This window comes from Musca autumnalis, unplaced genomic scaffold (assembly GCF_047663935.1).
Source record: "Musca autumnalis isolate F117 unplaced genomic scaffold, ASM4766393v1 scaffold_3, whole genome shotgun sequence".
NCBI lineage: Eukaryota > Metazoa > Arthropoda > Insecta > Diptera > Muscidae > Musca > Musca autumnalis.
In genome coordinates, this window is record NW_027411866.1 from 53,503,513 (window position 1) to 53,647,691 (window position 144,179).

Below are 144,179 nucleotides of genomic sequence, written 5' to 3' on the forward strand. Positions count from 1 at the left end.
GGTTGTGTTTAACTAAATTTGAGAGAAAACTAAAGTACGATGTGTGCCGATTTACGTTTTCTTTCAGTGTAAATCGCCATTATTCTTGGCCAGAATAAAGTATAAACCGAGAAAGAGCAGAGACAGGTGATAAACTTCAATTATGGTTGTTGCTGGTGTTTTCAATTTACTGCTTGCACAGCACAAGTGGTTGTTGTGCTGCCATCAAGAATAGGGGACACCATTAAACTTGTTGTTTGTTATTCACACGGAAGAATTTTGTGTTTTTTTTTTGTCAATTCTCCATCTCTTTCGCTCCAAACACATGAAATGAAGTACCCACAACATTTGTGGTTGTTCACTACACCGCAGAGAGCAAAAGAACAGACTGTGTTCAAAACCAACAACCACACATTGTATTTCATTTCATTGAGTTTGTATTTTTTTGGAGGAGGGGATGTTTGCTTGCCGGTTTGCAAATTAAAAAGTTTCTCGCAACGTTTGTGACCTGCCATTGTACGGTTATCATCCCAGCATTCGCCAGAATTTGCAGAGCAGGATTCCGGTTGCAACAATTTTGTAATTTGTGGCCAAAATAAAGTGAGTTTTGTTTTTGAGTGCCAAAAATATATAGAGAATAGAAGAGAGATTCGGCGCTTTATATCAAACCAATTTGTGGGGTGATTGTTTAATGTGTGTGAGAAAAATGCTAAACAACTTAACGGTTTTATGAGGGATGACTCGGTTGCCATCACTAAAGTTAGTAGCCGAGTTGGAAATGATGTTTTAGTCACTTCTTCAGCAACAGAGGTGAAATTAAGAGTCCGTCATAGTTGAATAACGATTGTTTTGCGTCAATGTTGATAGCATTGGTACGTGACACACGCTGAATTTAACTGTTGTCATCGAATAGACAAAAAGTATGTGCCTTTCGTATGCTACGTTCCGTACCGTTCACCCCGTCTGTTGTATGATTATTGTTTTTGGAAAGTAATTGTAATTTGAATCAATTTGTACGCTTTCGACCAAAATATTTGCATCAGAACATGCCACAGTTTCTTAAAGAGGTGACTGTGTGAATTACAGAGGTGCTTAGGTCACAAGTAACTCCCAACCTATGCTACTTCTCATCAACCCGGTCAAATTAACACATTCACTATCCGGAAGCTAATCCTACCGCTACTCATTCACTGAAACAGATTTCCGAACACAGTTGTTTATTTTAACATACCTATGGTGTAATCGTTAAACGTACGACGAAAAGTTTTTTTACTTCAAGAGGAGAAATTGATAAAAACCTAGCACATAATTCGTAACAAACTTGTTTGATTTTTATACCCTCAGCCTTTAGGCTAAAGAGGGTATTTACACTTTGATACGGCCAAAAATGGGCCTCATCGAAATAATGGTTTTAGACCCCAAGTATGTTTGTACGATATCCGTTTCAGACAATTTTGAGTAGATCTAGCAATGTCCGTCCGTCTGTCTGTCCATCTGTCTGTCTGGCTGGCTGGTGCGCAGGATAACTCTCGAACGGATCAATAGATTCGGTTCAAGTTTTGGGTATCGAAATATTTTGTCCAGATTTGATTTAAGTTCGAAGATGGGCCATATCGGTCCACTCCTTCAGGTACCTCCCCCACAAAAGTTCAAAAATGTTCGGAAAATTGTCCGCACGATAACTCTTGAATGGAGTAACCAATTTGGTCCATACTTTGTATATCGTAAACATTCTACAAGAGAAAGATGAGGTTGCAATATGGCCTCAATCGGTCCACTCCTTCGAGTACCTCCGACACAAAGTTTCGGAAAAGTTCAGTTTAGGACCATCTCTCGAATCACTATGATTTTTGTTTTAGCAACTTGTATTCACTGCCCTCCATACGACGGTACACGTTTCATTAGGGGCAAGTCCATACTTCCTGAGAAAGTAGCCTGAAAGTTGTAAAAAAAACCCTATGACACCGTGTGCAGTGGTTTGAGCGCAAAATAACTCTAGAACGGATCTGCCGATTCGGTCCAAAACTTGGCCTTAGTAATATTTTGTCCAAACATAGTCTAAGTTTGAAGATAAGCCATATCGGTCCACTTCTTCATGTGGCCGAATTGATCTATACTTTACACATCCTAATATATCTACTAGATATATTACAGGTTCAAATAAGGACTATATTTGTCCAATCCATCCGGTACCTCCCACACAAAATTTCGGATAAGTTCACTTTAAGACCTGCTATCGAATCACTTTGATTTTTGTTGAAGCAACTTGCAGTCTCTGCCTCAATTACGATGGTAAACGTTTTTTCAGGGGCAAGTCCATACTTCTTGAGTAAACATCCCGAAGTGTGTAAAAACCACATATGGCACCATATGTAGTGGCTGAAGATCCAATTCCATAATGGTCAATGTAGATCCATTCCTTTTAGTATCTCATCCGCAAAACTTTTGATCCCTAATCCTAATGAACATTTTTGTCGGTTCAAATTCCCAAAATTTATAAAAACCCCTAAATACATACAAACGTTTTTTTGGGAAAAAATTGTATCAATATATAGAGGCTGCGGGTATATCTCTGTCGGCAAAGCCGACTGATACTTTTTTACTTGTTGAGTTGCTAATTGAAAACAAATTGAAAAATACCTATGTATGTATTTAGCATTTAGTGTTTTAATAAAAAATGGTTATGGAGCAAATGGGCGGGCATCAACTGCTCAAACAATTAACTAATGATTTTATTAAAATGCCAACTGTTTCGAGGCAAAAATCGCTACAGCCACATACGCACCTGTAGCGATTTTTACCTTAAAACAATTGATATTCCAGCTTAAACAGTGTTTTTTGTACGTCAAAAATCACCACAAGTAGCGGAAAAACCACCAACTTGGCACCCCTGGATTTTAATATAAATATTTCAGCGGCGGATCAAGCATCAAATCATTAACCCACATCCACTCATTACGAAAAAAGAAAGTTTTATAGGCCATTTAGATATGACATCATTAGCGGGATTTTGCACATTATCAGGTTTTATTTGCTAAATCCAGTCAAAATCGACCAGATTTCCCGCGCAAAAATAAATCCACGTAATTAGTGGATTTGTTTTAAATCCGGCATAAATCCTGGTATACAACTCTGTTTTTTCTGCAACATGTTGCAAGAAAATACAAAAGTTGCAAGCTGGCACAAGAAACAAGGTAGATGCATCGGTAAATTGTTACAACAAAAATAATTTAAAATGTCAAAATTTGTAGACAAGATGAACAAATTAAATTTGCTTTGATATTCAAAGTTGATTTTAATCATCAAAGACTAATATTTGCGATGTCTAAACGATAAAATAATTCTTTATTTCCTCATTAGTTAGCATTAGTATCATAATTTGCTAACATTTTTAAGATTAAACAATAAATTTGTAATTTGCCGTATGTTTTTTGACGTTTCAAGTTCGATCAGATTGACTGATGCATCTACCTTGGTAATTGTGCTATGGACAAAAAGTAATGGAATGAAAAAAAATACAGAAAAACTCTATCACAAATATTAAAATCAACGTATCAGCCAATCAGATGCCAAAATGCTACTAGTTTCTACTCGGGCAAATTTGTATAGCAGATAATAGCGAAAAAGAAGGCTATTCAGCACATTTTTTTGAAGAGAAGTGCAAGTTTTGCTAGTTTTCTGAGTACTGAAATGCACTTTTAGCACAAAAATATTGCATGTAGTACCATTTCGCAGTTTCTGGAACACAACTTTTATCAATCAAAATTTATTATTATGATGGCTCAACCGGCTCCGACTCCGAGAGTGAATCCCTATACCACTAAAAATTAATAAAATATGCACAATTTTTTAAACTGTTTCCTCTATTTTGGCCCATACAGGCTAATGTGTTAGTTTTTCCTTACATATTCATTAGAAAGGGCATTCGTTCGAATACATTCGAACATATCAATATTGTTTCTGCCGAAGCTTACTTTGAACAAGTAAAAAAGTCTCAGTCGGCTTTGCCGACAGAGATATACCCTCAGCCTGTATATATTGAAATTTTTTTTTCCACAGAAAACATATGTATTTAGGAGTTTTTAAAAATTGTGGGAATTTGAACCGGCAAAAATGTTCATTAGGATTGGAGATCAAAAGTTTTGCGGAGGAGATACTAAAAGGAATGAATCTACATTGACCATTATGACGTGGATCTCCAGCCACTACATATGGTGCTATAGGGGGTTTTTACACCCTTCGCGATGTTTGCTCAAGAAGTATGGACTTGTCCCTGAAGAAACGTTTACTATTGTAATTAAGGCAGCGAATGCCCGTATGAAATTTTATGTACCCTCGTTAGCATAAATGCTGAGGGTATAAAAATAGCAAAGTTAGAAAGTTTTTGTCGGTTTTCCTTTTTTTGCACGAGTATATTGTGGACGGAATTCTTCCGCGTGAGAAAATCTTAAATGAAGGGGCAACACAATAATACAATAAGCAATTCATGACCAAGTTTCAAACTGGATGTAAGCCAACATTTCAGTGTGCTTAGTCTTAAAAGGAGACCCCCACTTGTACGGCTCAATAAAAGTATTTTTTATGATTTTTTCCGGGAAAACTACGTAACTTTTTGGCAGATTTTTTGAGGCCGTCTACGAAACCCTGTTTTTACTAAAGGTGCCAACTCTAGCTCGAAAACTAATAAACAAATTGACATACGAGGGCGGTTCGGAAACTTCTTAGCCTATCAATGAAAGAGAATAGTTAGTTTTTCAAAAATATTTTTATTTTTCAATATAATCTCCTGAAACTTCAATAAACTTAGTCCAACGCATTTCTAGCAATTCTATCCCTTCTATTCTATCGCATATTTTTGTGGCTGATTTCGAGAAAAACACAGTTTATATGCTGCATACAAAAAAAAAAAAAATAAATTGTTCCCATCCAAAGCTCATACTAAGGCAATATTGTTTCGAAAAAATTTGACCACATATTCTATGCTATTTATACTTTCTACTTTTTCTGAAATTTATAAGTAGGGATTACCCCTTAAACTAAAATTCAGCGCTCACATTTAGAACTTTGGTGTGGAGTGGATAATTTTATTGAAATATTTGAGATATATTGTGTACACCACCCAGCACGTAGGAAGATGGATGTATTCTGGAACCGAAAAATTAGCACACGATGAGATTTCGTGCATGAAAATATTCTACAAAAATGTTGCTAGGAAAATTGTATGTAGGGTCGGTCCACTAGGACAAGAAATCGATATTGTCATGTTTTCAGTGTCCTTTATCACTTTTACCCGATCCTTCCTCATGAAAACTCTATGATTATGTATTTCATTGAATTTCGTATATGCGATTGTGTCGAAAAATCGGATGCACATGAACTATATCTGTTCCTGGCGGACAGATCCGGTTATTTGAATGTCTATATCTAATGCCCTCATTGAGTATATAATGAATCCCATAAGAAAGATTGGCCGTTTGTAAGACTTCTGAGTTATGGCGGGATAAATCTGTCGTTGACCAACAACGAATTTATGATGCCCTAATTCAGAAGCGTAACCATACGAATTTCATATATAGTTAATAAATTATGCGAAATTTTCCGAAATACATAAACATACGGTTTTTTGAGAAAGTATCGAGTAAAACCGATAAAGGACAATGAAAACGTGACAATATCGATTTCTTGGATATGGGAAACCTACATATCGTCACCATAAATGCCCAAAGACGTAACCCACAAAACCAAAACTTTACAGGAGAAGCAAAAAACGGTATAAAATTAAAAACTGTTTTATGGAATATTAATCTTATGAAGGCGAGTATATGCGATATTATCGATCATATACGAAGGGGAATTAGTAGTGAAACCAAAACCGCTGAAGTGCTTAATTTTGAGGTCCTCCATTACAACAAAATCTGCAATATTATCCCATTTTCCGAAATGCCATTTCTTGAATAGCATCGTTGTTTTTGAACGTAGAAGCTTGAAATTTTGCCAGAGCATGTGTTTTAGATTTATGTATCAGATTACGTCAAAAAACGAATTTCGATTTTCATGTCGGTTACGTCTTCGGGCATTTATGGTGACGATATAATTTACGGTGGAACATTTTTGTAGAAAATTTCATTTTGTTTTACTTTTTGGGTTCAAGAACAAAAAGGAAATGGGAGGAACTGAGCTAAAAGGACAGCATATTCGACAGAAAGGTTCCTCATTCTATTTAACTGAAAACATGTCTTTTCAAAATGGTGAAACAATATATCCAAACAAAGATATAAAGCTATTTTCTCAATGATTGATGGGGGTCAATCAAAAAATTCATCATGTCATTCCGAGAAGGAATTTTTCCTCCCCCAGATCTTAGCTTCCATTTTGTATCACAGGGTATTCAGTAAGAGGTTAAAGGTCTAATCTTAATCGATTGTCATAGAACTTTACTTTTGTTTGCAAACATGTAAAGAATCAATTGGATAGGGATGAATAGACTACACTTCAGAGGTTAGTAAATATCCTGTGAATTGTCCTTTAACTTAGTATAATATACCGTTTTCATATATGATTTCTTATACCTTTCTTTTAAAATAAATAATGATTTAAAAAAATGTTCTTGTTACAAATTTAATGTTATATTTCTATAAAGAGGAAAAAATTTCGCCCGGAGTCGGAGTCGAGTTATTTTTTTCGACTCAGACTCCGACTCCAGCAAAATTGCTCGACTCCGACTCCGAAACCCTGGACTCAACGATAAAATCATTTTTTATTTGTTAGTATTGTACAAAATTATGAATTATGGTTCAAATGGCTTTTAATAGTGCTGTTAGATACGTATAAGCAGTAAATCGGTTTTCCCATATTTCTCCTTTTGTTCAACGCTTTATTGGATGTTCATTTCTTAGATTTGTGAACCTCAGATGTCTTTTAGTTTTCTACAAGGTATGCAAGGCTCAATGCCCGTTGTTTTTGGCTAGTAATTTTAACTTTTTAAGATCAACTAGAACGACAAATCTGATTATTCCTCGATTAGATGCCCACGTGGATACGTCGTTTCTGGTGAGAGTTGCTCGTTTATTTAATTCATTACCAAATAATTTAAAAATATTCAATTTAACCATTTCTTCATTTCGAAATAAATTACTTGTTTTATTTGTGAACATTTGTGACTACCACAATTATCTTTGTTGGGAGTGATTTTCTTCTTTTCTATTATTTTACCTTTATATAACCCCGATATGGGGTATAATTGGGAGTATTTTTCATGTTTTTGTAAAAATAAGTGAACTAATAATTGAAATGCATTGAAAACAAAAGAACATGAACAAAAACAATATATATGTGAACGGAAAACAAACAGAAATAGATGATTTTCATTCACAATTTTGCAACTGTTTTTGCAGTTGTCGGGACGCCTACGTCACACGGGCAAGTTTGGGGACTTTGACAATCAATACATGAAGTCAACTGTTCTGTCATGTGTTAACGAAGGGTAAATCAATTTAGAACAACTTGTTTTGAAAATTCATGTTCGGTCAGCTGCGCATATTCATCTACCTTGATTATTGTGATATGTTTGAAATCAACAAAAAATAAATGTAAACATCGGGGTGTATCTCAGGATTTCGTAAAATCCAGTGGATTTTGGATTTTATTTATTTACTATTTGAACTTTTTTATGTAATTCCTAGTTGTAAGTCTAATTACATTAAGCAAACCAACATTAGGGTTCATTCACTCAGAAAAAACCATATGACCCAAACATATTTTGCAGCAATCATATATTTGTTTGCAATCAGTCCCAAACATAACATATGCTTGGGTACTGCAAACAAATATATGTTTGGGTGCAAACAAATTATATGTTTGGGTGCAAACAAATACAAAAGCCAAAAAAGAAAACAAACACATGCACCAGTGGCGTCTTTCTGAGAGCAAGGGAGTGTAATTTTCAATGTAAAACAAATATATGCTCACTTGCTCTCTGTAAACGCTTACCGGCTATCTCTATCATATACACACATTTATAAATAATAGTGGTTGTTTATTGAAACGCAACAGCAGGCACATACATAGGTACATAAAAAAATTCCAAAGATATATGTACGTAACAGACTTTAATAAGAAAACGGAATAAAATAATTTATAAAAAGTTACAAAAGAAATAAATATATAGAAACATCGATGAACGCTTCTCCTTAGTTGTGAAATAAAACACATTTTCCTCAAAGTTGAAATCATCAGTGGGAAATCGGCATCTGGAATTGTAATGTAATAAATAGGTACATCCATATTGAAAAATGTATTGATGTAATTACCAATATTAAATGCGATTTCTTCCTTGTTCAATAAAATATTTCCATTCACCTTTTTGATTCAATTATAAAATTTCCAATTATAAAATGTATTGCGCATTTAATTTACTAAAAAGCTCCATTTCTTTAAGAAAACTCAAAACACTGATATATTTACTCACATTACCGTCTTTAGACAACTGAAAAAAGAACAACATAATTAATTTTTTTCTTTTTCTCTTCGCTTGCTACGTTGGTTAACAGCAACTAAGCACAAAACACATGTGTTTGGTCAAAGTTTCTGCGTCTCCTATTACACCATACGCACAGTTCTTTGTTATAAAACAGCATTCCACATCCGCGAGAGCCCTGTTGTTACTCTCTTTGACGAAAATCCTCTCTCCACCCATTAAAAATATGTTCTAACATAAGAAATATGTTAGTATCCAAACAAATAAAATTGAGATATGTTACAAAATGTTGCAAACATATATTTGTTTGGACACAAACAAATTATGTTTGGACACAAACAAATTATGTTTGGATCCAAACATATACCTGTTTGCCACCAGTCCCAAACAAATATTTTGGGTCGAAACATATTTCTAACATATATTTTTCTGCGTGTGGAAGACGAAAATATTTTTGGTTTTTGTAGGTCACTTCATAAAGTGATTTTATAATGGTAATGTTTCTTATATTTTCAACATTAAATGGACATAACTTCTCTTTCCACAATTTCTTTGGTGAATATATTAAGAACCGAAAAGGATGTTTTGTCATCAAGTTTCAGAGTTATGAAGTAATTGAACCTTAGTTTTGAGATCACATGTCTGTCAAATTGAATGACGAATGCTTTTGTAGAGCATTATGTCCTTTTAACTAAGTTCCTTCCATTTAATTTTCTTTTTTCCTAAGCCGTAGTTTTATATGAGATTTTGAACTTAAAAAAATAAATAGATAAATAAAATTGGGCTGCTCTCATTGTAATGACAAAAGTTTCTATGTGATTTCGTTTCCCTGCTCCATTATACTTACATATCACCCAGTTATTGGTATCATCTACACACATCGCATAGTGGTAAACGTGGACAAAAATAGAAGGAGTTGATCTAGGTTGATGAATTTTTGTACAAGTACTTATGAGGCCATAGGATTGAAAAATAATTCCAACTTTGGTCCATATCGGTTCAGATATGAATAGAGCCCCATATATAAATATATCTTTCCCCGATTTTGCCAATTTTAATTGAAAAGCTGTAAAATTAAATATGTATGTGATATTTTCTTAGGTTCTCGATTTTGAAAAAATAGGTTCAAATTTGAATGTAGTCCCTACATATACATATAACAGTATTTCTATTTTTAATATTCCCTCTTTAAGAACCTGTCTGGATTTGGCATATAGTTGGTTTGAATTGGAAATAAATTAAATTGAAACTATAGTTATGTTTATACTAACCGTTTATTTTTACGGATATATTTTTGAAGGAAAACGATTTTGATAATAATTGGTAACCTAAATATTCGAATAGGACTTTTGCAAACGGAAATTGATGAAGTATATAGATCGATGTTTTCTGCTGGGCAGAATGAGAGAATGTCTAAAGAAATGGAAATTAATCCTAGGGGAAGACGTTTCGTTGATTTTTGCCATGATCATGGTTTAGTAATAAGTTAAAGTATGCAGATAGTAATCAACGTTATAAAGAAATATGTCAGAAAGCCAAACAGGAGTATTGCGCACTATTGGATACAAAATTAGAGAGCGTCCGAGATAGTAAAGATTGGTGGAAAATTGCCACAGAAATTCGAAATGATTCCAATGTGGTAGGCATATCTGTAGCAACTGAAGGCGTGAAAGCTCACTTTGAAAAACTTCTCAACCAGCCTAAACTATTTCCAGATATACAATACGCTCAAAAGAATTTGATTGATGAAGATTTGGATAAGCCAATTACCTTAAACGAAGTAATACACAGTCTGAGAAAAGCGTAAATCAATAAGGCTCCTGGTGAAGATCGCAAACCATATAAATTCTATAAAAACGTCCCAGAACAATTTCTTTAAGAAATAGCTACGTCTTTTAATGACTTTTATACTATGGGGGAGATAGACCCATCGTTTATTACGCTGTGAACCGAAATTTTGGGGCAGGGATAATTCCTTTTGGGGATGAAAGCCCTTGGTGAGTATATTAAGAATCCCGTAGGACAGATCCGCTGTGAGTCGAACTTCTGAGTTATGACGTGATGAAATTTCTGCTGAAGACCCTCTAAGCCATCCGAAATTAGTGTTATATCTTTGTTAACTGTTGTTTTAGCTTATTTATGAGATGAGATGTCTTCAGTCAAATCGAATGAGGATTAGTTTCGTAGAACATTTCGACCTTCTAACTCGCTTCCTTCAATGTCTATTTCGTTCTTTATTTTAATATGAATATGAATATGACGTTTTTTAGGTTTGAAATGTTCTGCAAAAATGTCGCTCAGAAAATTGTAGATACGGTTCGCATTGACAACTTATCGCTATTGTCACGTTTTCATTGCCATTTTTGATATTTACTCTGTTTTAGCTCAGAAAAAACTATGTTTTGTATTTTTGCATATCTTCTTCTCTATTATATAAAACTCAAATGACGTTCGTACGTGAATCAAAAACTCGACCAGTTTACAACCGAATTGTTTCGCATTTGTCTTAAAGTTTTCGTATTTATCCAAGGAAGGATCTGACGTATTTTATTTTTGAGATATCGCGAAGAATCCGCGAAAATTTGCAAAAACATATTTTGAAGAAAGTTAATTGTTTCCTCATATTTCGTTGGAGGCTTTTGTTGTCGACTTGCTTATTTCCACCTTTTTCAATTTTTTTGCGCGAAAAATCCGCTAAAATTTGCAAAAATATATTTTGAAGAAAGTTAATTGTTTCCTCACATTTTGTTGGAGGATTTTGTTGTCGACTTGCTTAATTCCACCTTTTCAAGTTTTTAGCGAAAAGTGTATATTACGAAAAGTCAACAAATTTAACATTGATGAAGCCAAGGTTTGCACTGTTATAATTCGCGAAATATTGCCGTGTACCAAGAAATAAGACCATAGCTGCATCAAACGAAGTGTTTTTAATTTGCGCTCAAAAATGTGGCTAAAAAGTTAATTTTCGCGGAAGCTATGACCGCGTAAATGAATAAAAACACGTAAATGGTAAAAACACGTTGAAGCAAACGAGTTTTTTTACGTTGTTATTCGATTGACGGTTAAACCGTTTAAATAACGAACATCTGTCCAAAGTAAAAGTAGAAGAATAAAAATGAAGATTACACTTTTAATGTATCACATTTCAAAATTTCCATTGCATCCCCCTTACGCATAATTTTATATGTATATTGACCATGTAGCCCAGACAGCATCAGAGTAATCCACTGCCAAAGGCCAAAATTTAGTGAGATATTTTTTTGAAAAACCCTATTTTTGGTTACAGTATTTATAATATCCGTTTGATTGTGCTGGGACCCCAAGATATTTTAGTTTTTTGACGGTCCGGATCATATAAATCATAAATCGTGTAAATCCATCCACTAGAACGGCGAAAACAGCAAATGCAAATACCGAAAAATGTGCATAAAATGTTTTTAGAAATATCGCGGATTTAGTCGCGTTTTGTGTGGATCGTTTCCTTTTTAATGAAGAAACTGACACATCACACGCGCTTTTGCGAAAACATCGTTTTAAAAAAATTTAGTGGCATGGGAGCTGTGTCCGATTTATCAAAAAATAGTGTGTGATGCTACATCCACGGTTCTTGATGGATTTTTATCGAAATAGGTTAAGATCGATGTATTTTTTCTTGGATGATAGTGACAACGAATGCGCATAAAAGTGTATGCACTTTGTGCAAATTATAAGCGTTGTACCGTTTTTTTGCACACTACGCTGCAGGCGATGCTACATCTTAGCGGCTAAAGTAAATCCTGGCAAATGTGTACAAATTAAAAGAGAAGAATTCGGTGTATTGGTAAATTAAATGCGCATCAAGCTATTGTGAGGATTTCGCGATTCACACGCATTTCAATATGAACATTACCCGATAGAGTTTTATTTCAATATTATACCCCATTTAAAATAACCCAAAATCGATTTGAACTTGATCTTCCGTTAGATGTTAGCGTGTATTCGAGAAGTGAATATAATAAAAAAATGTGAATTTTTTCGTGAAATTTTACCAAAATAGAAGAATAACTCCGACCTATTTTTCCTAAATTTTCTTCCACTAACTCACAAAATAAATTTTAATAAATATTTTCTCTTACAAAAATTTTATAAATTTCCTCAATATATTTTTTTGTTTCTGGTATAATATGCAAACCACTAAACGGATGTGTATAGTTTTCATTTTCATTTGAATCTTCGCGATGTTTAGATTACGTACATATTTTATATATTTTTCGGATGCATAAACAGCTTAAAACAAGTTGCAAACTACCAATTGTTTTGAATTATTTCCTAATTTCCGCGAAAATTTAAAACTTTTTCACTAAAGTTATGGAATCTTTATCTTTATGGAATCTAAATTAACAATGTTTCTCGATATAATGAATAGCGTTTTTAAAAGATTGTTTCTAATAATCAGAATTGTAACCACCATAACTTTTGCGCGAAATATCCAAAATTAGTATCTCGAACAGATTTGAGAATGGGAATTTTTCCTCAATCCACGCACCAAAAATCGTTCATGTAGCGTCAAACAATTTTTTTAATTTTTTTCAAAACGAATATTAAAAAATGCTGACTTTTCTTAATATGCACAAATTGTGACATTTTATGTTTTAGTTTTATCAATATTTGAAAATTCTAAAATGTTTTATTTACGACAATCAATTTAATTTGCATTGAAATTATTTAAAGGAAATTAAAAAGATACAAATTGTCAACGATTATTAGTGGTTTCGAGAGAGGTTATGATATTGGTTTAGTAAGAAAATACATTTCCGAAAGTAAATATATTTCGGTGTTAATTTTGTGACCGTAAGTACATGTTCTATCATATTTCAATGCAGCGACTTCTATTATATAAAACTCAAATGTCGTTCGTACGTGGATCAAAAATTCGACCAATTTACAACTGCTTTATTTCGCGATTGTCTTAAAATATTTATGTTCAAGTTTAATTTTTTTGTTTTATTATTATTTGGGAAAGCAAATACATTCCGATGTTAATTTTGTAACCGTAAGTAACGACAAAACATCTTTTGTTTTAAAACAACGACCGATAAAATAATCTTCAATAACAAAATCACCTCTTCTTCTTCATCTGCCAATTTGTATTCGGATGTTCCTGATTATACAATTACCATTTCGTGTTAACTTAAATAATTGATAAATTTAAATTAATAATTAAATACATTTTTATTCAATTATCGAAAGCCTTCGGTTTCTGGCGGCTTTCAAAAGACTTCGTTCCTCTTGCAACCAAATGTCACCCACTTAAGTGCAGTTATAGTAGGAAAAGATTTAGCAGGAGTCTTACTACCTGCACCATACAAAAATACCATAACATAAGCTCCATACACGGCACTGAATGTGTAGAGAAAGCCTTCATATCTGCTATATTTATGCATTAAAATATTTTAAAGAATAATTTCAGTATAATTATATATTATATTTTATCTTGGTCGGGGTAGCGAAGCGCACCGGGTTCAGTTAGTAATAAAATAAAACCAAAAAATTTACAAGACATTTTTCGATTTTTGTTCACTGAGGCACAATTGTACATCGCGATTATAGCAACTTTTCTCATAGTATTTAAACACTTGTATTCCCAGGATCCGACTTATATATAGTAACCCTCCTACCATCCAGTAGGCTAATAAATAGCTCGGATTTTAAATTACAAAAAAAATACATTTCGAGATGTTTAATTTATTAATAACTGATTGTAATACATCAGTATAACCATCCAAAATCCAGACAGAAGAACAAACGAATACTATTGGACAATTAATTTCCAAGTCATTAACCGACAAACACACAAAGAAAGGTAGCATTAACTTTGTTTGTTTTTTGTTCATTTAATAAATGACTCCACGAGACAATTACCGGAGAAATTAATAACAAGAAATCATAGATTTAATTACACAACACCATACCAAACCATTAATTCACCCATCCACCCATCATCCCTCTAACCGGGCAACTATACAAATGTCCACCATTCCGTCTGCTTTAAGAAATACCTCAAAATAAAACGCAATGAAGTTGTTCTGTTGTTACAAATTCATGACCATAAATATGGACGAGTAAAATACTGGAAGTTGGAATTGGTTCAAAAACTAAATTATACAACAACCAAATAAAGCTCATGTGGGTAAATACACTTTGTTTCTTGTCGTTGGCAGAGTAAAAGAGCCTATTTTGTTGTGTTTTTTGGCTGCTTGCCTACAGTTTTTTCTATTTAGTGGAATATTTACTTTGTTGGTAACTATTAAGTAGATGGCCCAAAGCCAGAAGCAAAAAACTAATTTCTTTTTCTTGATGATAGAAAAATTATACCAATTAAAACTACTACCGATTTAATCACACAAAACAGGGCTATTTCATTATTGCTCATTCCCCGTACTCTCCTAACCAATTAACCAACATTTGTAATTTGTCTGGTAGTTGCGCAGTCGTACATACAACATTTACCGTTGTCGATGGAAATAAAGCCATCAAAAAATGATGAATGTTGTGGTCGTTGTTGTGGAAGGGAAGTCATCATCATTGTTGGCTGGTGCTGGCTTTGATTGAAAAACATTAGAAAACGGGAACAAGCCTTAAGTGGCAAAAGTGGTGAGCAAACAAGATCGTATGAACTCTTGAACCTGCTCATTATTGGGTGCTGTGCTGCTGCCAACAAAACAATTCTTGCTAACTGGACTTAACCAGATACACTCGCGGCAGTGTTAATTATGTTTGAGATATTTCCCATTTTTATCCCTGGTGCATGCAGCAGCCATGTACCACAAAACTCATTTAAATCACCGACAAAACATTGCCGATGAAATCTTTAAGGGTCATCATTAGACATGTGATGAATAGCCATCGTCAGATAGCTGAGTACATCGACTGCTAAGAAAATTCGATTTAAAGTACAACCATAAGGAAAGTTGTTAATTAAATTTTATCTGCACAGTGCTTCGATGCAGTGATTTAAAAAAAAAAACAAGTAAGAAAAGTCTATAGTCGGACGGAGCCGACCATGGGATACCCTATACCACTATCCCTGGACAATCGCTCTCCACGGAACTTCTTTTCAATGATTGTGAAAATTTAAATATCAAATATCAGAGATGTAATGTATAATACTTATGACCAAAACCAAAAAGTTATTTAGCATGACAAAGACATTTTTGTAGCAGGAATGGAAAATTTAGTTCACACAAACTAAAATGTAATGAAACACATTTATGTAGTACTACTACTTCCGTTGTTTAACCGCTACGTTATTCAAATTTTTACCAATTTCACACAAAAGTTTCAGTCCATTTATCCCGCTAAGTATTATCTAATCTTCACGTTGGTTTGTACGCTTCTTCTTCATCATAAACTCAAACTTTGTTTAACATTTTGCGGGTTATTATTTTGACCTACAGATCCGCTACAAAATTGGTTAAAATTTTGTTTTTGGTCCATTTCATCCCCTGAACATTTCACGATCATCACCAAAAACTAATAATTTCTATTCTATTCCCGAACCCAACCTCCTTAAAAAATTCGTTACAATCGGTCCATAATTGCGGCCTTAAGCTTGTTTACAATTTTTAATGGACGGACACACATCGCTAAATCTCTTTTGGAGAGACAATATGTAGCATGGGATATGTAGGATACTTTGCGAAATATATATGTCCTCAAGGAATTAAAATATCGATCAGAAATAAAATTTATATATTTTGCATACAAAAGTAATGGTCCATTTCACCCGCTAAAGAATATCAGATCATCATTCAAAATTGTAGGCATCTTTTTCGACCTATACTCTTACCCGGTGCAAAATTTCGTGACTATTGATGAATAATTGCGAATTCTAGCGAGTTTGTTATTACAATACAAACAAATAACGGACTATATTAGGCTGTAACTCTGTTATCTGATCATGCACACCAACATAATTGGCATCAATTGAAAGGTCAAGCGTTCCACTTTCAAGTATATCTCACTTGTCCGAAATGTCACTTCCAGGAATTAAGATATAAGCTGTATATTAAAAATTTTCACAATTTTCACACAAAAGTCTTGGTCCATTAAACCCTCTAAATGTTATCCGATCGCCATCTCAAATTGCAAGCTTCTCCTTTGTGATATACTCTTACCTTATTTAAAATTACGCGTTGATCGGACTATTATTGAGACCTACAGAGCCGCTAGAAAATTGGATAAATATCATGTCTTTGTTCCATTGCAATTGAATTGCAATGGACTCCGAGGTAAGATCGAGGAGATAGTAGATTTTATGAGTCGGAAGAACATCAAGGTCGCGGCGGTGCAGGAAACCAAGCTGAACAACAACCACAGCTTAGAGCATTGTGATGGTTACAATGTTCTGAGGAAAGATCGCACCAGAAGTGGAGGTGGGGGATTGGCTTTCCTATTGCACCAGTCTGTCCAATACAGACCTATCTCGCTTGAGCCTGTCTCTAATGACCCATACATGGAATGTATGGGGGTATCAGTCAGGTGTGGAGCTGCCGAGATAGAGTTGCTGAATGTATACATCCCGCCGAGAAATAGCTGTATCCCTGATTATAGGCCTGATATTAGCCCGCTCTTGCAAGGTCATAATCGTCTGGTCCTGGGGGATTTTAATGCACATCATGAGATGTGGCATTCGGCCCTCGGAAACGACCAGAGAGGTACAGCGCTGGCTGAGCAGATTGATAGCTCTACGTTTTGCACGGTCAATGAGGACGCCCCTACCAGAATTAGAGGAGAGTGTCACAGTTGGCCTGACATAACCATCGTGTCACCTGGTCTGACAAATGACGTTACCTGGCAACCCGTCATTTCCCTTGGATCAGACCATCTCCCCATAATTGTCTCCATTAGCAGACCACCCGATTTCATCACCTCTGAACGCCGCACGTTCGTCAATCATAAAAAAGCTGATTGGCCGAGTTTCAGAGAGTTCACCAATCACCGCTTCAGAGAATTGCCCAATCCTTCTGATGTTCGGGTAGCGGAAAGGACGTTCGGGGACATCATCACTGCTGCAGCCGCTCGCCATATCCCTGCTGGTCGAATACCCGAAGTAAGACCAAATTTCCAAGCAGAGGCGACGGGATTAGCAAACGAGCGTGATGAGCTTCGTCGTATCAACCCCAATGACCCCAGAGTCAGGGAGCTGACACTGGAAGTTAACAGGCTGGTCGGCGTGCACAAGCGGAACAAATGGTTAAATCATCTGAAGAGCTGCAACATTGGAGCCGGTATAGGTGAATTGTGGGCAACGGTTAAGTCACTCTCGGACCCTGGAAGAAGGGAAGATAGGACCTCAGTCACGTTTGGCGACGTTACGTTGACTGACCCGAAGAGGTGCGCAAGTAATTTCAATCGACAGTTTGTCGAGCATCCCGAGAGTGACAGGGCGAAGAGAAGAGTATTACGTCGTATCAGATCTCTTCCTGCCGAGGAAGAACCACCACAATTTACAATGGATGATGTTGCCAATGCCATCAGGAACGCTAAATCATCCGAAGCGTTGGGCCCTGATGGAATCTCCATGGTAATGTTGAAGCAGCTGGATGAGCCGGGAGTCGAGTATCTCACCAAAGTCTTCAACTTGTCGCTAGCCACCCTCGTTGTTCCCGAAGTCTGGGAAATGGGCAGGGTGGTCCCACTACGGAAGCCAGGCAAGGATGCCAGCAAAAGTGAATCGTACCGACCGATTTCGCTTTTGTCGCCCGTAGCAAAGACACTTGAAGCCTTGATCCTCCCCAGTATCAGAAACAGCTATCAAGTTGCCGATCATCAACATGGATTCCGTAAGCAGCACAGCACGACAACAGCGCTGCACGCCATTACCACATATATCTGTAAAGGACTCAACCAGAGACGGCCGTGCGATAGAACAGTGATGGTGGCTCTTGACTTATCAAAAGCCTTTGATACAGTCAGGCACTCCACGCTGTTTGAGGACATTGAGCAGACAACCCTCCGGCCAAGCTTGAAACGTTGGATAGTCAACTATATGTGTGGACGCCAGTCGTACGTGGAATTCAGGAATAAGAAGTCCAAACCCCGTAGAGTGAAACAGGGAGTTCCCCAAGGAGGGGTGATATCTCCTGAACTGTTTAACCTCTACCTCTCCTGTATTCCGCCCCCTCCAGACGGCATTGAGATCGTGACGTATGCGGATGATTGCACGATCTTGGCGTCGGGTACCTATCCTGATGACATCTGTGAGAGACTGAACAACTATTTAACTGATCTTACCACCTTTTTCCATTCGAGGAATATGCAGATTTCCCCCACAAAATCTACAGCCACTCTGTTCACCACATGGACAGCGCAGTTTGGACGTGAGTTGAATGTCGTGGTCGACGGTAGCAGAATTCCGACCACAAACTGCCCTAAAATTTTAGGGGTCACATTCGACACTACATTCACGTCGTGCGCACACGCCACAGCTATCTGCGACAAGTTGAAAAGTAGGAACAAGGTCCTCAAGTCCCTGGCCGGCAGCACTTGGGGTGCAGATAAAGAAACCTTGTTGACCACATATAACGCGATAGGTCGGTCTGTGGTAAGCTATGCGGCTCCAGTCTGGTCCCCGAGATTGTGTGATTCGAACTGGAAAAAGATTCAAACTTGCCAGAATGCCGCCCTGAGAACAGCGACAGGGTGCCTCCTCAAATCTTCAGTGGACCATCTACATGAGGAGGCAAAAATTCTTCCTGTAAAGCAACACAATGAGATGCTTTCGTTGCAGTACCTGCTTGGATGCTATCGTGTGAGCCATCCCAATCACCATCTTGTGGGTAGGCCCGCCCCATTCAGGGAGATCAGGAAGGATATCCATGCTCTATAGGGAGAGGTCCAACGATACAGGAGAGAACCCCTAGATCAACAAGCATATCAAGCAGGATTGAATAGTATTCACACGGACGCAGTGTGATAAATTATGGTTCCCCCACCAGTATGTTAATAAATCTAGCACGCCGAACAAAACGTTTGCTGGGATGCCACATGTAATTCCCCAGTATTTTTCCCCTCTTTGATACTCGGTTGTCTTTTTAATTTCCTTTTTCTTATTACCCAGTTACAAGGGGAAACATCAAAACTGCCTACTAAACTCATCAAATTCAGCTGACGTATATATTCAGCCAAGCCACCCACACGTTCGGGAATAGCACGATGGTAGAGCGCCCGCTTCCCAGTCGAAAGGTAGTCGGTTCGAATCCCGATCCGAGCAAAATATTTTTTTTAGTTTTTTCTATTTGTTGGCGCTCAAATGAATTTACCGTTTGTATTTTTTTTGGAGACTTGGGCGGGTCCACCAAGTGCCAAAGTATTAGTGAGAGCTACTATATGTACTTTGACTGTATTATTTTCTAGTAGTTTACTCTAATTTACTTTATTTATTTATTACTAGAGGTGAAAAAATGCATTTATTGAGATTTAGCTCTCCTTGTACTGACCGATGTGAGAAAAATTCTTTTTGTTTTTCGATTTGGAACCGTCAACACATAATTCTTGAAGAAACTAAAGTGTCTTTTTCTCCTTATACCGAAACTGTGCATGTGACGGTGTTTTCTAATATATTTTAATATTTTAGTGCTTAAAAATAAGCCGAACTGTTTTTAAATATAACCTCTCAAGGTAATTCTCTCCAACAAAATATTTCGTGGTTATTTTCTATTGAATTGTTTTACCCTTATCCTCTTAGAACGGTGTAAAATTCGGGAAAATTTAATTTTTCTAACCTAAATTTTAACCAAAGAGTTCGCCATTTTATGCGAAATAACCCTTATAATAAGGTAAGAAATGAAATAAGAACTGTGGAAAAATTTGGTTAGAACATTTCCTTTTGTTTCCTCTTAGATAATTACCCCTATTACCTCCTTTACGGCACCACTATTAATTGCCGTAAGTGGGGAATCAGAGCTTTTGGGTCGGTTATAGTACACATGATGACCATTCCCCTTTATTATTTTGACGGTCATTGGTAAAGAATTCCAAATCGTGCACAATTGTTTCAATCCCGGATCCCATTGGTATAAAAAAAAAAAAAACAAAAATTGTGTGGTAGTGGACTCCAGCTGGTCCGGCTAATTTAACATTTGATGCTGTGTACTTGCCATATAAAAGCGTTTGAACAAAGCTGTTGATAAGTAACATACCAAGTCCTACGGCAATAACTTCCTACAGGCTTTTGTTGTTCCCCAAATGCTGAATGCTGAACATTAAACACAACCAGCTCTTATATTGAACATTACCCCTCGAAAACCCCAACTTACAATTGCTTGTGCTATAAATAGAACAGAGTTTTTGGTCTGATTGGGCACAAAGCCAAGACAGTGTGCGGTCATCATAAGAGCGGGCGATACAAAATAACCTTTAGCACAATATTCGCATAAGCCAGCAGTAGCCCAGATGGCAAGTGGGTGCTGCGCTATTAAACAGCTTCGTCGTCAATAGAACGTGGGTTCAAATCCCAGCTCCGCCGAATCATTTATAATTATAAGTAAACCCAGTCATTGGTAAACTTTTAGTATCGAATATTAAAACTTGTAAATCTAAATTCATATGCAACAATTTTATAATTAACTAATTCCCAACAGCTTTACAGCAAACATCCACCGATCGAATATTACATCATATCATGTCATTCATCATTGTTAAGAAACACTTTACGCCTACATAAATCCTTACACATACGTACATGTCCAACGAGGCCTCCGAGGAATCATCATCGTCACTGTGGAATACTAACTTTCCGAAAAGGATATTACCGAATTCAAACATCAAGAGTGAGTTATAAAAAAAAAAATACAAAACAAATTAATTTAATTATAATCTTATTGCATATGAACCAAGGTAGAACCTAGAAAATTTTACATACTATACCCTCAAGGAAGAAAAAGGATCTAGGCCAACAAAAAAAAAGAATCCTTTTCCCCAAGGATTCAGACGCTTTAATATAAATTTCTGAAATCTATTGTAAAAAAATAGAGTTCATTGTTTGCCTAATCCGGTTTATTCTGTGGTAATATAGATATCAGTACAAGAAAATTACTCATTCTAGAGTTATTGGAATATTGGAATATTGGTGCTTTTTATAGAGATATATATATCAAGTATATAAAATTAGTTGTTGATAAATTAAATTCCATTTAAATTCTCCTAGTTGTCTATTCCGGTATAATCTGGATAGAAACACCTAGACCTACGATTATATCCATCCTTAAATCTAAAGATTTCTCTTTTTTTTTTCAACCTCTTGATAAAAAAGTCATTTAAAGTACATATTATGTGAATTTTATCAATTTTAATCTGAAGGTAGAATTGTTTCATGATCAGAACTTATTGAATTATAAATTATTATATAATGTATTTAGCCTCTTAATATTATTACTTCGTGTCTTATTGGATTAATTTTTAATTGTGATTATTAAATATCATAAATTGAAAAATGTATAAAAACTGAATTATTCTTTCCGAAATAAACTTGTTAAATACAAGATGGCCAGCTAAGTAAATTATATTCCTTAACGTGGTGAGGTAATCTAGTAAGGTAAATGTTGCCTTTGGGGGTCTCGACAAAATCTGAAGCCATCGAGACCATGGTAGGGTTGGGTAGAGGCTGGGACTCCAAACGACATCAGGAGTTCCTTTAGTCTGTTCTAGGATTGATCGTTCGTTTTTTCATTTTTATTTTCATTTCACTTGATATCTGAATCAATGAGGGTGCAGGCGTTGATCAGAGTTTAGACCATCCAAAGGTAGTTCCTTTTTTTTCTTGCAATCGGGAGTCTATAATATTGTTTGTTTGTGTTCAGGAAGTGTTAGAAACTGAGACCAATGAAGACCAGAATCCCCCCACGACTGTTAGCTAGTCAAGTAAATGGCTCCCTTTGTCTTTATTGCGGCTCATAATAAATATCATATTTCCCATCGTAGTATGCTTCCTGGTTCAATCTTAAAAGAGTGTATCCTTATGGAAAACACTTCGCATTAGAATATTTTATATTTCAGAATGGAACATTACATAAATAAAATGGCGCCCAACGTGGGGCATCCAGATCCAATCTTTCAGAACGAATTATTTACTTTTGTACATATTTACAACTTTTCAACCAGCGAATTACTGTTTGTTAGTAGTCACTTCCTTCCTTATTGTTCAATGATGGAAAGGCAAATGGTTCAAGTATGACAGAGAATCTCTTCAATTTTAAACTTATAAATACGCACTGTATACCATATGGTTTGAACCGGATCTGGAAGTTAGAATACTTGATAGGACTCTTAAGATTTCAATTTTCTTGATTATTTCGGAAACCTGACTTAGAGGTTCCTAACAATATTTTCTTCTTCTATAAACCCGTGGTCGAGTAGTATGGCATACTAATGCTTTTACTTCCTCATAAATCGATTTAGCAGTGGCTTTGTTATCATTATCCTGTTATTTTTCTGGTGAACATTTTTTTAGTGATCGACACTGAATAAAGTCCGAAAATGGCAGTTCTAGGGTATATAGCATTATGTAGTATAATGGTTTGCCACACCAGGTCAATTCTTTGTGGAAAGTTATATTTTCTAGAATAGATTTATTATGTTCTACTGACAGATAATAGGGTCCTTTTTGCGAAGGAGTAGACTGGTTCACATGCAGCATATAATTGTAAATTCTTTTGGAATACGATCGTCAGATATTAATCCTTTGGGATTTACCATTAAATGACTGTAATATCCGTAAAGATTGGATTGCTCCAACTAATTTTTTTTTATAAATTTCAAAAAAATTGTATTCTCTTTAAACGAAGAGTATTGAGGCGATGCAACCTTGGACGGAATACTTGCCGTAAACACTCTGGATTTTCAGTTTTTTTGATATATTCGAATTGCTGACCGAATGTATTGCAGCAATATTTTCTGCTTCAGTAACTTGTCACAATATTATTTCTTTTGGGAGAATACTGTAAGTAGGTTTTGTTTTATGAAATAGTGGATTTGGTTAGTACTGAGTTATCATCAGCCTAAAATTTCTTGGATGTACTTTATTGTTGCTTTTTGCGAGTTAAAGTCCAGAAATTTCTGTATACGGTAGAATATGCTTGATGGTTTGTCACCAAATTTTCTTTTTTTTATAATTTAATTACTTACCCCATTGCCCAAAAATTCTTTTTCCAGATCAATCCTAAGAATCGAACACATTTTCATTTATTTTACTCATTTTACCTCATCCACAAAAAAGGAAAGCTTAACGAAATTGATTTTTTTCATTTTACACGTTCTCAAAACGAATACAAAGTATCGTTTAACGTGTCCTTTTTATAACTAATGGAATAATCCATTATATTCTCGACCTTTAACAAGCTATAAAACGATCAATATTAATCACAGAAATTTTGAAAATTTCAAAGCCGAGAGAAATCAACTGGTTATTGTGGAAGCTAAACTGATTTATCTATTAAGATGGCTGTAGCACATAGTCCTTCTACCAAATCTACCAAATCGGCTAAAAGCCCTATAAAAGCAGTTGAAGAGATAATAAAATGCTTTTCTTGTAACGAAGGGATAGATTCGGAAGTTCAAGATTGTTGCATTCTAGAAACGTGCCAACACGTTTTCCATAGATCCTGCATTGAAGAAGAATTATCCAACACTTCAGGATGCCCTTTTTGTAAAATTCCTTGTGAATTATCCAAGTTAAAGAAGTACCCGATAGTGAGTATTGAATCTAAAGAAAATTCGACTCAAACGGGAACGATACCGAAAACCCGTCCAGCATATCGCGGAAAGGGTCGTGGTGCGTCTGTGAATCGACCATACACTCGTAGTGTTAGTAAGTCATTATTCACAGAAAACTATAATACCAGTACAGAATTTGATTTTCCGGTAAATAATCTTATGGACTTAAGGGAAGACCCCCATACTAAGTCTAAGAATACCAACACATATTTGGATTCTCCACCGAACATGTCGAACATACCACCTCAAAATTCTCAATGTCCGAATAATAACCCAAATGCTTATTCAAATTCTATACTGCCTTTTCCAAATGCCCATCTTCAGGACACCCAATCCCAAGGCACAAAAAAACAGAACACATCTTCACAGAACCGTAATAACCAAAATTCTGTTGATTACAATAGAATAAATCAAATGATTGAGGCAAACATTGCCAAATTTCTAAAAAAAATTAACTTGGGAAATCCGATCGCTGAACAAAATAATAATCCGACTTCTTCCTCTGGAAGAACCAATAATGACTCGATCCCAAATACTTCTCAATCGAACTCTAATTGTGGTAGCTCAAACGGTTCTAATAGAACCACCGATGAATCTTATTCATTATTGCGCCCAGATAGAGTTACGGTTATAATACAGAATTGGAATTTGCAGTTTGATGCATCCAGTAATGGACTTTCTGTAGAAGAATTTTTATACCGCATCAAAACTTTAACTAAGGAGCATTTACATAATAATTTTAGCCATATTTGCAAAAATCTTCCATTAATTCTGAGTGGAAAGGCTAAAGAGTGGTACTGGAGGTATCACAAGACTGTGAACTCCATACAGTGGAACGATTTCTGTGGTGCTTTACGCGCTCAATTCAAGGATCTCAGATCAGATTACGACTTAATGGAAGCTATACGAGGCAGGAAAATGAGGGTGAATGAATCATTTGATTCATTCTATGACTCCATCTGCTCTATAGCAGATCGATTACGTCATTCAATTCCGGAAGAGGAGATGGTTGAGATTCTAATCAGGAATTTAAGAACGGATATAAGACATGAACTGCTTTATGTTCCTATATTTACCGTGGCACATCTCAGGAAGCTGGTGCAAATGAGGGAAAATTTGGTAAACGACGAATCTTATAGGAAAAATGCTAACCAAAAACCTCAATATCCAACAACCGCTCCCCATACTCGAAGGAATGTGGCTGACTTACAACATGATGAATCCGTAGAATTACCAACGGAAGTTTCTGTTGATGCAATCCAAAAAGACCCATCCTTGATTAAATGTTGGAACTGTGACGAGGTTGGCCATTTCTGGGATGACTGTCTTCAAAATCGGACAGTTTTTTGCTACGGATGTGGAAGTAAGAACGTATATAAACCGCAGTGTTTGAAATGCTGCAATCGCAAACCTTCCACTCAGTCAAAAAACTGCTTACCCCAGAACCCAAACCAACGACACCCATAGGTGAGGAAAACATTCCAAAATCCTTGCCAAATTCTGAAAATATTTCAAAAATAACTATACTCAAACATGAAGTCAATTCCAATAAAAATCCCAATAAAATTCTATATCCTATAAGACCTTATCATGAAAGGTATAAGGCTTATATGGAAAAACGTAACCAAATTTTTTCTGTATGTGAAATAACCAGTAAGCAATGTAGTAAACCCAAACGGTCTACCCTGCGGCTTAGACGTTATTACAGAAATAGAAAACTAGCATCAAAATACATAATTTCAACTATAATAAATAGTCCTACAGATAAAAGATTTTATGCCAAAGTGAACTTTTTGGACTTCACCGAATATGGTCTATTGGACACAGGGGCGAACATATCTTGCATCGGTTCGGATTTAGCCAATCAGGATTTTTCAAAATATCCCGAATTTTCTCCAGTGAAAACTGGAGTAAAGACAGCTGATGGCACATTTCAAAGGACGTTAGGATCGTTAACAACCGACATTCATTTCCGTGGCCAAATCCATCCACTAACACTGCTAATTGTTCCAACTATTACGCAGCGTCTAATTTTAGGGTTAGACTTCTGGAAAATATTCTCATTGGCCCCAGAGGTTTTTGATGATTCAATCATTTTAAACTCGTCCAATAGCCCGTCTTTTATCTCCGCTGTAGATTCGTCAAGTGGTTTTGTCGAGGGCAACGTAAAGTCGTCAGTCAACTGCCCTAATCCACATACCGATTGCACAGATAAAGACCTTTTCCTATATCCCTTGACCAATAGTCAAAAAAATCAGCTAAAAACTATAGTTGATCTTTTCCCCAATTTTTCTAAACAAGGTTTAGGAAGGACCTCTTTGCTGAAGCACCATATTGACATTGGGGATGCAAAGCCAGTGAAGCAGCGATTCTATCCGGTATCTCCCGCGGTGGAAAACCTAATGTACCAAGAGATAGATCGCATGCTCTCACTCGGCGTTATTGAACCGTCGGTTTCGGCTTGGTCCTCCCCAATGAGACTAGTAGTTAAACCTAATAAGGTGCGTCTATGTTTAGACGCAAGAAAACTAAACTTGGTGACCAGAAAAGACGCGTACCCGTTGCCAAGTATAGAAGGCATCTTTGCGAGACTACCTAAAGCTAATATAATTACAAAGCTTGACTTAAAAGATGCCTATTGGCAAATTGGGTTGTCAGACGAGTCAAAGGCTCTCACTGCCTTTACAATGCCCGGAAGGCCACTGTACCAGTTTGTGGTGATGCCTTTCGGGCTCTGCACAGCACCACAAACGATGTGTCGCCTAGTTGATATGATAATACCACCGGACTTACGATATTGTGTATTCGGGTACCTAGACGACATTGTTATTGTCTCGGAAGACTTTAACAGTCACCTGTCTGTTTTGGTACGAATCGCCCAAGAACTCCGCAAAGCAAATCTGACACTTAATGTTGAGAAGAGTCAGTTCTGTGTCACTCAAACCAAGTATCTTGGTTACGTTATTGGCAACGGCGGTATCCAAACAGACCCAGAAAAAATTGACTCCATTCTCAACTGGCCGGTTCCTAAAAGCGTTCGGCAAGTAAGGGGTTTCTTAGGTCTCGCGGGTTGGTATAGACGATTTATCGAAAACTTTTCGTCGATTACCTTCCCTATTTCCGAGACATTGTCAACCAAGCAGAAGTTTAAATGGACAACAGAGGCTCAAAGAGCTTTTGAAGAGATTAAGACCCTACTGACCACCGCTCCCGTACTTTCAAATCCGGACTTCTCGAGAAAATTCTACTTGCATTGCGATGCCTCAGACTATGGCATAGGCGCACTACTAGTGCAGCTAGATCACGAAGGGAATGAAAAACCTATAGCTTTCATGTCCAAGAAATTAAATACCGCTCAAAGAAACTATAGCGTGACGGAGCGGGAGTGTCTAGCTGCAATAGAGGCCATCCGAAAATTTAGATGTTACCTGGAATTACAGGATTTTGAAGTGGTGACGGATCATTCGTCTCGGCTTTGGTTGATGAAACAACCCGACTTGACCGGTCGCCTGGCCCGTTGGGTCTTCAAATTGCAACCATACAAATTTTCAATTAGTCACCGAAAGGGCAAGGACCATATTGTCCCTGATTCATTATCCAGAATCCACTGTAATGAAATTTCAGCACTGTATGAATCCAGCCCAGAAATAGACCTTAACTCTGCTTGTTTCGACGATATTGACTACCAACACTTGAAGGATAAAATCAGGAGCAATTCTTCCAAATATCCTGACATCAAAATTGTTGAAAAATATGTGTATATTCGCACCGATCATTATACTGGTGACCCAGCCCAAGAGTGTTCCGCGTGGAAACTATGGGTACCTGAACAGTTGAGAGAGTCACTTATTATTCGTTTTCATGATTCCCCTGAAGCAGCCCATGGAGGCATGGGAAAAACCTTGGACCTAATCCGTAGAAATTTCTTCTGGCCAGGAATGGTTACAGATATACGAGATTATGTCCGCAATTGCGAAACATGCAAAATCACTAAACACCCTAATATTACCCTCAAACCGGAAATGGGTAAACCAGTCCCCATATCTAGACCGTTCCAAAGGTTATATGTGGACCTTTTAGGTCCATACCCTCGTTCCAAAAACGGTTTCATAGGCATCCTCATTGTTCTAGATCACCTGACAAAATACCACTGGTTATGTCCTTTAAGAAAATTTACAACAGCTCCAATCCAAGAATTTCTTTTAAAAAACATATTTCATGCTTTTGGGGTTCCGGAGCAAATCATAAGCGATAATGGTAGCCAATTTCGGTCTAATGATTTCAACTCATTCCTAACCAAATTTGGAATTAAACACGTTTACACGGCTCTCTATTCACCGCAATCGAACGCGTCCGAACGTGTTAATCGTTCCATCATTGCGGGAATAAGAGCCTACTTAAAGAGCGACCAACGTGCGTGGGATGAAAATTTATCCTACATCAGTTGCGCATTGCGAAACTCGGTGCACCAGGCTTTAAAATGCTCTCCGTATTTCGCCACATTTGGTTTTAATATGGTAACCCATGGCGAATCTTACGCCCTTTTAAAGGAAATCGAGATGCTAGATGAACCTCATATCATAATTAATAGAGAGGATCAGTTACAGCTAATTCGGAAGGACCTAAAAAGAAATATAACAAATGCGTATAACACCAACAGACACCAATATAATCTCCGCACTAGACCAATCTCGTACATCGAAGGCCAGACAGTTTTTCGACGCAATTTTGCACAATCTAGTACAGAAAAACACTTTAATGCAAAACTTGCACCAGTTTTCCTTCCCGCTAAAATACGGAAAAAGGTTGGAAATGTATACTATGAACTAGAGGATTTAGAGGGAAAAATGTTAGGGACGTATCATGCTAAAGATTTAAAACCATAATTTATATGCGCATTCCGATTAATATCGTGATCAAAAGAGCGATATTACTCGGTTTTGTGATAAATTATGGTTCCCCCACCAGTATGTTAATAAATCTAGCACGCCGAGCAAAACGTTTGCTGGGATGCCACATGTAATTCCCCAGTATTTTTCCCCTCTTTGATACTCGGTTGTCTTTTTAATTTCCTTTTTCTTATTACCCAGTTACAAGGGGAAACATCAAAACTGCCTACTAAACTCATCAAATTCAGCTGACGTATATATTCAGCCAAGCCACCCACACGTTCGGGAATAGCACGATGGTAGAGCGCCCGCTTCCCAGTCGAAAGGTAGTCGGTTCGAATCCCGATCCGAGCAAAATATTTTTTTTAGTTTTTTTTATTTGTTGGCGCTCAAATGAATTTACCGTTTGTATTTTTTTTGGAGACTTGGGCGGGTCCACCAAGTGCCAAAGTATTAGTGAGAGCTACTATATGTACTTTGACTGTATTATTTTCTAGTAGTTTACTCTAATTTACTTTATTTATTTATAACTAGAGGTGAAAAAATGCATTTATTGAGATTTAGCTCTCCTTGTACTGACCGATGTGAGAAAAATTCTTTTTGTTTTTCGATTTGGAACCGTCAACACATAATTCTTGAAGAAACTAAAGTGTCTTTTTCTCCTTATACCGAAACTGTGCATGTGACGGTGTTTTCTAATATATTTTAATATTTTAGTGCTTAAAAATAAGCCGAACTGTTTTTAAATATAACCTCTCAAGGTAATTCTCTCCAACAAAATATTTCGTGGTTATTTTCTATTGAATTGTTTTACCCTTATCCTCTTAGAACGGTGTAAAATTCGGGAAAATTTAATTTTTCTAACCTAAATTTTAACCAAAGAGTTCGCCATTTTATGCGAAATAACCCTTATAATAAGGTAAGAAATGAAATAAGAACTGTGGAAAAATTTGGTTAGAACATTTCCTTTTGTTTCCTCTTAGATAATTACCCCTATTACCTCCTTTACGGCACCACTATTAATTGCCGTAAGTGGGGAATCAGAGCTTTTTGGTCGGTTATAGTACACATGATGACCATTCCCCTTTATTATTTTGACGGTCATTGGTAAAGAATTCCAAATCGTGCACAATTGTTTCAATCCCGGATCCCATTGGTATAAAAAAAAAAAACAAAAATTGTGTGGTAGTGGACTCCAGCTGGTCCGGCTAATTTAACATTTGATGCTGTGTACTTGCCATATAAAAGCGTTTGAACAAAGCTGTTGATAAGTAACATACCAAGTCCTACGGCAATAACTTCCTACAGGCTTTTGTTGTTCCCCAAATGCTGAATGCTGAACATAAAACACAACCAGCTCTTATATTGAACATTACCCCTCGAAAACCCCAACTTACAATTGCTTGTGCTATAAATAGAACAGAGTTTTTGGTCTGATTGGGCACAAAGCCAAGACAGTGTGCGGTCATCATAAGAGCGGGCGATACAAAATAACCTTTAGCACAATATTCGCATAAGCCAGCAGTAGCCCAGATGGCAAGTGGGTGCTGCGCTATTAAACAGCTTCGTCGTCAATAGAACGTGGGTTCAAATCCCAGCTCCGCCGAATCATTTATAATTATAAGTAAACCCAGTCATTGGTAAACTTTTAGTATCGAATATTAAAACTTGTAAATCTAAATTCATATGCAACAATTTTATAATTAACTAATTCCCAACAGCTTTACAGCAAACATCCACCGATCGAATATTACATCATATCATGTCATTCATCATTGTTAAGAAACACTTTACGCCTACATAAATCCTTACACATACGTACATGTCCAACGAGGCCTCCGAGGAATCATCATCGTCACTGTGGAATACTAACTTTCCGAAAAGGATATTACCGAATTCAAACATCAAGAGTGAGTTATAAAAAAAAAATACAAAACAAATTAATTTAATTATAATCTTATTGCATATGAACCAAGGTAGAACCTAGAAAATTTTACATACTATACCCTCAAGGAAGAAAAAGGATCTAGGCCAACAAAAAAAAAAAAGAATCCTTTTCCCCAAGGATTCAGACGCTTTAATATAAATTTCTGAAATCTATTGTAAAAAAATAGAGTTCATTGTTTGCCTAATCCGGTTTATTCTGTGGTAATATAGATATCAGTACAAGAAAATTACTCATTCTAGAGTTATTGGAATATTGGAATATTGGTGCTTTTTATAGAGATATATATATCAAGTATATAAAATTAGTTGTTGATAAATTAAATTCCATTTAAATTCTCCTAGTTGTCTATTCCGGTATAATCTGGATAGAAACACCTAGACCTACGATTATATCCATCCTTAAATCTAAAGATTTCTCTTTTTTTTTCAACCTCTTGATAAAAAAGCCATTTAAAGTACATATTATGTGATTTTTATCAATTTTAATCTGAAGGTAGAATTGTTTCATGATCAGAACTTATTGAATTATAAATTATTATATAATGTATTTAGCCTCTTAATATTATTACTTCGTGTCTTATTGGATTAATTTTTAATTGTGATTATTAAATATCATAAATTGAAAAATGTATAAAAACTGAATTATTCTTTCCGAAATAAACTTGTTAAATACAAGATGGCCAGCTAAGTAAATTATATTCCTTAACGTGGTGAGGTAATCTAGTAAGGTAAATGTTGCCTTTGGGGGTCTCGACAAAATCTGAAGCCATCGAGACCATGGTAGGGTTGGGTAGAGGCTGGGACTCCAAACGACATCAGGAGTTCCTTTAGTCTGTTCTAGGATTGATCGTTCGTTTTTTCATTTTTATTTTCATTTCACTTGATATCTGAATCAATGAGGGTGCAGGCGTTGATCAGAGTTTAGACCATCCAAAGGTAGTTCCTTTTTTTTCTTGCAATCGGGAGTCTATAATATTGTTTGTTTGTGTTCAGGAAGTGTTAGAAACTGAGACCAATGAAGACCAGAATCCCCCCACGACTGTTAGCTAGTCAAGTAAATGGCTCCCTTTGTCTTTATTGCGGCTCATAATAAATATCATATTTCCCATCGTAGTATGCTTCCTGGTTCAATCTTAAAAGAGTGTATCCTTATGGAAAACACTTCGCATTAGAATATTTTATATTTCAGAATTGAACATTACAGCAGTTGCCAAGGCCTTAAGCAATTATAGTGTGAATAAAGTACTGGGAGTACATCCTCCATCTATCGCAGCTGAGGAGCGTCAGCTGCCACGACAAACTAGAGTAGTTTTGGCTCAACTACGCTCGGGATATTGCAGTCGCCTAAATTCTTATTGGGCGGAAATTGATCGCGCCGTGCAAAACATCTGCCCTGTATGCGGCATGGGCCCGCACGACACACAACACCTTTTTAACTGCCCCGCCAAACCTACCCATCTAACTCCAGTGGATCTGTGGCTACATCCCATCGAAGCAGCCATTTTTCTGGAACTGGAGATAGACCCAGAGCCAGATTGAACAGAGGAACGAACAAATAAACATAAAAAACACTGTTACAACAACAACATCACCAATAAGAATAGGGATCTATTCTGATCTGAACCCGACCTCCATACCAAATTTCGTGACGATCGGTCCATAATTACGGCCTGGAGCGTGTTTACAATTTATAATGGACAGACGGACGGACGGACGGACAGACACACATCTCAAAATCGCTTTATCTCGTCGAGATATGAAGATTGGTATACCATATTGGGGGTCTCCGACGAATATTTCGCGGTGTTACATGAATTTTTTACCAAAACAAACTTATAATACCCTTTTCCACATCGTGGTATAGGGTATAAATACTGGGAGCGTTATTGATCAAATATATACCCAGCAAAAATTCGGATCCGTTAGTCATTATGTAACCCATTACAAAGTAATGTAAACAAAAATAACTACTTAAATTACTCCTTATTAAGTTATAAGTACGGTGGCACAGAGCTAGTGTGTCCGACTACAAATCAGAGTATTGTGTGTTCAACGCTCACCGCCGGCCGGGTACTTTTTGTTAAAAAAAAAAACAAATGAACACTTGGTGGTGCACATGTAAACATTGAAACAACCCTTAATGTTCGTGTGCGTGGCCTAGTATGTAGTGTATTCGGCTACAAAGCAGAAGTTCGTGTGTTCACATCCAGTAAGAGGCGAAACAAAATAAAAATATGAAGTGTGTTGAAATTGAAAACACGAATTCCACCAAAACTGTTCTAAAAATAAAAATAATTATTTTTTTATCGTGTAGCTTATTTTTCAACTTCCAGTGGCCGTAGAATAACTAGTTATTCTAGTGGTCATAGAATAACTAGTAATTCAGTGCGACATGCCCTTGTTAAAATAATGGGTTAGTAGGGGGATTTGTAAGTATTTACGGCTGCCAAAAATCCCTTACAAAACCCATTATTCTGGGAGGACTTTTTTGCTGGGTATGTTTAGATGTTTATAAAATGTGTAGCCATTCAGATATTCCACATTCGTATTATCATGTTGTCTACCTCACACAGTGTGCAGATGTCAACAACACAACATTGTCACAGTGATTTCCATCTTTAGCTTATAGAGAAGGAAACGTCCAGTGGTTTTACATGATTCTCGCTTTGACGGCTCTAACCATGGCACAGAATACTCTTAGAGAGTGGTAGCTCTCCACAGAGCCTTCAAGTATATTTCCAATTCGAACATCCACAATTATGTGCTTCATTTATCTCTTTGTAAGGGATTGAGGACGACATTACTCCTCAGCTGATCTATGGGTTGCAGCGTCCGTTGAGAATGCAACTCCACACCGAGCATAAGCTCCAATAAGCAACCAATAAATAAATGTCTCTATATGAAATACCCCTCAGTAATGTTGGCGACATTTCCTGAGTATTTCAGCCACGTAAAACTTCTCTGCAAGTGGTGTCTTTAAGACACGCCGTTCGGACTCGGCAATAAACAGGTCCCATATCATTAAGCTAATATGAATCGGAGTGCACTCATTGATATGAGAAAAGTCTCCCTTGTCCCGTATGAGATGATTGTGGAACAATTTTATTATTATAAAAACAGATGTAGGGACTCCTGACTCCCGCTATACCAGAAAGCTCAGGTCAGACTGCGTAGTCAAGACTACAAACTGTCATTGTACTTTGCACCAGAAAGCCACTCATGAACCCGATGCACCATTATCCTTTCCAGTACCTTTCCTAGTACTGGAAGAAAGAAGACTAATGCCGCGAAAAGATCGAGGATTACGCCTTACCTTACATGCTGACTTCAGCAGGACAATAACTGTTGAAGATTTCCGCTCTCCCGCTACAACACCCATACCTTGAGAAATCACAGTCCAGGTTGTCACGGATATTCTGCATCCATCCATATTCCATTTGCCACCTGGCGGCAGCCTTCACGAATTAAACCTTGTGAAGTTTGCTAATACTTTCATCCCAAGGAGACTTATAATTTTGCTCTTGTCCATTTTCATTATTACCATCCGAGTACTTTATCGATTTGATACTCCTTCTGAATGTTGAATCTATATTTACTGTAGGTAGTAAATTGTCTGCTCTCGACTCGGGTTCCATCAATTCATTTGTATTCTTTGTGTTTCTTGCATTTCTGTCATGCTGTTTTTCTTGATCCCAACTCAAAGCCGCCTATCTCCGCTCGTAAAAGGCGCAGTCACGTCAATATCTCATTGGTCCCTATTTCTGGGTCCATGCGATTGTTGTAGGAAGACCCTTTAGAGACCTCCCGTTCAGTGCCATATCGTGTTAATAGGGAATATGCCTACACTGCCAGCTTAATGGGACGTAGATTGAACGTAATTTGAGCGTTGTTAGGTTTTAACGGGACGGAGGCAGAGATGGAATTAGCCTGAAAGCCATTTCTATATCGTTCCTCCTCACAGCCATCCCTGGGTTGATAAATTTCAAATCGTAGTCCAGTAATGCCATAATCGAGATAGTGTTGCCTTGATCTTGGTGTCTTTCAGCAGAGTTTCATTTTCTCCTTGTATAGGTGTTTGACTTTGGAAAAAGTACGATGTCGTCACCTTCATTCCAAACCTCTTTAAGGTGTGCCTCTATGGCGGAATATATAATTGTGGGCGGTATTCATTAGCCCGTACACAGGGTTTTATAGAGCACCTGCACAATTTGAGTACCCTCTCCACAGCTACCAAAACTAGGTTTGGCGGGATCGTTACTCCGCTTATGCTTTCCCGAAGATTCATTGTTCCCTGTAACGAAATTACGGTACGGTTGGATCGCTCTCGAGCTTATCGTCCATGACTTGTCGACTCTAAAGAAGATTCATATTCAGTGCAAGTATCTCTGCATAGAATAATTACATTGTATTCAATGTGATTATCGTCAAACTGCTTAATTTGATGTAATGTTTAAGACCTTCAAAGTTTTTATTGTGGTTGAATTAGATCGATAGGGTATTGGACTTAAAATTCTCAAAAAGCTAAATTTTCATCCACTATTTTTGAAATTAAAACACTGTGTAGCATGACAACATAACTTATATTAATTATTTTACATTTTGGATATCCTCTTTGCCTTCGCACACTTGTAACAATTTCATTTAACTGCTACTGCCCTTTTTTGACTATGATTGAGTTTAAATTCGGCCTTTTTTATTTGTTTGTTTGTGGGCCAGTTACAAATGATTTCGACGGCTGTAAAGACTCCGACAACAGCAGACAAATGAAAAGGTCTTTATTAAAACCGTTTGTAAAATGCCCGTCCGTCCGTTCTTATAATTTTGTGTGTTTAAAGTGAAAACATTTCTAAATTATTTCAACTTAATTATGGGCCACAAAACATTACATGGTCTAGGTCGGCTTGGTTGGTTGATTGTGTGGCTGGCACTCTTCTCAAATTAGCCGTATACCATATTACCAAGCAAATGACTAATGGTAGATAATTTCCTTGTTTTGTTATGCAGTCTTGTTCTATGTATAGACAAAACATCACTTAAATATATTCCACTTTTTTGTCTGAATGGTAGTTGGCAACAGTGTTGCCGTTTTGGGCATTTCGGCCCAAATTTGGGCCGAATAAAAAATAATTTTTAATTTTGGGCCGATGGGCGGCCCAAATCCCTTTTGGGCCGTTTTCATGCTAATAATTTTAAACAATATTTTATAAAATATCAAATATTAGTCTTTGGGCTATTATTACATGCTTACTTTTACTATTGAATGGATATGAAAACGTAAAATAAAGCAATTTGGTGGCATTAAAAAATAATTTTCACATTTAAACTTAATGCCAAGAAGGTCCTCCTAGTAGATTAATTGCCACTTTTAACTTTTAGTTACCCGGGTTTTGAAATATATTTTTCGTGATACTTAAGTATTTGGTAAAGATTCATGCATTGTGTTCATAAATAAAAAAAGTTCATAATTGGTGGCAACGGAATCATGCCAAGCTAGAGGTTTTTTTTTTTCTATTTTTGGCATATATTTTACCTATAATTAATAACCTTAAGAATGAATTTCAAGCAGATAGTTCTGGTTTATCCTATTTATATCCGAGTGTCAACTCAAATTGTCTTTTTTTATAAACAATAAATAAAAAAGACATTGACTACAAAAATAAATCGTACCAGCTCGAAACTTCATAAATATTTGTAGGCACAAAAGCAGACAATTACATTCATGCTCTCTTACTTAACAGAAAATGAAAAGTTTGAAATAAAATTTGCTGTTTTGGAGTTAAATTCCTAGATCAAAATAATAAGAGAATAGACTATAAAAGTGACCCAAGTACCCCCCTTTATTACAACTCTTCTTTTGTTATAGTTTAATGCATCCATCCAATAGTAAAAGAAAGGATGTAATAATGGCCCTTAAACTACTAAATACAATAACTCCATATAAGGTAACCTCATACGAAGTTTTGCCTATTATGAACCAGGTATTACATTTTCTCAGACTTGTAGAATGTGACCCGGATTTAATAATAACAGATTGGAATTTGCTAAGACTCTGTGAAACTATACTTTTTTCATCTCAAAGAACACATCTTATATTACCTTTGGAATTTTTGTTGTTGAAAAATAGTGCATATTCTTGAGGTAAATGGCTATCTGCGAAACCATCTTTTTGTAAAAGCGTTTTGCGGTGCGGAGCTCGAAAACGGATGGGCCGACCATAGTATATTTTTGTAAGCGTTTTAGGAACCTGACAAAACAGAGTTTAAAAAAAATATTCTTAAAAAAAATTTGAGCTGTCAAAGTCAAAATTTCGACTTTACCGAAAAAAGTTGACTTTTTTTGTCAAAAAATTGGGCAAAATAAATTTTTTAATCTGTCTCGCTTAAAGGCAAGCGTTTTATGTATTTTATAAGCTCACATGAATAATATGATAAGGTCATATGAAGATCGGTCAATTCGTTTTAGAGCTATCGTTGGCACCGACTTCAAAAACGCCGTTTCGAGAAACACGCACTTAAAGTTTATATGCTACATTCAAATCACAATAAATTGTTGCCTTCCAATCATTATATCTCAGACAATTTACGACATAGTACCTTTACGTAAAAAAGACAATATTTTTTTCGATTTTTCTAACTATGAGAAATATATATTTTTGTTTTAATTTTTAATGTTGGGCCGTTTTAGGTCGTTTTGGGCCGTTTTTAGGAAAATTTTGGGCCGAAAATCATTTTTCGAACGGCAACACTGGTTGGCAATATTTTCTTTATGTAGATTGTTAGAGGGCGTTGCGACGGCTTTTAGCGCTGAAAAGGTGTTTATATTCTAATAGGCGGGATACTGTGTCGGCAACGAAACGCATAACCAGATGTTTTTTTCTTCTTCTCAGAAAGAGACAATTTAAAATAAATGTTGCTTAAAAGTTGAAGATTCTGCACAAATTGTCCAAAAAATAAAATAAAATAAAATAAAATAAAATAAAATAAAATAAAATAAATAAATATAATAATAATTGTTTCACATTGTTCTGTTCTCTATTATTTCGTCAGAGTCACCTCACATTAATGATGATTTAAGGCGGATTGTAAAATTCTGTTTTTGTAGTCATGAATAAAGTTGCCAAGTGTTTTATTAAGTTGATTTAGGAATGTACACGATTTGTTCTTCAATGCCACATCAGTCCATTACGATCATTCGTTTGCTTATGTTGATGTTGAATATTTCTTTAAAATAAATGTTCATGGCTTAAAACTCGAATTAATAAAATACAGAAATATAATCTTTCTTTTGGATATTAATCAAATGCTGATAACTAATAATTAAAATTTAATAAGCAATCTGAATAACATTTATCTTTTTTAATAAAGTAGCAATAACCTATGGACTCACATATAGACATATTTAAATTAGAAAATAATTACTTAATTTAAACAAAAGATGAATTTTCACATTGTCAGTGGCCCCAATCGGAAGTTGAGCAGATGTAATTGGATAATTAAGGTATGCCTAGGGGCCATACGTATTTTATAAGTCTTTTGATAGAGTATTTGATTGAGAATTTTTCCAGCTATGAACACATTAAAAAGTGATCAATTTATATACATATTTATCATCCAACTTTTAAATTAATAAAATATAAAAAATAATTTAAAAAAATCAGTTTCAATGTTTTATTTATAATTACACTTAAAACTAGAAAATAATTTGTCGCTTGTCGCCTCAGTATGTATATTCTTTCTCATGATGATATCTCTCATATAAAACGCTTGTCGTTTAATTTTGCCACCATTTATAATTTAAATACAAGCGTTTTATTTGAGAGATTCCATCATGAGCAAGAATATACTTATTGAGGCTAAGCGACAAATTATTAGTTTTAATATCTAGTTTTAAGTGCATTAATAAATAAATAAAACACTGAAACTGATTTCTTAAATTACACTGTGCAGCAGCATTTTTGGGGGAGGTGGAAAATTTCTTTTGGAGATGAAAGCCCTTGATGAGTATACTAAGAACCCAAAAGGAAATTTTCGCCATAGGTCAAGTTTCTGAGATATCGCGTGATGAAGTTTTCGATTTTTTTCCTATAATACTTGGGTATATAGCTCCATATCTCTGTTTGGCGTTATTGTAGCTTCGTTCCGTGGTGACATGTCTTCAGTCAAATCGATTGGCGAATTTTTTTGTGGAACATTTCATTCTTCTAACTCAATGCCTTTCATGTCCTTTTCGTCCTTTATTTCTTGAACCGTAGTGAAAGTACCACAAGATGAGATTTTTCAGCATCCAAATATTCTACAAAAATGTTGCTCAGAAGATTTTAGGTACGGTTCTCTTTGACAACTAATCGATTTTGTCCCGTTTTCATTGTCATTTTTGACATTTATTCGCACTTGGTTCAGAGTTAAACTATGTTTTGTTTTTCTGTATATTCGTTATTGGTTATGTATAGGTATGTAGACATAACAATTGATTATTGCCTATGTAGACATCTGGGGTGCTTCTGAAATTTTTACCACAAATAGCTCTTGAAATGACAAACACGTTAATAACAAATTTTCTTGGAGGATAGATCCGGTTAGTAAGGAAGTTTTTAGTAAGGAAGTTTCGGGGTCCCATTGACAAGTTACAGACAATTCGGGCTAAAAATGAAGAACAAATCCTCATAATACTTGAAATCGGGTGGTACCGCTATATGGGGGCTATACCAAAACCTGGACCTATGTTTACAATTCTAGGTGGGGAAATGTCTGTATCATTGGGAATATCAAATGCCAAATGACAGCTAATTCGGGCTAAAAATGAAGATAAAATCATCAAAATACCTGAAATCGGTTGGTACCGCTATATGGGGGCTATAGGAAAATGGTTCTACATTATTGTATTATCATCCAAATCTGCGTTAAAAATGAGTTGCTACATTTGAATTAATCGGGTGGTACCGCTATATGGGGCTATCGAAAAAAATGGATCCATGTTGGATTTGGTTTCATGTTCATGTATTGTCATCCAAATCTGAAAAGTGTGCAAAGTTTCAGTTCGATTTGTCAACTGCAACTGTGTGGAAAATTAGTTACCAGATTTGAAAAGCAACCTAACCTAACCCAAATAAAGCACTGTAGAAATGGACTAATATTGGTTTTGGTTTCATATTCATGTATTGTCATCCAAATCTGAAAAGTGTGCAAAGTTTCAGTTCGATTGGTCAACTGCAACTGTGTTAAAAATGCGTTGAGATTTGAACTAAACGGTCAGCAAAGCAAGTTAAATGAAACACTGTAACAAAATAACACAAAACTAAAACCATGTTATAGTGTATAATATAAAACAAGTAAGAAAAGTCTATAGTCGGACGGAGCCGACCATGGGATACCGTATACCACTATCTCTGGACAATCGCTCTCCACGGAACTTCTTTTCAATGATTGTGAAAATGTAATTATCAAATATGACCAAAACCAAAAAGTTATCTAGCATGAAAAAGACATTTTTGTAGCAGGAAAAGAAAATTTAGTTCACACAAACTAAAATGTAATGAAACCCTCTTACATATGTGGTACTACTACTTCCGTTGTTTAACCGCTAAGTTATTTAAATTTTTACCAATTTACACAAAAGTTTCAGTCCATTTAACCAGCTAAGTATTATCTGATCTTCGCGTTGGTTTGTAGGCTTCTTCTTCATCATAAACTCAAACTTTGTTTAAAATTTTGCGGCTTATTATTTTGACCTATAGAGCCGCTACAAAATTGGTTAAAATTTTTTTTTTGGTCCATTTCATCCCTTAAACATTTCACGATCATCACCAAAAACTAATCATTTCCATTCTGGCCCGAACCCAACCTCCTTAAAAAATTCGTTACAATCGGTCCATAATTGCGGCCTTAAGCTTGTTTACAAGTTTTAATGGACGGACACACATCGCTAAATCGCTTTATCTCGACGATATATGAATTTTGGCATACCAAATAAGGGGTCTAGGACGAATATTTCGTGGTGTTACATAAACTTTTGGAGAGGCAATATGTAGCATGGGATAAAATGTTGTTCTCTACACAGAACCCATTATATATTAGGCAGTAGGCCCGTTATCTAGCAAACACTTTATTGCAATTTACATCAGAGGAAAGGTCAGTAGTTTTTTCCATATGTAGGCTACTTTGCGAAATATATATGTCATCAAGGAATTAAAATATCGACCAAAAATAAAATTTTTATATTTTTCATACAAAAGTAATGGTCCATTTCACTCGCTAAAGAATATCAGATCATCATTCAAAATTGTAGGCATCTTTTTCGACCTATACTCTTACCAGGTGCAAAATTTCGTGACTATTGATGAATAATTGCGAATTCTAGCGAGTTTATTATTACAATACAAACAAATAACGGAATATATTAGGCTGTAACTCTGTTATCTGATCATGCACACCAACATAATTGCCATCAATTGAAAGGTCAAGCGTTCCACTTTCAAGTATATCTCACTTGTCCGGAATGTCACTTCCAGGAATTAAGATATAAGCTGTATATTAAAAATTTTCACAATTTTCACACAAAAGTTTTGGTCCATTTAACCCTCTAAATGTTATCCGATCGCCATCTCAAATTGCAAGCTTCTCCTTTGTGATATACTCTTACCTTATTTAAAATTACGCGTTGATCGGACTATTATTGAGACCTACAGAGCCGCTAGAAAATTGGATAAATATTATGTTTTTGTTCCATTCACCCGCTAAATAGTTCACGATCATCACCAAGAAGAATAGGGATCTATTCTGATCTGAACCCGACCTCCATACCAAATTTCGTGACGATCGGTCCATAATTGCGGCCTGGAGCGTGTTTACAATTTATAATGGACAGACGGACGGACGGACGGACAGACACACATCTCAAAATCGCTTTATCTCGTCGAGATATAAAGATTGGTATACCACATTGGGGGTCTCCGACGAATATTTCGCGGTGTTACATGAATTTTTACCAAAACAAACTTATAATATCCTTTTCCACATCGTGGTATAGGGTATAAATACTGGGAGCGTTATTGATCAAATATATACCCAGCAAAAATTCGGATTCGTTAGTCATTATGTAACCCATTACAAAGTAATGTAAACGAAAATAATTTTTTCTTAAAAAAAAAAAACAAATGAACACTTGATGGTGCACATGTAAACATAGCAACAACGCTTTATGTTCGTGTGCGTGGCCAAGTATGTAGTGTATTCGGCTACAAAGCAGAAGTTCGTGTGTTCACATCCAGTAAGAGGCGAAACAAAATAAAAATATGAAGTGTGTTGAAATTGAAAACACAAATTCCACCTAAACTGTTCTAAAAATAAAAATAATTATTTTTTTATCGTGTAGCTTATTTTTCAACTTCCAGTGGCCGTAGAATAACTAGTTATTCTAGTGGTCATAGAATAACTAGTAATTCAGTGCGACATGTCCTTGTTAAAATAATGGGTTAGTAGGGGGATTTGTAAGTATTTACGGCTGCCAAAAATCCCTTACAAAACCCATTATTCTGGGAGGATTTTTTGCTGGGTATGTTTAGATGTTCGTATTAGCATGTTGCCTACCTCACACAGTGTGCAGATGTCAACAACACAACATTGTCACAGTGATTTCCATCTTTAGCTTATAGAGAAGGAAACGTCCAGTGGTTTTACATGATTCTCGCTTTGACGGCTCTAACCATGGCACAGAATACTCTTAGCGAGTGGTAGCTCTCCACAGAGCCTTCAAGTATATTTCCAATTCGAACATCCACAATTATGTGCTTCATTTATCTCTTTGTAAGGGGTTGAGGACGACCTTACTCCTCAGCTGATCTATGGGTTGCAGCGCCCGTTTAGAATGCAACTCCAAACCGAGCATAAGCTCTACCCATGGTTTGAGTCCAAACTACAACCACAGCCTTGCAACCAATAAATAAATGTCTCTATATAAAATACCCCTCAGTAATGTTGGCGACATTTCCTGAGTATTTCAGCCACGTAAAACTTCTCTGCAAGTGGTGTCTTTAAGACACGCCGTTCGGACTCGGCAATAAACAGGTCCCATATCATTAAGCTAATATGAATCGGAGTGCACTCATTGATATGAGAAAAGTCTCCCTTGTCCCGTATGAGATGATTGTGGAACAATTTTATTATTATAAAAACAGATGTAGGGACTCCTGACTCCCGCTATACCAGAAAGCTCAGGTCAGACTGCGTAGTCAAGACTACAAACTGTCATTGTACTTTGCACCAGAAAGCCACTCATGAACCCGATGCACCATTATCCTTTCCAGTACCTTTCCTAGTACTGGAAGAAAGAAGACTAATGCCGCGAAAAGATCGAGGATTACGCCTTACCTTACATGCTGACTTCAGCAGGACAATAACTGTTGAAGATTTCCGCTCTCGCGCTACAACACCCATACCTTGAGAAATCACAGTCCAGGTTGTCACGGATATTCTGCATCCATCCATATTCCATTTGCCACCTGGCGACAGCCTTCACGAACTAAACCTTGTGAAGTTTGCTAATACTTTCATCCCAAGGAGACTTATAATTTTGCTCCTGTCCATTTTCATTATTACCATCCGATTACTTTATCGATTTGATACTCCTTCTGAATGTTGAATCTATATTTACTGTAGGTAATAAATTGTCTGCTCTCGACTCGGGTTACATCAATTCATTTGTATTCTTTGTGCTTCTTGCATTTCTGCCATGCTGTTTTTCTTGATCCCAACTCAAAGCCGCCTATCTCCGCTCGTAAAAGGTGCAGTCACGTCAATATCTCATTGGTCCCTATTTCTGGGTCCATGCGATTGTTGTAGGAAGACCCTTTAGAGACCTCCCGTTCAGTGCCATATCGTGTTAATCGGGAATATGCCTACACTGCCAGCTTAATGGGACGAAGATTGAACGTAATTTGAGCCTTGTTAAGTTTTAACGGGACGGAGGCAGATATGGAATTAGCCTGAAAGCCATTTCTGTATCGTTCCTCCCCACAGCCATCCCTGGGTTGATAAATTTCAAATCGTAGTCCAGTAATGCCATAATCGAGATAGTATTGCCTTGATCTTGGTGTCTTTCAGCAGAGTTTAATTTTCTCCTTGTATAGGTGTTTGACTGTGGAAAAACTACGATGTCGTCACCTTCATTCCAAACCTCTCTTAAGGTGTGCCTCTATGGCGGAATATATAATTGTGGGCGGTATTCATTAGCCCGTACACAGGGTTTTATAGAGCACCTGCACAATTTGAGTACCCTCTCCACAGCTACCAAAACTAGGGTTGGCGGGATCGTTACTCCGCTTATGCTTTCCCGAAGATTCATTGTTCCCTGTAACGAAGTTACGAATATCATAAAGAATCATTCTGTACTGTCGGATCGCTCTCGAGCTTATCGTCCATGACTTGTCGACTCTAAAGAAGGTTTTTATTCAGTGCAAGTATCTGCATAGAATAATTACATTGTAGTCAATGTGATTATCGTCAAACTGCTTAATTTGAAGTTTTTATCATGGCGGAATTAGATCGATAGAGCATTGGACTTAAAATTCTCAAAAAAGCTAAATTTTCATTCACTATGTTTGAAATTAAAATGCTACACAACATAACTTATATTAATTATTTTACATTTTGGATATCCTCTCTGCCTTCGCACACTTGTAACAATTTAATTTAACTGCTACTGCCCATTTTTTTTTGACTATGAGTTTAAATGCGGCCTTTTTTATTTGTTTCTTTGTGGGCCAGTTACAAATGATTTCGACGGTTGTAAAGACTCTCTGAAAAAAGACATCTGAGCAAAATAAACGATTGTTGAAATAGACCCAAAACCGACAACAGAAGACAAATGAAAAGGTCTTATTAAAACCGTTTGAAAAATGCCCGTCCGTCCGTTCTTATAATTTTGTGTATTTAAAGTGAAAACATTTCTAAATTATTTCAACTTAATTATGGGCCACAAAACATTACATTACATTAGGTCGGCTTGGTTGGTTGATTGTTTGGCTGGCTGTGGCAATACAATCGGCACTCTTCTCAAATTAGCCGTATTCTAAACTACCAAGCAAATGACTAATGGTAGATAATTTCCTTGTTTTGTTATGCAGTCTTGTTCTATGTATAGACAAAACATCACTTTTTGGTCTGAATGGTAGTTGGCAATATTTTCTTTATGTAGATTGTTAGAGGGCGTTGCGACGGCTTTTAGCACTAAAAAGGTGTTTATATTCTAATAGGCGGGTTACTGTGTCGGCAACGAAGCGCATAACCTGATGTTTTTTCTTCTTCTCGGAAAGAGACAATTTAAAAATAAAGGTTGCTTAAAAGTTGAAGATTCTGCACAAATTGTTAAAAAAAATAAATAAATAAATAAATAAATAAATAATAAAATAAATAAATATAATAATAATTGTTTCACATTGTCCTGTTCTCTATTATTTCGTCAGAGTCACCTCACATTAATGATGATTTAAGGCGGATTGTAAAATTCTGTTTTTGTAGTCATGAATAAAGTTGCCAAGTATTTTATTAAGTTGATTTATTAAGTCGATTTGTTCTTCAATGCCACATCAGTCCATTACGATCATTCGTTTGCTTATGTTGATGTTGAATATTTCTTTAAAATAAATGTTCATGGCTTAAAACTCAAATTAATAAAATACAGAAATATAATCTTTCTTTTGGATATTAATCAAACTGCTGATAACTAATAATTAAAATTTAATAAGCAATCTGAATAACATTTATCTTTTTTAATAAAGTAGCAATAACCTATGGACTCACATATAGACATATTTAAATTAGAAAATAATTACTTAATTTAAACAAAAGATGAATTTTCACATTGTCAGTGGCCCCAATCGGAAGTTGAGCAGATGTAATTGGATAATTAAGGTATGCCTAGGGGCCATACGTATTTCATAAGTCTTTTGATAGAGTATTAGATTGAGAATTTTTCCAGCTATGAACACATTAAAAAGTGATCAATTTATATACATATTTATCATCCAACTTTTAAATTAATAAAATATAAAAAACTAGCCGGCCCGGTCCGCCTTGCTGGCCCTTGAAACAGTTTTATGTTACCTTTTCTTAAGTAAATAATATTTTTCTTGCATCGCAAATTAGTCGGGAACTGCAAGTGACTATAAATAAAACATATTCGGAAATGTTGGTGTCTATATGAAATTTTGGCGGTATGTTAACTGATTTCATCTGCTGGAATAGTATAACTGAAAGTGTTTGACTGAAATCTAAACGTGAATTGCTCGTAAATCCTTCAAGAATCGTTCTAAAGTTTCTTAAGAATTTTTATGTGCCATCATACATTCGTTCCAGATGATAACTTCTATTTAATATTGCATGTGTTCAATTCAATCAAAAGAATGCCCAGTGGAAACTTAAGGGTCGACTGTGTCGTCCTTGTATCTTCTTATAATGTATACCTGATAAAGCTTTAGCTATCGATATGTTGCCTTCTAATTTAAAGACTTGCTTTCCAATAAGATGAAAGCTTCGTTATGCATAACATCTGGTATTTCCATTGATTTGTAACATATTTCAGAAATTGGGAGTGATCGGGTCCTAATGCTAAAATATGAAACATGGGTTGGAAAAACGGACACGTTCGTAAGTTTATATAGCCTATTTTCGCCAGTGGCCAACCCTGTACATCATCTGAAAATGAATTGAAAATCGGTTCAGAAATTTTGGAGATATAACGTATTTAAAAAATGGGTGTGCTAAAAGTGTTTTAAAATAAGGAGGACATGGGGGAGGTAACCCGCCCACTTCGAATTAAAAAAAAAAAATTCAATTAAAAAAATTTATAGCCTATTTTCACCACGGGTGTCATGGTGGGCCATCGCTGTACATTCTCGGAAATTTTAAAGAAAATTGGCTCAGAACTTTCAGTCTCCCAAATTAATTTATGGGCTCATTACTTTCAGAGATATAACATACTTAACAAAGTGGGCATTGTCGGGTCTTTAAGTCCTAAATAAGTACCTAGGGTCGGAGATTCAACCACCGTTGTCTTGCAAATTTATTTTCTAAGCCATACGTTAGTAAGTTTTGTTGCAAAGATAGAGTTTTAATAAAATAGGGTAAAGGGGAGGTACCCCGCCCCTTCAGAAATTCAACAAAATTTATACCCTATTTTCACCAATGGTCATCACAATCCATTCTCTGAATTTTTCAAGAAAATCGGTTTAGTAGTTTTGGATATATAAGATATTTAAAAAGTGGGCGTGGTCTGGTTCCAAATGAGTACATAGGGTCGGAGACACAACCACCATTGTCCCCAAATTATTTTTCTCACCGATACGTTCTTCATTTTTTGATATATAAGCTATTTAAAAAAGTGGGCGGGGTCGGGACTTTTAGCCCCAAATCAGTCTAGGGTCGGAGACACAACAACCATTGTCTCGCAAATTATTTTTCTATCGGATAGGTTAGGTTAGGTTAGGTTGAAAAGAGGGGCGAATATAAGAATCGCCACATGCCCGTATGGGGCATACACTTAAGCCAGTATAGGCCTGTTGTGCGCTCTAATTTCGGAAGCCTAAGGGGAATAAATTTTTTATTGCTTAATTTATTGAAAAGAAAATAAATTTATCAGTTAAGAAATTCTGTGCCATTGACATAATCTCTTAAGTTTTTGAACTCGCTTGCCCTAATTTGGTGGAGTTCTGGTATAGTGTTATTTCCTAGAAATTGGTTTCTTAGCGTCGCGAAGGCTGGGCAATGACAGAGATAGTGTTCCAACGTTTCGTCGTCCTCTCCGCATGCTCTGCATTCGCTGCTTTCTGCACAACCGATTTTGTGCAGGTGTGCTTGTAGCCCTAGGTGTCCTGTAAAGATGCCTGTCAGTCTACTAATGTCTTTTTTACTCATTTGCAGGAGTTCCTTTGTTTTATCCTGGTCTGGGTTTCCCCAGAGGATTTTTGTATTTTTCCCTTTCTCTTCAGTGTTCCAGAGGGATGTATGGGCGTTTTCTGCCCATGCTTTTAACTCTAGACGCGTCGCTTTTAAAGGCTTAGCATTATCTAGGCTTATCGTAGCTTGCTCTCTGGCTTGCCTTGCCAAGGAGTTGGCTATCTCGTTACCCCTAATCCCTTTATGTCCTGGTACCCATATAATGTTAACAGAACCATGGTGGGAGTAGTCGTTGATTGATTTTTTACACTGCAGGACAGTTTTTGATTTCACCGTCTTGCTTGTTATTGCTTTAATTGCTGCTTTACTGTCCGTTAGGATGTTTACAGTGATTGGCCTTGTGTTAGCTTTAAACCAGTTCAGACACTCTGTGATCGCTCGGATTTCGGCCTGTAGGATCGTATTATGATCCGGCAGTCGAAGGGAGATTCTAGTTTCCTGGTCTACGATATATAGACCCAGACCCGTTCTCCCCCCTAGAACGGCCCCATCTGTGAACCCACAGCTTCCAGTTGGCATCCGTTCTAGGGTTCCATCGATCCACATGTCCCTGTCTGGTATTAAAATTTCACACAAGGCGGATTCAATTGTTTCAGGTATACGGTCTGATACAATATGATCTATTGACTCACCCGTTGTAACCTGTAATATATGTTGGTGGTATGTTTGGTGGTCTCTTACGATCCACTCGCTCATCGACTTAAGTCTTATAGCTGCGATGGCTGCCTCATACCTTACCTGAATTTCTATTGGGTGGACAAATAAAATTGTCTCTAAAGCCCTAGTTGGTGTAGTCCTCATTGCCCCGCTAATACTTAAGCAGCACGTTCTTTGGACTTTTTGCAGTACTTTTACGTTGCATTTCTTGTCCGTAGCTGTCCACCATACCACAGAAGCGTAAGTTAGAATCGGTCTAATTACGCTTCTGTATAACCAGTGTGTCATCCTAGGATTGAAACCCCATTTTGAGCCTATAGCTCTTCTGCAGGTTGACCAACATCTGTGGGCTTTATTAGCCCTTTCCTGAATATGGTCTCTCCATTTAAGTTTCCGGTCTAGAATTACTCCCAGGTACTTAATTGTTGGAGAAATGTTTATCATCTTATCTAGGAAAACGGGTTCTTCGTAAGCTCCTATTTTCGTTTTCCTAGTGAATAGACATAATTCTGTTTTTTCCGGGTTGACATTTAGACCTCTCGGTCTAGCCCAGTTGTATGCTATTTTTAGAGCCGTTTCGGCCCTTCTACAGAGTATATTTGGATTCTTTCCCCTAAGAAGTATTATAACGTCGTCTGCATAGCAGATGGGTTCAAATCCTTCGTCGGTTAAGTTCCTTAGTAGACTATTTATGGTGGTAACCCATAGGAGAGGTGATAGTATTCCTCCCTGTGGCGTCCCCTGACCAACTTTGTCTCTTTTTGTTACGTCTTGTAGCGCGCAGCTTATCCATCTATTCCTTAGCATGTGGTCTATCCAGTGCCTCAAGGCCCGGTTTACCTGAAACTCGTCTAAGGAGTGGATTAGCGTTTCGGTGCTGACGTTGTTGAACGCTCCTTCGATGTCGATGCAAACTGCGAGAGTATACAATTTCATCTCGAAGGTTCTCTCTATGTGGTGTACTACCTCATGTAATGCGGTTTCCACTGATCTACCTTTTACGTATGCATGTTGTTTGTACTTGAGCATATCGTTAGGGATGTTACTCTTTATCATGGTGTCGACCGTCCGTTCCATTGTTTTGAGTAAGAATGAAGTTAAACTTATCGGACGATAAGATTTTGGTATTGCATAACTTGACTTGCCGGGCTTGGGAATGAATACTACCCTTGCCTCTTGCCAGGCCAATGGAGTATACGCAAAGTTTAAGCAAGCATTGAAAATCTCGACCAGATTGGACGAAATATAGTCCACTTCCCTTTGAAGTAAGGCTGGGAAAATCTGGTCTGGTCCCGCTGCTTTGTATGGTGAGAAGCTCATTATTGCTTCTTTAATCATCAAGTTGTTGATTTTTGGTGCTTCTTCTGATGCATAAGCTATCTCCATCGGTGACACCGTATGTGCCGTAGTACTCGACGGGAAGTGCGTTCTCATCAGAAGGCTTAGAGTTTCCTCGGCTGTTTCCATCTTTTTACCCGTCTCATCAACCAGAAGCTCGGGTTGTGAGTGAGTTTTAGATAGAAACTTTTTAATTTTAGAGACGTCATTCACGCTATCTACCTGTTCACAAAAAAGCTTCCAGGAGTTCCGTTTGGCGTTTCTTGTCATTTTGTTGTATTCTTTTAGTTTTGTTTGGTAGTTGTCCCAGAATACAGCTGCTTTTTTACGTTTTGCCCTATTGTAAAGTCTTCGGACCTCTTTGCCTTTGTTACGAATTTCCCCTGTCATCCAGGGTTTTTCGTAGGCAGATTTCCTCTCTCGAAGTGGACAACTTTCTTCGAAAGACCTTACCAGAGCCTCTGTTAGTTTATTGACATTCCTACCCAGCAAAAAGTTTGCATCCACGGAAGCAGTTAAATCACTGGTGCAAGTGTCACGAAGTGCTTCTTTTTCTATGAATTCCTCAGTGAATTTTACAAGGGAGCGCGCAGAAAGGAAGCACTCCATTTTGCTTCCGCAGCACGCAGTTAGGAATAACTCCATTTTGCTTCCGCAGCACGCAGCTAGGAAGCACTCCATTTTTACAATTTTTACCACTTTTACGAGTTTTGCGTTCCCGTACACAAAATTTGTATGAAAATCGTTTACGACTTTTACCACTTTGTAAAGTACGGGAACAGGCCATTAATAAGACATTTTAATTTTATTCTTATAGGCCGTTTATATATAACAAGGTTAACCCAGTGGGTCTGGGTTTCAAATGTCATTTCCATTGTATATACTTCAAACAAATCCTCATAAAGAAGGTTAACCCTGCAAAAAACTATAATATAAACGCCGTATTACTTTAATTTCATTTGTTGAATGAAAATTGAATTTTTTATCGTTTATACATAAAAGTGCTTGTTGGATGTAATCCAAATGTGAGGAAAAGGATTGCCTTTTTCATTAGTCCACTGGAAGCGCATCCATGCATGTAATGAAATCCTCACTCCAACTTGCACCACTTCCATTTTTTTTTGCTGGGTATCAATATCTTCTTTGCTTAGGCAAACCTCAACTTCTTGCCCTAGTCTATCTTTAACTTGTTTTCCGAATTTAGCCCAATTAGTTTTGGATTTATTTCGGAAAGTTATCGGATTCGGCGGTGGCCTTGATATTTTAAACCTAATATACCTATGGTCAGAGAAGGAGTGTTCCTTTGAAACTCTCCACTCATGTACCTCGTTTATTAGATTTTCTGAACATATTGTTACATCTAATACTTCCTCCCTAACTCTGTTAACAAAGGTTGGTGTATTTCCTATGTTAAGGGTTATCAGGTCGTTAGTATTCAAAAATTCTAGAAGGGCTTGACCCCTCTTGTTAGTATTAGTACTACCCCACGAAATGTGGTGAGAGTTAGCATCGCTACCTACTAGTACTTCGTTACCTGTTTGCTTGATTTTCCTCACCAGTTGCTGTAGCTCCGACGAAGGTGGTAATGTCGGCGAGTCGAACGGCAGGTAGATTGATGCGAGGTATATATTACCATTCCCTTGCTTCAACACTGTGGCGTCCGAGGTTGACAACTCTGGGGAGAAAAGAAAGCATAAGTTTTTATGGCATATAATACAGGTCCTCGGTCGGTTTCCTGTATTAGCGTAAAAGAGTTGGTAATTAATGTGGTTTAGTCCGGAAACCTTGTTCTTTACGGTCCAAGGTTCCTGGATTAAACCGATGTGTATTTTACCTTTGTTTATTTTATCCATCAGGGCTTGAGTTGCCGTTTCGCTCCGATGGAGGTTTATCTGGATGACCTCAATCATGAGTCATCCAGTAATCGTGCTTCTTGGGAGTCGCTGATGGCTTCGACCCCCTCTTCGGAATTGCTCGGTGGTTTGTCCTCCTTGCTGGTTTGGTGGGCATCCTCTTCTTCTTCCCCGACTCGTGCCCTTCCAACTTTAAAGGTGACTGCATTACAGATGTAGTACGCCTTACCCTTTGTCTTTGTAAGACTGGATAGTGAGAGGTCGTCAATTCCAACCACAAGGAGAGTGCCATCCTCTTTCTCCTCCCTGTGGAAGACTTCCCACCTCTTCACTTCCAAGGTCTCATTTTGCTTGCCAAAGACCTCGAGCATGCGTTCTGTCTCGAACTTGCAGCCATACCCTTTGACGTAAACCGTCGCTTTAGTCAGATGAGGTATCTCGTCCTTCCTCACCAGCTTCAATTTTCCGCCTTCCCAAGGAGTTGTCACACTGTTGATGACTTCCTCGAGAGCGGCCGGGTTCGCGTGCGGTCCCAAGTGGTATACTAAAAGGTCCCCTTTGAGCTCGCTGCTGACTATTTTTATTGGCCCACTCTTTAGAATGTGTTCCAGTATTTTATCGCTGACCATATTTTCGATGGCCTGCTGGTGTTCTTTAGGTAATCTGTCGGACCCTCTACTGGTATCGATCACTGCATAGCACCTCTCGTCCCTGTAGTTCTTCCTGGCCACCTTGGCGTAAGTAGATGGCGGCTCCGAGCCAGTCTCTGCGCCCATCTTCCTCTTCTGGAAGGCCCTGGGCTTCTTATCAGAGCCCTTGGTACTTCCAGAGGATTCCGCGGTCGCGCTCACCTTCTTCGTGCCCGAGCACTCCTTTTCGCCCTCCGTCGAAGGGTTCTTTGGGCAGTCTCCTTCGCGTGGGTTTTGAGAGGAATTGCTTGGGGCATTTGATGGTGGGAAGCTCATTTTCTTCTTACTTGGTTTGGCGGTATTTTCTTCCTCTGGAGATCTAATCCTCTTCGCCGCTTCCGAGGAAGTGGAGGGATTGTTGATCTCTTTTGGTGCGGCCCGCTGTTTTTTGTTTAGCTGTGCCTGGATCCTCTGGTACCTACGTCTCTGGGCTCCAGTCCACCGAACTTTTTTCTCCGTTGTAAGTTTAGATATGCTTTCGCTTACCTCTTCTACCATCTTGTGGACCTCCTCGTTAACGGGCTTCTCCACAACGGTGGTGTTGATTTTGCAACTGCTGTCTGATTCGGAGTCAGGGTCGCTCCCATCCTCGGATGGCTGGGTCCAGATTAAACTCCCCCTTCGCTTCCCTTTCTCCTCATCTTTTTTACCTTTCGGTTGCGTGCTTGTAGCAGTACCGTCGACCACAGATGCCAAGGCACCCACATCTGTGGGAGATGTTTGCTCACGATCGCTTGATGACGACGAGGTGTGACTCGCAGGCAGATCACTATTCCCCGCCGGTACTGGGTTATTTAGGCCCTGCACCGTAACTTTTATTCCTTCTTTGTCCTCCATGTTTGTTTTTTGTTTTAGGGGAACACCCCCGTAGTCAGTTTTTTGTCCGCGGGAACCTCAGAGGTTCCAGAGGTAGGTGGTCGTGCCACTCCACCCTAGACGGGTCATGTCACAAGTGATTTCCCTCGTAAATGATAGAGTAGCCCGACCATCCACCTCCCCCTATCCGCCGGTGGGGACGCGCCCGGTAGGAGAACTGACAAACACCCTCGGATACGTTCGACAATTTTCTAAAAATAGAGTTTTAAAAAATAGGGCATCGGGGAGGTACCCTGCCCCCTCCGAAATTAAACAAAATATATACCCTAATTTCACCACGGGTCCTCCCAGTAGATTCTCTGAAATTTTCAAGAAAATCGGTTAAGCAGTTTTTGATATATAAGCTATTTAAAAAGTGGGCGTGGTCGGGTCTTTAGGCCCCAAATTAGTACCTAGGATCAGAGAAACAACAATCGTTGTCTCCCAAAATAATTTTCTTTCCGATACGTTCGTCAGTTTTGCTAAAAAAGCGTTTTTAAAAAATAGGGCATAGGGGAGGTTCCCCACCCCCTCCGAAATGCAAAAAAAAATATATAGCCTATTTTCACCACCGGTGTTCCTTGTACATTCTCTGAAAATTTCAAGAAAATCGGTTCAGCCGTTTTTGAGTCTATACGGAACATACAAACACACAAACATACTAACATACACACATTGTCTTTTATATATAAGATAATTTAAAAAAATTCAGTTTCAGTGTTTTGTAATGCTTTGTTATTTGTTCTGCTACATATACAGAGTCCACGTATTCGATTGTACATTCAAATACAAATGTCATTCACTGCAGGAGTAGACATAGTTAAACTATTAATTCTTTTTTGGGAATAAAGCCTCCTTGGCTTCATCATACAAATCGATTACAATGAATTTTACATCTTCCAAAGTTGTAGGGATGGGTTCTACGAGCACTTCTTCACCTGGTTTAACACCTTTAACAAAGTTGTAGGCGATGGCATATCCCTTGCGAGCTTCGAAAAGTGCATCCTTAGCAAACTGTTCAGCTTGGCGAGGATAGCACAAGGAAGCAATTGCACCGGCACCGACGGTGGTATAGATAACCTTTTTGAAGAAGCCACCTCTTGCAGCAAAAATGAAACCGGATAAACCACCCATAGCTATGGCTCCAGTACGGGGCATAACATTATGAGGCTGGTTCAAGTAATCAATGGTGGACTGCGTGTGTTCCTTTGCTGTATGGATGTAGTCATTTACAGAATCCGTTTGTTTTTCCAAAACTTTGTATCCAGCTTGGATTTCAGTACGGACAGCACGAACGCCACTTTCAATGGCACTGCGTAGCTCCGATTCTTTTGGAGGATGTGGACTTCTCTTGGGTGCATCAAATGAATGCAATGGAGCATACAAAGGCAACTCACTGGGTTTACATTGGTAATGAGTTTTGTCATCCTGCTTGGGTTCAGCTGCTTGCTGAACTGCCACTGCCGCAAAAATTGTGGGTACTACTGTCAATTTACGAAACATTTTTAACAGATAATTCTAAACCTTGACCACTCCAATGCCGATCAATAAAATATCAAATATAATTGCATAATGAGAAATGCTTGCTTTCTGTCAAAATCAGGAGAACAAAGTCGAAGAGAGACTATTTATAATTACTATTTATAATTACACTTAAAAATGGAAAATATTTTGTCGCTTAGTCTCAATAAGTATATTTTTTCTCATGATGGAATCTCTCAAATAAAACGCTTGCCGTTTAATTTTGCTACCATTTATATTTAGAATACAAGCGTTTTATTTGAGAGATTCCATCTTGAGAAAGAATATACTTATTGAGGCTAAGCGACAAATTATTTTCTAGTTTTAAGTGCATTTTTTAAATAAAACGCTGAAACTGATTTTTTTACTTTTAATTATTTTTTATTTTTAACTTTTTAGTAAATTTTTTTTTTACCACTGAGAACAAAATTATTTACGCCAAAGATGTAGATAAAAACTTTAAAATGCCTGAAATCGTGTGGTACAGTTATATTAAGGCTATACCAAAACCTGGACTTATGTCCATAATTTTTAGTGGGGAAGTTTGTGTACCATTGAGAACTCCAAATGACAAATTACAGACAATTCTGCCTAAAAATTTAGATAAACTTGGACCTCTGTCAACAATTTTTAGTGGATAAGTTTCTTTACCATTGGGGACTCTAAAGTTACAGCCAATTCTTCCTAAAAATTAAGATAAAATCCTTAAAACACTTGAAATCGGGTCGTACCGCTATATGGGGGCTATACCAAAACCGGGACCTATATCCACAATTTTTGGTGGGTTTCAGTACCATTGGGAACCCAAATTATAGCCTATTCGGGTTAAAAATGAAGATAAAATCCTTAAAACACTTGAAATCGGGTGGTACCGCTATATGGGGTTTATACCAAAACCTGTACCTATTTCAATCGTTTTTAGAAGGGAGTTTCTGTACCAATGCGGGGTCCCATTGACAAGTTGCAGACAATTCGGGCTAAAAATGAAGACAAAATCCTCATAATACTTGAAATCGGGTGGTACCGCTGTATGGGCGCTGTACCAAAATCTGGACCTATGTTCACAATTTTTGGTGGGGAAATGCCTGGGAACCTCAAAAGCCAAATGACAGCTAATTCGGGCTAAAAATGAAGATAAAATCGTCAAAATACCTGAAATCGGGTGGTACCGCTATATGGGGGCTATAGGAAAAATGGTTCCATATTATTGTATTATCAACCAAATCTGCGCTAAAAATGAGTTACTACATTTGAACTAAATCGGGTGGTACCGCTATATGGGGGCTGTAGATAAAAATGGATCCATGTTGGATTTGGTTCCATATTCATGTATAGTCATCCAAATCTGAAAAGTGTGCAAAGTTTCAGTTCGATTGGTCAACAGCAACTTTGTCAAAAAGGAGTTACCAAATTTGAAATGCAAGTGAAATAAAACACCGTTAAAACACTGTAAAAATGGACCAATATAGGTTTTGATTCCATATTCATGTATTGTCATCCAAGTCTGAAAAGTATGCAAAGTTTCAGTTCGATTGGTAAACTGCAACTCTGCTAAAAATGAGTTGAGATTTGAACTAAACGGACAGCGAAGCAAGTTAAATAAAACACTGTAACAAAATAACACAAAACTAAAACCAAGTTATAATGTATAATATATGTAAATAAAAAAATGGAAAAACTTTGAATGTTAACCGAAATTTTGGGGGTGGAAAATTCCTTTTGGGGGTGAAAGCCCTTGATGAGTATATACAGAACCCCAAAGGGCAGATCGATCCCCCGTGAGTCTAACTTTTGAGTTATAGCGTGATGAGTTTTACTCTGGAGACCCTATAAGCCATTAAAAATTAGCGTTATATCTTTGTTCGCTGTTGTTTTGGCGTATTTTTGATATGACATGTCTTCAGTCAATTCTAATGAGGATATTTTTCGTAGAACATTTCGACCTTCTAATTCGCTTCCTTCCATGGCCTTTTCGTGTTTTATTTCACGAACCGCAATAAAAGTACCACAAGATGACATTTTTCAACTTGGAAATGTTTTGCTAAACTGTCGCTCAGAAAATTTTCTCTTATTGAACATTTCTTTTATTGACGACTAATCGATATTGTCGCGTTTTCATAGTCCTTTTTGACATTTACAATGTGTTTGTTCAGAAAATAATATATTTTGTTTTTCTGCATATTCGTTTTTGGTTGGTTGTTGGAATATACAGAATATACAGAAAAACAAAATGTAGTTTTTTTCTAAACAAAAACAGTGTAAATGTCAAAAAGGACTATGAAAACGCGACAATATCGATTAGTCGTCAATAAGAGCCGTTCCTAAAATTTTTTGAGCGACATTTTTGCAGAACATTTCGAAGCTGAAAAATGTCATCTTGTGGTACTTTTATTGCGGTTCTTGAAATAAAGGACGAAAAGGAAACTATATTTTCGGATATCGTATATCCTCATGAGTTCACTTTGCTGTTTAATAAATATGACAAGAATAAATGTGACTGGTAAATTTGGCATACTTGCTCTAGGCTAGTTTTGTATGCACTTGTCAAGCCTCAGATTGATCCGACGTATATAGTGCTATATACATATATTAATATCTTGTATTTCATATCGTATCCAAATTTAGACCCATTTTCTGTAGAAGTATTCCTTGTGCCGAACATAATAAAATGTTCGCGCTTTTCATTGCAGTTATGAACGTTATATGTTATCAATTAATATTTGAACAGAATTATGTACAAATCAACATATTTTAGTTGCAACAACTAAGTTTAGATAATGATTGAAATCAGGACATTCATAGAAATAGTGTTTAAAGCATGTACATAAATACATGTATTTATGTGAAAATTTGTGCTATAACCTTCTTCTTAAATTCTTAATTTGAATATAGTTTTATGCGACAGGCTATTAAAAATTACATTAAAATAAACAAATACTCATGCTTGGTAATTATTATATATGCATATACACATCAAGCTTTTTGTAGAAAATTAACTTATGTTGAAACTGAGGTATGGGGTATTGTAACTCGCGATCAGTTTTACTATACCATAACTTTTGACCGCATTTCGGTAAAATAAACTGTTTTAGCCCGATTCACCGAGGGGTTTCTTAAAATAACAATTTGAGCGGAAGCTGTGGTCGTACTAATGTAAAAAAATCGGAAAAAATCGTTGAAATAAACGAGTTTCATTATGTTATTTTCCAATTAGTGGTTTTACAACACAATGTAGAGCTTAATGCTCAAAGGAGAAGTTAAAGAGCACACTTGAGAGTTGAAGTTTCTCATGTATGATTTCTTAATATATCCACTGTATCTACCTCAAACGGATGCTGACATTTTGAAACGTGAAAAATGGGTTTTTTTTAATTTTTGCTCTAATCGGGATGCGCAGCTGGATTTCCCTAAAACCTCATTATTTGATTATAGTACTCGCGATTTCGCATTTTTTAATGTATAACATGAGGGTGTAGCCCTTACAGGATCACAGTAATCTGCGCGCAAACACGAAATTTTTGTGCGTAAATTTTTCTCAAAAACCTATTTTTTTGGTTTAAAATTTACAAACGTCTTTCGATTTCCGTGGAAACCCGCGTAAATTTAGTTTTTTTACGTTCTGAATCTAACAAGACACGACGCGTAAAAATCCACCCACTAGATCGGCGGATATGACACCCCTCAAATTTCGAAAATTTGCAAAAAATTATTTTGAAAATATCGCATATTAAAACGCGTTTTGGATGTGTCAGTTCTACTTAAATAAATAGCTCGATACGCGTGTTTAAACTGCGCGAAACAGATATTTAAAAACTCTAGTAAATCCAGAGATATACTAGATTTTTTCTAAAAATTGAGTGCGATGCTACATCCACGGTTCTTGATGGATCGCATTGAAAGGGCATAGAATGATGTATTTTTTAATGGTGATTATTGAAATCGGATGCGCATAAAATGTAAATGAACTTCGCGGAAATTATGACCATTTTACTGTGTTTTGCACCCTAATATACAGCAGATGCTACATCGTGGTCGCCAAATAGAATTTGACAAACTGTACATCAAATAAGAGGGATTGATTCGCTGTGTTGGAAAATCGGATGCGCATCATGTCATTTTCACAATTGCGCGGTTTATATGCATCTCAGATGTTGTAATATTCAATATAACATTATTTTAACGTTATGCCACCATTGGAATTCCTTGTGATTTGATATAAGGTTCTAATAGTATTATCCAATAGGAAAACTATAAGCGAAAAATTTGTTACAACGAAATATCATACCTATTGCGTGAAATTTTTACGAAAATGCCGAAGAACTCAAACATTTTTTCTCCAACTTTTCCTAGAAAACCATTAAAAAATAAAATTAGAATAATATCATTTTAATTTTTTCGTAATATTTTCTTCGTATTTTTGCAAATAACTTGAATACTATAGCTCCAACCTTGTAACATACAACCTGAGAGGCTTGATTTATGAGTTCATGCAAGAACACTGAAATACTCCTGCTGTAAACAAATGGGTATGGCATGCTTTTGTACCACGGCCTTATAACTCGCCGGAGGTGTGGGTTCTTTCCATAGTTTACCGGAGATTAGCTACATTACCAAATTTTAAATGTTGTAACAAGCATGCACGACATAATTTTGAAGATAGAAATACAAAAAAACAGAAAGTAAAGAAAAGACGTTTAGGAATACCTTGAGATTATATACGGGATGCGCCGATGGTTTGCACAAATCCCTTTTACCCACCCTACCATGTTACTCAGCATCCACTTGCTAAATTAGAGTAACCCATGATCAGTATCCCCCACTAACTACTGGCGCCTATCTTAGTCAAACTCAAATGAAGATTCAATTCATGGTTAATTCAACCAAAGTTTTAATAACAATTCCAAAAACCATATTCTAAGAAAACTTAAACAGACTATATTATAATCTAAGTTGCTTAAGACATTGGCAGCAATGACAAAAACATAATTCAAAAGCAGAATAAAGATCTATTTGGTAATACATTATATTTTGTTTCAGCTAAAAATTCGATATTGGTTTGTGTGTATGTTCGATGTATGAAGAAAGAGGACTTTAAAACTGTAACAGCTGGTTTACAAGCTGAGTTCAATGACCTTCTGTTTTGGAATGGTGGTTTTATTTCGGTAACAACTATTACGAGAAAGCAGAGGCAAAATTACAAAAAAAATAGAATATCTAAGCATAGAGAGCACAAATGGAAACAGTTATAGCTAAATTATTATGATCTCTATTAAATGAGATTTTAAACGGGGTATATGTTGCTCTCTATGTTGCCTAGGCAAAATACCCAGATGAATCAGTGACTTTTAAACTGTACTGAACAATTGTAAGCTGGTAATACTGACGTTTAAGCAGTATTCCTAGACCATAAAATATGTTTCATTTCCGGGAAAAGGAATATGAAAATGGAAACTTAACCTAATATTTAGGTATGTTCTTCAATATTTACAATATTTTTCACCAAATTTTAATAAATAAAATTTGGAACAATCAATCTTGCCCTGAGAGTAACGGTACTTGATTATCAACAAAAAAGAGAATCAATTTTATTACAATTTAAACATAAGAGAAGGGCTTGAAATTGATTGGTCCAAAACAGGCTCAATTAATAAGAGATGTTAACACTTACATACATACTGTTGGGTTCCATCGATGAAAGGCCTTTCATAACTGGGTGCCCGAAGTTGATGAGGTATTTTAACGTTGATGATGTTGACTGCGATTTCATGCACATCGTATTTATGTAAAATGTGTGTTTTTCTATATGATGATGATTAGGTGTTAAATATGTAAATGAAGAACAATAACCAATTATTTGCCAAATGCTTTTGCACAATAAAATTTGATCAACTTTTCTCCAAATTTACGATTGCCGGTAATTTTGTTTCTTCTTCTTCTTCTCACTGCTTCATACATACAGACACACTAGGTAATTTAACTTCTTAAATATTAATACTTAGTATATAAAAGCTCCTTCATTAAATTATTCAGGGTATTTCCATATGCCACAACACCTTAATTGCTCCGGACTTCTTTAAATAGCGACTTCAAAGTAAATATATTTTCCACAGATTCGCAAATTTAATTCACAGACCACGAATGTAGAATATTTAGAGAGCACCGGCAGCTAGGCAAAACACAATGTAACTGGTGCATATCATAAACTGCGTAGAAAAAAAAAGGTAGCTTGTCATGCGGACAGACGAATAGCGGAATGGATCGATAAATCTGGTACAATAAAAACAGAGGGAATAAGAGACAATTTCTACAAGAGAATTATTACAGTATTCACCTTGATCAATTGGAGTCTGCAAAGAAGGGCATCTAACATCCCCTCTGCCACGGAGGCGTTGACGAAAAAAGCAAATTTGAAATAAGGTTATCTCAGCTGCAGACTTTGCCCTTAGCAAAATTATAACCGTATGTCCCAATCTTAGCTACTTTGACAACACTTTCACAATTAACCAGGAATATTTTCGACCAACCTTTGGAAAATATCAAGCTGACGTCATAATAGAACCAATAAAACATTTGGTTTACTTACACTTGCTTGTTGATTGAATTTATGTTAGGTCATTCAGACCAAAAGCTTGTATATTATAATGCAGTCAAAAACACTCAGTAAAAAAACTGAAATTTTTCCACAAATCAAAACTTCAAAACAGCATAGAGTGATCTGTGCTGGCGAATAGTTGAAACCAAATGAACAAGATGGGGATCACGAACCTACTTTTCTAGCCTCGCCAATTTTCCAATCAAGTAAAATAATTTCCTTACAATCACATTGCACAATCAATATGGATTCGACAGAAAAGAACAGATCTATGATCACGAAACATAAGTAAATTTTGGCTCAATTCTAAATCAAATCCATACAGGCAATTTTAACCTTTTGAAAGCATACTTTGAGGAGGAACGTGATACATCCTTAACTGCATTACCTGCCAATCTTTGTATATGTATTGGGGAGAAAACTAAATACATCTACATACCGGAAATTCATCACAAGCGCCACTACATATACCCCCCAACCAAAATCAGATTTCGGGGCTGAAAGGCATGAAATCTGATACCGCTTGTGATGATCTATTGGCGAATATCCTTGGCATGATAGTTTCCTATAGATTTTCCCCGTAGGTCTTCTAATTCATAATATGAATTTCCCAGCTTCTTCCGAATCCTAGCCTTAACAAATGTAGGGGCCAGTTTCGCATTAAAACCAGTTTCGAAATTGCTTTGTTGGAAATTCCGGCGAAAAACCTCTTGGCCGACGTCATAAGACACAGCCCTCGAACGGAGATTATACGCCCTCTCATTTCTTTCGAACTGTTTTCTCATAATGTCACTGGCTCTATGACGAATGATGTCGAAAGAATCAGATCTGTCAAACTGTATCGACCTGTCATCTAGCATCCCCAAATTCCTCAGCAGCTTATACGTGGAGCCATTGGTCACCATATGCTGGCCGAAAGCCATGAAATATGGCGATGTACCAATGGATGAGTGAACGGTCGATCGAAGGGCACAAGAAATTTTACTGAGGTTCTCATCCCAGTCTTTTTGATCAGGTCGTATGTAAGCTTTGATCGCTGATATAACCGACCGATTCACTCTCTCCGAAGCGTTCGCTTGGGGAGAGTGAACAGCGGTAAATGTATGAGAAACTCCATAACTACGTAGCAAGTCGTTAAATTTGTTCGCTTTAAATTGGGTCCCGTTGTCCGAGACTACAACCTCCGGAACTCCGTAGGTGTGAAACAACGACTCCTCCAAATACTGAACCACAATATCTGCCGTAAATTTTTTTACTGGGTGAAGGAAACAAAATTTGGAGAAGTGGTCTAGGACTACAAAAATCCCTATTGATCCTGACCTAGACCTCGGATACGGACCTAAGAAGTCTACAAATATCTTTTGGAAAAACCTATGCGTCTCTCCGGTATTTCCCATTGGCGGTCTCATGACAAAATTAGGGTGTTTTGTAGCTTTACAAATTTCACACGAGTTTATGTAATCCCTAACGTCGTTTACCATATTTGGCCAGAAATAGTACCGTCTCAGACGTTCCAGTGTCTTGTTTATGCCTGAATGAGAGGAAAGGGGGTCGTCATGGTGTCTTTTTAGTAATTCCGGTACAGCCTCAGCTGGAACCCATAGTTTCCAGGCCATATCATCGGTTGTTTGATCCCCTGTTGCGTGTTCCATCCTTCTATACACGAAACCATCAATGACCTTCAAGTCAGGAGTACGGTCTATATTATTTTGAACTCTTCTAAGCAATTCTTTGTAACCTTCAGATTGAAAATGGGACGAACTGAGGTCAATAAATACTCCTCTACAGTTTTCAATTTCACAAATACCTTCCAGTTCTGGGAAATGTTCAGAGTTGGCGCGGGAAAGAGTATCAGGAACCACATTCTGCGTACCCTTACGATGTTCAATTCGGAAGCGGAAGCCCTGAAGTTTTAAAGCCCATCGTGCCAGCCTTGAGCTCAGGTCACTTTGGGACATAAGCCACTTTAACGAAGCGTGATCCGTTATCACCGTGAACTCATGCCCCTCGACATAAGCTCGGAATTTCTTAATGCTTAGCATTGCTGCCAAACATTCTTGTTCGGTGACACTATAGTTGCGTTGGGCTTGATTTAGCTTCTTAGACATAAATGCTATCGGAAGCTCATCACCCTCCGCATTCTTTTGCACCAATACAGCTCCTATACCTGTCTTGCTTGCATCACAGTGAATGAAAAATGGCTGTGAAAAGTCTGGACTATGCAAGACAGGAGCTGAGCACAAAATGGACTTTAAATCTTCAAAAGCTTTCTGAGCATTTTCATTCCAAGAGAATCTCCGATTAGGTTTTACTAAATCACTTAATGGGGCAGAAAGGGCAGCGTAATTCCTGATAAATTTCCTGTACCAACCTGACATCCCCAAAAACCGACGAACTTGTTTCACTGATCGCGGTGTTGGAAATTCAGATATAGCCGAAACTTTATCGGGATCAGTTCGGATAACTCCGTTCCCTAGTACATGTCCGAGATACCGAACTTCACTCACGCAAAATTTACTCTTCTCGACGTTAATAGTCAAGCCGGCCTGACGTAAACATCTTGCCACCTCACCTAAGACCTCCACATGACGCTCAAAAGTTGGAGATACCACAAGAAGGTCATCCAGGTAGACGAACACTTCGGTCCTGAGAGACGCTGGTATCACCCGGTCCATGAGCCTGCACATGGTCTGCGGCGCATTGCAGAGACCAAAGGGCATGACCTTGAAATGATACAGCGGCCTCCCTGGAACCGTGAATGCCGTCTTACCTTTCGACGACTCCTCAAGTGGTATCTGCCAAAAGGCATCCTTGAGGTCAAGGCTGCTAATAAATTCGGCCTTAGGGATACGACTAAGAATGCCGTCAATATGCGGAAGCGGGTATGCGTCACCTACTGTAAGCGAATTCAACTTCCTGCTATCTAGGCAAAGTCGGTTTTTACCAGGTTTACGGTGTAATACCACTGGCGATGACCAAGCACTAGAAGACTCCTCTATCACCCCCATGTATAGCATTCGGTCTAGCTCTTCATATATTAGCTTCTCTATCGCTGGTGAGACAGGAAAGTGCCTCTGTTTCACAGGCTTGGCATCTCCCGTGTCAATTACATGACATAATACATTCGTTTTGCCTAAGCCTTCCTTAGCGAATGAGGGAAACAAACCTATGACTCTCTGCATATCCGACTGTTGAGGTGGGGAAAGTAGCTTATCACCCAAAATCTCATTGATGTCAATAAAAGGATACATCCGGTCAACACTAGGCAAAATAGAACTGGGAAGCAAGTCAAACAACCGCCAAAAATCAATACCCAAAATAAGATTTTGAGATATACTGGGGACAATAAAAATCCTTATGTTTCGCTTGATCCCGCGGAAAACAATGTCGGTGTGTAGAACGCCAACAACTTTCTGTGACTTCCCGTCGGCCGTCTTCACGGATGTATTTAAAATTTTGTAAGGTACATTGGATGCCATAAACTCCGAAGCTGTATTGGACCCTAAACAAGTAACGGAAGCTCCCGTGTCGAGTAAGCCTATCATACATCTGCCTAGTAATTCAACTTCCGCATAGGGTCTAACATCCCTCTTCCGATCAAGAACTGACACGGAAAAACATTTTCTTACAGACTTGACATTCTGCCAAAAATCCCTCATACGCCGACTTGATCTGTTAGGACTCCTCTCCTCACCAAAGATTCTATTACGAACCACATAATAATTCTTCAACCGTTCGTGGAATGGTATCAAAGGACAAGGCCCGTTCCTTAATTTTGCACAAGGTTCAACCTCACGACTTAATATGGTATACTTCTCAGGTCTATTTCCTGACTTAGAGTTGTCATCAAATTTATTTTCGGTGAAATCAGTGTCATGTCCGGGTTCATTAAGTGTGTCATTATCAAGTAAGCAATATTTATCTGTGGACTTTACTTCATTTCCGAATGTTTTTGACTGTTGGTTGTATTCGGTGCACCCTTGGGTGCTGCTTGATAGTTTTTTGGATTTGCAGTGCATTTTCGACAGTTTGGCTTGTAGGTTTGTGGAGCCCCACAACCGTAACAAAATACGGATCGCTCCTCTATACACTCTTGGTAACGATGTCCTACCGCCCTACAATTCCAGCATATTAAAACCACTTCTGAAACTTCATCACCTGGCTTAAGCAACTCCGGCGGTTCGGATTCGACACCAATTTCAGATAACCTTTTCTGTAAATGGCCAACTCTGTTACCTCCTGCCCCATGTCTCCTATTTAAGTCCTGGATAAAAAATTCCCGTCGGCGGCACACATCCCGCAGTTGAGCAATTGAGACTATTGTCATATTGAGGATCTCATGTTGGATCTCGGGTAAGAGGTTTCTCCGCAAAATTTCCACTAAAGTCCCTTCATCAAGGGGCTGACATAACCTATCTGCCAGCTCAGTAACTGATTCATAAAATGAATCGAAGGACTCATGTTGTTTTTGACGACGATCTCGGATCATATCTTTATAATCAACGTCTGTCCTTGAATCTTTATACTGGCGTCTTAATGCTAAACACAGCACTGGCCACTTTACGACATCGACTGATTTGTGAAATCGCCAAAACCAGTCGTTGGCCTTCCCCTCAAATAGCGTAGAAGCATTACCACACATTATGTCGAAATTTCCGTTCAAGGTCTGATTAGTCAAAGCCTCAACTCTATAAATAAAGTTATCGACCGGTAGAGAATTCGAGCTCCCACTAAATCTAACCTTCCAATTAAACATTATTTGGCTAACCTTATCCGGCCTAAGCAGTAAGTCCTGAACATTGGAATTGGTATTAGACGCGAAACGATTAGGTAAAGGTCTGTCTGAGGAAATATTATGGGGCTCCGAACTGGTATTCCTGGCAGCAGAAGATATACCCAACATCTGTTCGAGAGTCCTTTGCTCAACATCCGGTAACGTTTGCATTACAGGGGGCCTATTCAACGTAGGAGATGACGTACTGGGATTCTGATTAGGATTCCAACTTAGTCGAGACATAGTATCCTGTATACTCTTCTCTACCATCTGGGTAATCTGACTCTCCAAATTGGTCACAAACTGTGATTGATGGGAGGCTACGGATCTAGATACTAGCCCTTCAATGTTTTCTAATGTAATATTCGACATAGCTGATGTCAACCCCGTGGCAGAATTTGCTGATTGAGAAGGAGATGGACCATCTGATTGTTGAGTTAAAGTTGACATAGTATTATCAGCTGTCCTATTCGAATCAAATGTCTTTGCCTTTGATGCTGACCTAGTTGTCATAGGTGATGTCGACCTACCTTTAGACGCTTGAGATGTGGACGCAGATGAATCTTTCGTAATCCTGCTATTACAAATGGGGCAGGTCGAATTGTTTCTAATATAGTTGGAAATGCAAATCCTATGGAACAAATGTCTACAAACCGACTCAGCCAAAGTTGACTTATCCGTGATACCAGAGCGACAGATTCCGCAATTCGGGACATTTTTCTCCGCTGCCAGAGAAGCAGAGATATTCTCGTCACTCGGAACTAAAGCCATTCTCCAGGCAATAAATTCAAAACCCACCAAACGACAAAATAACCGTGCGATCCGTTTGATAAAATGCAGATACTAGCCCAAAAATAAAAAATACCTAAAACAATACGTAACAAAATAACAAGGAAATATAACAAATTTCACTTTCAAGATAAGAATGTTTGCTAGTTTGACTATAAACGGCAACCAAAAGCTAATAGGGGTTTTTCTTGCTAAATCTCAGAGGGAAACCAATACATCCTTAGGAAAGAAAAAGGATAGAAAAGAATCAGAACAACACAGCTTTACCTTGGATACAAACGTCATCGATAACATTTGCATATTCCAACAATAAAAATAGATTGAAAATCAATCTAAAAGAGTTCGTGTAAAGGTCAGCTTTAGACATGAAGTCCATAACAACCGCATTCCTTTACCCAGAAACCCACCAGACCAATTCTCAAAATAGATTAGGGGATAACAATATATATCTGGTTACATTCAACAGCTTATCGCCTTTAATGAACAGTAATTTCCAAGGATATTATGTTAAGCAATAATAAGGAAAAAATGTAGAGCATAGAATGAAAGTAGGAAGAATAAAATTGGACCTGAGTGATGACACAAAATATACGAGATATTTGACTGCTGACTATGTAAAATGTAGTTTATTTCACTCGGGCCCCACGTTCTGGGCGCCAAAAATTTATTTCTGTAACATACAACCTGAGAGGCTTGATTTATGAGTTCATGCAAGAACACTGAAATACTCCTGCTGTAAACAAATGGGTATGGCATGCTTTTGTACCACGGCCTTATAACTCGCCGGAGGTGTGGGTTCTTTCCATAGTTTACCGGAGATTAGCTACATTACCAAATTTTAAATGTTGTAACAAGCATGCACGACATAATTTTGAAGATAGAAATACAAAAAAACAGAAAGTAAAGAAAAGACGTTTAGGAATACCTTGAGATTATATACGGGATGCGCCGATGGTTTGCACAAATCCCTTTTACCCACCCTACCATGTTACTCAGCATCCACTTGCTAAATTAGAGTAACCCATGATCAGTATCCCCCACTAACTACTGGCGCCTATCTTAGTCAAACTCAAATGAAGATTCAATTCATGGTTAATTCAACCAAAGTTTTAATAACAATTCCAAAAACCATATTCTAAGAAAACTTAAACAGACTATATTATAATCTAAGTTGCTTAAGACATTGGCAGCAATGACAAAAACATAATTCAAAAGCAGAATAAAGATCTATTTGGTAATACATTATATTTTGTTTCAGCTAAAAATTCGATATTGGTTTGTGTGTATGTTCGATGTATGAAGAAAGAGGACTTTAAAACTGTAACAGCTGGTTTACAAGCTGAGTTCAATGACCTTCTGTTTTGGAATGGTGGTTTTATTTCGGTAACAACTATTACGAGAAAGCAGAGGCAAAATTACAAAAAAAATAGAATATCTAAGCATAGAGAGCACAAATGGAAACAGTTATAGCTAAATTATTATGATCTCTATTAAATGAGATTTTAAACGGGGTATATGTTGCTCTCTATGTTGCCTATGCAAAATACCCAGATGAATCAGTGACTTTTAAACTGTACTGAACAATTGTAAGCTGGTAATACTGACGTTTAAGCAGTATTCCTAGACCATAAAATATGTTTCATTTCCGGGAAAAGGAATATGAAAATGGAAACTTAACCTAATATTTAGGTATGTTCTTCAATATTTACAATATTTTTCACCAAATTTTAATAAATAAAATTTGGAACAATCAATCTTGCCCTGAGAGTAACGGTACTTGATTATCAACAAAAAAGAGAATCAATTTTATTACAATTTAAACATAAGAGAAGGGCTTGAAATTGATTGGTCCAAAACAGGCTCAATTAATAAGAGATGTTAACACTTACATACATACTGTTGGGTTCCATCGATGAAAGGCCTTTCATAACTGGGTGCCCGAAGTTGATGAGGTATTTTAACGTTGATGATGTTGACTGCGATTTCATGCACATCGTATTTATGTAAAATGTGTGTTTTTCTATATGATGATGATTAGGTGTTAAATATGTAAATGAAGAACAATAACCAATTATTTGCCAAATGCTTTTGCACAATAAAATTTGATCAACTTTTCTCCAAATTTACGATTGCCGGTAATTTTGTTTCTTCTTCTTCTTCTCACTGCTTCATACATACAGACACACTAGGTAATTTAACTTCTTAAATATTAATACTTAGTATATAAAAGCTCCTTCATTAAATTATTCAGGGTATTTCCATATGCCACAACACCTTAATTGCTCCGGACTTCTTTAAATAGCGACTTCAAAGTAAATATATTTTCCACAGATTCGCAAATTTAATTCACAGACCACGAATGTAGAATATTTAGAGAGCACCGGCAGCTAGGCAAAACACAATGTAACTGGTGCATATCATAAACTGCGTAGAAAAAAAAAGGTAGCTTGTCATGCGGACAGACGAATAGCGGAATGGATCGATAAATCTGGTACAATAAAAACAGAGGGAATAAGAGACAATTTCTACAAGAGAATTATTACAGTATTCACCTTGATCAATTGGAGTCTGCAAAGAAGGGCATCTAACATCCCCTCTGCCACGGAGGCGTTGACGAAAAAAGCAAATTTGAAATAAGGTTATCTCAGCTGCAGACTTTGCCCTTAGCAAAATTATAACCGTATGTCCCAATCTTAGCTACTTTGACAACACTTTCACAATTAACCAGGAATATTTTCGACCAACCTTTGGAAAATATCAAGCTGACGTCATAATAGAACCAATAAAACATTTGGTTTACTTACACTTGCTTGTTGATTGAATTTATGTTAGGTCATTCAGACCAAAAGCTTGTATATTATAATGCAGTCAAAAACACTCAGTAAAAAAACTGAAATTTTTCCACAAATCAAAACTTCAAAACAGCATAGAGTGATCTGTGCTGGCGAATAGTTGAAACCAAATGAACAAGATGGGGATCACGAACCTACTTTTCTAGCCTCGCCAATTTTCCAATCAAGTAAAATAATTTCCTTACAATCACATTGCACAATCAATATGGATTCGACAGAAAAGAACAGATCTATGATCACGAAACATAAGTAAATTTTGGCTCAATTCTAAATCAAATCCATACAGGCAATTTTAACCTTTTGAAAGCATACTTTGAGGAGGAACGTGATACATCCTTAACTGCATTACCTGCCAATCTTTGTATATGTATTGGGGAGAAAACTAAATACATCTACATACCGGAAATTCATCACAAGCGCCACTACAACCTTCACAACTTAGGTTTCATTTTACTCCTCAAAATGTCCGGATGCTGTTATAATTTTTTTTTATATATTTTTCGTAAGTATGAGCGCTATTGTTTCAAAAATATGTTTGTAAATACGTGAAATTATTTAACAAATTTGATTTTTCGCGAATCCATTGAGACTTTGCGATTATTTTTTTGCATCATCGCAAAGGTTACGAATTCAGTTCGCGATAATAGGATATAACAGCTAACAATATTAAGCCGCGATTTTTTTAGAATTTTTTCTAATTATCATAATTAAAACAGTCATATCTTTTGCGCGCAACGATCAAAGTTAGTAACGAAAACAGATTTGGAATGCTGATTTTTTTCTTAATCTATGTGCCAAAAATCATTGATGTAGTATCAAAAATTTTTTTTGATTTTTTTGAAATGGAAAAGACAATTTTATACATTTTTCCTGACATATACATATGTATGTATGTGTATAGAGATTACTACATGTGTGTACATGTTTAATGTAAATTGCATGCAGTCAATTGGAAAATAACGATAATTAAATGGAAACTAAATTACAGAATGTGGAAAGTGAATATCGGTTGCATTAAAACATACACTGAAGAAAAATATCAATACGCACAGGACAGAAATCTGTTAAGTATAAAAATGGGTGTGGGTTCGTATCGTCGGCTTTCCTTTTTCAAAAAGCATCTTGGTCAGTAAGCTCGTCTCTAACGAGAAATTAATTAAAAATTAATAAAAATTACCTTCGCCTAATAGGCAAAATTTTCAAATAAAAAAATAATAAAAATCAGCTTGAGCCAGGCTGGGGTTCGAATCCACGTCCTTGAAAAACACATGAAAAAAATGTTGTCACGGTGTGTTAGTGTTCAGAACCAAACTCATAATTTTCAAAGGCTTCGCTAAGCGTTTTTCATAATAGCCATACAAAGATTTTAACAAAAAATTCAACTTTGTAAAAAACAAATTGCATTTGAAAGAGGAAAAAAGTTAGATGATAGCGAAGCCGCCCCACAATCGATGTGTCTGAGGAGCCTTCTAAACCAAAGTAGAAACATGTCATGTCACACAGTGGTGGTTGTGTGGGTTCGTATCGTCGGCTTTCCTTTTTCAAAAAGCATCTTGGTCAGTAAGCTCGTCTAACGAGAATGTAGTGTATTTCATTATTACATTTCATACACATGGCAACTCTGTTTCTATGTTATAAATTCTCTCTTTAATCAAAGTATCTTTTGTACTAATTAGTATTCGTTACATTTTGGTAACTGCCATTTTGCCTACTAGTTATGATTAGCTTGTTCACTTCGATTTCAACCATCAAACAGATCAAAACGTTCGATTCCATTTTTCATCAATTTGTATCTTTGTTGTTATTAGTTATTTATTAAATAAAGCATTATTATTTAAACATTATCAAACGCGTGCTTATTTTCAACAAATACACAACAAACAATTGGCGACGAGGATAAACTCAAGTTCAAAGAGTTCTCAGTAAGATTTTGTGCAAAAAAATATCTATTTTCAACTTCAACAAAATCCATAACCTAAAATGGATCAAAATCAATTGGCGAAACTGTTGGAAGCCATTACAACAATGGCAACAGCAATGCAAAATCAGCAACAAGCTTCTACTTCAACAACCAGTGTCAATATCATAACTAACTTCGATGCCTTCGAACCAAAGAAGGAAAATTTCAAAACTTATAAGGAACGTTTGGAGCTGCACTTACAATTGAAAGGGGTATTTGAAGACAAATCAACAAGTGCAAAGCTTTTGCTTCAATACATTGGGTCACCAGTATATTCAACCCTAGCAACATTAGCTGCCCCAAGAAATATTAATGAATTAAACTACGATGAAATAATTCAACTACTCAGTTCTCATTTTTGCCCGAAGAAAAATATTTTGGTGGAGCAACACAAATTTCTTTGTGAAGTTCAAAAAGAAAATCAAACTATCTCTGATTTTGTTTCAATATTACAAGAGCGAGCAAGTGCGTGTATGTTTGTGTGTGAATGCAAGAAATCAGTGGCAGACATATTTTTGCGCTCTCAATTCATCCGAGGTTTAAGAGATGTTCATATTCGGGAACAACTTTTACAAACACCAGAAGCATCTTTTACGCAAATTGTTGAAAAAGCAACAACAATTGAAACTGCAAAAATCGACAATAACCTAATTTCTCACGACGCATCGAGAGAAATAAATCAAATTCAACAGTGCCGCCAAAACAAAAATCAAAGCCGAAATCAAATGCAAAAAACATCAACAAAAAGAATCAACTACAGCGAATTGGGTTTGGATGGTATGTGTGTGCGTTGTGGACGATCAAACCATATAGCAAGTGAGTGCAAAATCAACAAATTTACATTAAAATGTCGATTATGTGGGAGAGTCGGCCATGTACAACAAGTGTGCATACAAGCGAAAATCAATCAAAAGAAATCAACAAAATCAATAGATGAGTGCAACCAGCTGATCCGCTCTCCAAGTTATTCAAGTTTGTCACACGGAACATACCCCACCGATGACTGTTTTGGCATTAATAATGTTATCGACATTTATCAAAACAAACATAAACAAATATCAACAGCAGATGCTGAAAAATTTTTTGCTGAAGTACAAATTGAAAACAAAAAGCAAATTTTCGAAGTGGATTCGGGTGCGTGCCACACATTAATATCAAAAAATCAATTTAAAAAATTAAATTTGGAAAATCCAATAAGGAAACCGAAAATTACATTTCGGTCATACACCGGTGAAGTGATCGTGCCTGTGGGTGTTGTGGATGTGCAAGTGAGGTACAAAAACAAAACGACACTGGAAGAGATGTATATTGTCAGTTCAAAATGTGCCACAGTGATAGGTCGTACTTGGATACGGCACCTGAATATAAATTTCTCTGACATCGATTTGGACCGTAATACGTGCACAAATTAAGCCTGGGAGAAAGAGTGCGAATTCCTGGAAAAAAATCACACACACACAATCAATGCAACAATTCAAAATGATCAATTCCGCAAAATCAACATCATCAACATTTTTCTTTTCTGCCATCAAAATCATATCCAGTTTTCAATAAAGTGCCGTGTCATCACTACAGTCAACAGTCCCTCTCTGCTGCACCTGATGTATAAGAAGTTCAAGCCTAAGGAAACAACCTACTGCTCTCCTGACGGACCAAGTCCTTATTTAAGCCTGGGAGACTGTAGTGTATTTCATTATTACATTTCATACACATGGCAACTCTGTTTCTATGTTATAAATTCTCTCTTTAATCAAAGTATCTTTTGTACTAATTAGTATTCGTTACATTTTGGTAACTGCCATTTTGCCTACTAGTTATGATTAGCTTGTTCACTTCGATTTCAACCATCAAACAGATCAAAACGTTCGATTCCATTTTTCATCAATTTGTATCTTTGTTGTTATTAGTTATTTATTAAATAAAGCATTATTATTTAAACATTATCAAACGCGTGCTTATTTTCAACAAATACACAACAGAGAAATTAATTAAAAATTAATTAAAATGACCTTCGCCTAATAGACAAAATTTTCAAATAAAAATATAGTCGTTTCAAGTTAAACGTTATCCGATATGCATTATATATTGTGTGTGCCTTTACTTTTTAACTGCTGTCAAATTAATTGTATGCTTACATCAAGTAAAGGAACACATTATGGGTAAAAAGTTGTAAACAAGGCATATTTATATAAGGTAGAAGTGACAATCAGCTCTATTCTTACTTTTTTTGTAAATTTAGTTTTCAAAATGTAATAGGTTCTACTCATGAAATTTGAAACTTCGAAATTGGCTACCATAATATACTGCTTTTCATCCTAAATGTGCAATAACAATTATCTACGGGAGTTCTGAATGCGTTATATTTACATTTTAATTCAAATTTGTTCTATTTTAGAGGATTTTCAAAATGTATTTGTTTTCCTGAAAAAAAATTTTGAAACGACCCTATTATTCAATATTTTCTTTGACAATTAATTTCCAACAAAAAACAACATTGTTGTTTTGTAAATTTGTTAGTTAATGTAATTCATGCATATACCTTATATAAATTTGCCTTGGTTGAGAAATTTAAAGATTCTTGCACGTAAATGTACAGAGCTTATGTAAACAAGCTCATCATCCCTGACTTTTTATGAAACATCCACCGAATCTCAGATAAGACGGCTCCGAACTTTTATATGATGTTTGTGTTTTTTATAGTTTGACATGCTTTCTTAATTTTTACATCATTATTTTTTTAGTGTTCTATTTACTAAATAAATCTGGTCGTAAGCAGACAACGAGTTCGTAAATATCCATTATTATCGTGTTGCCACCGTGGCTATGGTATCAACAGCAGCAGTAGTCCTTCCACAACCAACGACACTATTATATAATGAACAATAAAAATTTAGTTGGCAACAATAAATATCCCCACAGACATACTATCATTTTAACAGACAGACACACACAAACTAAAATAAACAGGAAAATCGCTGATTTTCAATTTACCAATAAAAGTTGAAATCGCTATTTTAATCAATTCGCAAATTAAAATTTTCGCCTACAACAACAGTTAGTGACAGAAGCGTGGCTCCACAAGGATTACATTTCACATTAAATACTGCCAGACCCTTTAGCGCACACAACAAACTGCCAATACAAACGGTCATGGAAAGTTAAAAAGTGAGAAAATCAATACATGGCGGTTAATTAACAATCAAGCGGATATCACTTTTTTAAGTTCATTAAAAAGATTGAGTGTTAATTAAAAATGGTACAATAATAGCAGATGTGTATCACCAATACCGATTTGTGTAATAAATGTGGGGAAAAATTAATTCACAATAGTAAATGTGCAAGTCAATTAATTGGCTACGTAAGCAAAATATCTGGGCAAATAGGCTTCAAAAATATTTGGTCCAAGTTAAAAAAGTAAAATTTTATATCAATTGGCTTATTTACATAGTTAAAGTGTCAGGACACAGGTGAGTGGATTTACATGTGTAGTTGAAAATACGCTCCTTCTGCTAATAGTGTAACCTGAGTCTACATACTCGTTGTACTGGGCAAGTGTTGTGTTGTAAACAGTCCCACAAGGATTATGTCGGTGAAAATGTCAAAAAGATCCTCAAACATCCCTTAACTTGCACATAAGCGAAAATTTTAACTTTTGTGGGGTAAAAACCCAAAGTAGTTGTCCCATGCATTTCGTCTTCGAAGTTGGCCACCAGCCATTTTGGTTAGTCACAGCAGGATGTTTCAGAGCTTTCGGATCATTGTGTCGGAAAACGTGGACTTGCCCACAAACGAAATTATACCGTTGTAATCTGAACCACAACGACTTTCGTCGTCAAAATTATAACTATTTGAGGGAGTTACCCGAAGGAGTTTTCCGATATAGACCTTCTTGGAACTTCATATACGTTTGGAAGAATTATCGTGCTCATCAGTCCTTTCACTTCATTTTTGTGGGAGAATAAGGTACCTGTAAAAGTGGGTCATCTTCAAATTTGCAAACAGAAATTTGAAATATAATTTGACAATACTTATCGGAAAGTTTTAGAATGGTTGCATCTGAGAAATTTGTATATTCGACCAGCAGAAAAATAATCTTTGCTACCCGACTATCGGAAAGATTGGACAGTTCTCTGAAGTGGCGATTGCTACACTCTCTGATGTTTAGCCAGTTGACTTTCTGTTGATTTATAAAAGTCTGACGCTTGGAGGGAATGAAGTCGTGCCGTCTATTTATTAAAGTGTCTTGCGAACTGCGGCACTCTTTGCTAAAACTAGGTCTTTCCATCGAATTTTTGTCCTCCTTTTGGGACGTCAAATGGTTCGTCTTCATATATCTTTCTTGTCTTTATCCATCATCGAACAGGTGGTATGTGTCGATCTATTTTTGATTGACCTTCTCTGGGATCTGTTTTCGATTTTCCAGGTCGAAAACCGCATTGGTATGACCCGATTACTCTATTAACCATAGATTTTAAACGTTGGGTATTTGGCACCAACCTTGTCTTGTCACCTTTCTTGTACACGAGACATATGAGACTGAGGTTCCAATCGTTGGGTGTACATTCCTCCGATGGGTATGTTAATCAACTGATGCATACTCTTTATCCTTATATCGCCACCGGTCTTGAACAGTTCGCCAGGCAGCCCATCAGCTCCTGCTGCCTTATTGTTCTTTTGTCGCCGTTTGGATTTGGTTCTGCCGTTAATATTCGATACAAAAAGGCATGATGAAATGCTACTTCCAGATCGTCAGTAGCTATCTGTATCAGTTAGCAGGGTCTGGTATGAAAGTTTAAAATGAAAAATATTTGTATAACATTTTTCATTTGACATTTATTTCTTTTATAAAAGTTTTCATTACAAATTTTAGCTTCTAAACCTCACGTATTTCCTGCTCTTTCTTCCCTTTTCCCGATACTTTTCTTTTTCGTGTTACTACCTACTGCAGGATTGTCATGGCATCTTCAGTAGCCTTACGACACGCCTGTTCGTACCATGGATTTAAGGTGGTGCTGTTCGGTACCAAAGTTAAGATTTTGCTGCAGTATGTAGAGAGTGGACTATTCTTTGCCACTGATCTTCCAAATTGTTGGGGCAAGTATTGCCTTCTTACAGTAGGTGGGTAAGTTGAGCGTGGTATGCGTGTGATATGTGTTTTTGTTTGCAGCTTCTCGATATTCAGCATCATTCCTGTATTAGATCACACTTTTACCACAGCATTAGAACGTATTTTGGCTGCTACAAGGAAATGATCCGAATCGGTGTTCGACCCTCCAATCGATCCGACATCTAACAGACTGGAAGAGATGATCGATTTTTTCTGGTTTTCCCATCTGAAAACATAGACGTGACCTTGTATATATCGAGGTGTTGGAACCTGGTGATGCTCAAAAACATGTTTATTGCCGCTGCAATATGGATCAGCGTCATTCAGTTGGAATTTGTGTTTCCAGCGGCTAAAATATTTATACAAAAAATTTTAGCTATACATTTTGATATAGCCCTAGTTTCTAGTAGTTAAGAAAGTTCTATGGTTTGGATTAGCCCCATATAATGGCACCGCTCTATTTCAGGTATTTTCAAGTTGTTATCGACGTCCTCAGCCCATATTAGATGTAATTTGAGCATTAGAGTTCGAATTGATCGAAAACCTATTCCACAAAAAAATTGGGAACATAGGTCAACACTTCGTATGGCCCCATTTAACGATTGTAAATATTGTGCTTCAAGAGCAGTCAATGGGAGGAGTAAACATAAGTCTCTATTGGCGTATTGTAGATCTCGAACGCACACATTGTAGGGTGCACTGTTACAATTCAATGTCAGCAATTTCTCCGAAGATAATTCGACCAATTCGATTTAATGGACAAGAATGTGACCCGTTTAAGACCAGATCAGACGGGAACAGGATTTAAAGTTAAAAATATGTATCCCTATCACAATAGTTTTTTGTAATATTTGATATTATATATACGTAACATGACTACGCGTTATCACTTCAAACATTTAAATGACTTAAACTCTGTTTTTATTCATGCACGGAGGAAAAAAGCCTTTCTAAGATATGTATGTCCCAAACATATTTGCAGCAAGCATATATATGATGCAACAGTCCCTCACATAACATATGTTTGGTTCAAATATATGCGTGTATACGAAAAATGTATTAATGTTATTACCAATATTAAATGCGATTTCTTCTTTATCCAATAAAATATTTTCATTCACCTTTTTGATTCAATTATGAAATTTCCAATTATAAAATGTATTTGGCAGTTTATTTACTAAAAAATTTTAAGAAAACACAAAACACTGATTTACTCGCTCACTTTACCGTCTTTACACAAAGATTGTCTTGAGGAACAATGCTATCTGCCTTTCTCGCAAAAACAACAAAAATAATTCATACCCTTTTTTCTTTTCCTCTTCGCTTGCTAATTTGGTTAACTGTGGGTTACAGAAAAAAGTGTCTGCTTGTGGATGAATAAATCGTCGTGTCTTCTGAATCTTCCATTGCACCATACACTATATATTTTTAATTTTTTTTTAAATATGTTTGGAGCCAAACATATATTTGTTTGCAACCAGATCCAAACATATTGTTCCGGAATTAGATGTAACTAATCTCAGTGTAGACGTTGTTTTTTTTTCTTGATACGATTTGTACCAAATAAAACAGGGTTCGTTTTAGATTACGGTTCTACAATGCTTTATTTACTTTATTACTCTTATTCACGACCGACTTTAATTACTAAGCACGAATCTTGACTTTAGTAAACATAAAGCTTCTGCTTTAACCGACTGTTAAGTTTGACGTCTAAAACACAACTAACTTCCTGTTGCTGAATCCCCTTCTATTTATCCCAATCGCCTCGGGTTCCTGATGTTTCCAGGCGGTATAGACGATCTGGTAGATTCCAGAACACCACCAATTTAGCAGTGCGACAAGCATACAAACACACACTAAGCGTACAACACATACAGCAGTGCGACAAGCATACAAACACGCACTAAGCGTACAACACATACACATACATGGGCGAAAAGCGGTAAATACAAGTAAATCAAAACCACAACAATGACGTCACAATTATCAAAACAAACATGAAAGAAAGTACAAGAACAACAATAGGGAAAAATAAGCGATAATTGCATGACGGATAAATAACAAAATAAACATGGAAAGTAAGAACTAGAATTATGGAGAGAATTCTATGTAATAGTTGTTGTTGTAACCCGATTTAACCCTTTGAACCCCGCATTTTTTTTCCGTAGAGATAAAAATATTTTTCATATTTATTATGATTAGTAGCCGCAAAAATAAGAGGTTATAAAAATTAACAAAGTTTGCTTCTTAAGTCTTTGTATTATCGTTATATTTTTTATTATTCATCATGTGGGAAAGCATAAACTGATGAGTTTGTTTAATTCTAGAGGAAAACTGTTGAAAATGGAATGGAAAATTTGTCTATATTTATCATATATAGTTCACGATTTAGCCAATTTTGACGTATATGGTGGTGCTCATATAATTTGTTTTCGTAGTAGAAGCGTTTGAAAAATATTTTCTATTTTGTGTACAAACTCTAAACCAGTTAAAAATAAAATTATTATCAACGATTTTTGAACAGATTCACTAAAAAATGTGTCAATCTCCGCTTAATTCAAGTCCAATCTTCGAATAATAATATAAATTCAACATTTTTCATAAGCCCGAATTTCCCAAGGACCCTTTGTATTTCAGTAAATACCACTAACCGGCATTTTCGACTTCCACTAATGTAACCACTTTATTACCACGATGGTCAAGGACTCGAACCCACATAGTCACCAAATGTTGCCCACAGGCAAGTTCCAAATTTAAAAAAAAATTATATCTACCGATTGGAACTGTAAGTTGTATGTTTGGTTTTTATTTTATTAGATCAACAACATCTTAGTAAGATTTTTCAAAAAAATTTTGGCATTTTATAAAATCACTAAAATATTTCATGTCCAATTTTTATTCGACTAATTATACTTAAACAAGCATAACTTCGCCAATCTAGCTATTTATTTAAAAGTAATTCCACTTTTTATTCTTCTGAAATCAACCTACCGACACCCACTTAGTACCCTGCAGGACTTTTCTCAATCGGTTGAAAAAATAGTTGGTTATAAATGCATTATTCTACAACTAATTACAAATTGGTTGAAAAGTCATCTATAGATCAACCAGATTGAAAACCAAAAAAATGACAACTGATTATCTCTACACTACTTTTCAACTAGTTATCAACCAGTTTGAGAATAGTCAGTTACCAAACAATTATTCTACAACCAACTATAACTTAGTTGAAATGTCATCTATAGATCAACTAGTTGAAAACGTCAAATGTTCAATAGTGTGTTTTCGACGCAAATAATTCTATACACTTCCGTAATTATTTCGATATAAATGCAACATACAATTATACAAACTAGTTTTGATAGACTCGATATACCAGAAGAGGAACAACAGGGAAACATAACTGAGAAACAACTGGTGTCAAAATAAAAAGTCAAAGATAAAAGAGAAAATTAAAGATAACATTAAAAGAAATAAAAAAAATGTTTTTTCACTCTCTTTAAGACAAAAACAACATTTCTAAACTAACTATAAAAAGTCAAAAAATAGTTAGATATAAGGTCAAAAATGGGGGCCACCGTGGTGCAATGGTTAGCACGTCCGCCTTGCACTCAGAAGGTCTGCGGCAAGCAACATCAAAGTTTCAACGGTGGCAAAATTCCCCCTCAGTAATGCTTGGCGACATTTCCTGAGTATTTAAGCCATGAAAAACTTCTCTACAAGTGGTGTCGTAAGACACGCCGTTCGGACTCGGCAATAAAAAGTAGGTCCCATATCATTGAGCCAATATGAATCGGCGTGCACTCATTGATATGAGAGAAGTCTCCCTTGTCCCATCTGGGATGTTTGTGGAACAATTAAAATTAAAAGGTCAAAAATAGTTGGTTTATAACTAGTTAAAAGTAATGCAGAGATGGACAATTGTCCACTGCATAGCTCATCCCCATGTTAAAATAGTAAATTGGAGTAATGGAAAATAATCAAAAAATAACCAGTTGTGGTTATATTTAAACTACGGTATATATAAATATCTCAAACGGTGTGGGAAATACCCATACACAAACATGCAAAATTGCCCACATGCAACATCAGGCCACAAAGAGTTAAACAAAGTAACTGGTCAATTAAAATCTTCTTTACAATTCAAATATTCGAATTAACGTAAATTCAGCTAAATTGACTTAAACCTATCAGTCACATTCGTAAAAAATATTTGTTTGGGTCCAAACATATTTCTAACATATATTTTTCTGCGTGTGGCTGAAGTTGAAAATAAAATTGACTAAAATATTAAACGATCTAATAGTACGTTTACATTTACGAAATCCACTAGTTTTCAACTATCAAATCCATTGCTTAAACGTTAAATGAAATGCAATGGATTTCAAATGAGTTCTTTTTAACGTACATATAGGTATGCAACGGAATTGACAGTTGTAAACTTACTGTAAAGAGTTATTAGAAAGTGTTATTAGCTCAAATTTACTACTAAATTCCTAGCAATAATATACAGTAAATTGATTATTATACCCTCCACCATAAGATGGGGGGTATATTAAGTTTGTCATTCCGTTTGTAACTACTCGAAATAATCATTGTAGACCCCACAAACTATATATATTCTTGATCAGCGTACAATTCTACATCGATATAGCCATGTCCGTCCGTCTGTCTGTCTGTCTGTCTGTCTGTCCGTCTGCCCGTCTGTGGAAATCACTCTAGCGTCCGAACAGATTGAAGTAGGTGGATGACATTTCGGTAAAATCTGTTATATGTACGTAGGACTTTTGGTATTGAAAGCGGGCTATGTAGCCCCATATAAATTACGCGTGATGCGTCGTCGTTTTAAGGCATTTTTAAGATATTTGTCCCTTTTGACCACCGAATCGGTTGTAATTTGGTATTTTGTGCCTCCATAGGCTAAAAAACATTTATACCAAAGTTTGTTTATATAGGTCCACGTTTTGGTATAGCCCCCATATAACGCCCCATAAAATGTTTACAGAGGCCCACGTTTTGATATAGCCCCCACAGGACGATACCTCCCGATTTTCGGTATTTTGAAGGTTTTAGCCTCATTATCACACCGAAATGGCTGAAATTTGGTATTTAGTCTTCGTTGGCATGTACAGAATTTTCCCCCAGAACGGTTCCTTCAGATTTTCGGTATTTTGAACGTTGTGGCCACATTAATCCACCGAAATGGCTGAAATCTTCTTTTGGGGATTAAAAGGTCCATATGAAATTTGTTGGTAAAGGTCCACGCCTTTGTATAGCCCCCATAGAACTTACCTCCCGATTTCGGTGTTTTGAAGGTTGTGGCCTCAATATTCCCCACAAATGGCTGATATTTGGTATTTAGTCTTCGTTGGGGGTGTACAACTTTCTCCCAGAAACTTGTCGGTACAGGTACACGCCTTAGTATAGCCTGATTATACCTGATTTTCGGTATTTTGAAGCTTGTGATCTCAATACCCCACCAAAGTGACTGAAATTTGGTAGCAAGTCTTCGTTAAGGGTATACAACTTTCCACCTGAAATTTATCGGTATAGGTCCGCGTCTTCATATAGCCCCCATAGAACGGTACCTCCTGATTTTCGGTATTTTGAAGGTTGTGACCTCAATATCCCACCGAAATGACTGAAATTTGGTAGTTAGTCTTCGTTAAGGGTATACAACTTTCCACCTGAAATTTGTCAGTATAGGATATCTCCCAATTTTCGGAATTTTTGGAATTCACTTCAATACAGTTCGTGGTGGAGGGTATAAAAACTTCGGCCCGGCCGAACTTAACGCTTTTCTTACTTGTTTTTATTTAATTGTTGTCTTAATAGGACGAAGGTCATTTATTTGTGAGAGTTTTATTAAATTGAATTTAGTGAACTATCATGACCTAAGGAGTTTGTATTGAAAAAGTGATATCTAGCGAAGTCCTCCAAGTCCAAGTCCAATATGATAGATCGTTTCGCTGGTGGTTTAATTCAGCTCATCAGGCATATTAGATGTGGTGCTAGACAAAGGCTGAGTTTGGAAACATATATATGGTAAAAACCAAAAATGTTTTACAATCGATGAATCCGAGTTTTACCCATTCAGAATTCGTGAACTGTTAACATATTCCATATAGTATGATTAAATTTTTTAAAATGAAGTGTTTTAGGAGGGATCCCATAATGTCCATCATTAAAATTAATTTTCATGGAAACTGTCTTGGCATCAATGTAGAAAAATGAGTAAAAATGGGTTGAAGCCAACAAGTTTTTTTTATGTTCTCTTCCAATTTCTAGCTTAACCCTACATTTTATTGACCTATGCCCAAAGAAAGAATCACAGAATACTTCATGGCAACATGATACTAGTGTATGATTTTTTGATATATCCACTGCATTCACCTAAAATTTATGCTGACATTTTGAAGCCGGAATTTCCAAACTCACAATAGGATTATAGAACTCGTGATATTATATCGTTTAATGTATATGTTCTCCTTACGGTATCCTAGTAATTGGAGTCTAAAGGTCAAAATTTGATGCGTGAATTTTCTTAAAAAACCTATTGTTTGCCTGTAAAAGTTACAATTGTCATTCAATTTCCTTTGAACCCCGCGTGAATTTAGTTTTTTTTCGCGACGGATCTAATGAGCCCATCCGAATCCATCCACTAAAACCGCGGATATAGATACCTTGAAAATTGGAAAATCAGCAAAAATATATTTTGACAAATCCGCATACTAAGCTGCGATTTTCTTAAAAAAAGTTTATATAAATTGAATCCTTCATACGCGATTATAATATTTGCGAAAACGCGTGTCATAAATTACAGAGATACGCGAGTAATATGAGGTTTTTACGCAAAATAGAATGTGGAGGCACATCCGCGGTTCTTAAAGAATCTATTTGAAATAGGTGTCTATTGACGTATTTTTGATGGGCGCTAATAAAACCGGATGCGCATCAAAATCGTATGCACATTGCGCGACTTTTACACAATTTAAAGGTTTTTGGCATTGTGTGATGCAACAGGTGGCCCACTTTGGCCGCTGAGAGAAACATCGAAATATGCATAAATATTGAAAAAGATTGACTCGCTGTATCCAAAAAACGGATGCTGATTTTAACTAATTCGCGAATAATAGGCTTTCTAATTTTCACATTTTTTGAATGATTGCAATTTCAATATTACTCTTAATTTTCTGTCCTTATAAGTTATCACAGTAAGCAACTAAGCTTTCACAATGGTAAACCATTTTCCTTGATGAAGTTTTAGCAGTACACACTAATTATTGTATGGGATTTTAGCGAAATAGTTGGAGAACTCCCAAATATTTTTTTTTTAATTTTTCGAATCAAATCAAAAAATATATTTGCAACAATATTGTCTAACAATAAGATTTTCTCTTTTGCTGTTGCTATAATATGCAATTTATGTATCCAATCTCTATAAATTTGGTTTAATATTTTTCTACGCATTGTCTAGATTCCGCAGATATGTTTTAATTTATTTTCTTTGGTTTGTACGGACTCTGAGACAGAATAATTTGGATTTACTTCAATAATTGTTTATTATTTGTTGCTTTTCCGCGAAAATAATAATACATTTAATAAATATTTAAACTCTACGAAAATATATGGAATGCTGTTAACGATTTGTGCATAAATTTTCTCATAACAACAAATAAGACATTTTTAAATATTTTTGTATGTGAGAATAAAAACCGCTATAACTTTTGCGCGCATCGGCCAATTTTTTGAAGGCGAACAGATTTGAAACCAGAATTTTTTCCTTAAACTCTGTAGCAGATGTGCTATTTTTTTCAAATGGAATTGCAAAAGAATTTTGGTTTTTACCATATATACTAAACTTATTGCAGCCCAGTTCGGAAGTTTGATAGATTGGCTGTGGCTTCGAACGCTAAGACGTCGGCAACATTGTCTGTTTGTTGGAGAGGTCCCAGGTCCAAACCTCAGCCGGGCTCATGCTATGAATTTTTATTTAATTGTTGCCTTATTAGGAAGAAGGTCTATCAAACTTCCGAACTGGAAGTCATTACAATTCATAAAGAAAACCCCGATTTGTATATGTGTGTGTATTTAAGAATGATTCTAGGAAGATCAGATACACTAGGTTGACTTGATAGTAAAAAGGCTTCAAAAATACTTCACAACGACAAATTTGCAGTATGTTTATTATAGATACAAGTTTTCAAACTCAGCGTTTGTTTAGCACCACATCTAATATGCCTGATGAGCTGAATTTAACCACCACCGAAACGATAGTAGCATATTGGTTGGATGTGTGTGGACTCCGCCAGATATCACTTTTTTAATACAAACTCCTTAGGTCATGATAGGTCAATTAATTCAATTATGTACATCTTTATATATAAAACTCAATTGTCGTTTGTTGGTAATTGAATCAGTTGAAAACGGCTAAAGCGATTTGAATAATTTTTTGTGGAAATGTTAGTCATAGTGCAGTTTAGGTTTTTATGCAAAGAAAAATTGGCCACGCCCACTTTTCCGCCCACTTTTATAAATATGATATATCTACGAAACTACTCAACAGATTTTCCTGAAATTTTCAGGGAACGTAGAGTGATGGCCCCCTGTTGAAATAGGCTACACATTTGGTTGAATTTCGGATCGGGTGGGGTACTTCCCCTATGCTCTATTTTTGTAAAAATTCAATATTTGCAACAATTACAAATGTATCGCTTTGAAAATTAATTTCCGAGTCAATGGCGATTGTGTCTCCGACCTTACGTGCTTATTTGGGGCATTAAGACTGGACAACGCCCACTTTTTTAAATATGTTATATCTACGAAACTACTTAATCGATTTTCCTGAAACTTTCAGCGAATATACAGGGTTGGTCCCCGATAAAAATAGGCTACATATTTTTTGACTTTCGGATCGGGCGGGTACTTCCCCTATGCCCTATTTTTGTAAAAATGCAATATTTGCAACAAATAAGAATGTATCGGTTTCGGAACTTATTTGCGAGTCAATGGCGATTGTGTCTCCAACCTTACGTACTTATTTTGGGACTTAAGATTCGAGCACGCTCACTTTCTAATTAGGTTATATCTACAAAACTACTGAAGGGATTTTCAAGGAAATCGCGATTTGTCTAAACTTTTAAATCTTTAAAAATAAAAATCAAATGTCGTTCGTTGGTCATGGCATCAGTTGAGAACGGCTGGACCGACTTCGATATTTTTTTATGCAAAGAAAATGTAAGTTTTTCCTGAAAAGGTCAGGGAATGTACGGGCATATTTTCTTGAATTTTGAAGGGGGCATATTTGAAAAAAAAACCTTACCTTTATGAATAAAAATCAAATGATGTCATAACCCAACTTAGGTTTTTTGGAAAGAAAAGTTTACCACGCCCCCCGAAAACAGGTTAAATATTGAATTCCAGAGGGAGCTGGGTACCTCCCTATGCGATATTTTTAAAAAATGTTATATTTGCAAAAATTATGCATGTATCGGATTAAAAATTTACGGATTAATCTACAATCTAGGTACTTCTTTAGGGCCTATAGGTCCGACCACGCCTGTTTTTATTAATATGTCATAACTCCAATACTACTGAAGGGATTTCCATAAAATTTGCGACAAAAGCTCAATGTTTGCCGTTGTTATGTATATATTATGAATTTCGGAAGAGGTGGGGTACCTTCCCCATGCCTTTCTGTTAAACGCTATACATAAGCCAAATAAATGTATGATTATATCGGTTTCAGCATACATTTTGGTAGGCAATGAAGTTGTGTGCACCCTAGGTACATATTTGGAGACAAAATACCGGACCATGCTTACTTTTTTTTAATATGTTATATCTTGAAAACTGATGACCACGCCCACTCTTTCAAAACATTATTTTTCCAAAACTACTGAACCTAATATTCAGAAAATGTTCAGGAATGTCCCGTGGTCCAAAATGCAATATATTTGTAGACGAATTTCGGGGCCGATTATTTTATAATCGCTATATTTGCTAGACTTATGAGTGCATCGCGTTGCAAATTAGTTTTCGAGACAACGGTGGTTGCGCCCCCGATCAAGAAAAACTAATATTTACAAATTTACTTGAATGGTGAGGTTTAACGGTCCATCAGCCATGAAAAGTCTCAATAAGCGGAAGAATTCGATTTAACCACTTTTTAACATTTAAAATAAGATCGGTTTAGGATAAAGACAGGGACATGGACGATAATAAAACCTAAAAAGCATAAATTGGCGAAAAAATCCGACAAAGTCCGTAAGAGAAAAGAAAGGTTACAGACAAAAATCCTTCTCGGTTTGACAATAGACCGAAGAAGTGAGGTAGAAAATACCTATTTTTGAATTTTCAAGCATAAAGTCGATAAAAAGTTGTCATTAAAACTCATTACGACGGACCTGCAACGCGGACCGGGGTCTGCTAGTTGATTATATTATACAATTTTTTCAGTTGCCACCAGCTAACAACAAATTAAATGACAGTGTTAACTCAATTTTGGGAATATAATATCAATTGCTGCAACTGAAACTACTAACGTTAGAAGCTGACTGCCAATGAATTTGTTATTGCGGGACATTTGCTTGGACGCTTCGTTCGTGTTTTTTTTTTGTTTTGGGCAAATCATAAGTCAGACTAGTTAGCCGAGCTTTGGAGCCAGTTTAAAACAGACTGTTAGGGGAATTGTTGCCATACTATCAATATTTGCTGTTGCATGTATTTTAAAGCGTTGCAGCTGTTGCCTTCTACCAACCAACCAACCAGGCGCGGAACTCAACTAGTAAAAACATTTAATATTCATCCATCGTTGTTGCAGCTACACAACCTAGCCTCAATTTGGTCTTTATAGGGATGTATGTATATTAGAGTGACCAAAAAAAATTTTTCAAATTTTTTTTGTAGACATCATTTTTGGCCACAATAATGAACTGGTAAAGTTTTTTCATCGATCGGATCATAATTGTGGTATTTTGAGAATTTTGGTGAAAATGTGCCTTTGGCCCCATACAAATTACTATAGAAACAAAGATCGCTAGGTTGGCACGGGTTCACGTTAACCGATCATCATAAAATTTTATATATTTCAAATGGAAAAAATATGAGGTAGGGAATCCAAAAAATAGAATTTTGTTTTTTGGGTCACCCTAATGTATAAATGTATGTTGTTGTCATTCGCCATGCTTCCCAAAGCAACAACGATTAAAAACGAAATTAATTTTTAACACGATAACAAATTTTCTCACTCCATTGTTGAATTGTTTTTGGCGTTATTGTTGTTACAGTTGTTGCCATTATTATTTAGCCGTTAAATTTTAGCAGAATGTATTAATGATCATTTAAATGAATATTAATTAAAAATCATTAGATAGCCACAGAGAATGAAAACATGCACACAAACAAATCAAGTCTATTTTAGTAATACATTGCATTGTTTAACATTGCTGAAATTTTGATCGATGAACAAAAGTATGGGGCAAAGTTAACCCACGAATATAAGATGGTACTAATTTAAACATGACCGAGACAAAGTCCTACTTTGTCCGAGACAAGGTCCTACATTGGCATAATATCGGCAATACTCCATCACATATCAACGTAGCGTTGACTATGTTTCTCTTGGGAGCCTTACGACATGACGGGCTGAACCATAAGAAATTATTGTCATATCTTTGAGCTAAAATTAGATTCGGCAACACTCTTGTACATCTGCATTTGTAATTTTCAAGAATCAAAATATGCACATATTTATAGTATCGAGATCTAGGTACATATAAACGTTGCAGAATATTTTCTCATATTTATCTTACCTATACTTTTATACATATGTATTTATATTTCTTTATGTGTTCATAAAACTATTCACTTTCAATAATTCCCATGTGATAATTTCTTATTTATACATATTACCAATTAAAATGCAATGTATTTCAATTCATTCCTATATTCAATACACAGAATATAATCACTTTTTCGCACACATAATTACAAACAGACTATCACTCATATGATCAAAAGGTCTCAAAGGATCATAGCTTGTTTTAAAATTTAAATTAAATCTGTTAAATTCAATATAAAGTCAATTACATGGTTTAGTCTGTTGGCTAATGTCATCGTCTCTCTATAACATTAACTCCTCTGTCTCATCTGTCGGCATCGTTATCAGGCCGAAATTCAACCTACTCAATAACACAGCGCATTGGTTAAAGCAAAGTAAGGCCAAACAAGGCCACTTTGGTGTGTGGCCAACAAACTTGTGACTTGTGAGCTTGTAATTTGTTGTGGAAATCTCTTAGGAACAACACTCCGCCATTGCCACCATAATCATCAGTAAATGCGAATCAACTGTGCACAAATTCAACAAGAAATTATGTAAAACTTAAGTAAAAGATGAGCTCTTCAAGAATTATGACACTCTGGGGGATACACAAACCAGCCAGCCACAACAACAACACTAACGAAATCATCATCATCGTCGTCCTCATTCTATCGTTCATCTAATTCAAACAGTATTCTGGCAACCAAAAGCATGGTACTTCATGTGGATTTCATTTATCCTATTAGCCAACCAACCACCTACCACGAGGAAATATTTTTTGAACGAAGGATACAGCAACAACTGTCGTTGCTTTTGTTGTTCAGGGCATTGTCCCCCAAGAATATCAACGCTTATGTTCGTTTATATTGAAACAGATTGCAACTCTTAAACAGCACTGTGGTCTACCATTGAAAACAAATGACTGCCAACTAACCGAAATAAAAAACAACAACACTCAAACCCAAAATCAAAACCATAAACACAGCCCTTAGTTTGTGGACTGGATACCAATGCATGACATTGGCTATCCCAAAATCGCTGCTTCTTTAAGTGGCTGTTCTATGCTTACAATTACAATGTGTTACCGAGAGGGTAGTGGGATTTTCCATGGAGCATGAAGATTCAAATGTATGTATAAATAAACTGTGCTGTTGTACGTATGTATGTAGATTCTTATCAATACATAATATTGGTGGTTGTCCCATGGAGCATGAAAATTCTAATATACAGTGCTGGACATATCAATGGAAACTTTTCCAGAAAACTAAATATAATAATTTTTTACTAAATTAATTCATTCCTTGGGTGCCACCGTGGTACAATGTATGCACACCCGCCTTGCACGCTAAAGGTCGTGGGTTCGATTCCCAGGCCAGGCAACATCAAATTTTCAACGGTGGCAAAATACCCCTCAGTGATGTTGGCGACATTTTCTGAGTATTTCAGCCTTGTAAAACTTCTCTACAAGTGGAGTCTTAGGATACGCCGTTCGGACTCGGCAATCGACAGTAGGTCTCATATCATTGAGCTAATATAAATCGGGGTGCACTCATTGATATAAGAGAAGTCTCCCTTGTCCCATCTGGGATGTTTGTGGAACAATTATTTTAATTTATTCCTTAGCTAGATATTCCTGTATATGTTTGCATAAAATTAAATATGCAGGTATATTTGACTAAGGAATAAATGTACTTAGTCAAAAATTATTATATTTAGTTTTCTGAAAAAAGTTTCAATTGATATGTCCTGCACTGTATGTATAATACACGGTGTTGTTGTACGTGTATGAATGTAGTTTCTAAGCAATACATACATTATATGTGGACCTTGCCTAAAATGGACGTCATGTACACTGAAAACATGGTTTGCTAAGCAAGAATGAAAACATGGGGTTTTTTCCATGGACTAGGAAGTGGGAATAAGAGTAGCTCTCCTCAGAGGGCTAGTTGTTCAAAGTTGTCAACAACGTCTCCACCAAAAATGTTTTTGGTATAGCCCGCATAAAACGGCAACGTCCGATTTAAGGTATTTTGAGATTTTTTAGCTACATTTTCGGTCTAATATCGTCCTCTATGACAAACACTATTGTTGTGGAAAGGACAAGGAGAATTAACAGTTTCAAAGTAAGAATGACACGAGAACGAAATTATTCCTGTTGGATTTAAACAGCGTAGACTTTTTGGGTATTGGTATAAAAGTATGTTATATTTTTGTTGTTGAGTGACTATATTTTCTGCCTTAGACCAAGTTGTTAAGGGTTAATAGCCATCTGCAAATTTTAAAAATTTATATATAGGCGTTTTTTCTTACTATTTGTGTGCAAGTCAAGCTTAATCTCATATTTGTTGTTTTCAAATTTAAAAACAACAAGTTTTTTCTCTAAATGGAATTTTTGAAAGCGGTACCCACAGCTCGTAGAAAACGGATGATCCGATCTACAAATGTTTTTGTGGGATTATTATACACATACAATTTGTGTCCTTAAGTAATTTTTGGGTGACGTAGGGAATGGAAGATACCAAGGAACGGTCCTGACCGGTTTTAACATGACAAAGCCCAGGATTTATCTTGGTCCCTCTTTCATCTCAAGTGGACACTGACCTCCCCGTGGTGTCACCTGGGGAACTGCCTTTAACACCCGTTAAAGGTAGTGAGCTAACATGTGCCGCGCGTTCACCCATAAGAACGTTAAAAAACTTAGGTTTGGGCGTCGGGTTAGTAACCCTCCCCTAGAAAAAAAACAGCCTACTATGAAAAAACGAAAGAAAAGAAAAACAAACCCCTCTAAAGTTGACGAACCCCGCAAACGTTTTAAGGACCATGATCTGCGAATCTGCACCTGGAATGTTCGCACTCTTTATAGAGAAGGTGCAGTCATTGGCAGACGTAATTGGGAAAGTACAAAGCCGATATTACTGCCATACAGGAAATACGATGGACTGGGAAAGATGTCACAACAACACCTAAAGGTGACGCACTGTATTATAGCTGCCATGACACAAAGCATGAGTTTGGTTGAGGTTTTGTAGTTGGTCGGAGGTTAAAACACCTGGTCTCCAGCTTCACCCCAGTGAATGAAAGACTTGCTACAATTCGATTTAAAGCAAAATTCTTCAACATCAACTTTATCTGCGCTCATGCCCCAACCGAAGACAAGGACGAACAGACCAAAGATATATTCTACGAGAGCTTAGAAGAAACATATGACCGTTGTCCTGCCCATGACATTAAAATTGTTCTAGGCGATTTTAATGCCAAAATTGGAAAGGAGAATATCTTTGGACAAACAGTTGGGAAATTCAGTCTACATAGTGAAACATCAGACAATGGAATGAGGCTGATAGACTTCGCAGCGGCAAAAAACATGGTAGTTAGCAGTACCAGATTTAAGCATCTCGATGTTCATAAGGGCACATCGCTGTCTCCAGATCAAAGAACAATCAAATTGATCACGTTGTGATAGATGGAAGACATTCAACGAGCGTGTTGGATGTACGATCGTTCCGAGAAGCAAACATAGATTCGGACCATTACCTCGTTGCAGCAAAGGTACGTACCCGTCTAAACGTTGCAAATAAAGCACGGACAGACACAACACGAAAGTTGGACATCGCCAAGCTGCAAACACAACAGATAGCCACAGCATATTCCACTCAGCTGACCCAATTGCTTAATGATAGCGCTTCTCGTCCCGATAACATATCAGCACAATGGCAAAATATTGCCCACTCCATGCAAACAGCCGCAAAATCAGTACTTGGATACCAGAGACCTCCACCAAAGAATCCGTGGTATGACCAGGAGTGCCGTGCTGCTACCGAAGAAAAAAATGCGGCATATAGGGCTACTTTACAATCAGTAACAACGCGTAGCGCACGAGTGAGGTATCGGGAGAAAAGGAGAGAGGAGAAACGTCTTTTCCGCAGGAAAAAGAGAGAAATGGAAAAGAGGGAGTGTGAACATATGGAGATGTACAGGAGACAGAACGAAGTCCGAAAATTCTACCAAAGAGTGAAGCATCAAACTGATGGCTTTGGTACATGAATATCCTCCTGTAGAGATCAACAAGGTAATTTGGTAACTGATACAGATAGTGTGCTCAGGATATGGAAAGAACATTTTTCCAAACTGTTGGTATCCGATAGCAGTGAAGACGGCGAAGATACCACAGATCCAATCCCAGATGATGGTATTGAATTTATACCGCCCAGCCAAGATGAGGTAAGGACAGCAATAAACCGGCTGAAGAATAATAAGGCGGCAGGAGCAGATGGCCTACTAGCCGAGCTGTTCAAAACCGGAGGCGACACGCTGATAAGGTGTATGCATCTGCTAGTTAGCACCATCTGGCAGGAAGAACGCGTACCCGACGATTGGAACGTGAGCATCCTATGTCCAGTCCACAAGAAGGGTGATAAGACTGTGTGCTCCAATTATGGGGGCATAAGTCTGCTCCCTATGCATATAAGATAGTATCTGGCATATTGTGTGAGAGACTAAAGCCTATGATCAATGAAATTATTGGACCCTATCAGTGCGGCTTTAGACCTGGCAAATCCGCCATTGACCAGATATTTACCTTGAGACAAATCCTGGAAAAGACCCAAGAAATGCAGATCGACACCTTCCATCTTTTCGTCGATTATAAAGCAGCATTCGACAGCCCTATACGTTCAAAGGTGTTCCAAGCCATGTCTGATTTTGGTATTCCTGCAAAGCTCATTCGACTTTGTAGAAAGACATTAACTGAGACGAGATCCTCAGTTAAAATTGGAAAGAACCTCTCCGAAGAGTTTACTACCAAAAGAGGTTTCAGACAAGGAGACGGCCTGTCGTGTGATCTATTCAACATCCTGCTGGAAAAGGTCATACGAGACGCGAAGGTCAAAAGAAATGGAACGATATACACGAACAGCCACATGTTACTGGCTTATGCCGACGACATTGACATCATGGGTCGATCGGTAAAGGAAGTAACTGACACCTTTGCAAAAGTCGAAAGAGAATCTGCTAAAGTTGGTCTGGCAGTAAACGGCGTAAAAACCAAGTTGATGGTATCGACGCGTAATATGTCCATAAACACAGCACCATCTGTGAATGTTGGTACCTATAATTTTGAGGTAGTAAAGGACTTCGTCTACCTCGGCACCGCCATAAACACAACAAATAACATCAGTTGTGAAATACGAAGAAGAATAGTGTTGGCTAACAGATGCTACTTTGGGCTGAGTAAGCAGTTTAGGAATAAAGCCACCTCTCGTCAAACAAAAATAACACTGTACAAAACACTGATACTACCCGTGCTAATGTATGGTTCCGAAGCATGGGTACTTGCTCAAGCAGATAAGGCAGTGCTTTGTGTGTTTGAGAGAAAAATTCTTCGAAAGATCTACGGGCCAATCTGTGTTGACGGCGAATATCGGCGTCGTATGAACATCGAGCTGTATCAACTATACAATGACATCAATATAGTTGAACGAATCGAGATACAACGATTGCGATGGCTAGGCCATGTTATAAGAATGAGTGATGATGAACCCGCTAAAAAGGTGTATAAATACGGGCCGCATGGAGGTTCTCGCAGATCTGGAAGGCCAAAGCTTCGTTGGAGCGAACAAGTGAAACGAGATATCACAAAGCTACATATCCCAGATTGGGAAAATACAGCCGCAAACAGAGAGGATTGGAGATTTTTTCTTAGTTCGGCTTATGGAACAAATGTTCTGTAAAAGGCCAGCTAAGTAAGTAAGCAAGTAATTTTTACTCTTTAATTTTTTTGATGTATATATGGGAAAAACTATTAATTTTTTCGTTAAAATCCGCATTTCGACTTTGACAGTTGGCCATTTTTTTAAATTGAAAGTTTTAATTCCGTTTCTCTTAAAGACAAGAATTCTAGGTTCCTAATGATCCCACAAAAATATGTGCTGGCCCGTTTAATCGTTTTCTTACTACTTTGGTAAAAACAGTGTTTCGTAGGCGGGCATTTCTTTAATAACTATGCAATATTTGATGAAAATAAAATCTACAAATATTTGGTAGATTTCTTGTAAAAAAAATCATGAAAAATATTTTTTCGTGCTCAATAAGCTACATTATCATATTTTTGTTGAATGTCGATAAAATATTACAAACATATTGAGAAAATGTTTATCAAGCATGAAAATAACTCTAGCGATCTATGAACGATTTCAAAAATAATTTATTGAAATCTGTGTATGTTTATTAATAAATGTTTGTTGTTATAATGGTTTTCAACGTTTGTCACATCGCGAGAAGAATGTTTCGTACGGCATAGAGTGGTTTTGCGTTACGACAATATGCAGTGTTTTTAGTGTTTTTTTTTCTAGAGAGTTTTATGTGTATGTCGGATTTCAAAGCATAGGGAAAGCATTTTTGCGGCACGGAGGGAATATGCGTGTGTGTGGCGCTTGATTTATCTACTTGTTGCTAGGGTGAACGAATACCTGCATGTATTGCAAAAAATGCACAGTTTGCAGAAGTATTTTCTGTCTTGTTGTGTTTATGAGCCTAACAAATGAAGAGGAAAAGAAGAACTCGTAGGGGTTATTATTTTGTGTGTTGTTTGGTTGTTAATGCGAGAAAGCATGTTTAACTACCAGCGTGGGAATGTGTCTGTTTTTTGTGGCTTTTGGGATTGTACTTAACCAAAAACCAACAAAATAATTGCAAACATGGACCTTTTTATCGACTTTTGCTTTGATATTTAACAAATCTTATTATGTATGTAATATGACATCGATAAAGATATAACATTTGATAACAATATGAAAAAATTGATAATATATTTCGTTAATATATTTTTTTCATTCGTTTTTATTTATTTACAATCTGTTATAAAAAACAATGAGTAATTCTTATAAAATACATAGTATTAAAATTAACATATATTTACATAGTTTGAATTTCTAACATTAAACAAATTTCGTAGAAAGTGATAAAAATATTTATGATACTTTACTTCCTGAAGGGAAGGTCTAAGACATCAAATCGTTTAAGTCGAGAAACCTTTTGAGATTCATCCAAAAAATAATGATGTAATCAAATCTGCCGGTTTGTTTGGTTTTGCCAACATAATAATCTCAGCACATTTCCATTGGATGGGGAAGTATTGATTTCTTAAAGCAGCGTTGAAGATGTTGCATAAAAATATTTGGCAAATTTTTGGCCGCCAATGATTCAATTTTATTATAGCCAGGAGCCTTTTTATTTTGAAGACAATTGATTTCTTCAAAGACTTCCCTAATGGATATATATTTAATATGAGTACTCATTTGTAAAGGGGTTTCCAACAAATTTTCCATTTCTTCTACGTCTCGATCAGAGTTTAGCCAACTAACTTCATCTTTTAATGGCGAGTTCTTCGATATTGGGGGTTTCTTTAAATATTTTGTAGCACGCTAAATGTTGTAGTCAACTCGTAGGAACATTAACATCAAGAAATTACCCAATTCTTTGTTTTTCAAATCTTTAAGCAATGTCGAAAGGTGTCTTGCCGCGTAATTAAAATGTGTTTTATCCACAGGATGTCTGGTCCTCTTCCAGATTTGACGAAACCTTCTTTTATTTAATATGAGTTGTTTTATTTCAATTGAGACATTGTTTAGTGTTCATCTAGTTTCGTGTTTATTAGTTGTGGGAGTTGATACAAATGCCGCTTCGTGTATTAGATCGGTTAGGTTTTGAACAGCTGAATCCAAATCGTCATTCGTAACTATTTTTGTAGACAAGTTAATCTTGAGATTAAACTAATTTTTGAAATGTTTGTTTTATTTGAAAGAATATTGACTGATTGATAAAATAATTTGGGAGTGGTCCGAACTGAGATCATCCCTGTCCACTATGTCTAAGGCTCTTTGGCAAATTCCTTTATAAACTACAAAGTCTAAAAGGTCTGAAACTTTTGTTGTATCGCTAGGCCAATAAGTGGGGTTTCCAGTTGATAATGCATAGTAGTTATATTTGGTAATACATTTATATAGTTCTCTGCCTTTTGTTTTTACAAGGCGAGACGCCCACCATGGGTGCTTTGCACTAAAGTCGCCTCCAACAAAAAATTTAGGTCCGAGTTGGTTGAAAAAATTGAAATATTCTTGGCAGGAATATAAGAGAAAGATTGCGATACTTTCATTATTACATGTTATTTTGATGCCTGCAGCTTGAATATAATTAAATCGGTAGCTGTTTAGTGCTTCATACTTAATAGTTGATAAATATTTATATTTTATATTTACTTGCATAGTTTATCGATCAAAACTGACATCATACTAATTAAGGTATTAGTCAGCTCCATTTGTTTGGTAAACATTGCCTCAATTTTAGACATATAAGCAGAAGAATTGTCATGTTTTATAGCTTCGGAATTAAGTATATTCGAATTTTGATTTTGTGAATTTATATTCGTTTCTGGATTTATTATTGTTCAGTTTAGGGTCTAAATCAACAAAAAAAACATATTTAATGGTTTCTTATCAATGCGGCTTTTTAGTCCGGTCAAAATAGACATTGAAATAGCAAAAATTCCCACAGAGCTGAATTTTGGTGGAGAGCTAGGGTTTGCCTTTTGAAGCAACGTCCGAACGATCGATCCCATGTGTGCAAAAAAAAATATTCGGGGTCAAAGTTCAAATTTTAAGGGTTTTTTAGGTTTTCGGATTTATTTTTTGAAAACGGTTCATCTAATCAAAAAGTGACTAAAGTAAATATTGTAAACAGGAAAATTATCTACAAGTTTGAATTTTATAATTTTTTTCCTAGGAGGAACCATTCTTGAGATATAGCTGTTCTAAAAAACACATGATTTTTACGCACTTATAAGGGAAATATGCACATATTCAGACGAACCGGCTAAAATAAACGAAGTTATCGAATCTGTCCCCCAAAAATATATATATTTTCTTGAACAGCGAAATTATAGCTATATTCTAAAAAAATTCCAACAAAATCGGAGCGTGTTTAGTAGAGCTATTCAATGTTAGAGTCATTTTATGCAAAAATAGCCCATTTAGCCCACATGTATAATCGAAAGCCCAAAGGGAACGACCCCAACGAAAACTCTCTGATTTTTTTCAAGTTTTGTCGGAAGGTAGGGTTTGTTGCGCTGATTACGGAAATTTATAATTTTTAACGGTTGCGGATCCGGTTCGCCGGATATTCGAGCCTAAAGGCCAAATTTAAAAACCTGGTTAGACCCGGTTATACTGAACCGATTACTTAGTGGATATCGTTTGAAAGCTTACGGAAGTATCTAACACATAGTGTCGTTACTTTAACCAGTTCGCCTCATAATGTACTTACGCAGCTAATTCTTTATTTGACCTTTAGATCGCGATATCTCGAAAATGGTAAGTCTTTTTTAAGAATCTAAATCTACAACTTTTACCTTAGCCGGCTTTTGCTAAGTCTTACCGTTTTCGAGAAAAATTAAAAAAAAAACTGAATAATGCCTCCAAAAATGACCTTTGACCCCGAATATCTTGTTTTGCACACATGGGATCGATGGGGACTTTTAGGACGTTGCTTCTAATGGCTAACCCTAGCTCTCCACAAAAATTCAGCTTTGTGAGAATTTTTGCTATTTCCCCCTTATACGCATGTCTATTTTGACCGGACTATTTGACGTTAATGACATTTCGAACGCCATGACCTAAAGAAAGCAGGATAGCTTTCAAATCATCAACAGGGTAACTATGATGGAAATCTTTAACAACTACTCTGAAAAATCTTTCTTTATTTGGTATGTACCCAGCAAAAATACTCATTACAAATTGGCCTACTTTCTCATTATTTTAACACGGGCATGTCATAGGGAGTAAGCACTTATTTTTTGGCACTTAAAAGTAAATAAATAAGTACTTAAATAAGTAGTTACGACTTGAAGTAATCAGGGAGTAACAACTTATTTATCTACTTTTTAGTGGCCAAAAAGTAAGTACTTACTCCCTATGACATGCCCGTGTTAAAATAATGAGAAAGTATGCCAATTTGTAATGAGTATTTTTGCTGGGTATGGTAAATTTTATTTTGTTCATCCAAAAATTTGATCAATTTCTATTTTTTTGACCATAATTTTGATTTGATCATGCATCAATGTATGCATATGTATGTATGTAATTTAAATCTGTAGAAGGAATAACTTTGCATATTTGACTGACTTCTGGCACGAATATCGGTAGAAGTTTCAACATTTCTTCTTCATTAGACTTTGAGTTGTTATTGTCAACGTTCGGGTCGATTTGGACATCAGCATCAAGAATGCCGAATTTGTTGTTAGATGTTGTTGGAACATCATTATTTTTTGTTCGTTGTTTTTTTCTTTGCCGAACATTAGTTGAATGTTGACTTCTTTTACTGACTGGCACCTTTTGCCAGTCATCGTCGTCCTTGTCATCACTCTCGCTTAAATTCATGATTGTTGTTGTGCTGAAGGTTCAACCATTGTTCAAGGTCTCGATGACAAAAGAAAGAAGAACACATACGTTGTTGGTAATCGATGATCTTATTGCTACAGTGTTTTATTTAACTTGCGTTGGTCCGTTTACTTCAAATCTGGTAACTCATTTATAACACAGTTGCAGTTGACCAATCGAACTGAAACTTTGCACACTTTTCAGATTTAGATGACCAATATTGGTCCATTTTATAGTGTTTTAACGGTGTTTTATTTAAATTGCATTTCAAATCTGGTAACTCAATTTTGACACAGTTGCAGTTGACCAATCTAACTAAAACCTTGCACACTTTTCAGATTTGGATGACAATGCATGAATATGAAATTAAAACAAAGATTGATCCATTTCACAGTGTTTTAAAGGTGTTTTATTTAACTTGCATTTCAACTCTGGTAACTCATTTTCCACACAGTTGCAGTTGACCAATCGAACTGAAACTTTGCACACTTTTCAGATTTGGATGACAATACATGAATATGAAACCAAAACCAATATTGGTCCATTTCTACAGTGCTTTATTTGGGTTAGGTTGCTTTTCAAATCTGGTAAATAATTTTCCACTCAGTTGCAGTTGACCAATCGAACTGAAACTTTGCTCACTTTTCAGATTTGGATGACAATACATGAATATGAAACCAAATCCAACATGGATCCATTTTTTCTATAGCCCCCATATAGCGGTACCACCCGATTTCAAGTAGTTTAAGGATTTTTTCTTCATTTTTAACCCGAATAGGCTATAATTTGGCATTTGGGGTTCCCAATGGTACAGAAACTTCTCCACTAAAAATTTTTGACATAGGTCCAGGTTTTGGTATAGCCCCCATATAGCGGTACCACTCGATTTCAAGTATTTTAAGGATTTTATCTTCATTTTTAGGTAGAATTGTCTGTATCTTGGCATTTGGAGTTCTCAATGGTACAGAAACTTCCCCACCAAAAATTATGGACATAAGGCCAGGTTTTGGTTTAGCCTTTATATAACGGTACTACACGATTTCGGGCATTTTAAAGTTTTTATCTAAATGTTCGGCCTAAATTGACTATAATTTTGTTCTCAGTGGTCCAAAAAAAATGTATTTACTAAAAAGTTAAAAATAAAATACAATTTAAAAAAAAATTAAGTTTCAGTGTTTTATTTAGAAATGCACTTAAAACTGGGGAATAATTTGTCACTTAACCTCAATAAATATATTCTTTCTCATGATGGAATCTCTCAAATAAATGGTGGCAAAATTAAACGGCAAGCGTTTTATTTGAGAGATTCCATCATGAGAAAGAATATATTTATTGAGGTTAAGTGACAAATTATTCCCCAGTTTTAAGTCCATTTCTAAATAAAACACTGAAACTTATTTTTTTTAAATTATATTTTATTTTTAAAAAAATTACAACTGACTTAATGACTTTAACAATGCGCGTACACGACCGTTTGCAAGAGCGGCTGAGATGACAATGATTTTGTTAATATGAAAAAATTTTATCGATTGAAAAAATAAAATTCAACAAAAACCTGAGTTAATATAATATGTTTATCAAAATATTTTTTTACGAATGTTACAGATCTTTTTGTCGAGAAAAAAAAAACGATCAAAAGTTAATTGGATTAGTGAATTTTTTATCAAATGGTTACATTTTTTCTGTGTGGGAAAACTCTTTTCTTAAATTTCTTTAGGAAAATATTAGTAACCACTAAACATGTACGATCAAAACATCCTATGAAATTAGTTCGAGTCCAAGAATGAGAGAAGTTATCGCTTCAAGTTATTTCACACTTTCACCAATTCCTTTGACTGCATGTTGATGAATTCATTTGGACTCATTCTATAACTATCAACTACATTGCTTAATCTCGTATTTAATAAATATTATAATCCCATGAAATATTTGAAAATTTTAATATTACAATAAATGTTGCGTCTTAATACGTATCATCTTTGGCCCACCACTATCCGATTGTGAGGCCATAGTAGCAATGATTACAATGTTCCGCAAGGCATCAGCAGTGCGGCCAGATTATTTTTATAAAAAATTCGCCCAAATTACGATAAATGAAGTAGTTTCTGTTTTAAAAGATCGTTAAAAATTGAAATACCTAAAAGATATTCAAGTTAATAAACATAGGTTTATTAGGGTCACCCAAAAAATTACAAAATAGTTTTTGAAACGCAAATATGAAAAAAATTTTTAACAATTAATTGTTGTTGCAAAAAAAAAAACATAACGAATCCTACACAAATTTGTGAAAATTGGCTCGGATTTTAATATTATCTATAATTGGCTATATTGGCATGTTGGAGCAACATCAACATCAATCTGGCCCGATTTTCACAAATTTTTGAAGGGTTAGTTTTTTGTCACAATAATGAAATGGTAAATTTTTTCATCGATTGGAAAAATATTATGACGTGTAGAGCGATTTCCTGCATATTCGTTTTGGCACCCGTGTAAAGTACTATGAAACTCAAGTTCGGTCAGGGGGCACAAGTTATCGTTAAATGATCATAATAAATTTTAGTAGAAATTGTTTTTAGCCAAAACAAAGAACTGGTAACTGTTTTTTCATAGATTGGACCATAAATGAGGCTTTAGGGCAGTTTTGTGAAAATTCACCTTTGATCTCATACAAATTAAACAAAGATCGCTCTGGTGGCCGGGTTAACGTTATCCAATCGCCATACAAATTCACATATAAGGTTTTTGATCAAATGGAAAAAAATTAGGGGGTAGGCGTTAATGGGACTGTTTGCAAACTAATATATGTTTTGATGCAAACATAATTTGTTTGGGTCCAAACAAATATATGTTTGCAACATTTTGTAACATATCTCAATTTTATTTATTTTGGTACCAACATATTTTTTATGTTAGAACATATTTTTATGGGTGGAGACAGGATTATTGTCGAAGAAGACGCAGAACGAAGTCCCATACGTATATATATATATATACCAAAATTAATGTCTCGACGAGCTGAATTGATCTGGCTATGTGTATCCGTCCGTCTGTCCATCTAAACCGTGTAATCACGCTACAGGTCGCAATTTTAATCCGATCGTCACCAAATTTAGGTGTTGAAGAAGGTCCAGGAGGGGAAGAAGCCTTTTGATTTTGGTTATGGTCGGATAATATTTAGGGGTCGGAATGGGCAAAAAACTTATTTGGAAAAAAATCAACATTTTATTTCAAAGCGAACATTTCCACTTTTCAAAAGAAAAGTGTAACGATGTAACGTAGGTTGTCGTAATAGCCGCAAATAGAAAATAAGAAATACTCGGTCAGAGTGTTTTTTGGACACGTGTGTGTCTATTTGAGCGAACAATTTACACTTGGATATAAAAAGTTTCTTGTTGAAAAACAAGAAACAAGGGAACTGATGAGCATCTGTGGCGAGGTCCAAAACTATAGTCTTCCCTGCCTTACCCTCTGTTAAACATCGTCAACTTTTCCCACTAATAAATTAATGTTGTTTTAATAAAATATTAAAACAACGACTACGGGATTAAGCCTTAAAGTAAAATTTTTCTCTCACGCTTTTCCATTTCCCTCTTTTTCCGGCGGAAAATGTGTTTCTTCTCTATAACACAGGTTTCACCAGTTACACCACGGGAAGGTCGGTGTCCAATTGAGATGAAAAAGGGACCAAGAAAAGCTCTGAGTTTTTCCAGATTAAAACCGGCCATGACATTTATTGATATCTTTCATCCCCCACGTCACCGACAGATATAGCACATGGGATATCGATTCCATTTCGTTTGGATGTTTGTATAGTTTCATCAAACGAACATGTTAATTTGATTTTTTTAATATCAAACAAAATTCTAAAAAAACGGGCATGTTACATTGCTTATTTAACCAGCAAACAAAATTCTAAAAGCGACTTCATACATAAATAGGTATTTTAATTAAATTTAGGTTAGACGATACAGATCATTTAATTAACAAATTTATTATTTCTTCTTCTTTTTTGCTTTAATGATTCATGTCTATTTCCATGCATTTGTTCCCATGTATATTTATTTATTATCATGCCTGGTTTCAACAATGCTAAAACAAACAATTCATGAGGACAACCCTTTTATTAGAGAGATTATTAAGAATAATAGGATGGGGTTGCGAGTTAAATTGTTAAATTGCTAGTACTTAAAATGTATACAACTACAATTCTAATTCAACACCGATTATTCTCTGGTCTAATTAACTTTAAATATTACAAAACACCCAAAATTTGTATGTGTATTTTGACGCGTCATTCCTTTTCCCCGAAAAATACAAAGAACAATATACAAAGAACAACCAGACTTTTTCTAGTGCGACTTTAAATATAATAGAATCTTTACAGCGATTTGCATAAACTAAGGAAGTGAGGCGTTAAAATAAGCCAACCTTGTACAGCCCATCATTGTGCCATTTCTGCGACGGGTAAATAAAAACGAAGAAAATCCGTAGACAAATAGAAAACAACAACAAACATAGTAGACACTTTGCCAAAGTAACAACCCTCAAATAAGCCATAATACAAATGAATGAAATTGGCAGCATATGCCTGTGCGTCTCCCTTTCAGTCGGTTTCCGTCAGTTTCCCTTTCGGTTTATGCACACTTCATTGTAGATTTGTGTAAATACCACAGGCGCACAGTTTAAAAATAATCCATCCGCTGATACGCTGTAATGAGTGGGTAAAAACAAACAATCCTAAATGGCACAACAAACAGACGAACAAAACACTTCGACCATCTAAAGTGGCAAATAAACAACGAACAAGCCGACAAATATGCTCCGATAGAGGCAAAAGGTTAACAGAATTGTGAAGTAAATCGTTGTTGTGTTAAGAGTCATTTGTGGCAGGAAAACGAGAAAACCAAAATACTTGTAGGTACAATTTTATTTACTATGTCCCCTCACCAGCAAACATAGCAACCACTTAGTCAGCCATATTTTTTGTGTTTGTTTCTGCAAGTGTAGTGTTGTCAATTCACCATTCAAATGTTGATAGAAGACGTTTCGTAAGTGTTAAAATGAATTTTTCAGCTTCAATTTGTCAATCGAAATAATTTTCCTCTGATAAAGTAACATACGCTTCCCAATAAAAAGTCTGCATTTATAAAAGAGGTCTTATCACACGAATAACACCTGATCAAATGAATGTGGGTTCTAGAAACCGGAAACGTAAGTGGCAGCAAATTGAATATGTTGACAATAATATTGCAAAGCAAGCGTTGCTTTGGAGGCCCTTCAGCTAAGAAGAAAGAAGAGTTCGAAAACCAATGACAACTTGGACTTCATCACCTCTGAACGACACATTCTCATCAATTCAGAGAGTTCACTAATTAACGCTTCAGATATCTGTCCAACACTTCTGGTGTACAGGTAACAGAAAGGGGTTTCGAGACATCATCACTGTTGGCGACGTTACTCTGACCGATCCAAACAGGTGCTCAAGTTGTTTTAAGCGAGAGTTTGTCTAGAACCCACGGGGTGACAGGACAAAGATAAGATCACTACGTCGTATTAGATATCTTCCTGCCAAGGAGGAACCACCACCATTCACAATGGATGATGTTCGAATGCAATGCTAAATCACGCAAAGTGCTGGGCCCTTAGGGAATCGCCGTGGTACCTTAGGGAGTGGCCGTGGTAATGCAGAAACAGCTGGATGAGCCGGGTTGAGGATCTCACCAAAACTCTCAACCTATCGCTAGCCATCCACATCATGGCCGAAGTCTCGTAAATTGGCAAAGTTACCCCGCCACCAGGATGATAACAGCGCTGCACGCCATCTCCACCCATATTAGTCGAGGACTCAACCAGAGCAAGACGTGCTATAGGAAAGTGTTGGTTTCGTTCGACTCATCAAAAGCCCTTGATACTGTCTTTGATATGCTGTTTGAGGACCAAGTGTGAAACCTTAGATAATCAATTATATTTGTGGACGCCAGTCATACGTGAAATTCAGAAACAAGAACTCCAAGGACCTTGAAGCAGGGAGTTCCCGAAGGTGGGGTGATATCTCCGGAACTGTTTAAACTCAACCTCTCCTGTATTCCCCCATCCCCTCCAGACGGCATTGAGATCATAACCTATGCGGATAATGGTACGACCTGGGCGTCAGGTACCTTCCCCGATGTCATTTGTGCCTGAACTCTTGTTTAACTCATCTTACCACATTTTTTCACGCGAGGAATATTCAAATATCCGCCACATGTACTGCAGACATGAGCACTGAGTTAAATGTCAAGGCCGATGGTAGGAGAATTCCGACCACCGACTACCCCAAGATTCTAGGGGTCGTGTCATTTTACAGCATTTTCACGTCTTCCACGCTTGACACAGTTATCTACGAGAAGCTGAGATGTTGGTTGGTCGTCATTTTCCTAGCCGGCAGCCCTTGGGGTACAGATAAAGACACCTTGTGGACTATATATGGGAATTTTTTTAGTGAAATCGGACACTTTTTCAAAATGAGTTTTTTGATTTCCTTTATTTTTTGCTGTGACGCAAATCAAAACATTTTTGTATATTTTCAGATTTTTTAACATAAGGATCCAAAGATGCAAGAAAATACTTATAACTTTTTTATTATTGGTCCAAATAGAAAACATTTTTTGTATTATACTACGATTATCTCTGGAAACTTTAGTGAAAAAATCGAAAAATATACTATAATGTTTAGCTGATGAGCAGTATCACCACAGCAAAAAATAAAGGAAACCTAAGCTCACTTCGAAAAGTCCTATTTCACTCAGAAACCCCCATAAATTCCTTTAAACCCCTATAAGGAACAAACACTCTTTCAGTGCAACAACAAATCGCACACTTTCGTTGCAGTACTTACTCGAGTGTTAGCGTGAAAGCCACCCTCCACCCAAGCATGTCAGGAGGGATATTCATGATCTTGAAATTGAGGTCCAAAGAGCACCTAGTTCAGTAAGCCTATCAACCAGGTTTGAATTGCATTCACACAAATGTAATCGCAGATGTCATAAACAACTACCGCGTTTTGCCTCAACTACGTTGGGGATGGTACAGCCGTTTAAATTCCTATAGTGCAAGGATCGATAAACCCGTGCAAAACATCTGCCCAGCATGCGACGCAGACCCTCACGACACACAGCACTTTTTTACCTGCGGCCAAACCTATTCAAATTATTCCAGTATGTTTTTGCTTACAACTCATTGGAGCAGCCTCATTCCTAAAATTGGAGATGACCTAGAATCAGATTAATCAGTATGAGGCCGTTTCGATGGTTTGTAGCAACAAAGAATAAGAAGTGAGATCATTAAATATCAGACTATGGTCCTCAATAATGAGTCTATCTGAAAAGATATTGTTTGTAGTTGCTTTTTTAATTTTGAACGGTTTGTTATCTACGAACCAGAGAAAAAAGGATACAAAAATCGTATTTGTTTAAACTTCATTTCCTGTTTTGACTTTTAAACCTCATTTCTACTGAACTCGTATGTTCTAGAATGTTGTTTACTGATATCTTTTAACGGTTTGATATCTATAGACCAAAACCCGGGAAAAATTGTAAATGAAATTTGACCTTGACCACTTTGACCTTGAAGAAGAATTTTGATTAACAATTATTGTTATTTATGACATGAGCTACAACCACAACTTTGACTTCGAGAGTAAATCAAAATCCTTAACCGTTAGGAAGATATGAGCCTGACAAAATGATCCCATGTGACAACAAGGACTCAAGTCCTTGGGGCCGTAACCGCGAAAGTCCAAGTGATGGGGAAAAACGCCGGTACACGTGTCTTCTTTTTTCGTTCTTACATGACTCAAAAATTACTCACAGTTTGTACTCAAAATTGTCTTCCGTGACTGTTTAATTAAAAATTATTTTAACAATCTTTTGGATCAGTACATTAGTGTCACCTAACAATTTGTGGAAACGTTTTCTTATATGTGCATATTAACAACATTGTTCGCATGGAAAAATAACAGGCCCCAGACTATCATGAATTTTGTAAGACCGACAAAACAGACACAGATAGGCGTTTTTGTTGGCTTAACTTAAATTGAAAACATTTAATAAAGGACCAGATTCCAAAACAATGAAAAAAGAGCTTCTCATGTTTCTTTAGCAATTTTATTTTATTTCCTTCATGTTCTTTTAAATTCTTTATTTTCCACTGCTGCTATTTGAGAATACAGTATTTTATGTTGGTGTTGTTGCTTTTTGAGATTTTCAACTGAGATAATTTTGAGTTAATGTTTTGTCTTCTCTATCCCATATTTTGGAATCTTTGGGCTAATTTGGTAGTTTTTTCTTTTCTCGGCAACCTTTTTCAGTTAAGTCGAATTATTGAGATATTCGACGATAATCAGTAAAATGGCTAAATTACTTTAAATTGCATACTTTGTCGTACGTATTTTGTCTCGAAGTTTTGTAAATTTAATTCCTCATACCGATGGCGGTTGTTTGTAAAACAAACCATTTACCGGGGATCTCATTAATTAAGGTGGGCTGTTGTTATTGGTCGGTAGGTTGGTTGGTTACTAATTAAAAAAGAGGCAATTTCATAGACAATGAAAATGGAACAAGAAAAAACGCAAATTATCTTGAATCATATTAAAAAATCGACTAAATTGAAATGGCAAAATAGAAAGAAAAAGAAATAAGAAAATGTTAAATGGCTATGGAAAGAGATATCGTGTCTGAAAAATCTTAATGTTTCCTTTTGGAAAAATATTGCTGGAATGTAAAACACAACTCCTCTGAACATGCCATTGTTGTAACATGTCTCTGTCTCGTTGTTTTCAGTATATTTTTTAACGACGATTTAATAAATATGTCAGTAATGTGGTGAAATCCGAAATGCGAGAAAAAACTGTTGGTGTGAACTGAGTTTGAAATACGTGTTGTAAAAGATATGATGCAAAATATCGCTGAAACAACATGAAGTAAGCATTTAAGATTTTCAGAATGTTCCGAAGAATTGCTGAGAACTTTATTTGTAAGATTTTTGCGAAGGGTTACATGGTTCAACTCCCAATAGTTTAGCTGATCTTGACCAGAATTTCAGAAATTATGTAAAATTTTCTATATTTTATAGATTTTATTGTCCTAGATGAAGTTTGTCTTACGTATGTGGTCTGTTCGAAAGATAAGTTCTACTAGTTTAGGGCTAAAATATTGCCAAAGACAGTAAGTCCAAATTCCTATTATAAGATAAAGGCGCGACTAATGCAAACTGGATCTGACAGGACAAAATCCTACTAGAAGTTGTTTGCATTTTCAGTGTTGCATAGTGTTATTAGCTGTAAAATTTCTAAAAGTCGTAGTCGAAATCAGTAAAATCGATTTTTTCTTAATTGACTTTCGAAAGACGGAGTCAACTAATAGGTGTTTCTTTTTACGTGATAATTTGTACTAATTATTACGATATGTTACTAAATGCTGTTGTTTTACACCAGCCATGCACGCGTATTTACGAAAACTTTAACTACAACTCTCTTTCCCATACAAAAACCCAAAATAGCATTCTCTTCTTGTGCATCATAGTTTTACACAAAAGTTCAGTAAAAGAGATCAAAATGAGAGAACAATTTTGACAGTTGTTTGCTGAGAACTTGCTAACGTTTGCTAGAAGATTTTTTCCAGCAACATTTAACAAGTTCGATCAGCTGTTTTTCATTCACCTGTTGATGGTCAGTTGGTCAATTATTGTTTGATTTTGATCGAAAAACACTACAAATATAGCGATTCCGTCATTTATTAATTATTTTATTAATCCATTATTTATCCTTTTATTTATTTTACTTAAAATTGTGGAACTTTCCCATTGTTTTCAATTTAGTTTTTCTTTCATATATTAACGCCAATGTTTTTGTTTTGGTATTCAAGTGTTACTTTTCTAAAGTTTACTAAATGCTATCTGTTTACTTTTGCCTCTTTTTCCATATAATTGTTTTTATTCTCTGAAAACAAGTTACTGAGTAAATCTTACAAAAAAGTAGAAAAGAGTAGTCGGCCATTAGTCGTAGTCTTTTGTTATTCGCAATCGATTTTAATAGTGGTCGACTATTAGTCGTAGTTGACTATTGGGTGTGCTAATACAGCGTAATCGACGGTACTTTTTATACCCTACACCACACTGTGGTAAGGGGAATTATATCTTTGTGCATTTGTATGTAACATACAAAAGGAAACGGAATATGTATATCCTTTTGGGGGATATACATATAATCACTTTCTGAGTCGATTTATGCATGTCCGTCCGTCTGTCCATGTATTTTTGATCGCAACGTAGAGGTCGCATTTTTTGTTCTATTCAGCTGAAAATTGGAGACTACAATTTTTTTGGCCATAGGAAGAACGCTATTGCTTTTGGTGAAAATCGATTCAGATTTGGATATAGCTCCCGTATATATTTTCGGCCGATTTCACCTATTTTCTGTACCTAAACACGCTATATATGTCTGATTGCGATGAAATTTGGACTGTGCGACTGAATTCGTTCTAGAAATAAATGTGCCAAATTATATCGAAATCGGTTCAGATTTGCATATAGCTCCCATATATATTTTCGCCCGATTTGAGGTATTTGCTGCACCAAACACGCAGTATATTTCTGATTTTGATGAAATTTGAAATGTGACTGAATTCGGCCTAAAGATAAATGTGCCAAATTATATCGAAATCGGTTCAGATTTGGATATAGCTTCCATATATATTTTCGGCCGATTTCGCGTATTTGCTGCACCAAACACGCTATATAAGTCCGATTTTAGTGATACTTGGAATGTGTGACTTAATTCGGTCTAGAAATAAGTGTGCCAAATTATATCGAAATCGGATTTGGATATAGCTCCCATATATATTTTCGGCCGATTTTACTTATTTTCTGTACCAAACACGCTATTTCCGATTTCGATGAAATTTGGAATGTGTGACTGAATTCGGTCTAGATATAAATGTGTCAAATTATATCGAAATCGGTTAAGATTTGGATATAGCTCCCATATATATTTTACAGTGGTGTAGGGTATCATATAGTCGGCCCCGCCCGACTTTGATCCTTTCCTTACTGGTTTATACATATGCACATCCAACCAAAAAAGTCTAAATACACCCTATAAATCTCGAGGAAACAGTTTTAAGAAAATCCATGTACATAGTTCTATTTCATATCAAACAAAATTAAATGCAACAAAAATATATTCCGTAGTTAGAATAACGGTAAATTCTATAAAAATTAGAAAATTAATAGGGGAAAAGTGCGCATACAGCCCAATGAAATATTGATATTACCGTAAAATTTATTTATACATTTATAGCGCTTTAAGTGGCCCTAACGATCATAATACGATAGCATAGTAGTTAACAGTGTAAATTTCATACAAATTTCATGTATTCTTTGGTTGTGTTTTTATTTTGATGTTTTGGAAGCTTTAGAATAATGTTGTACATTTCTGATTAAGTTAAGGTCCAAAAATTATATCAGACCTTATTACAAGGTGATTTAAAGGCTTCTGCATGTAAATTACCCTTGGAATGCTGTGAAAACTATACACTTTATAAGAAAACTCAGGAATTCGTATATTTAGCGAAGCACAGGAGCATATATTATTCACAAGAACAACTTCAAAGCGCTCCAGGATCTCAAAATTATAGTCCCACTGTATTTTCTGGGGTTTTATAAACTACCAGACTGAAAAACTCAAAGAAATCTGCAAGGGTCCGCTTTAATGAGCTATACGCGAAGTCTGACCTTAAATAACGGCAATTAATAGTCAAATGTGTTCCCATTTTGTCAAAAAGATATCATGGACAACCAAGGATTTTCGATAAAACAATAAAATGTAAAATTTGTATTGCTTATTCCATAAATTTTTCCCTATTAATTTTTCATTTTTTATAGAATTTACCGTTATTCGTATTATGGAATATATTTTTGTTGTATTTAATTTTGTTCATTAGGGATATGAAATAGAACTATGTACTTGAATTTTCATAAAAATGTTTCCTTATAGTACGCACGGTGCGTCTTAACTAATTTTAAATGAAAGGTGCTTACACCTAGGAAGTTTTTGCAGATTCTGAAACTACAATGCTCATAGATGAGAAATATCAAGAAACAAAAAAATCGCCGGAGGGATTTACAAATAAATCGCGATTTAAGTTCACATTTTTAGGGGTTCTTTAGGCTTTCACGATTTTGCTTGAAAACTGCGTGTCCTATGTATATGGGCCTAAAGAAAATTGTGTAGCTGTGAAAATTATCCACAATATTAAACTTTGTGATATTTTCGTAGGTTCTACCGTTTTTGAGATATAGAAGTTCAAATTGAGATAATGCACTGACTGTATCGCCTCCTTATAAAACAATGACATTTCTGCAATTTACCAAATTAAACTTATATATCTGGAAAATGGTACAACCTAGGAAAAACTAAATCATCCAATCTTGTAGAGAATTTTCACAGCTTCGACAGTTTCTTTAGTCCTATTTTGATATGACTTGCGGTTTCCAAGCAAAATCTTGAAAACTTAAGACAAAAACCTAAAAATTTGAACTGAACCTCTATATCTCAAAAATGGTAGAAACTACGAAAAAAGCCTAAAGGTCAGTCTTGTAAAGAATTTTCACAGCTACAACATTTTCTTTAGACTCATTTCGATACGACTTGCGGTTTCCAAGCAAAATCGTGAAAACCTAAAAAAACCCTAAAATTGTGAATTTTGATCGCGAATTATTTAAAAATCCCTCCGGCGATTTTTTTTCTGTCTTTTTTATTTTTCTTATCTATGAACATTGCTGTTTCAGAATCCGCGAAATCTTTCCATGTGTCAGCGGGTTTCATCAAAAGTTAGTTAAGGCGCACGGAGCATGATATTGTTTTAAAAGGAGGCGATATAGTCAGTGCATTGTCTCAATTTGAACTTCTATATCTCAAAAACGGTAAAACCTACGTAAATGTCATAAGAGCAAATTTTATGGAGAATTTTCACAGCTACAACATTTTCTTTAGGCCCATTTAAATAGGACACGCGGTTTCCAAGCAAAATCGTGAAATCCTAAAGAACCCCTAAAAATGTGAACTTAAATCGCGATTTATTTGAAAATCCCTCCGGCGATTTTTTTGTTTCTTGATATTTCTCATCTATGAACATTGTAGTTTCAGAATCTGCAAAAACTTCCTAGGTGTAAGCACCTTTCATTTAAATTTGGTTAAGGCACACCGTGTACGTTTATATATAATATGCTGTTTATATTAGAGCTTTTTGCAGGGTTAACCTTCTTTGAGAGGATTTGTTTGAAATATAAGCAATGGAATTGACATTTAAAACCCAGTCGGTTTGTTAAATCCTGTTATATATAAACGGGGTATTACAGGATTTAACAAACCCACTGGGTTTCAAATGTCAATTTCATTGCTTATATTTCAAATAAATAATCATAAAGAAGTTTAACCCTGCAAAATGTTATTATATAAACATGGCCTTACACTTAAAACTCGAGATTTTTAGGGTGTATGTAGACATTTTGGTTGACTGTATATACATCGCCGATTTTATCAAAGAAAATGATCGATTATAATCGGTTTTCGGCAGTTAACGAATAATCGAAAGTTGGCTTTTGGAACACTCTCAAATAATCGACTAACCGAAAATCGAATTTTAAGTTTTTCACCAAAAACGAATAACCGATTATTGCATTTCACTGCGCATTCCTAGTTTAAATGCCGTAAGCGAAACGGCGATCTGAATATGTGGTACAAAATCCCTTCTTGTGACTTTTCAAGTAAAACAGTTTTATCTTCTACCTACGAGTAGAGACTATAAACGTCATGTTTGTCGCACCAAAAGTCATCTTAAATGTTTGATGCAACCGTTTTTCACATTCTTTGGTGCCTAATTTGAGTAACATAAACAAAAATCCAGACTAGATCTTTTTTTTATAAATCAGAGCAAAATTATTTACGGTCGTCGTAAATAAGAACAATAAAAAGAATTTCCTTCATCGACCACAATCCCATTTCCACTGACTGAAAAAATAACAACAAAAAATAATCAACACAGGAAATTCTGCTCAATTTGCTTGACTAGAATCCATAATCAGATATAATTTTATACTAAAGATGCCATAAATTGAAAATTATTAAAGCCCAACCCATGAACGTTATTAAATTTCAATCAATATTGTCAGAATGGCTGATACAGAAGCAGCAACAACAGCGGGAAAGTTATTAAAAATCAAGAAACTTGTGATACTATTTTTTTAATTTTGTTTGATGTTGTTTTTTTTTCATTACCAAGAAATCGTTCAGATTCAGAATAAGATGAATAAACAGTTTTGTTGGACTTGTGTTTAGTGATGACAAAGAATGAAACCCGAATTACTTAAATCTATAGGAGGAAAAAGTAATTATTTTTTCAATATAAAACATCGAGTGGAATAATCTTAAAAATATGTCTTCTAAAATTTAAAAAGGGGTAATAGGTGAAGCGACGGAATCTCTTTTTGGTAGAGATGTGAAACTTTTCAAATCGCTTAGTTTCAAGTTTTGCATAAGACCAAACGAAATAAAAACCTTAAACAAGGACATTAGGTTTTTAGTTTCTCACTGTTTGTGTAGGTGAGTGAAAACAAAACTTAAACCGAAAAGCTCCATATTTAAGAAAATAATATACATAAATTCATTTCTCCTGAATATAGTTATAATAACATACAATCCTGAATAATAGTGAATTCGAATAAAATTTTAATCGATATCCGATTACTTAAAAAAAAACAATCTTGCAGCTGAACGACAAAGGCGGAAGAAAACATTGTATCTACCAATTCTCCATGCCAATAAAAAATACTTTGTAAACTGACATCTTTATTAGTAGTTCTATTGCAAGCCGATCTGTATGGCATGACTCTGAAAGTGTTCAAATCATGTTGGCTGACAAAGCAAATGTCTGCTCTTAAACAACTCTACCGACAACAACTGCCACCAAAACATGACATTTGCGGCTACTCCCATACGTTAAAACGATCCGAAAAAAATATTATAATTATATGTACACCCAGTTAAGTTACGAGGACAGGAAAGGAAGTTCAAAGTTGTTTCTTTATGTTAAATTCTAAATGAAACATTTAACCGGGTGGCTGTATTTAGTAACCTGTTTGATCGTTGACTACCAAAATCTGCGAAAATTGATTTTTTATAATTTGTATACCCTATGCCATATAATGGAGGGCTTATTAAGTTTGTCATTCCGTTTGTAACTCCTCGAAATAATCATTTTAGAGCCCACAAAGAATACAAATATATACTTGTATTACTTACTGATCAGGGTACAATTCTACATCGATATAGCAAATTCCGTCCGTTTGTGGAAATCATTCTAGTGTCCATACGGAGTGAATTAGGTGGATAACATTTTTGTTAAATGTATTGTAGGTTTGAGAACTGGTATGGAAAACGGTCTATGCAGGTCCACGTTTTGAATGTATTAGTCCCATTTGTCGTCCGAATTGGTAATTTGAGATTTTGTGTTTCCAAGGATTAAAAAACATTTCTACCAATTTTTTTATCTAGGTCCACGCTTGGATGTACCCCCATTTAACGCGACACGTCAGGTAAAATAATTTAGCAATTATTAGTCCAATTTGACGACCATATGTAACGATACCGTCCGATTTCAGGTATTTTGATGTTTATATCGATATTCTGGGCCCAAATTTGATGTAATTTGACAGTTGTGGTTCGAAATGGTTAATAAAACTTTGCACAAAAAATTGCGGACATAGGTCCATAGTTACCCAGCAAAATAAATTGGAAGTAGTGCAATGTGGACTAGTTCTGTCACGGCATGTTTTGATGCAGTTCAACCGGAGTCGTGAAAAAGGCACTCCAGTCCTCACATTTTAACCGCATTTGGATGCAATCCAAAGAATCACATCCACTTGTCACATTTTAACAACATCCGGATGCAGTTCAGCGGAGTAGTGAAAAAGGCACTCCAATTCCTCACAATTTAACAGCATCCGGATGCAGTCCATACGGAGTCGTGAAAAAGGCACTCCGTTCGCTACATTTTATTAGCAGTTGTTAGAGATCCCTACATGTACATAAATCAGTTTGTACATCTCTACAGCAGCGGCATACAGGCAGCGGCATACATTTTCCAAAAAGAGATATGTAAGCGTGTTAACATTTCCAAACATTTGTTAATACAAACTAAATAATATTTAATTTGTGAAAATTTTTCCGGTAACTTACGAGAAGAAAATTTCCGAATGGAGTGCTGTTGGAGTAAATGTCGAAATCTTAACTGGTGATGGGAAGACAAACCATTTAGCAAATGAAGCAAAAACAGTTCAGGTTGGATTAAATGGAGAGCGGAGGAAACACGCATGTTTGCGAATTGAATTCAATCGAGAATTTTCATAATATGTGTTAATGTAATAAAGTTCTTAATATTTTTGTTTTACACAAATAATAAATGCATTTTATTTGTTCTGGGATATTTTGAAATGGCTTGCACAATTTCCGCAGAATGCCTGTATCAAAACACGTGCTTTGGACTGCCTCCTATTCTACTCCAAAGGGTTAGTTAAAATGCAATTCCAAAGGATCAGTTAAAATGCAGTGCCAGAGGGTTAGTTAAAATGCAGTGCCAAAGGGTCAGTTAAAATGCAGTGCAATGGAGTGCCTCTTTCAGTAGTCACGCTCTTGTAAAAATCATGAGTGAAAATGCATAATTTGATGCACTTCCAGATCACTTGTACATATCATTTAACTGCTTCTTTGGAGGCAAACTTTTTGCTGGGTAGGATTGTCCCATATGACAGTGCTAGAGGTGGGCGAAGGTCGTGTTCGTGGCACTAGAAAACACTAGAATTGTTAATTAAGATTTCCAGTGGTCAGAGGACAGGTACTTTCGTAACAGAAAGAAATCTAATTATTTCATTTTAGTTCAGAATATTTCATGGTGGAGGGTTGAAAAAGTTAGGTCCAGCCGAGCTTAACGCTTTTTTACTTGTTATTTTTATACTCATACACGGGTTGGACATTTTTTATTTTATTGGGCTGTCCAAGGCGGACTTATAGTCGACAACCAAGTGATATGCTTCGATTTGTTCATCATGGGTCTTTTCTAGGATATGGCGTAGAGTTAAGATTTGGTCCATTGTAGATTTGTATGTAAGTCGAGGTTTTTAATAGCTCCATGTAACGGCATCGCCTGATTTGACATATTTTGAAGTTTTTATCGACGTTTTCGGCCCAAATTGGATTAATTTGGCAGTTAGCGTTCCAAGTGTTAACTAATTTTCAAAACCGATACATTCGAATATACTCCGCCCCTCCGAAATTCAAGGAATTGTGTAGCCTATTTCCACCGGCGCCATACATGTAAATTTTTTGAAAATTTCAGGAAAATCGGTTTAGCCGTTTTTGGGATAATTAGCTTTGTCATTCCGTAGGTAAAACATCGAAATATCCGTCGGAGACCGTATAAAGTATATGGGGATTTCTGAGTGAAATCGGACACTTTTTCAAAATGAGGATTTTGATTTCCTGTTTGTTTTGTTTATTGTTGAAGTTCAATCTCATTTTCGATTGTTTGAGTGGAGTATTCCCCCATTGGCTCAACTTCATTTATTACCCTCTATTACAGAGAGTAATGTTTTTCAAAACGAACTGACAGTGTTGCAAAATTTTACTGATCGCTACCAATATCATGATTTCATCCCGGCGAAGGGAATTATCAATTGGCTTCTCAGTTTTCCCTTCGCCGGGATGAAATCATGATATTGGTAGCGATCAGTAAAATTTTGCAACACTGTCAGTTCGTTTTGAAAAACATTACTCTCTGTAATAGAGGGTAATAAATGAAGTTGAGCCAATGGGGGAATACTCCACTAAAACAATCGAAAATTTTGATTTCCTTTATTTTTTGCTGTGGTGCTACTGCTCATCAACAAAACATTTCAGTATATATTCAGATTTTTTGACTAAAGGTTCCAGAGATATGGCGCCTTGAAAGAGTCGAATTCTGTAAAAACTATATGCAAAGAAATACTAATAACTTCTTTAATAAAGGTTCCAGAGATATGGCGCCTTGAAAGAGTCGAATTCTGTAAAAACTATATGCAAAGAAATACTAATAACTTCTTTAATATTGGTCCAATTTGAAAAAATCTTTTTTGAATGTTTTGTTGTTTTATCAGCTACTTAATTAAAAGTAGAAAAAATATTGCACAGTGTGCTATTTAATATTTAAAATCAATTTTTAACAAAGATTTACCTCTTCGATTTTCAAAAATAATGCAAAAATGTTAAGTCTTATTTGGCAGTTGGATTCGAATGATTACTATTTTTTCATAATTTATCTTAAACCTCTTAAAATTGCGTCATTTTTTAATTTGGTATTGAAAATGGGCTATATCGGTCCACGTTGGTATTTAGTCTTCTTTAGGGCTGCAAAACTTTCCTCTGCAATATGTTTCACGTTTCGGACTGGGAGTCTACCATTCGGAGTCGAGCAATTTGCTGTAGTCAGAGCCGGAGTCGTGAAGAAACCTGCCTGGAGTCGGAGTCGAGTCACATAATCTTACCAAAGTGGCTGAAATTTGGTATTTATTCTTTTTTGGAGGTACAAAACTTTCCCCCAGAAATTTGACAGTATAGGTCTACGTTTTGGTACAGCCCCACACTACGGTACATCCTGATTTTCGGTATTTTGAAGGTTTTAGTCAAATAATCTTACTAAAATGTCTGAAATTGGTTTTTAGCCTTCTTTGAAGCTACAAAACTTTACTCCTGAAATTTGTCAGTGTAGGTCCATGGTTTGTTATAGCCACCATAGTAAGTCACGGTACTCTTGAACCAACTTTAAATGAAAGGAGCTTGCACTTGGGAAGTTTTTGCGGATTCTGAAACTACAAAGTTCATAGATGAGAAATGTCAAAAAACAAAAAAATGCCTGAAGCGCTTTTTAAATAAATCGCGATCAAAGTTACAATTTTTAGGTTTCATAGGTTTTCACCTGGAAAGTTTTTCGGATTCTGAAACAGCAATGATCATAGATGAGAAAAATCCAAAAGCAAGAAAAAATTCTGGTGGGACTTTTAAATAAATCGAGGTTAAAGTTCATTTTTTTTAGGTTTTTATGGTTTTCAGGATTTTGCTTGAAAACGGCAAATCCTATCAGTCCACTTTTTGATATAGCCTCCATAGACGGGTACCTCTAGATTTTTGGTATTTTGAAGGGTTAGCCTCATTACAACACCAAAATGGCTGAAATTTGGTATTTATTTAAAATTTTCGGTATAGGTCCACGTCTTCTTGTAGCCACCATAGAACGGTACCCTCCGAATTTCGATGTTTTAAAAGCTTTAGCCAAATTATTTAACCGGAATAACTGAAATTTGGTATTTAGTCTTCGCTAAAGGTACAAGGCATTTATACAGGTACAAAAAAATCCCTTGCAAAACATCAGACAGTATAAGTTCTCGTTTTGGTATGACCTCATATAAGCGTAGCCACCATTTATGTTTTTTTTTTGAAGATTTTAGTCACATTTTTCTACCGAATTGATTAGAGTGTTGTGTTCCCAAATGAGAGAAAACTTACTAGCAAACACACTGTCTATATATTGGAAGCGAGATTGATGTAATTTAGTATTGTGTATTGCCAGGAGTTCAATAGTTCGATATGGAAAATTGTAAATATTGATCCATGTTTTGGATAGAACTATGAGGACGCCCCATATGAGCTCTTTTGAAGGGAGTATTAGCAGTTGGGATATACTATTCATGCATTAAGAGGAAAAGTTTCGAACTTTCATAAACGACATGAAGCTAGTTGTTCTTATTTACTTCAATACAGTTCGTGGTGGAGGGTATAAAAAGTTCGGCCGGGCGAACTGAAGGCCGTTCTTACATGTTTTTATTTTTTCTTTTTCACCAATTCTCGAAATATTAATTTCCACGAGAGTTGTTGAAAACAACATTTATGCTAAAATTATTTGGAAAATGTATATGCGAATTATATACAGCCAAGCCTTTATTATCCAGTTTAAGGAAAGTCACATTTTCTTTCACTGCCTTTAACGAATGCCAGAAGAAGAAACTTTAAGATTGGTATTTTCTATGGTGATATGGACGAGAGACCAAAATAGGTCTGGTTAGTACAAATCGCTTCAGAGCCGTTGCTTGGTATCTACTATTCCGCACGTATACGAAACACGAACAAGTATTATGGTTTCGATATTATTATTTTTATATCTAAAGAACTTCCATACATTTTTCCAAAACTTGTAAATCATCCCACCTAATTTTGTCTGCAAAAATATATTTTTTTGCCGCCAATTGGGTTTCTATGTATGTTTGTAGACATAACATGAGATACTCGTAATGTTTTTATTAATTGAAAAGTTAATTAAAAGCGCTAAAAATTACACATGCCACCGATTTTCTCGCCGCAGGCTCTCGATTGTTTTTGTTGGAAACAGAAAAAAAATAACTGCCGAACAAACAACCAACCGAACAACAATAACAGCAGCAGCTACAGTAACAAAGAACTTGTTTAGACATTATAACACTTTGCCGCTGCAAAACGGCGACGGTGGAAAAAAAAAACACAAAAGAAACAATTCAGGCAAAACAGAAACAACATAAACTGGTTAAGATGTTGTTCAACCAAAACCAAAGGAGAAGACACATCCCGCAGTCTCGCCATATAAATGAAGGCATTTTTTTGGGCAATAACTTTCCTGTTCGTTTTCTGTGCCACAGCCTATAGGAATCCAAAAATATGGGCACGGTGATTGAAGCAACTTTAAATGGAAGGTGCTTATACCTGGGAAGTTTCTGCGGATTCTGAAACAACAATGTTCATAGATGAGAAAAATAAAAAAAAAAACAAAAAAAAAAATCGCCGGAGCGCTTTTAAAATAAATCGCGATTCAAGTCGACAGCTATGAAAATTCTATACAAGATTAACCTCTATGGTATTTTCGTAGGTTTTCCCGTTTTTGAGATATAGAAGTTCAAATTGGGACAATGCACTGACTGTATCGTCTGCTTATAAAACAATTCCCAACTTAAACTTATATATCTCACAAATGGTACAACCTAGCAAAAAGATATGAAGGCCCATCATGTAGAGAATTTTCACAGCTACAACATTTTCTTTAGTCCTATTCCGATAGGGCATGCGGTTTTCAAGCAAAATCTTGAAGACCTAACAAAACCTAAAAATGTGAACTTTGTCCGCGATTTATTTAAAAATCCCTCCAGATATTTTTTCTTGTTTTTGGATTTTTCTCACCTAAAAACATTGCTGTTTCAAAATCCGCAAAAACTTCCCAAGTGTAAGCGGTTTTCACTTAAAGTTAGTTAAGGCGCACCACGTATGACATTGTTTTATAAGTTAGCGATACAGTCAATGCATTGTCCCAATTTGAACTTCTATATCTCAATAAAGGTAAAACCTACGAAATTATCATTAAGTTCAATCTTGTAGAGAATTTTCATAGCTACAACATTTTCTTTTGTCCCATTTCGATAAGACTTGCAGCAAAATCGTGTAAACCTAAAAAACCCTAAAAATGTCAACATGAATTGCGTATTATTTAAAAATAGCTCCGGCGATGTTTTTGGTTTTTTGATTTTTCTCATTCCCAGGTGTAAGCACCTTCCATTTAAAGTTGCTTCAAGAGCACCGTGTGTGTTTAAGCAGCTTTTTTATGTTAATGTAAGTCATAAACAGTTTTTCAATATTAATTTTTAAAAATTTGATGAATGACGAACCGAAATTTTTTGATTTCAAGATTTTCTCCAAGTTGGTCCATATTTTGGTGGTAATCATCATAAAAAAAATTACATTTCAATATCGATTATAGCAACAATGTAAGTAAATGAAAACTATCCTCAGTAATGAAATGCATGTGGACGCCAATTAGTAAGATCGGTCTTGTTTAGTTTGAATTGGTAATCTGCAGCAAAACAGAGGAATTTAAATTCCTAATTGTGATAAAATGTCGATGTGAAAAAAGTGTTATCACGGTGTGTTAGTGTTCAGAGCAAAACTCATAACATCCAAAGGTTCCGCTAAGCGTTTGTCATGGAAACCATACATATTGAATGGACAAATATCCATCTCTTTAAAAACAAATGGCGTTTGAAAGAAGAAAAGTTCGATGACAGAGAAGCCATTCCACTGCCGATATGTCTGATGAGCTGCTACCAACGGCGAAGTCGCTCACATAATGGTGGTTGTGTGAGTTCGAATCTTCGGCATTCTTTTTTCACTTGTAAAAACATCATCGGTCATTAAGCTCGACCTCAACGAGAAATCAATAAAAAATAATAATGATTTGGGATAGTATTACTTGATATTTTTTTAAAAAAGTACTTTGCATTTAGTATTTCGAATTCTTACTGGACTGAAAACATCGAAGTCTACTCCTCCTACAAATAAGTCTTGAATTGTCAAATGGGCTTAGTACTTTCATAGACAAAAGAGAATGTAAAAACTTCGGACCGGACGAACATAAAGCTTTTCTATACCCTCAGCCTTTAGGCAAAAGAAGATATATATAATTTCATGCGACCAGAATGGTTTTTGATCCCAATTATTTTTGGACGAAATCTGTTTCCGTCTGTCTGGCTAGAGCGCACGATAACTCTCGAACGGATCAACGGATTCGGATCAAAATTTGTAATTTCGCAATGTTTTGCCCGAACTTAGATCAACTTGAAAGTTGGCCAGTATAAGCCTACTCTTTCGGGTACCTCCTACACAAAATGTCGGAAAAGAGCAGTTTAAGACCTGCTCTCGAATCGTATTGATTTTTTTTTTGGTTTTTTGCAACCACAACTTTCTTCAGTGGCAAGTCCATACTTCCCGAATAAAACGACCCGAAAGTTGTTAAGAACCCGCTACGGCCACCATATCTAGTGCTTGGTACGTACGATAACTTTTAAACCCGATAGGTCCACACTTTGCGTATCGTAATGTTTCTTAATAATTACACATAACTTGGACTAGTTCGAAGATGGGCCACATAAGTTTACTCCTTCGGGTACCACCAGCATAAAATTTATTCTTACGACGGAACAGTTGTTTTCGGGGGACCAATCCATACTTCCGGAGAAAGTGAACCGACCAAAAGATGTAACAACCATGGTCAGCATTAAATAAAATGACTGATGAACACAATAACTTACTTCGGACACCTCCCTCACAAAACTTCAACATTTCGCTTACGAGCAGTTTGAGGGCTGTCTAAAAACGTTTTGAAATTTTTCGCGAAGATACACCTGGTGGAAGAATGGTCCAATAGCTCAAAATCCTACGGTGACAAACTAAAATGCCGCGATAAATAAAAAGGGAATAAATCCCAAAATAAAATCCATTTAAAAATGGACTATTTTGGACCATACTTCAGGCACTTTTAATACAATTAAATTTATAAGAAAAAAGTAAGCATTTATTCGGAACACCCATAATCTTGAGGTAAATATAAAATAGCCTCGATATTTTTTACATGCAGACTCATAAGTCAAAACAAGGTCACGAAACACTGAGAACTCGCTAAACACATAATTTTAGAATTTCTCAGGGTATGTATATCTCTGTTATATGTACACGCAGAGAAAAAAATATGTTTGATCCAACAATATTCCAAGAGCAAAATATGTATTGTTAACATATTGTTGGATTCCTCATGTAGTATTGTAAATCCAAAAATAGTTTGTGTCAACTGAACAATATTTCTCTCTTGTCTTCGAAAATTTGTTTCTCTTCTCTCGCTATTCGATGCCGTGTTGAAAAAACAATTTTGGTGAGTTGTGGTGGTGTGTTTGTATGACATGCTGCCTTTACCTTTGTTTTTGTGTGTATGTACTTGTGAGACTCTTGTTTTTATTTGTTTCTGTTTTGTTTCATTCTTCTTTCCTTTTGATGTTTGTTATGGTGTTTAATTATTCCTTATGTTGTGGTGGGTTCTTGTGGCTTTTTGTTTGTCTTTGTTGTCAGCCAATGCAGCAAACCATGTATTGTGTTCATCAATGATTGCAATATTATACGCGACATTTATATCCAAGTTATGCGAAAAGTGTATATGAGAAGTATATGCACTCAAATCAAAAATTTTTGGGCTGGTTTTCTGTATTGACAATACTTTTTGTAAACAAAATTAGATTATGATAGTTCCTACAATCGGTATTGTTAACGATTTTAACAATATTGCGGAAATTCGAAAGTTGTTTTTGTTTTCTATGTTTGGAACAAAAGATGGTATTTTTGGATTTGGATTACAATGTTTGAACAAAACAAATACATTTTTGGAACCAAAACATATATTTTTGTTCCAACAAAAGCGAAAAATATTTTTTCTGTGCGTGTACGAATTATATTTCGTACGGTTCATATGTTTTTAAGCTGAGTCTTGGTAACACTTTGGTCTTTCATGACGTTTTTCAAGGATGTTTCACAACGCACTATGGTTTCAAACAGGAATTTTTTGGCAAAACAATTTTTTTAAGTTTCAAAATTGTAATTTGTTTTTGCGCAGATTAATGAAAAAACACTTCAAATCAACCTAAAATAACACTGTGACACAAAATGGAATTCAAAGTCTGGGGGTGGAAAATTTCTTTTGGAGATGAAAGCCCTTGATGAGTATACTAAGAACCCAAAAGGAAATTTTCGCCATAGGTCAAGTTTCTGAGATATCGCGTGATGAAGTTTTTGATTTTTTCCCTATAATACTTGGGAAAATAGCTCCATATCTCTGTTTGACGTTATTGTAGATTCGTTTCGAGATGACATGTCTGCAGTCAAATCGATTGGCGAATCTTTTTGTAGAACATTCCATTCTCCTAACTCAATTCATGTCATGTCCTTTTCGTCCTTTATTTCTTGAACCGTAGTGAAAGTATCATTAGATGAGATTTTTCAGCATCCAAATATTCTACAAAAATGTTGCTCAGAATATTTTAGGCACGGTTCTCTTTGACAACTAATCCATTTTGTCCCGTTTTCTTTCTCATTTTTGACATTTATTCGGACTTGGTTCAGAATTAAACTATGTTTTGTTTTTCTGTATATTTGTTATTGGTTATGTATAGGTATGTAGACATAACAGTTGGTTATTGCTTATGTAGACATCTGGGGTGCTTCTGAAAAATTTACCACAAATAGCTCTTGTAATGATGAACACAATAATAACAAATTTTCTTGGAGGATAAATCCGGTTATCTCAGTTTTTGAACCGGATATTCCGTCATTAAAACCGATTTTGAACCGGTTTTAAGTAACCGATTAACCTTATATTTGGATGCTGAAAAATCTCATCTAATGATACTTTCACTACGGTTCAAGAAATAAACGAATTGAGTTAGGAGAATGGAATGTTCTACAAAAAGATTCGCCAATCGATTTGACTGAAGACATGTCATCTCGAAACGAATCTATGATAACGTCAAACAGAGATATGGAGCTATTTTCCCAAGTATTATAGGGAAAAAATCAAAAACTTCATCACGCGATATCTCAGAAACTTGACCTATGGCGAAAATTTCCTTTTTGGGTTCTTAGTATAATCATCAAGGGCTTTCATCTCCAAAAAAATTTTTTCACCCCCCAAAAATGCTGCTGCACAGTGTAATTAGTTTTTGTAAATAGCGTTAGTTGGCATAGTGCCAAAGTTGAAACTATTTTGTGTAAAAATAAAACAGAGTTTGTGCCGTTAAATATATATTTTTAGTTGTGTGTGTCGTTGCATTAATATACAGAAGTGAAACCGAAGTTATTATAAATCGGGAAGCTGATAGTATGTACTTTTATAATATTTATAAAAGGGCGAATAAATTTGAAAAATTAGCGTAGTAAAATCAATGTGTGTAAACATATGGAAAATATTTTTTAAATATATTTTAACTTAAAAAAAATTTCAAATATGTATGTCTACCCAATCGACTTTGGAAGCTAGCAGGGGGTCTGTATTAATAAATTCAGATGTCAAATCGTGCTCAAATTTGCCACAGTTAAAATCAAGAGGATATTTCTATTTTAAAATGGGAATTTTTTTTTATAAATGCATGATGTGACTGCAAGTAGTATCCAATTGAAATGGAACGGTAACGATAAAGACCATAGTGCAATGGTTTAAAGAAGAAATTTTATTGATAATTTTTAAATTTTTTTAAAAAAAATAGTGATTATTCGAGTCCCACTACCAAATCTATATATCTATATATATATAAAATTCTTCGAGTCTGCCATGATGTTCGAAATTAAACTCCTCCGAAACGGCTGGACCGAATTCGATGAAATTTTGTATGTGGGGTTTTTAGGTCTGAGAATAGGTTTTTAGCTATTTTTATACTGGTTTATACTGGTCAGTGGAGTGACCAGGGTACCTCCCTCACAAATTTTTTTAAGAAAACGTGAACGTATTGTTTAAAAATTACTTGCAATACTATGGTAAATACTGCTTCGATCCTGAATGGTCATCTCGGAAGTGGAATATCGCGGTCAGCCCAATTTTTCAAAAATGTATTATTATAGATAATATCCTTAATTTTAGTAAGCGTGACTACAAAATCGTTATAAACACTGGCTTCAATAAGTGGGAAAGCGCGATCAACCCCACATTTTGGAATACAGTACAACCTCGATAATGTAAAATGCTGCGTGATCGAAAATTCCTAAAAATTGATTGAGAAATCAGCAAACTGTTATTTCAAAGATGGTTAAATAATTGGAACGTCTAAAAATGTGAAATGGTCACTAAAACAACGGTAAACTATGCTATGATCTATCTAAATGTATATAAATTCTTTAAGACTGACATGATGTTCTAAATTAGACTTCCGTGTGTGCAGGTTCATAAGGTGGTAGAATACAGAAAATGGAGGGGATGAGGACCTCTCCCATAACAGGTTTTAACTAATCGCGAAACTCAGAGATTATTAGACGTATTAGTAAAAACAATAGTAATTGTGGCTTCTGTAAATAATGGGTTTTTTGAATCAGAATATCGCGATTGCGTCCAATTTTTGAAAACTTTATTCTTTCTGATTAGATTTACTAATTTAATAAAGGGGCAGAAAACACGCCGTGAACATTAACTTTAGGGCTTGAAATACAGCAGAGTCTAGATAAATTCAACTAGCATTTTGAAGTCATTTTTTATGAATCACCGATGTTTCATGTTTAAAAGTGTAAAATAATAACGTGATCAATGAAACAGCACTTTGTTAACAACAAGTAAAAACGACGTTACCCACCAGCATAAATTATATTGAAATCAGGTTGCAGACATTTCGGTTGAAAAAATCCCCAAAAATCGGTAGGTATCGTTTTATGGGGGCTATATGGAAACGTGGATTGTACCGACAATTCTCTGCTAAAATATTTGATACCTCCAAAGGAGACTACATAACGAATAATGTTGAATAATGCCGCTAAAACTTTGAAAATACCGAGAACCGGAAGGTATCGTTCAATGGAGGCTACATAACAACTTCTACCGGTAATGTTTTATACCCATAATGGAGACTAAACACCAAATTGTAGCCTTTTTGGTGGAATAATGACTCTAAAAACTCCAAAATATTAAAACTCGGGAGGTCCAGTTTTATGGTAGCTGTATTAGAACGTGGACCTATGCCAATAATTCTCTGCAGAAATGTTTTATATCCCCTAGGGAGACTAAGTACCAATTATAGACATTTCGTATGAATCATGTGGCTATACACATACAAATACCGAAGTTAGAAATCTAGCGATGACTATTTACAAACCCTGGACCTGTACCGAATATTCTATATTTTATACCCACATACTAAAACCTTCAAAATATCGATACTCGGGAGGTACCGTTTTAGAGTAGCTCTATCAAAACGTGGACCTATGTCGATATTTTTTAAAGAAATATGTTTTGCCTCCCAGGGAGACAAAATACCAAATGATTGTCATTTCGGTAAGATAATGCTGTTTAAACCTTGAAAATACTGCAAATCGGGCGGTATGGCGGCTATATCAAAATGTGAACTGATATAATAACTTTTCAATACCAAACATGCTACGAGTAATAAAAATAAACTTCTGTACCAAATTGAAGAGTTCTATGGTAAATATCGCGAGCTGTATCATGATTTCAACAGATAGACATTATATCGACTTATTATTTATGTTGATCACAAATTTATACATACTTTATAGGTTCTCCGACGAATATTCCGATGTGTTGCAAACAGAATCACAAAGTTAATTATACCCTTACACGTCGTATGGTGGAAGCTATAATTTAAGTAACTTTCTATTCTTCATCTGGAGATACCATTGTATGAGGGTTATACCAAAACATCGACATATCGTCAATTCGGTTCGAAAATCTAGAGGTATCAATATTTGTTATAGTTTCTTTTGGGTGTCCAATGATGGTTATGACACGGTGGCTCCAACCGGCTACTCGTCGGAATTTGGGTAGATTCTTTCCACAGTTGAACACCCTGACCATACACATAAATATTTCGTGTCAAAAATATATAAATTGCGAATACTTGTCAGGTACATAAAATAACCAAAACCATAATGAACATACAAAAACTGTCCGTTTGTCTGCAATTTCCGTTTGTCTGTACAGATTGAGCCGCCCACCCCTTCTGTAACTTTATATGTATACAGCCAATGCGTTTCTTAATGGCTCCAAGTTTTCGAAGAAACGCCCATAATCTGTGTTAAAATCTGTACATTTATTTCAGTTCAACTATCCACATGTCTATTCCTGCTCCTACCTCCCAACATATTCCAACTTACCTCAGTTGCAACACCCTACATCATTTCAGAGAATCTACTCTACCATCTTTTTATAGTAACACAAAAAATAAAGAATATTTTGATATTCATTATCTTATTTTATTTCTTATTTTAAAACTACATACTTACAATTTATTCTTATAAAAATATGTATATGTATAATTTATATAATTCATAAAATATATTTTTTTATTATAATTCATATAGTATTTGTATTTTTCTTATTTTTTTCTTTCATTTATTTTTTATTTATTTTTTACTGCCATTAGTATTACATAATTTCTAAATTAGATATTTATTTATTTTGCAACTACATATATTTTTATACTTTTTGCTGTTCTAGGAATGATTTATATACATTTTCATTTTTTTGTTTTTATTTGTATTATCTTTTTTTTGTTTGTTTCTTTTTCTTTGTTTCTTTCTATTTTTTTCTTAGTTTTTCCTTGCTTTGTTTTGGTTCATTTTATTTTATTTCTATTTTCGTTTTTATTTAGTTGTGACCAGCTTGTTCGTCTTATCTCCTTCTTGCCGTTAAAGTTTTGTTCTTTTCCTCCATTTTATGCATATTTTCTTCGTTTTATTTACTTCTTCACACTCTGTTTACTTATGTTATTGATACGCATTATATCTTCATTAGGTTTGTTTTGTTTGCACTTTTCGTGACGGTTTACGTATATTTTTTTTTTGTCTCGGTTTGACGGTCCCAACTGTTATTGTTGATTTCCTTTTAATTTCATTTTTTTTTTCTTTTGATGCATTTGTTATTTATGCTCCTTTTCGTACTCTTAGTTTTGAAGTAATCACTTAATATTCTCTTGGTGAGATTTCGTTCATGACTGCAGATAATTTATATTATTGTTTTGTAGTTTGTCATTTAGGAGATTTAAGCTGCAATTGCATCACGTGTTGAATATAAGCACTGCATTTTTCTTATTCTATGTTCAGTTATATTTCATATGTACTCTTTTTACTTTTCTTGTGTGTTTTATTATTATAAAATTTTTATATGTATAGACTTCTTATGTTGAATTCTTAAGTTTATGAATAATATTTCAGCTTCACTATATCTTATTACACAATAGCTCCTTTCTTTAAATTAAATCAGGATATCAAGATATTTCTTTTGTTCTTTTATTATTGATTGCTGAGCTCTTTAGTTTCTCTCTTTTGTTTCACTAATGTGCTTTATATTAGGGCAATTTATTCATAGTCACGAATGATAGAGTACCAACCCGCCAGCGAACAACTTGACAAAATCAGAGTAAATTCTCCACCCTGTTACGGAAATAGCTATCTCTCTTCTTCTTTCTATCGTCGTTCAGTTTTTCTACAATATCAGAGATCAAGTTCGAAATCCACCAGAGTTGCTTGCAGACTGTAGTGGATGATCTTTCGTGGATTTCGTTATAATTATACTAAGACGTAATGACCTTACGCAACAGGCTCGCAGCCGTCGATACGAATCATCGTATGGAACGAGTGCGTAAATAAAATTTTGAAAAATGAAAAATATCTCTACTGAAATCCTCAGTCAACGTGTGGCTTCGACCCACGAAATGAAGCTAGCCGGGAAATTATTTACAATTCACCTTAAATTACGAATAGATCTTTGCCATGAAATACCCCCTGGATATTGCCATCAAGACCACCTACTTCGTATAGTGAATTCCCCAGGACTTTCCGTATTACTCCCTTAATATGAGCTGGGGCTAATTTTGCATTATAATTCTGCTCTTTGCTGCTCAATTTGAAATTCCTTCTATAAATAAACTGACCTTCTTTAAATTTCACCTCCCTCGCCCTGACGTTATAGTTTTTACTTGAGCGTTCGTGTGCCCTTTTTAGGTTTTCAATGACTCTTTGGCGTATTAGATATAATTTATCATTATGGCCAATTAGATTAAGATCTAAATCCATTACAGCTCCGGCTTGGCGTATAATCTCATAAGACCTCGCATGTTGAATCATATTCAACCCAAAAACCGTATAGAATGGAGCCATACCTAGCGAAGTGTGGTTAGTACTTCTTAAGGCAAATGCAACGTCACTTATATGAAGGTCCCAGTTACGCTGGTCCTCGCCGATGTATGATCGAATCATCTGTAAAATGGAACGGCATGGGCAGAGATTACTAATTCGTCCTGCAATTCCTTTGGCACCCACAACTTCCAGACATTATCGTCGTCAAGGGCATCTCCAGTAGCAAATTGTGTTCGCTTATACACATACTTCTCAGAAACACATACATCTGGGATAATGTCTTTCTCCTCAATCACTTTTTGCCTCAAGGCGGCATATTCATCAGAGTCGAAGTATGTGCTAGCCAAATCAATGTCAAGCGAACGACAATTCATTTTAATTTCTTCCATATAGGCACGAGACAGAGCGTCTGGTACAACATTTTGACTACCTTTTCGATGCTGAATGTCAAACTCGAACCTTTGAAGCTTCAAGCTCCACCTCGCCAGTCCGCCCGCAAGCTCCTTTTGGCTCATGAGCCATTTCAGACTCGAATGATCTGTTATGATGGTGAAGGGTAATCCCTCGACATACGGCCTAAATTTTTTTACACTCAGTACTGCTGCATAACACTCCAGCTCAGTAACACTGTAATTTTTCTGAGCTTTATTGAGCTTAGCCGACATGTACGCGATGTGGTGTTCATGTCCTTCATCGTCAACCTGGAATAGGACCCCCCAACTCCGTGGGTGGATGCATCGCACTGGATAAAAAAACCTACGCGAGAAGTCTGGGATAGTGAGAACAGGGGCAGATGTTAAACTGTCCTTTAGTCTTTCAAATGACTCTACAGATTCTTCAGACATTTCAAACTTCCGTATACGATCCTTCGTTAAATTATCGTGAAGAGGAGCTGCAATGCTAGCGTAGTCTTGGATGAACCTACGGTACCATCCACACATTCCCAAAAAACGCCTTAACTGTTTGGGTGTTTTTGGAATAGGAAACTCTTTTATTGCCTCAACTTTAGTCTCATCAGTGCGAATACTACCATTTCCTACAACAAAGCCCAAATACCGGACTTCCTTATAGCAAAACTTGCTTTTCTCCACGTTGATTGTGAGGCCAGCGGACCTTAAACATGTAGCTACCTCCCTCAGTAGGTCGATGTGTTCGCCAAAACTGGCAGAAACCACTAGAAGATCATCGAGATATACAAAGACATGATTCCTTAAAGGACCAGGTATAACCTTGTCCATCAACCTGCACATTCTCTGAGCGGCATTACACAGTCCGAACGGCATAACCGTGAACTGGTATAAAGGCCGCCCAGGGACTGTGAAGGCTGTCTTTTCCCTCGATTTTTCCTCTAGTGGAATCTGCCAGAATGCGTCTTTCAGATCAATAGCAGATATATACTTGGTGTCTTGAAGCCTACTAAGGATCCCCTCGATATGAGGCAGGGGATATGCATCTTTTACTGTTCTCGAGTTGACCTTACGTGCGTCAAGGCACAGACGATTCTTCGTTTCTTTTCTCACAAGAGTAACAGGAGAACTCCAGCTACTGTTACTAGGTTCAATTACCCTAAGGCTAATCATACGATCCAACTCTTTGTAAAGTAGGTCTTGGATAGCAGGCGAAACGGGATAATGCCGTTGTTTAATCGGTATGTCTTCATTAGTTACTCAAGGGGGGCAGAGTTGACCGGGAACTACTGCCAGCGCAAGGATATGTTATGGTTTCTTTTGGGTGTCCAATGATGGTTATGACACGGTGGCTCCAACCGGCTACTCGTCGGAATTTGGGTAGATTCTTTCCACAGTTGAACACCCTGACCATACACATAAATATTTCGTGTCAAAAATATATAAATTGCGAATACTTGTCAGGTACATAAAATAACCAAAACCATAATGAACATACAAAAACTGTCCGTTTGTCTGCAATTTCCGTCCGTCTGTACAGATTGAGCCGCCCACCCCTTCTGTAACTTTATATGTATACAGCCAATGCGTTTCTTAATGGCTCCAAGTTTTCGAAGAAACGCCCATAATCTGTGTTAAAATCTGTACATTTATTTCAGTTCAACTATCCACATGTCTATTCCTGCTCCTACCTCCCAACATATTCCAACTTACCTCAGTTGCAACACCCTACATCATTTCAGAGAATCTACTCTACCATCTTTTTATAGTAACACAAAAAATAAAGAATATTTTGATATCCATTATCTTATTTTATTTATTATTTTAAAACTACATACTTACAATTTATTCTTATAAAAATATGTATAATTTATATAATTCATAAAATATATTTTTTTTATTATAATTCATATAGTATTTGTATTTTTCTTATTTTTTCTTTCATTTATTTTTTACTAGCAGACCCCGGTCCGCGTTGCTGGCCCGTCGTAATGAGTTTTAATTCAAAAGTAGGTATTTTCTACGTCACTTCTTCGGACCATTGTCAAACCGAGAAGGATTTTAAATTTATCAACAGATTTTGTCTGTAACCTTTCTTTTCTCTTACGGACTTTGTCGGATTTTTCGCCAATTTGTGCCTTTTAGGATTTATTATCGTCCATGTCACTGTCTTTATCCTAAAGCGATCTAATAATAAAAGTTAAAAAAATGATTAAATCGAATTCTCCCGCTTATTTAGAGCTATGAAGCATGAAAAGCTAAAACATTTTCATGGCTGATGGACCGTTGAACCTCACCATTTAAGTACATTTGTAAATATATAGTTTTTCTTGATCGGGGGACAACCACTGTTGTCTCGAAAACTACTTTGCAACCTGATGCACTCATAAGTTTAACAAATACACCGATTATAAAATAATAGGCCCCGAAATTCGTCTACAAATATATAGCATTTTGGACCACGGGACATTCCTGAATATTTTCTGAAAATTAGGTTCAGTAGTTTTGGAAAAATAATGTTTTGAAAAGAGTGGGCGTGGTCATCAGTTTTCAAGATATAACATATTAAAAAAAGTGGGCCTGGTCCGGTCCTAGGGTGCACACAACTTCATTGCCTACCAAAATGTATGCTGAAACCGATATAATCATAAGTTTGGCTTATACATATAGCGTTTAACAGAAAGGCATGGGGAAGGTACCCCACATAACAACGGCAAACATTGAGCTTTTGCTGCAAATTTTATGGAAATCCCTTCAGTAGTATTGGAGTTATGACATACTAAAAAAAAACAGGCTTGGTCGGGCCTATAGGCCCCAAAGAAGTACCTAGATTGTAGATTAATCCGTAAATTTTTATTCCGATACATACATAATTTTTGCAAATATAACGTTTTTTTAAAAAATGTCGCATAGGGGAGTTACCCCGCCCCCTCTGGAATTCAATAAAATATGTAACCTGTTTTCGGGGGCGTGGTAAACTTTTCTTTCCAAAAAACCTAAGTTGGGTTATGACAGCATTTGATATTTATTCATAAAAGTAAGGCGTTTTTTTAAATATGCCCTCTTCAAAATTCAAGAAAATATGCCTGTACATTCCCTGACATTTTCACGAATATCGGTTCAGTAGTTTTGTAGATGTAACATATTTTAAAAAGTGGGTATGGTCAAGTCTGTGGTTCCTAAAAAGTAGGTAAGGTCGGAGACACAACCACAATTGTCTCGCAAATTAACTTCCAAATAGATACATTCGTAATTATTGTAAATATAACATTTTTAAGAAAGTAGGGTATAGGGGAAGTTCCCCGTTCTTTCCGAAATTCAACTGAATTTGTAGCCTATTTTAAGCGGGGACCATCTCTGTACATTCCCTGGCAATTTTAGGAAAATCGGTTCAGTAGTTTTTTTGAAATGATAAAAATAGAAAATTTAAAAAAATTGGGCGTAAAAGTCGGCATGGTCAAATTTTCTTTGCATAAAAACCCAGGTCGAAAATCGGTCCAGCCGTTCTCAACTGATGCCATTACCAACGAACGATATTTGATTTTTAATTATACAGATTTAAAAGTTTAGACAAATCGCGATTTTCTTGAAAATCCCCTGTAGATATAACCTAATTAGAAAGTGAGCGTGGTCGGATCTTAAGTCACAAAATAAGTACGTAAGATTGGAGACACAATCGCCATTGACTCGCAAATAAATTCCCAAACCGATACATTCGTGTTTGTTGCAAATATTGCATTTTAACAAAAATAGGGCATAGGGGAGGTACCCGCCCGATCCGAAAGTCAAAAAATATGTAGCCTATTTTTATCGGGGACCAACCTTGTACATTCGCTGAAAGTTTCAGGAAAATCGAGTTGGTAGTTTCGTAGATATAACATATTTAAAAAAGTGGGCGTTGTCCAGTCTTAATGCCCCAAATAGGCACGTAAGGTCGGAGACACAATCGCCATTGACTCGGAAATTAATTTTCAAGGCGATACATTTGTAATTGTTGCAAATATTGCATTTTTACAAAAATAGAGCATAGGGGAGGTACCCCGCCCGATCCGAAATTCAACCAAATATGTAGCCTATTTCAACCGGAAAAGTGGGCGTGGCCAATTTTTCTTTGCATAAAAACCTAAGCTGGACTCTGACTAACATTTCCACAAAAAAATTATCCAAATCGCTCTCGCCGTTTTCAACTGATTCAATTACCAACAAACGACAATTGAGTTTTATATATATAAAGATTTGAGGCAATAAATGCAGTTTTTCGAGTTCACTATTCCTCCAAGTATTTTCTTCTTGCTCTTATCTACAAGTTTGCTGCAGATGTCAAAACAAGATTCGTATTGGTCTCAGAGATACAGCCCCGATTTGTTTTAAAAAATCGATCTTTAACCATGTTTAGATGAGGCCATAAAAACCGAATCCGATCTAAGAAAACAAAACCCAAGTATGGTTTTTGCCTATTGGTCCTCTACTTTCATAAAATTCTGGACAGAAGTTGTTTGCACGCGATTGTCTCAAAAATGTTGCACAGTGTTATTGAAATATTTGTTGCATAAGAAAATATGTTTTGATTGCAAAGTAATCAGAAGCCAAAAATATGCCCAGTCGCAACATTTGACATGAATCGGACCAAAAATAGGGGTTGCATAAAATTCCGCTGTCTACTTATAACCTACATATATGAAGCAGACGTGCGCCCCTATAATTTGAGCACACAGTACTATCTCCTTTCTTGTGGATGGGATGCCCACGTTCCGATCATCGCATTCTTCCTGACTAGCTGATGAATACAGCGTCAACAGGTCATCTGGTATACCGGCGTCTCCTGCTGCCTTATTATTCAGCCGGATTATTGCTGTCTTTACCTCATCTTGGGCGCTATCTGCGGTATCTTCGTCGTCTTCGCCAATATTGAATATCAGCAGTTGTGAAAAATGTCCTTCCATATCCTGACCACACTATCTTTTACCAAATTACTTGCTGGTCTCTACAGGAGGATGTGCATGTACCAATGCCATCAGTTTGGTGTTTCACTCTTTGGTAGAATTTTTGCACTTCGTTCTGGCTCCTGTACATCTCGATTTTCTATTTCTCTCTTTTCTCCTCTATTCTATTCCCTGGCTTCCTATCTCGTGCGCTATGCGTTGCTACTTATTGTAGAGTAGCCCTATATTACGAATTTTTCTTTTCGGTAGCAGCACGACATTTCTGGTCATACCGTGGTTTCCTTGGCGGAGGTTTTTGGTATCCAAGTATACATTTTGTGGCTGTTCGCATGGAGTGAGCAAAATTTTGCCACTATGTAGATAGGCTATTGGAACGAGGAGTGTCGTCATTAATGAATCAGACCAGTTGAGTGGATATACTGCGGCTTTCTGATGTGATTGCAGCTTACCGATGTGCAACTTTCGTGTTGTGTCTGTTCGTACTTTATTTGCTACGTTTAATCGGATATATACCTTTGCTGCGACAAGGTGGTGGTCCGAGTCTATGATTGCTCAATATTGTTTCTGATTTCGTACGAAGCAGTAAAAAATCGAATTGATCCCGTACAATAGTAAATCTGACTCCATTACGCACGCATATTTGCTAGACATGAACGAAGTCTCTGAAATTCATGACCACTCGCCATTTATGGACTTGGCATCAAAACAATTACCCAGTATTAACGTAATCAATTTTAGTTGCACTTTCGTGTGTGCGCATGTCGGTATTCTCTCGCATACATATATTCGTATACATACGGTCGCGTATAAGATATATCGTTAAAATAAATTGCTTACAACACTTTTATGGATCATAATTGAGTTGTCATATTTTATCGCCCAAAATGACTACTTTGCAATGACGATCAACTGCGTCATCATGGTCAACAACAAGCTGCACGACTCCTTGGCAAACTGATGGCACCACAACGTGCCCATGTAGCATACGTGAATCCCCTGCTTACAAATGAAGGATCATTTGCAAAATGACTTTATTGGTGAGTGAGCATCGTACACATTCGCTGCAACAATCACTTCAACCACTTCAAAAGCAAACAAACAGCGGAACAATATCAAATGTCTGCAAGAGGCGACTATTACGATGAGCTCAAAGGAGACCGCCACATGTAAGTGTATTAAATTCTTGCATTCATTTCATTTAAGTGGAAACAAATAAAGACATCAAAGGCAGGCATGACTGCCTGCTGATACACAACGTTCCCAGGTGATAATATGGTCGCCATTTCCGTAATGGTAAGTAGTTCTTGTATTCTGTTGGTAACGAATTAGGGTAATCGTTTTTGGTATTCTTCCATGGCTGATCGATATGAAATACGGCCACTGGACACAATAAAGAACTGTTTGATGGCGAAATTGGGATATATTTCTAAACCAAAAGATATGCTAAATAAATGGCGCTTGAAAACTTTTAGTATTTCTATACTCAAAAAATAATAAGAAGCAGAATGATTTTCCTTGCGCTGGGGTCTCGAAGTCAATGAAGTCTGACCTTTTTCCTTCGTCTTCACTGTAAACAGTGAAGTTTTCAAAGAGGAGATATTTCATCGATGCCCATGAAGTAAATAATATAAGGTTGGGTTATCTGGGAAGTTATTGAACATAACGGTTTGAAAATTGTTAAGTGAAATTATTAAAAATGTTTCTTAAATTATAATCTTTAACCAACAACATTATGAGGGCGGATACAAAGTTTGATGGCATCTCTTTTTGTACTCCTGAGAGACCCTGACCGGAAAATCATTGTACAATTTTTTTAAATTGTAGATCTTGAGTTTTCATTAATTGTTTTCATTTGGTACGCCGAAACTTAATCTATTTTTAGGGTTATAATTTTCTTATAATTGATATGTCATAATCACGCATTGTTATAATTAAATAGTGCAATTCATGATATGCCATTTGTAAAATTTTGGGAACTTTTTTATGTTTGTACGAAATTAAAAGATAGCCGACAAAACGATTAATAAAATTCATAACACACGTTTCGCAAACAGCAGAAAACTGCTTATTAACCTTGGCAACAACAAGAATCAATTTGGTAGTCGGACAACAAACAATACAAACTGACAATAATAACACCATATCCTTTTGTTGCATATCATTATGGCCAGACACCATTCCATTCCGATTGCGGAAAGGTAACTAACTCATTAACAACTTTTATTGTCTGGAATATCCATGGGGTAAATTGAATTGTTTTTTCTGCATTGTTTCAATGCATTCGGGTTTAGGTTTTTGCCTGTGATTGCCGGCAATTAATTTTGTTTTCACTTATTCCTCCTCTGCGAATATATCATCCAACTAATTTTCAGTCAAAAGAAGAAACTCGCAAGTAGTATGCACGCATTAAGACATTCATATAATGTGCGGAAATAATGATTTTAGTTTAGGTTAACGATTGAAAAGGAAGACCAGGAAGTTAGAGTGTCTAAAATACATCCTACAGGATTCAATAATTCTTATTTTAATCAATAAATCTTTAAACACAGAATAACAGATTAAAGTCTTAAGCTTGTCCAAGATGATATGTATGTAAACAAAAACATTTTCTAATAATGAACATCTAAAATTCTTAGGTGTGCTCGCCATACCATATCTGGACCATTACATGGACCCACAAAGCCCAGCTGACTACCACTTTAGGTGTAAACTTCATTATTGTGTTGGACGGAAAAGTAATAGTGAAGTAGTGATTTTATGAAAAACAAACATTACTCTCTATAAAAGAGAGTGTAATCGGGCAAGTCGGCCAAGCTAGCAAATCTTCACTGAATTTTGAATAAAGCACTCAAGGAATAGAAATTACGCTTTATTTAACAAATTGTGCTTATATTTAAATTCCTGCAACATGAATAACATTAGAACATGCAAATAAATACAATTATAAATAATCTACATACTTTTTAGTGTAAAAATTGCTAGAAATATTAAATATAATTCTTCTTCTCGGACAATGAACTAATCCTTTACTCTTTAAAACAGAAATGGCGCTAGTAATGACCCTTCTTGACAAAAAACTAATTTACGATAAAACAGATTGGCAGTTAAGTAAATATTTTCCAGTACAGTAAACATTAAATAATGAAGACAATAAACCTTTGCCAATCTTAAGCCATTAGGGTAATACTCCAGACTTAAACAATCATACGAAAAAACTTATCAAATTTTTGTAGTTAATTTTGGCAACCACGCTAATGAATTTTTGAGTTCTGTGATTTACTAAGGACCGCCGACTAAAAATTGACATTGAAATTAATAGAAACTAACAACAATTCGTCTTTGGGTGTGCTCGAAATATGTACGTTAGGGTTATGACTTTTTGGCCTTTTTTCTCAAAAATGATTTCCTGTAGCGAGAATAAATGAACTTTTGCCTATTAATGCCAAAAATGACATTCATTCCATTTAATCATAAAAAAGGTCACGCACAAACCACTTTGAAAAAAAAATAATTTTTTTTGGAAAATCCTATGAAACGAAAAAATATTTGTTTCTCAAAAAATATTTCTTGTTGCATGAATGATTGACCTTTGACCTATTAGTAACTAAAATAACTTTTATTCCATTTAAATATTAAAAAAGGTCACGCATATATGGAATAAAGTTATGTATGATATAAAATTATATATATGTTATGATATGGCGATACAATTGGTGAGAAACAAAAGTTTATGTCATTTTGGTTATGTCGTGTGGCTTAAAGCTTTTCTTGAGCCATATATGTGCTTAAAGTGACTCCAAATCTTTTTCAAAAACGCTTATACATATATGAAAACTTTGAAAGCTTTTTGTGCGTGAGCTTTTTTTGTCGAATCAACTTATAATTAAGATTTTATGTAATCATAGGCAAAAGTTCATCAAAATATGATACAGGGATATGAGGTTGTAAAAAAGTCATCACCCTAATGTATGTAGTTAGTAGTTATGTCATTTAGGATATTAGCAATTTGAAAGTTTTAAACAGTTTAAAATTATGCATGGTATAACTAAGCCCAAGGTATATGAAATTAGATCATATTTTAGTCTAATCATCCTTAATACAGAATATGCACCAACAATCTGCCAAGTCTGAAAAATGACAGCTGTAAACATTTTTCTAGGTTTGTTGGAAAAGTCCAAAATGTTACATGCTGAATAAAACGCATACAATGTAGTGAAGTCGTACATTTTTAAACGGAAATTGTCTCAAGTTGGCGGAAAAAGTTTATTTAAATTCTAGTGAAACCTATTTCTAGTAAACCATTATTGGCTTGATTCCCTCGATAAATAAACTGGAGCTGCATAAGTTATGAACCAAGGTCCATACAATAAGGCCAGCTGCATCATTGTGATTTGAAATTAAACAAGTAAAAAATCGTAGCTAAACTCTTCAGAACACTTAAAATCGGGAGGTGCCGTTATATGGGGGCTATACCAACTTTGAGGCCCCAGAGGCACCTGTTAATATATTCCAATTGTAATCCCTTTGAGTTAAAACCAGTATATCGTCACCATAAATGCCCGAAGACGTAACCCACAAAACCAAAACTTTACAGGAGAACTAAAAAACGTTATAAAATTAAAAACTGTTTTACGGAATATTAATCTTATGAAGGCGAGTGTATGGGATGTTATCGATCATATACGAAGGGGAATAAGTAGTGAAACCAAAACCGCTGAAATGCTTAGTTTTCAGATCCTCCATTAAAACAAAATCTGCAACACTATCCCATTTTCCGAAATGCCATTTCTTGAATAGGATCGTTGTTTTTGAACGTAGAAGCTTGAAATTTTGCCGGGGCATGTATTTTAGCTTTATGTATCAGATTACGTCAAAAAACGTAGTTCGATTTTCATGTCGGTTACGTCTTCCGGCATTTATGGTGACGATATGTATATTAATAAATGGGGATTTCTGAGTGAAATCGGACACTTTTTCATAATGATTTCCTTTATTTTTTGCTGTGGTGATACTGCTCATCAGCAGAACATTTGAGATTTTTTTACTAACGGTTCCAGAGATATCTCGCGTTGAAGGAGTCGAATTCTGTAAAAACTATATTCAAGGAAATATTCATAACTTCTTAATTATTGGTCCAAATAGTTTGTATTTATTGTTGTTCTAATAGAGGATAACGAAAAAAGTGAGCTTGGATGCAATTATCGTGATATTATATTTAAAATCCATTTGTATCAATGATTGTGCTCTTCGATTTTCTTGAAATTTATTATATTACTAGCTGACCCGGTTCCGCGTTGCTGGCCCGTCGTTTTGGATTTCCATGTAAGCCTTAGTAATCTATCAACAATTTATCTATCTAATATGTTGCGTAAGGTCATTACGTCTTAGTATAGTTATAACGAAATCCACGAAAGATCATCCACTACAGTCTGCAAGCAACTCTGGTGGATTTCGAACTTGATCTCTGATATTGTAGAAAAACTGAACGACGATAGAAAGAAAAGAGAGATAGCTATTTCCGTAACAGGGTGGAGAATTTACTCTGATTTTGTCAAGTTGTTCGCTGGCGGGTTGGTACTCTATCATTCGTGACTATGAATAAATTGCCCTAATATAAAGCACATTAGTGAAACAAAAGAAAGAAACTAAAGAGCTCCGCAATCAATAATAAAAGAACAAAAGAAATATCTTGATTTAATTTAAAGAAAAGAGCTATTGTGTAAGATATAGTGAAGCTGAAATATTATTCATAAACTTAAGAATTCAACATAAGAAGTCTATACATATAAAAATTTTATAATAATAAAACAAACAAGAAAAGTAAAAAAAGTACATATGAAATATAACTGAACATAGAATAAGAAAAATGCAGTGCTTATATTCAACACGTGATGCAGTTGCAGCTTAAATCTCCTAAACGACAAACTACAAAACAATAATGTAAATTATCTGCAGTCATGAACGAAATCTCACCAAGAGAATATTAAGTGATTACTTCAAAACTAAGAGTACGAAAAGGAGCATAAATAACAAATGCATCAAAAGAAAAAAAAATGAAATTAACAGGAAATCAACAATAACAGTTGGGACCGTCAAACCGAGACAAAAAAAAAATATACGTAAACCGTCACGAAAAGTGCAAACAAAACAAACCTAATGAAGATACAGTTAGGCAAGAAATGTATTGCAAAAACCAAAATTGTAGAAAATTTCATATTAATTGTTCGTTTATGGCAACAAATTACGTAAAAACTATACGGTTTTTTTGTGCAAATCTCTTGCTAAAGGTCCATACAACAATATTCCGTCAAAATATGCAAAGGTTATTTGCGATTTATAACAAATACGGTCAAAAATAAGAATTAACTACTATTTTGGGGGTGACAATAAAAGTATTGCAAAAATTGCCAAATCGATGGTTTCTTCGAGAATTACCAAAGGTGTGTTCCTTAATGAGTTGTCTATCCACTTTATTCATTCATGGGAGCATTAATGAGGTTAGTTAAACCAAAAATTAAGGCTCGGTATGTTCCACTCTAAGGATACTGGTTCCCCAATTTTTAGTAAATCTTGATCCTTCGTTGGAGGATGTTTTTGGAGTCTTTTGTTAAAATGGACCCAAACATTTTATGAGGGTTGATATCAGGATGTTGGCCCGATGTATTTAGGAGTTTTGTGTTGTTATATTACATCGGCAATTTACACAAATAAGATTAACATGTCATGATCTGGTCTTTGGAATGGTGGTAGTTGACTTTGTTTAAGCTTTCGGGATCGATTTTTCTGACTTTCAGACTAATGACTATTAAATATTTCTCAATGATGTCAGTGGGGATGTCTTCCCAATCATTATTATATCCGTGAACCCAACATGGTATACTATTTTCCACGGTAAAGAATATAGTACCCAAATATTCGGTATTCCAGCTTCTCCAGTAGCGGTTTAGTTTCCATATTTGATGGGTTTTATTGGATTTAGCGCAATTGTTTGGATTTTTTATGATACCAGAGGATAATATCTATCCACTTAGTAAAAATTAAATCATATCAATACCATTGAGAGACGAAATAATGCTCTGTCATAGGTCGTTTAAAAATACTACACTGGTGTCAATTTTTTCCATATACTTTCCAGATGTATTTCGATATTATCAAAGCCAGAATCGGACTGTTTTGTATTGTTCCATTATCCTACAATACATATTGAGTCAAAGATTCATTCTTGGCATACTTACCTGTTGCCGATTCGTCATTGTTTATTGTTAATATGGTCCCATGCGTTTTTTACCTGTCTGAAGACCCTCCATGACCGCATTTTTTATCACTGAACTTTATTACATTCAATACTGTTAGTCTATTATTAGCCGCAAAAGTCATAAAAATGCATAATGACCGCAAAAATTGTATAGTTTTATAGTACTGATTTTCCCGTTGCAATACTTTTATTGTCACCCCCAAGTAGTAGTTAATTCTTATTTTTGACCGTATTTGTTAAAAATCGCAAATAACCTTTGCATATTTTGACGGAATATTGTTGTAAGGACCTATTGCAAGAGATTTGCACAAAAAACCGTATAGTTTTTACATAAATTGTTACCATAAACGAACTGTTGATATGAAATTTTCTACAATTTTGGTTTTTGCAATACTTTTCTTGCCTAACTGTATAATGCGTATCAATAACATAAGTAAACAGAGTGTGAAGAAGTAAATAAAACGAAGAAAATATGCATAAAATGAAGGAAAAAAAACAAAACCTTAACGGCAAGAAGGAGATAAGACGAACAAGCTGGTCACAACAAAATAAAAAGAAAATAGAAATAAAATAAAATGAACCAAAACAAAGCAAGGAAAAACTAAGAAAAAAATAGAAAGAAACAAAGAAAAAGAAACAAACAAAAAAAAAAAAGAAAATACAAATAAAAACAAAAAAAAAAAAGAAAATGTATATAAATCATTCCTAGAACAGCAAAAAGTATAAAAATATACGTAGTTGCAAAATAAATAAATATCTAATTTAGAAATTATGTAATACTAATGGCAGTAAAAAATAAATCTTTATATATAAAACTCAATTGTCGTTTGTTGGTAATTGAATCAGTTGAAAACGGCGAGAGCGATTTGGATAATTTTTTTGTGGAAATGTTAGTCATAGTCCAGCTTAGGTTTTTATGCAAAGAAAAATTGGCCACGCCCACTTTTCCGCCCACTTTTATAAATATGTTATATCTACGGAACTACTCTATAGATTTTCCTGAAATTTGCAGGGAACGTAAAGTGATGGCCCCCGGTTGAAATAGGCTACATATTTGGTTGAATTTCGGATCGGGCGGGGTACCTCCCCTATGCTCTATTTTTGTAAAAATGCAATATTTGCAACAATTACAAATGTATCGCCTTGAAAATTAATTTCCGAGTCAATGGCGATTGTGTCTCCGACCTTACGTGCCTATTTGGGGCATTAAGACTGGACAACGCCCACTTTTTTAAATATGTTATATCTACGAAACTACTAACTCGATTTTCCTGAAACTTTCAGCGAATGTACAAGGTTGGTCCCCGATAAAAATAGGCTACATATTTTTTGACTTTCGGATCGGGCGGGTACCTCCCCTATGCCCTATTTTTGTTAAAATGCAATATTTGCAACAAACACGAATGTATCGGTTTGGGAATTTATTTGCGAGTCAATGGCGATTGTGTCTCCAATCTTACGTACTTATTTTGTGACTTAAGATCCGACCACGCTCACTTTCTAATTAGGTTATATCTACAGGGGATTTT

The 144,179-nt window shown here is 35.9% G+C and overlaps 1 protein-coding gene across 1 annotated transcript; it reads right to left on the reverse strand.

Annotated features, from left to right (window-relative positions):
* Positions 1-54,167: 54,167 nt before the first annotated feature.
* Positions 54,168-55,005, reverse strand: LOC141397240 (MICOS complex subunit MIC27-like). Its single transcript, XM_073973339.1, has one exon. The coding sequence runs from the start codon at positions 54,886-54,888 to the stop codon at positions 54,214-54,216; it is 675 nt and encodes a 224-aa protein (XP_073829440.1). The 5' UTR covers positions 54,889-55,005; the 3' UTR covers positions 54,168-54,213.
* Between the last annotated feature and the right edge of the window lie 89,174 nt (positions 55,006-144,179).

What these genes read in the sequence shown, in the direction of transcription:
- LOC141397240 (XM_073973339.1), bottom strand. Translation starts at nt 54,888, where the DNA reads ATGTTTCGTAAATTGACAGTAGTACCCACAATTTTTGCGGCAGTGGCA.